The sequence below is a fragment of the Melanerpes formicivorus genome, unplaced genomic scaffold (genome assembly GCF_026170545.1).
Source record: "Melanerpes formicivorus ecotype bairdi unplaced genomic scaffold, bMelFor1.0.p_v2 SCAF_66, whole genome shotgun sequence".
NCBI classification, from domain to species: Eukaryota; Metazoa; Chordata; class Aves; order Piciformes; family Picidae; genus Melanerpes; species Melanerpes formicivorus.
This window is the reverse complement of record NW_027142418.1, coordinates 319,334-460,504: the sequence shown is the minus strand read 5'-3', so window position 1 is coordinate 460,504 and position 141,171 is coordinate 319,334. Positions and strand designations below refer to the sequence as shown.

Sequence of the window (141,171 nt, the reverse complement as noted above, 5' to 3'; positions counted from 1 at the left end):
ATACTTTGAAAGACTAACCCAGAGTGTCCTCAAATGTACTGTCTACAGCCCTGCCTTACCCTTATTAAGAAGCCTTTTGTATCCTTTGAGTCATTTCTGAAGGCAGGTTTCACCATACCCTTGATTTCTGGCTTCTAACCTCTCCTGCAATACTGAGAGCAGCTTTCTTGTTTCCATGCAGAGCCTGACTCTTGGGCAGGGGCAGCATCCGATGGCCCCTGCACACAACAGCTCATTGTTCCTGTTAGCCACAGCCCACCTGAGCTGCTGCACCACCTGTCCCTTGTCTCAAAGCCCAGGGGCTGCTGGGTCTGCTCCCTACCAGCAGCTGCTGCCAAGAGGAGGGCTGTGGAAAAAAGCCTGCTGGCAGTGAGGCAGCAGCTTCCCCCACACCCCTCCCGGCGCTGCAAATATCCTGGATGCTACAGTTTCAAGTCTAATACCTTAGTTGTAAATAAGTTTGTCCAGAGAATGCAGGGGGTGGACAGTCCCAAGGGGCTGAAGAGAACCTAAGAGATATGCAGGGGGTGGACAGTCCCAAGGGGCTGAGGAGAACCTAAGAGATATGCAGGGGGTGGACAGTCCCAAGGGGCTGAAGAGAACCTAAGAGATATGCAGGGGGTGGACAGTCCCAAGGGGCTGAAGAGAACCTAAGAGATATGTTTATCCCATGTCATTGGTCTGCAGAGTTTCTATATAGTCTGGAAGCACAACTTGTTTGCTCCTTCTTGCTTCTTTCCCCTTGTCTCTGTTCTCTGGCCTTGTTTGCTTGGCCTGATCGTTTCTGCTTGAGTCATGGTAAGAAACAGTAGGGGGGATGAGAGAGAGAGAACTTGTTAGCTGCTACACAGCCCTCCAGCCTTTGTCCAGGGGGCAGTGTCTAGGGGGCAGTGTCCAGGGGGGGTGTCCAGGGGGGTAGCTGGGCTGCTGTCTGGCTGTACATGCTGATATGTATTTGTATATGTTGATTACCTTTTATATTTAGCCTACTTTTGTAAATAATAATTCCACTGAATTGCCAAATTCTGAGTAGTACCTTACTCCTTGGGATAAACTCCAGTTGGTACAGTGGTGCAAAATCCAACACTGGACCTCAGCACCAATGCAGTATTGCTAACAGAAACACTTTGATTCTGGCTGCTCAGCCAGGGTTGAGCTCGCCAGGCAGTTTGGTTCCTTTCTCCAGCAAATTCAAGAGAGCTTTAAGAGCTATCTTGGTTAAAAGCTTTGGGGGAAAAGCGAGTTAAACACACCAGCCATGGCAAAATCCTTTCCAAGAATTTGGTGGTGAATGGTGCCACATCCAGCTGGCAGCCAGGCACCAGTGGCGTCCCCCAGGGATCAGTGCTGGGCCCCATGCTCTTTAACATTTTCATTGATGATCTGGATGAGGGGATTGAGTCAGTCTTCAGCAAGTTTGCAGATGACACAAAGTTAGGAGCAGATGTTAGTCAGTTAGAGGGTAGAAAGGCTCTGCAGAGGGACCTCGACCGACTGGACAGATGGGCAGAGTCCAATGGGATGTCATTCAACAAGTCCAAGTGCCGGGTGCTGCACTTTGGCTAAGGCAATCCCATGCAGAGCTACAGGCTGGGGTCAGAGTGGCTGGAGAGCTGCCAAACAGAGAGGCACCTGGGGGTACTGATCAACAGCTGGCTGAACATGAGCCAGCAGTGTGCCCAGGTGGCCAAGAGGGCCAATGGCATCCTGGCCTGCATTAGGAATAGTGTGGCCAGCAGGAGCAGGGAAGTCATTGTGCCCTGTACTCTGCTTTGGTTAGGCCACACCTTGAGTACTGTGTCCAGCTCTGGGCCCCTCAGTTTAAGAAGGACATTGAGACACTTGAACGTGTCCAGAGAAGGGCAACAAGGCTGGTGAGAGGCCTTGAGCACAGCCCTGTGAGGAGAGGCTGAGGGAGCTGGGGTTGCTTAGCCTGGAGGAGGCTCAGGGGTAACCTCATTGCCCTCTACAACTACCTGAAGGGTGGTTGTAGCCAGGAGGGGGTTGGTCTCTTCTCCCAGGCACCCAGCACCAGAACAAGAGGACACAGTCTCAAGCTGTGCCAGGGGAGGTTTAGACTCGAGGTGAGGAGAAAGTTCTTCACTGAGCGAGTCATTTGTCATTGGAATGTGCTGCCCAGGGAGGTGGTGGAGTCACCGTCCCTGGAGGTGTTCAAGAGGGGATTGGATGTGGCACTTGGTGCCATGGTCTAGTCATGAGGTCTGTGTTGACAGGTTGGACTTGATGATCCTCGAGGTCTCTTCCAACCTTAGTTATACTGTGATACTGTGATACTGTAATCAAAACAGGTTAAGGAGCTGCAGTGTCAGGCTGAATATCAGGAACTATTTCTGCACTAGAAGGGATCTCAAACCTTGGAATGTTCTGCCCAGGGCAGTGCTGGAGACACCATCCCTGGAGGTGTTCAAGCAGTGTGGAGCTGGTGCCTAGGGACATGGTTTAGTGTTGACCCTGCAGAGCTGGGTTGAAGGTTAGGCTGGATGAGCTTGGAAGTCTATTCTGTGACTCTGTGAACATTCTCTTGGTTACACTGTGCTGGTTTGGCTCTCGGGGCCTGTCTCTTTTTCAGGCCTTGTGTAGCTGTCCTTCATGACACTTTCAGTTAATTTCCTGACTGGCCAGTGAGACAGCCTGCAGTGAGCTCCACCACGTCAAAGCAAAGCAAAGCAAAGCATTTCTGGGGGTCACTGCCCCAAGATGGTAACATAAGCATGTCTTTTGTATCCTGAACAGCATCAGGCCAAACTGCCCCAGGCCTCTGAGCCACGATGGCCTCTCTGCCTAGGGCAGAGTGGGAAAAAAATCAAATAAGGAGAAAATCTGTGGTGGAGTAGAGTGAGATGCAATGACAGACAAGCTTTGCATGTCCTACTGGGTTACATTTCCTTTAACAAAATGGAGCTGTCTCAATAACAACAACAAAACCTCAGAAGCTGGGGTCCAATAATTCATCCCACGGCACAGGGGCAAGCTCTCTGTTGCATTGTTTTCTTCACCACATGGATAAACACCATCTGGCAGCAGGGTGTGGAGAGGGCTGGAAGGATTCAAATTGGGAGCTCATCTTCAGGCTGCCCTGAGGTTACCAAGGAATTGGTTCCTGGAAAGACACTTGGAGATTACATTGGTCCTTGCCTTTGTTTTATAGGGAGCAAGACTAGGGAATAAGGAATGGAGCAAAACTAGGAGTAGATTCAGATGGGATGTTAGGAAGAAGTTCTTCCCCATGAGGGTGGTGAGAGCCTGGCACAGGTTGCCCAGGGAGGGGGTGGAAGCCTCATGCCTGGAGGTTTTTGCAGCCAGGCTGGATGTGGCTGTGAGCAACCTGCTGTAGTGTGAGGTGCCCCTGCCTGTGGCAGGGGGGGTTGGAACTGGATGATCCTTGAGGTCCCTTCCAGCCCTGACAATTCTATGATTCTAAGGCAGTCTGTCTAACCCTTCTCAAAGTAGTCAAAGAAAGACTCCACATAAGGTAGAAATACAGAATATTATTGCATATAGTATTATACTAACACTATAGTTCAAAGCTTATAAAATACACAAGATCCATAGTCTGGGCTAAATACAGAAGCCCATTAAGCCAAAGCTCTCCTCCATCCTCCACCAAACCAGGCCAAAAATCCAGGCCTCAAATGCCTCCCTCCCTCCCCTCCATTCAAAGCCCACAATGATGCAGCTTAAAATTAGCTCTTTCTAGGCCACTAGCAGGCCACTCAAGGCTAAAACCCTTCCCCATCCCAAAGAGGAGATAAGGAAGGCACGTCAGGAAGGGAGCAGGGAAAGGAGGAGGGGCAGAGGCAGGTTGTGCTGTCCCCTTATAAAGGCTAGATGCAGGCATTCTGGGAATGAAATCACAACAATTACACTTTTGGGTCTACCTCCTGGATGTATTGGACCTCTGGAGGTCCTCAGCTCCGTGGTTCTTAAAGCTACCCATGTGAAACCATGACAATGCCACCTCTGCTGGTGAAAATGGACAAAAATATTCAATTTCCTGATGCCCTCATTGCTCTGGAAGCACAGAACAAGATGGTTCTCTTCCCATGCCAGCTCAGACACACACCTGATAGCTCATCCATTTATGTAGCCACTTTCAAGCCTCCAACATAGTAAAAAGATGTCCTTGGATACATCTAGTCTGAAGAACAGTTAAGAGTACTGAAATACCCAGTGTTTTGTTGAATCAAGATGGTAAAGTCCATCTTGGTGTCCAAGTCATATGGGGTTTGATACTGCAAATGGATCTGATACAAAGATCTCAAAGCTAAAGCTTTCTGGAATTTGAATTCTAGTCTTTTTCATGCATTTAAGGCTCTGGACTCTTTGGAACATCCCTGTAATCAGAAACTGGCATCCCTCAAATGGGGATGAATTTGAATCCTTGGCTTTCCTACAATATTACATAGAATCATAGAATGGTTTGGGTTGGAAGGGATCTTAAAGGTCTTCTAGTCCAAATCCCCTGTCATGGGCAGGGACATCTCCTACTAGACCAGGCTGCTCACGGCCTCATCCTACCTGGCTTTGAACATTTCGAGACTTGCAGCATCCACAGCATCTTTGGACAACCTGTTCCAGTGCCTCCCCACCCTCCAAGGGAAGAATTTCCTCCTAATGTCTAATCTAAATCCATCTTCTTCCAGTCTGAAGCCATTACCCCTTGTCCTGTCACTCCATGCTTTTGCAAGAGGTCTCTCCCCAGCTCTCCTGTCACCCCTTCCAGCACTGGAAGGCTGCTCAAAGATCTCTCTGGAGCCTTCCCTTCTCCAAGCTAAACAACTCCAACCCTCAGCCTGTCCCCACTGGAGAGGTGCTTCAGCACTCAGATCATCTTGATGGCCTCCTCTGGCCCTGCTCTAACAGCTGCATGCCCTTCCTGTGTTCCAGCCAATCGGTTTGGAACACAGCATCAGCTTTGAGCACTTGCTTTTCATCCTCAGGCAGGGCTTGCTGGGTTTCAGAGTAATGCATTTGCAGACCAGCAGCAATTAAGTACATCAGAGTAGCTTTATTTCTCACATTCTGTATTTATCCTCACAGCAGCTGTTTAAGAAGATATATGTTCAGAGCACTGAAGAGTGTGTCACTTCCCATGCAGCCAGCACCGTTGCAGAAGCATTTGGAAGCAAATTGGAGATGTTATTTACCAACAAAGTGATTAACCATAACTGCTGACAGTAATTCAAATATTTACACCCTGCTACAAGCCAGAGCTTCAGAATGTGGTGACTAGCACATGGTGCAGCCAGATGAAGGGCTACAGATACAGATTTCCTTCTCATCCTCCTGATTCATCTTTATAGGCCATAGATATGGGGAAATGCAGCATTTCTAGGCTAGGCTGAGCCTATTCTGCTCCTCAAAATGTGAAGATGCTGATTTCTGTCTTCATCCAGAAACCCCTCCTTGGTCCACCCTTTCTTTTTCACCCATTCCAGCATGCCTGTTTATTTGAGTCTCTCACAGCAGTGCCTTTAGAAAGGTTCTGAGATCCCCCAGTCTGTTGGTGTAAACACTCATTATTCTTCCACACCACCATTAGAGCTTCCCTTCCAAAACAAACCCCAAGTGCCTAGAAATGCAGCATGCAGCAATATCCAAGCCACAGCTGCCTTGGTCTCAGCATTAGAATGTTTCCTGTCTCTCAGTCATTGATTACCTCTTGTTTGTCCATGAATCGCTCAGAAAAGCAGTGGCAGACAAGAAGGAAAATCTATATCTCACTCCTCCTGCCTGCTTAGGGAGGCAGGAAAAATATTTGGTGGTGCTCAGGAAGGAAGTGCTCAGAAAGCATTAATGACTTCCCTTTTCATTGTAACCCTTTTACAATCCATCACTGACTGGTAGATTTAGGGCTTCTCAGGTAGACCTCCTGGCAGCCAGCTGCACTGCAGGAGTGATTCACATACAGTCCTACAACAGAGGCAGCTCTAGCTCAAAAGATTAAATTCTGCCTTAAAACCAGCCTGCCCTGGAGCTCTGAAGGCTGGTAGTGAATAAGGGCACAGGCCTGCAGGCCCTGGATCCTGTTGCAAGCACAGATGTAGCCTGTGGTTAGTCTTTTGAAGGTCTTTTAGGAAGCAGATCTGCTACAGAACCTACATTCGTAAAATCACTGAACTGTTTCAGTTGGGAAAGCCCTGGAAGCTCATCCAGTCCAGATGTTATCATGGACTCATAGAATCAATAAGGTTGGAAAAGACCTCAGAGATCATCCAGTCCAAGCTATCACCCAACATCTCATGACTAACTAAACCATGGCTCCAAGTGCCACATCCAATCCTCTTTTAGCACCTCCAGGGATGGTGACTCCACCACCTCCCTGGGCAGCACATTCCAAGGGCCAATCTATCTTCCTGTGAAGAACTGGTGGCTCCAGAGAATTCCCCTCAGATGGTTCCTCTTCTGCCTTCTCATCCACATTGCCCTCAACCTGCAGGGCCTCACATTTATTGTGCAAGGGCAACAGGGGAGGCAAAGAGGGCCAGGATGGATTCCCCATGCTTCTTCTAACAGGGACCTGGACCCATCCCACCCTGTTTCCAGAGTCACCTCCCTCAACTGGGGGGATCTGTAAAGCCTGCTCCCACACACCTACCTCCCTTTCACATTCCCTTATAGTCCTGATAGTCCCTTACAGTTGTTTAGGTGGGTTGGATTGGTCGATGGGTTGGACACGATGATCTTGAAGGTCTCTTCCAACTTGGTTTATTCTATTCTATTCTATTTTGAGCCTTGATACTTCATCCTTTAGCTCAGCCACCAGATTGAGGAGGTAATTCACCTGGTCACACCTCACACAGGTGTTGCCTCCTTCCCCCTCCATTCCAACTGCAGCCAGCAGCCTGGACACCTGCTCTCTGTCTGGGTACCTACTGTTTTTCTAGCAGCCAGTGGCTCACCGGAGAGGTCCCAGATGACTGGAAGCTGGCGATCCCCATCCACAAGAAGGGCTGGAAGGAGGAACCGTGGCTGGATCTGCTCAGGCAGGTGACATTCAGTTTAGGGATTCTGATTGTTTGTTGTTAAATATATATGTATTCCACCTGATCACACTGTATTGCCCAAGCCAGCGCAGCGGCCTCTGCGCTCCGTGGGCGGCCCCGGCAGGCGCCGCTCGCTGCGGTCCAGCCAGGAGGCTCTCTTGCGAGGCTCAGCTCTGCCGCCTTTGAATTCCCCACGGCTGATGTCACCCTGCCGAGCAGGCTGCCTGTCCTCACTGCCTGCCTGTCCTCGCTGCCTGCCGAGGTCCTCCCACCCCGAAAAAAAACCAAAAGAAACCGAAATAGAGCCCTCCCAGCTGGCCTCAGCCCGAGCATGCCAGTCCCGGTGCCGGTCCCGAGCAGCTCTCTTGCCAAATGCCTACCCTAAGCATGGTTGGTGCTAAACCATGGCCCTCAGCACCACACCTCTGTGGCTTTTAAACATCTTCATGGATGGGGGCTCAACCACCTCCCTGGGCAGCCTGTTCCAATGGTTGAGAGCCCTTTCAGAGAAGAAGTTTCTTCTCATCTGCAACCTAAACTTCATCCTGAAGCATCTGATCTCAAAACAAGTCTGGGCATTCTGTGTTTGGTAGCAGGCTGATCTGTCAACATGGGATTCAAAGTAGCCTGCGTGCTAGATGTCCTCCTGGAGTCTACTTCCATGAGTATGCTTGGCCTGCAAGTGCTTGGAAGGAATACCTTTCCTGCTGCTGTCCTCAGATGGTGTAAGAAGTCTCTCAATTTCATTTAAGATCCATAGCCTAGATGCTAAAATGACTTCTTCCCCCCCACCCCAGGATGGGTGAAACTCTTAATTCTAAGATACAGAAGGAACAGTGCTTCCCTTGGGCTGTGCCAGTGTAGCTGCTAGAGTGCTGGGCTGTGCCAGTGTAGCTGTTAGAGTGCTGGCTGTGCTCAGTTCCTTTCCCAACGACTCTAACAATGGCTTTCACCTGATGCTAGTTCAGCTGCTCAGCACCTCTCAGCCTGAAGTCAGGTCACCACTTCAGGAAAAAAATTGCTGGATCAGGGAAAATGTGATCTCAGATTCTCTTTCCCTGTGCTCCCCAAACACTGACTGAGCAGCTCCACAATGGGCTGAGACCTTGGATCTTCCACTCCCAGCCAGAGTTCCAAGTTTTTACCTAGAACTACCAGTTTGCCTCCTCTACGCAGCATGTTTCAAAGTGAAGCAGCATCTTGCCCATGCACTCCAGAGGGATGCCAGTCTTGTCAGACAGACTGCACATGCTCTGGTAGCTGGGGAGCAGAGCTCCATGCTCAGAGCCCCTGGGGAGATGAACTAGCCAGCCTTCAGATTCCAGTCTGGCTTCAGCACTGAAATATTCAGTGTGAACTGTTCTTGATGTTAGGCAGAATCACAACTATTGATTTTAACCTCCAACTAGACAAGGAAATCAAAATTACATTTTACATCAAAATCACATTTTTTAATCTAAACCACATCTATCTGTGCCCATTTAAAGCATTATTTATCAGTTCTGTTTTCTCTCTTCCATATTTCAGTACTTCAGTTCATAACACTTGACTGATGCTCAACCTCTTCATCTGAGAAATTGGAGCAGTCAACAGAGATCTTTCACAGAATTACCAAAACTATCCAGTTGGAAGAGATCTCCAAGCTCATCCAGTCCAACCTTTGATGCAGCACTGCAGGGTCAACACTAAACCATGTCCCTAAGATCCAGCTCCATGCTGCTTGAACACCCCCAGGGATAGTGACTCCAGCACTGCCCTGGGCAGAACATTCCAATGTCTGAGAGCCCTTCCAGGGCAGAAATATTTCCTAGCATCCAGCCTGAGCCTCCCCTGGGGCAGCTTGGAACCATTGCCTCTGCTCCTGTCCCTTGCCACCGAGGAGCAGAGGCTGTCCCCTCCTCACTGCAACCTCCCTTCAGGGAGCTGGAGAGAGCAAGGAGGTCTTCCTCAACCTCCTCTTCTCCAGCCTGAACACCCCACAGTTGCCTCAGCCCTCCTCTAGCCCAGGGGCTCCAGGCCCTTCTCCATCCTTGCTGCCCTGCTCTGGACAGGCTCCAGCCCCTCATTGTCCTTCCTGCAGGGAGGGCCCAGAGCTGAGCACAGCACTCGAGGTGTGGCCTCCCCAGTGCTGAGCACAGGGGGATGGTCACCTCCTGTCCTGTCCCTGCTGCCCACCCTGCTTCTGACCCAAGCCAGGATGCTATTGGCTTTCTTGGCCACCTGGGCACACTACTGACTCACATTTAATCAGCCAGAAACCCCAGGTCCCTCTCTGAGTCTGAAGCACAGTTCAGTGGATGACAGAAAGTGACCCAGTAGACAAGGTCTGAAAGTAAAAGCTGCGTTTGAATGGGGCACTTACCTTAAACTCCCACTCCATGTAAGCTCCTCACAGAGCTTGCCACAACTAGCAATTAATTGCAGTGAGCAAATAGGTAAACACAAAGATGCTTTTCCATCTGTGGGCTATGTAAATGACATTATGATATCCTTGATTTTTTTTTCCTTTATTTGATGACCTGTTAATGACTTGCAGTTTAATTCTCTGATTATTATCATAGTATCATAGTATCATACCATCAGTCAGGGTTGGAAGGGACCACAAGGATCATCTAGTTCCAACCCCCCTGCCATGGGCAGGGACACCCCACACTAGATCAGGCTGGCCAGAGCCTCATCCAGCCTGGGCTTAAACACCTCCAGGGATGGGGCCTCAACCACCTCCCTGGACAACCCATTCCAGGGCTTCACCACTCTCATGGTGAAGAACCTCCTCCTCACATCCAGCCTGAATCTCCCCACCTCCAGCTTCATTCCATTCCCCCTAGTCCTATCACTACCTGAGATCCTGAGAAGTCCTTCCCCAGCCTTCCTGTAGGCCCCCTTCAGGTACTGGAAGGCCACAATTAGGTCACCTCAGAGCCTTCTCTCCTGCAGACTGAACAGCCCCAACTCCTTCAGTCTGTCCTCACAGCAGAGCAGCTCCAACCCTCTGCTCATCCTCGTGGCCCTTCTCTGGACACCTTCCAGCACTGGAAGGCCACAGAAGATTACTCACAATAAGTGTAACCATCAAGATTTAATAAGAACACAAAAGTCACTCAGCATATAAGAGCCAGCAATGGGATATAATGACAAGCTTAAACACCTGATGAAGTGAAAATGTGGCAACACGGTGGTAGGAAGCTGGCTGTGTTAGATTCTTTACTGAATCCAATACAGCATCAAATACTGAATCAAATCAGTTGACAGAAGGAACACAAAGCCAGACAGTGCTGCTTTCTTCAGGCAACAGGGCTCTGAAGAACAAATCTGTCACATGTACATCAGTCCTGGAAGGTAGGAGCCAACAGAAAACACATCTGCAGTGTATTTCTGGTGGTCCATCAGTAAAACACTTGCACAAATCTGTGATTCTAGAGACAGCCAATTGCACTCTGCAATACTGCAGGGAGGAATGAAAGGGTCCACAAGTTCTGCTGAAGGCACTCAGCACCTTCAGGTCTGGGTGGGTTAAATAAATTCCTTTGCACCATATTTAGCGGTGTCAGTCTAGCCTCATCTACAGGCTGATTGCTCCCCATGTCCCAAAGCTGCTGAGTATCCTCGATGTCAGCCTGACTTTGCTTAATCAATGGACTTAAACAAACCCAGCTGTCTCTAAAATACATGCTGTGGCTCAGCCACAGGCTACTGGGCAAACTCTAAGTGGTGCTGCAAAATTCAAGCAAAATGATCACAACAGTGATTCCTGGCCTTGAAATAGACATTGGAGATGGAACTTCCTCTTGCTGCTTTAAACTCTCAGTAATGAGAAGCAATTAAATTGTGCAGAGAGCATTTTCACTGAGCCAGACTTAAGGATTTGTTGTGGTTTCCACAAACAAAGAAACAAGCAAACAATTATAGTGGCAGATACCTGCCTTTCCAAACAACTTCTGCCTGTGAACCTGGCAGAAAGGCAATATGAAAGGGATGTAACCTGGTGTTTGTTAATTTATAGACTGGAACATTATCATGCCAAAGAAACTACCAAAACACACTTAAAGACTGAGGGACGTGAGCCAGGAGCGTGCTCTGGCAGCAAAGCAAGCCAAGAGCATCCTGGGCTGTGGTAGCAGCACAGCAGTAGGCTGTGGGAAGTGCTTATTCCCCTGTACTCAGCACTCAGGAGACCACCTACAGAAAACTGCATCCATTTTGGGATCCCAATACAAAGCAGACAACAGTGACCTGGCCTTGGCTCAGCACAGTGCCACCAAGATGGTCAAGGGAGTGGAGCAATTACCCTGTGAGGGAACTGGGCTTGTTCAATGTCAGCATTCGAGGGGACTTCAGAACAGCCTCCCCAGGCCTGCAAAGAGCCCAGCAAGGAGACAGAGCCAAGCTCTTCACAGTAGTGCCTCATCCTTAAACGTATCTGGAGTTGCCTCCCCCCTTTCCAAAGGCAATGCACCTTCTTCCCTTAATGCTTTTAAGAGCTGCCTGGGGGGAAGCAGGGAGGCATGGGGGGGAGGGCATTGAGGTTTGTCTTTTGGGCATGGCTGGGAGGAAGGTTTTGGCCTGGTGAGGTTTTGCTAAGCCCAGGCTGGAGCACTGGGCTGAGGGTCAGTATACATCTGTGTGGTTTGTACTGCTCTATATAGTTGTGAAGAGCATTTCCAGCTCTGTGTGGGCAGCCTTTTCATCTTGCTCCTTTGGGGAGGGGCAAAGCAGCTTCTGTCTGCTCAGCCTAAGGCAGAGGGTAGGTGCTGCAGGCCCTGGGGAGCCTCACAACAGCACCTGTGGAGCTGCTGCTCTACCTTGTGGGGAGATTTTCTTTCCTTCTTTCTCCCTCCCTCCCTCCTCTGCCTGCACATCTTGTGAGCTGGGAACTACTCCTAAACCCATGAGTCTGTGACACTGGGAACTACTCCTAAAAGCATGAATCTGTGACACAAAAGAACTCTTTGAACAGCTCCTTTGTTGTTGTTGTTGTTGTTCCTGGTTTGCTTTTTGGTTTGTTTTTGTCTTTGATCCACATTTCAATGGCAGGCATTGTTCTATGAATTACATTTGGGAATAATTCCATACACAGAGGCCTTTTCATTTCGCTGGATCCTTCCTTTCAGTGAATCACACTTTGCCAGCAGCAGCTCTGAATCCAGTGCCTGATCCTTCTCTTCTTGCCCGCCTTGCTGACGAGCTGTGTAAGAACACACTATTCAGGCTGACACCTGTGCAAAGACCTGCCCTTGGAAACAGCTGAATTCTTTGCTCATGTTTACAGATAACCTCCTGCCACTCTCTTCAGGGCCACTGGGCTTCAGGCAGCACCTGGAATTTACTTTAGGCTGGTTTTCTTTCAGCTCTTTGTTCTGGAATGCATTACTCGTAGTCTATTATCTCTGCCCTGTTGCTGAGTACACATCTGGTGAAAAGAAGTAGAAATTAACCCTTCAGAACTAAACATTATTTCCCAGAGTTTGCACACAGAGGATTTTTAATCACTCCCCACCTGGCTTACATAATAAAACCTATGAAAATAATTCAGTGATAACAATAAGAGTAGGTCTAGGGAGGGTCTCCTGCCCCTCTACTCTACCCTGGTGAGACCACACCTGGAATACTGTGTCCAGTTCTGGGCTCCCCAGTTCAAGAGAGACAGAGACCTGCTGGAGAGAGTCAAATGGAAGCTATGAAGATGACTGTGGGACTGAAACATCTCTGCTATAAAGAAAGACTGAGAGCCCTGGGGCTCTTTAGTGTGCAGAGGAGAAGGCTGAGAGGGGATCTGATCAATGTCTATCAATAGCTGAGGGGTGGGTGTCGGGATGAAGGCACCAGGCTGGTTTTGGGGGTGCCAAAGGCCTTGTCCTTGGGGGACAAGGAACGACAGGTACAAGCTGGAACACAGTGGGTTCCACCTCAACATGAGGAGAAACTTCTCTGCTGTGAAGATGCTGGAGCCCTGGAGCAGGCTGCCCAGAGAGGCTGTGGTGGCTGTGGTGGCTCTGGAGAGATTCCAAACCCACCTCATGTGTTCCTGTGTGACCTGCCCTAGGTGATCCTGCTCTGACAGGGGTTTGGACTGGATGGTCTTCACAGGTCCCTTCCAACTGCCAACATTCTGTGATTCTGATGACCAGAAGAAAACAACAACACAGTTTGGCAATTTAGATGCAAGAGATTGCTGAACTCACATTCATAATCTGGATGTAAATTCAGCAGCTCCAAGTCTGTTTCCAGACTCACTAAACCCACAGCATCCCCTCTGAAACATATTTGCTAATTCTAGAGGTTGCATCTTGCAGCTAATCTACAAACCTTCAGTGGCACACAGATGTGCTGCTCTTACCTGGGTGAGTTACCAACACTGCTACAGACAGCAGGATCCAGGCACCTGCAGCAGTGTGCAGATGGCACCAGGTGAGTGGTGCTGTCCATACCCCAGAGGGACAGGATAGCATCCAGAGGGACCTGGACAGGCTACAGAGGTGGTGCCCAGGTGAAGCTGATGAAGTTCAGCAAGAGCAAGTGCAGGTCCTGCACCTGGGCTGGAACAATCCTCACTGTCAGTACAGACTGGGGGAGGAGGGGAGAGAAAGCAGCCCTGAGGAAAAGGACTTAGGGGTGCTGGTGGGGGAGAAGCTGGACAGGAGCAGGCAGTGTGAGCTTGCACCACAGAAGGACAATAACAGCCTGGACTGCATCCAAAGCAGCATTGCCAGAGATGGATAGTGGAGATCCTGCCCCTCTGCTCTGCTCCGCTGAGGCCTCACCTGCAGTGCTGGGTCCAGCTCTGGAGCCCTCAACACAGGAAAGACATGGACCTGATGGAGAGGGTCCAGAGGGGGCCACAAAAATGCTTAGGGGGTTGGAGCAATTCTGCTGTGAGGACAGACTGAGGGAGCTGGGGGTGTTCAGCCTAGAGAAGAGAAGGCTCCAGGCAGACCTAATAGTGACCTTCCAGTACCTGAAGGGGAGTACAAGGAGGCTGCAGAGAGACTGTTTGCAAAGGCCTGCAGGGACAGGAGCAGGGGCAATGGCTTCAAACTAGAGCAGAGCAGATTGAGATTGGATGTGAGGAACAAGTTCTGCACCAGGAAGGTGGTGGAACACTGGCACAGGTTGCCCAGGGAGGTGGTTGAGGCCCCATGCCTGGAGCTATTCAAGGTGAGTCTGAACAGGGCTCTGGGCAAGCTGATCTAGTGGAGGATGTCCCTGCTGAATGCAGAGGGGTTGGACTGGATGAGCTTTGGAGGTCCCTTCCAGCCCAGACCATTCTGGGATTCATTCATGCACAGCAGAGTATCTTTCAACATCAGTTTGAATAAAGACAGTGTTCAAGCTCACCAGAACTTGTAGACCTGTCTCACCATGCCCAATTTGCAACTTGAGATCCCATTTCATTTCAGCTGTGCAGCTTTTCACAGCAAAATCCTGTGTTCCCTAACTGTACATAGCCCACCTACACAGCAGGGTTAAGAGAAGGTGCAGTGATTTTACTGGGACTTTAAAGAGGAGAAATTAATATCTAGAAACAGATGAAGTTAAGCTATTTCAGCCTGGAAATGTAAAAGTTATGAAGGCCCTACCACTGAGCACAAAAATAGGAACATTATTTCATAGAGTCATAGAATGACCAGGTTGGAAAAGCCCTCTGAAACCATCCAGTCCAACCACCAACCCAACACTACCATGACCACTAAACCATGTCTTGAACTGCCATGTTTATACATTTTTTGGCCACCTCCAGGGATGGTGACTCCACCACCTGCCTGGGCAGTCTGCTCCAAACCCAGACCACTCTTGCAGGAAAGAAATTTTTCCTAATCTCCAACCCAACCCTCCCCTGGTGCAACCTGCAGCCATTTCTCCTTGTTCTGTCACCAGTTACCTGAAATAAGATACCAACACTCTTGTCACTGCAACCTGCTTGCAGGGAGCTGTAGAGAGCAATGAGGTCTCCCCTCAGCCTCCTCTTCTCCAGACTAAACACTCCCAGCTCTTTTAGCTGCTCCTCCCCAGCCCTCTCTCCAGAGCAGTTCTCCAGAACCCCCATCAGCTTCATTGCCCTGCCCAGACCTGCTCCAGCACCTCAACATCTCCCCTATACTGCAGTGCCCAAAACTGAACACAGTACTCAAGCTGTGGCCTCAACACCTCCTCTTGAGTCTTTTCTGTCCACACTCTTGATATTTATTTCCTACTTTAAGTAAGAGGCTGAAGCTAGTTTCTCAGATAGCATCTTTGCTCCTTGCAGAGGTGACCCTGCCCCCCTGCAGGGAAGACTTTGCACTTTGGCTACGGCAGTCCCATGCAGAGCTACAGGCTAGGGTTGGAGTGGCTGGAGAGCTCCCAAACAGAGAGGGACCAGGGGGTGCTGATTGACAGCCACCTGAATATGAGCCAGCAGTGTGCCCAGGTGGCCAAGAGGGCCAAGGGCATCCTGGCCTGCATTAGGAATAGTGTGGCCAGCAGGAGCAGGGAAGTCATTGTGCCCCTGGACTCTGCATTGGTTAGGCCACACCTTGAGTCCTGTGTCCAGTTCTGGGCCCCTCAGTTTAGGAAGGACATTGAGACACTTGAAGGTGTCCAGAGAAGGGCAACAAGGCTGGGGAGAGACCTTGAGCACAGCCCTGTGAGGAGAGGCTGAGGGAGCTGGGATTGTTTAGTCTGGAGAAGAGGAGGCTCAGGGGTGACCTCATTGCCCTCTACAACTACCTGAGGGGTGGTTGTGGCCGGGAAGGGATTGGTCTCTTCTTCCAGGCAACCAGCACCAGAACAAGAGGACAGAGTCTCAAGCTGTGCCAGGGGAGGTTTAGACTCGAGGTGAGGAGAAAGCTCTTCACCGAGTGAGTCATTCGTCATTGGAACGGGTTGCCCAGGGAGGTGGTGGAGTCACCATCCCTGGAGGTGTTCAAGAGGAGATTGGACGTGGCACTTGGTGCCATGGTCTAGTCATGGGGTCTGTGTTGATAGGTTGGACTTGATGATCCTCGAGGTCCTTTCCAACCTAAGTTATACTGTGATACTGTGATACTGTGAAGACAGCTGCAGCACTGGAGACACACAGTGACATGGTCCTGCCAGGAGAAAGCCAGACCTCAGCAAGTGAGCTCTGGAATTAGAGAACAGCAGAGCTACCTGACAACCTGGACAACTCTCATCATCTGAAAACACAGTAGAAAAGGATCAAAGGACTCTCCAGGGAGAAATGCCAATCAGTTTTGTGCTCCATGAGCCAGGCCAGAGGAGCACACAGCTCTGCACACATAACCATACCAGCATGCTCACATGTGATGCCAATCCTAGGCAGATTGCTCTGGTTTCCAGATGTGTGGCTGTGCTGCTGCTACCACTTCTCTATTCAGAGAAGACACAGCTCCTTTGAGACACTCAGTGCACCACAGTGCCCCAGCCACCTCCTTTTCATGGGAACCAAGGCCACCAGAGCTGCCTCCTTCCTAAAGCCACTCCTGCCAGGCACAGTCAGGCTAGCATCTGTACTGCAGTCATGGTAGCTGCTAAACAAACCACACAGAGCACTTGATGTGAACATCTGTTTGCAGGATGCAGAATGGAGCAGTGAAGAGGCTTAGCTGAGTGTAGAGCTAATTGGCTGAGTGCTGTGACTACAATGCACTGCACAGGGATGTGGTGGTGCACGAAGGACAGCAAGCCCAGGGGAAGCAAGCACTATGGCATGGAAGAGTCGCTTAGGTAACAGCCAGCATTACCCTTTACCAAGAGAATTAAGTGCATGACACTCCTACATGCACCAGAAACACGTTCAAGAGAGTATTGTTGCATTGTATAGCCTGGTGGGATCCTTTCCCCGGATTCCAGACGTCCCTATTTTAATGCTGGCCCATCTGCCTAGCTCTGCCTGCCTATTTCTAGGTAGCAGCATGCTCATTTCCTTCTGGCGTGAGGCCAATCCTGCTTGAGACCTTCTCTTTCTCAAAAAATCTGTTCCAAGTGTGTGTGTGCCAAGCAAGCCAGCACACTCTGAGCAAAAGAATATTCCCCATCACTAGTCTCACAGATTTTAAAGCCAAAATGGACAATTGTGAGCACTGAATCTGATCTTCTGAGTAACGGAGGCCAGAGATCTCCTTAGGGGCTCATGTCCCCAAACAGTTCTATATGAAGAGGTGAAGTGCCTTTCCAGAACCTATAGCTAGCAGCTAAGGGCACCATCACTGCCTTGCTCCTTGGCTTTTCACACAGGCTGACAGGAAATCCAAATATTCAGGTCACTTCCAGACTGTGGATGATGCCGCAGGCATCCGTGTGTCTTGGATCCCTGAGGGCCACCAGGCAGACCCTACAGCTGAAGTTATTCCAGAGCACTTCCAGGCACTTGCAATGCAAGTAGGATATTAGATATTGGGTTCAGTAAAGCTCCTCACCCCTCTGGTATGCACTGGTAACTGTTCCCAAAACAGTTTCTGAAGGGGCAGAAAATCAGTTATCTGTCTGCAACACGGAGTTACTCTGTCAAACCGATGTTAAACACCCCCGGAGGTAAACTGCTCCTCCCCAGACACTTGTTACAGCCCCTCCAGGCTGCTTCTCTGTGTGGCCAGAGCAGATCACAGGATCACAGATCAGAGGATGTTAGAGGTTGGAAGGGACCTCTGGAAAGCTTCCAGTCCAAACCCTTGTCAGAGCAGGACCATAGAATCCAGCACAGGTAACACAGGAACACATCCAGACAGGGCTGCAAAGGCTTCAGAGAAGGAAACTCCACAACCTCTCTGGGCAGCCTGTTCCAAGGCTCTGGGACCCTCACAGTCAACAAGTTCTTCCTCATGTTGAGGTGGAACTTCTTGTGCTGCAGTTTCCATCCCTTGCCCCTTGTCTTATCCCAGGGCACAGTGAGCAGAGGCCCCTTCTTGACCCCCAGCCCTCAGCTATTGATAGACATTGATCAGATCCTTTCTCAGACTTCTCCTCTCCAGACTAATCAGCCCCAGGGCTCTCAGTCTCTGCCCCCTAGGCAGTGCTCCAGGCCCTTCACAGGATCACAGCATCACAGGATGTTAGGGGTTGGAAGGGACCTCTGGAGATCATCAAGTTCAACCCCCCTGCCAGAGCAGGACCGTGCAATCTAGCTCAGGTCACACAGGAACACATCCAGACAGGCCTTGAAAGTCTTCAGAGAAGGAGACTCCACAACCTCTCTGGGCAGCCTGCTCCAGTGCTCTGTGACCCTTACAGTAGAGAAGTTCCCCCTTTTATTGAGGTGGAATCTCCTGTGCTGCAGTTTCCATCCCTTGCCCCTTGTCCTATCCCAGGGAGCAAGGGAGCAGAGCCTGTCTCCTCCCTCTGACCCCCAGCCCTCAGATATTTTTAAACATTTATTAACCCCCCTCTAAGTCTTATTTTTCCCAGACTGAACAGCCCCAAGGCTCTCAGCCTCTCCTTCCCAGGCAGTGCTGCAGTCCCTTAATCACCCTCATATCCTCCCTTGGACTCTCTCCAGCAGATCTCTGTCCCTCCTGAACTGGGGAGCCCAGAACTAGATGCAATATTCCAGGTGAGCTCTCACCAGGGCAGGGCAGAGCAGAGGGGGAGGAGAACCTCCCTGGACCTGCTGGACACACTCCCCTGAGTGCAGCCCAGGACCCCATTGGCCTTCTGGGCCCCCAGGGCACATTGCTGTCCCATGCAGAGCTTGCTGCCCACCAGCACCCCAGGTCCTTCTCCCCAGGGCTGCTCTCCAGCAGATCACCTCCAAAGCTGTCCTGCTGCAGTTTATTCTTCCTGCCCAGGTGCAGGACTCTGCAATTCTCGAGTCAAAACTTTGCTTCAGCTTATGAAATCTCTTTCAGTGAGTGTGCCCAGCCAACTCCTCCATCCACTATCATCTCTAATATTTGGGACAGCTGCAGCCATTACCCAAACCAGTTTTGTTCCTCCCTCTTTATTTACAATGCACAGCTTTGTCCAGGCCACAGAATCACAGAACTGTCAGGATTCAAAGGGACCTCAAGCATCATCCAGCTCCAATCCCCCTGCCATGGGCAGGGACACCTCAAACTTGATCAGGTTGCCCACAGCCACATCCATCCTGGCCTTAAAAACCTCCAGGGATGAGGCTTCCACCACCTCCCTGGGCAACCTGTGCCAGGCTCTCACCACCCTCATGGGGAACAACTTCTTCCTAAGATCTAATCTAAATCTCCCCTCCTCTAGCTTTGCTCCATTCCCCCCAGTCCTATCACTCCCTAACACCCTCAAAAGTCCCTCTGCAGCTTCCTTGTAGCCCCCTTCAGACACTGGAAGGCCACAATTAGGTGTCCTGGGAGCCTTCTTTTCTCTAGATAGTCAATTTGAACTTTTCTGCAGTGTGTATGTGCTTGATAGCCTTGGTCACACCAGACCCTCAGCCTTATCTGCCCTGCATTGCTGCAGACTGGGTTGCAGTTTGTGGTAAGGCAGTAATTTGATAGCATAAATATTGCAAACCACCGGATGGCTCCACAGAATGAATAGAGTCATTTAAAGACAGATCAGCTAGAGAGCCAGGGGATGCAACAAGTCAGATCTGAATTATGTATCATGACCCTCCCATGCAAAACAAACTACAGGAGATTAGCTTGCAGTGTCAGTTACAGCACTGGGTATGTCCAGCTGCAGAGAAGTAATTCCATACCAGCACCATTCCTAGCAGAAACCAGCACCATTTGCACACACATATGGGGGCATTTAAATAAGCTACCTGTAGTTCCACACAGGCACCATTCACAGCACTCACATATGGGTGTGTTTGAATAAGCTAGCTTGCTGGGAACCAGCAGACAGAGCATCAAGAAGCAAAGGCTGATCTGAGAGAGAAAAGGAAGATGCAGGGAATGCTGTAGTTCTGCTGCTAGGCTGGATGTTTGTCAGCCCCTTCCAATCTCCTTTGCTTGTCCTCCAAATGAATGCAGTGAGTTATTTTGCCACCCAGTTTTAATTTGAAAGAGGAAAGCAGGATAGGGCTCTTGCCCTTTGGTGGAGAATATCCCTCCACGGCATCCTGTTCTGTCATTCACAGAGAGCATCACAGAAACTCCTTTGTGTCTGTCTTCTGCCAACTCCCAAGCTGTGCACATAAACACACAGAGCAAGTATCAGGCATGAAATCATAGTATCATAGTATCATAGCATCATTCAGGGTTGGAAGGGACCACAAGGATCATCTAGTTCCAACCCCCCTGCCATGGGCAGGGACACCCCACACTAGATCAGGCTGGACAGAGCCTCATCCAGCCTGCTCTAAAACACCTCCAGGGACGGGGCCTCCCTGGACAACCCATTCCAGGGCTTCACCACTCTCATGGTGAAGAACCTCCTCCTCACATCCAGCCTGAATCTCCCCACCTCCAGCTTCATTCCATTCCCCCTAGACCTATCACTATCTGAGATCCTGAGAAGTCCCTCCCCAGCCTTCCTGTAGGCCCCCTTCAGATACTGGAATCATGGCAGGAGAGCACAAGAAAAGTGCACTAGGGCATAATGAAGGTGAAAATGGAAATAAAAAAGTCAGTTTCTTTCCTAGAGTTCATACTATGAGGAGTCTGTAATCTCATTCAGTCTCATAAACAGCTAAAGGATGGGGGCAAGAGGCTGGGCCAGACTCTCTTCAGTGGTGCAATAAATAAGCACAGGACAAGGAGCAATGGGCACACACCAGAACCCAGGAGGTTCCACCTGACCATGACAAAAAGCTTCTTTGGTGTGAGGGTGCTGGAGGCCTGGAGCAGGCTGCCCAGAGAGGTTGTGGAGGCTCCTTCTCTGGAGAGCTTCCAACCCTACCTGGGCAGCCTGCTGTGGGTGACTCTGCTTTGGCAGTGGGGGTTGGACTACAGAGTCCCCAGAAGTGCCTTCCATGCCCTACCATGCTGGGATTCTGTGAGTCATGAACTAGGAACGTATCAGATGCCAACAGCAAGCTATTTTTTTTCAAACATTATTTTTATTGAAATCAGTCAGGTATTTGGAGCAAGAACTGCCTCAATTAAGTATGTACCTTTACAATTGCTTCTAAAGCAAGATGATTTTCTGCAGGGTATAGTGCAAGGCTTGAGGGAACAACAGTGGGTATTGGCTGCCTAGACTGTGGAAAAGCCTTTGACACTGCTTCCACAGAATTCTCCTGGACAAACTGGCTGCTCATGGCTTGGCTGAGCAATGCTCTGCTGCATACAGCACTGGCTGGATAGGCCCAGAGAGTGGTGGTCAAAGGAGTTAAATCCAGCTGGGGTCACCAGTGGTGTTCCTCAGGGCTCAGTGTGGAGACCACTTCTGTTTAACATCTTTGTTGCTGATCTTGATAAGGACACAGAGTGGATCAGCACTAAGTTCTCAGATGACACCAAGTCAGGTGGCAGTGTTGATCTGAAGGAGCTGGGGATGGTTAGTGTGAAACAGAGCAGGCTGAGGGGAGACCTCCTGGCTGTCTACAGCTCCCTGAAAGGAGGTTGTGGAGAGGTTGCTGCTGGCCTCTTCTCACAGGTCATTAGTGATGGAACAAGAGGGAATGGCCTCAAGCTGCAGCAGGGCAGGGTGAGACTGGACAGTAGGAAGCATTTTTTCCCAGCAGGATTGGTCAGGCACTGGCACAGACTGCCCAGGGAGGTGGTGGAGTCACCACTCCTGGATGTGTTTCAAGGTGGTTTAGATGTGGTGCTTGGGGCTAAGGTTTAGGGGTGACCCTTGTAGAGTAGGGTCAGCAGTTGGACTTGGGGATCCTGAGGGTCTCTTCCAGCCTGAACATTCCTGTGATTCTGTGAACAGGAGGAAACAAAACATGCAGAAAAAGCACAGAACACAATGCTTTTGCTGCAAGTAGTGTCAATGATACAACACAGGTTTACCTCTGCCCAAAGCAGACAATCACACTGCACTGATTTGGGGCAGATTTGGGGGTGTTAGTGGTTTGTATTTTTTTCTATTGAAAATAGTTGCCAGAGCAAAGAACTACAATTTCATGTATGCAATGGAGATGCCAGGGAGAAAAAAAGTAGGATGTGCCAAGGATGGCAGGAGCAGCTTGCAAAAGGTGGAGCAGTTGTAACAGATACACAGTACCAGCTCTGGAACCCCAGCCTCTGCCTGCATGTTACACAGCTCAAGCAGCCTCGTTTCCTCACCACCAGGTCCCTCTCCCTCCTTAGAGCCTTCCCTCATTTCACATTTCTGAGTGGCTGCTCTGTTTCCCACAGTCAGATTATACCAAAGCCATTTTGTTTACTTAGCCTTGTGCTGTAGTCAAGCAGTTGCAGCTTGCACAGGGAGTTGTTTTTACAGTGACCACCAACACCAGGTAGTGCTGTGGACTTTTTTCCTTTGGGCTCTGTTTCCTTGGCCACATAAAAAGCATTGACTCAGAGAAAATGAATCCCTAGAGTTATAAAAAATCCAACCAGCCAAACAAAACATCTCTCCTCAAAGTGAATCCCCCATGGAACTTTAGTGAGCTGCAAAACATTGTCCTTTCCAGTTATGCCTCGTGAGTGTTGGGGGGTCACTCTGTGCCTCTCGTGTAGCCAGCACCGTGACTTTAGAAGAAAAAACTCCACGGTCCCTTAGCCACAGAGTCACAAAATGCTCTAGGCTGGAAAGCAGTTTTCAAGCTCATCCTGCAGGAAGCAGTGACATCTTCAGCTAGGGCAGGTTACTCAGAGGCCTGTCCAACCTGACCTGGAATGTTTTCAGGGCTGGGGCATCTCCCACCTCTCTGGGCAACCTGGGCCAGGCGCTCTCCACACTCACTATTCTCCTTTATATCTAGTTTAAATCTCCCTCTTTTAGTTTCAAACCATTACCCCTTGTCCTGTCACAGGCCTTGCTAAAAAGTCTGTTTCTGTCTTTTTTAGAGGTCCCTTGAAGAACTGAAAGACCACCAGGTCTCCCTGGAGCCTTCTCTTCTCCAGGCTGAACAACCCCACCTCTCTCAGCCAGGACTCACAGCAGAGGGCTACCATTGCTGTGACCTCCTCTGGCCCTGCCCCAACATGATTTTCTGCAGGGTGTAATCTGCAGAATTGCTCTGCAGAATTGTTCTCTCTGCAATGCTTGAGAGAACAAGAGGAGGAAACACAAAAGGAAAAAAAGAGCACAAACTAAAATGCTCTTGCTGCAAGCAGTGTCAGTGATACAACACATGTTCACCTCTGCCCAAAACAAACAAAAACAAAACCTCTGCCCTGTCTCTGCTGTGCTGAGGACTCCAGAGCTGGCCCCAGCACGGCAGGGAGGTTCTCAGCAGAGTGCAGCAGAAGGGCAGAATCTCCTCCCTCCACCTGCTACCCACACTGCTTTTGATGCAGCCCAGGATGGGACTGGCTTCTGGGCTGCAAGCTCACATGTCTATTAATAATGATTAATGGCTTGAGAGTCTAACACACACTGCAAATTCATCTCAGGTCCAAGAAGTGAAGTTGCAATGGGCTTGTCTTTAGTTTTTCCACCCAAGATTCAGTGCTGTTCTTAGCAGTGTTCTCAAGGACCCTCGCTGCACCCTCCAGTGTCTGCTCTGCATAACACAAAACCCTGACACAGAATCACAGAGTGCTCTGGGCTGGAAGGCACCTCCAAAGCTCATCCAGTCCAACGCCTTTGCAGTCACCAGGGACATCCTCTACTAGATCAGGTTGCCCAGAGCCCTGTCCAGCCTCACCTTCAATATCTCCAGGCATGGGGCCTCAACCACCTCCCTGGGCAACCTGTGCCAGTGTTCCACCACCCTCCTGGTGCAGAACTTGTTCCTCACATCCAATCTCAATCTGCTCTGCTCTGGTTTGAAGCCATTGCCCCTGCTCCTGTCCCTGCAGGCCTTTGCAAACAGTCTCTCTGCAGCCTCCTTGTACTCCCCTTCAGGTACTGGAAGGTCACTATTAGGTCTGCCTGGAGCCTTCTCTTCTCCAAGCTGAACACCCCCAGCTTCCTCAGCCTGTCCTCATAGCAGAGCTGCTCCAACCCCCTGATAATTTTTGTGGCCCCCTCTGGACCCTCTCCATCAGGTCCAAGTCCTTCCTGTGTGGAGGGCTCCAGAGCTGGACCCAGCACTGCAGGTAAAGTCTTGGCAGAGGAGCAGAGCATAGGGGCAGGATCTCCTCTCTCCATCTCTGGCAATGCTGCTTTGAATGCAGCTCAGGCTGTTGTTGGCCTTCTGTGGTGCAAGCTCACACTGCCTGCTCCTGTCCAGCTCCTCATCCACCAGCACCCCCAGGTGCTTTTCCTCTGGGCTGCTTTCTACCATCTCGTCCTGCAGCCTGTACTGATAGTCAGGATTGTTCCAGCCCTGGTGCATGTGGTAACCCTTGCAGAGTTCTCATTGTTTAATGACTGCTCAAATTCACACACAAGCAGGGATGACCTACCACACACTATTGTCTTGTTGCCTCATGTGGCTGCAGATGAATCACATCACCAATCCATTACCCCTCTTGGCACCAGCTTGAGTCTGCACCTGTTTTGCACGGGGTCATTTTCATAATCAGAAAAGATTCACCCAGCACAACTAAGTCAAATGTTGGAAACAGGAAAATATATTGATTTAAAAAAAATGATACAGGGCTGACAAGCAGCATAGAAAGTTGTAACAGAGGATTGACAGTTCCAAACTCTGTGTGAGCCCTGGCTCACAGGCCCTTGCACAGGCTCAGACTAAGCTGTTTCTCAGTTCCACTGAAATTACACCCATTCCCAACATGACTTACAGCAGGTCCTGTGCTCATAGATCTCTCTGGCATGTGACTGTGCAGTACAAATGTGAGTTAGCAGAGAGAAGGAGGAACTCAACCTCAACACCAAACTCCTAAGCATCACCTACAGGGAGCAGATCTCTAATTTTGGGGATTATGGGCAGAATATTCTCACTAGAGTGAACCAAGCCTTTGCAAGTGCCAAAAGAGTTTATGCAAATGCATTTGCAAAGAGCTACAGAAGCTGCAAAAGGGATGACCCAAAAGTTTATCAGCATCTCTGAATACTGGAGCTCGACACTTGAAGCCAGAGAGGATCACAGAATCACAGAATGGTCTGGGTTGGAAGGGACCTTCAAAGGTCCTCCTGTCCAACCCCTCTGCAGACATCAGGGACATCCTCAACTAGATCAGGTTGCCCAGAGCCCTGTCCAGCCTCACCTTCAATATCTCCAGGCATGGGGCCCCAGCCACCACTCTGACCAGTTCTTCTTGGGGTTCAGACACTGTTCAAGCAGATTTAAGGGCTGTTAAATTAACTGGTGGTATGGTTCCCCTCACTCGTGGGCTGCATGGTACGGACTGTGACTCCTCTCCCTGAGCCACACAGTGCTGGTGCAAGGTGTGCACCAGAGCAGTAAGGCACTCCCTGAATGTACACAGCTCCTTGCCTCCCCTGCTCTCCGGGGACAATAAGGACAATTAGCTGCTGCAGTGGACCAGAGTGGTGAAGTGCCACCTCACTGCACATCAGTGCTCCTCCCTTTATTGTCTTGAAGGATCAGCTGGGCCTTGCACAACCTGGTAGACCTCTACTTGGGTCATGGCCCAGAGGGGCAGCACCAGGACCCCAAGATCCAACAGGTTCTGGGCAGGTGCAGCTGATGGAAAGATCCCAGAACCTTAAAATCCAGCAAGGATGGACATGCCCAAACCAGAATGTGTCAGCACTCCAATCAGGCTGAAATGGCAAAGTTTCTGGCAAAAGTCAGGTATGTCCAACCCCACCAACAGTGAGACCCTGTGAGCTCTCCTGGATCGCAGCAGGCTGCATGCAGCATCTCCCCTCAGTTGGGACACCTCAGGACCATCTGCTGGCAAAGCTGACACAAAGTCTGGATGAGACCAACTCCTGGAGGCTCAGCTCCTGCCTGGTGAGGAACGTTGATGCCTTGTGAGCATTTACCCTGAACTAGAGAGAGGAAATTTAAGTCATCCTCAATCCTGTACTGAAGCCAATGTTTTACTACATCCTTTGTTGCACTGAGTGCTTTGTCTCACGTCATGAATACATTTTGACTTGCTCATACATCCATCTGTGTCAGACACACTCCTCCACACCATCCAGCTGAGTGCATTTCTGAGGTTCAGCCACTCAGACTCAGGCAAGCATTGTGCTTTTGCAAACGTCAGACTTGTTCCCAGCCGACAACATTCTGTGCTTCAGAGCCTTGCTCCAGCTCTTGCTGTGCTTAGCCTTTGACAACACAATTCAGCTTCCATCCGTTACCCTCCTTTCACTGTGTGCTCTCCTCAGCAGCAGAACAGAAGATGCAAACACATCTTTGCTCTCGTCATGCAGGCTTTCTTCTGTTTCCTGTGGGCTATAATAATGAAACCTTATTTCTCTCTCTAAAAAGTGTGGGGTTTTCCTAGCCCAGTGTACTAAAAAGCAGCAGAGGAGGCCAGTGGAAATCCAGATGAGGATTTTCTGGATTGCCTGATTAAATAAATGTTTGCTGAGCAGTTTGTGAAGAGAGTCACTTCAAGTGTGAACTCTGTCCAAGGGGTTTTCATGAGATGAGAGTTAATGATCAGTTCAACACACTTCTGAGTATGGTGAAATGCAATCTTTGGTGACCTTCAGCATTAAAAAGGGAAGCCTAAATTAAGCCCTGTGCTGGTTATCCATCTGCTTCTGTGTGGCCTCCAAAAATGGATTCAGTTGCCAATTAAGTCTGCTTCAGTGAAAAACCACTGCAAGCCAGCTACAGTTCTTGCAGCTTAACACCAATGGGAATGCAATTTCCAGCAAACCCCACTGAAGAAACTCCAAAGGGCTCAATAGCCACAGAGACTCACGTGATTTAAGGTGGTTGCCACAATTTGACTCCCACATCTGCTCCGTAGCTGTTGCATGTTAGAGAGGTAATGCCCCCTGGCTGCATCGCCAAAGCTGCAGCCCTGTGGTACTGGGCTTATGGGAGCGATTCTTACCTGATGTGTCACAAGCCCTGAGCCTCAGCTGCATTTCCAGGCGTGCCCCCTTCATAGCTACACTGCAGCCCAAGCGCTCCTCTGACTAGTCCAGGTGGGAGGACCTGCTGAAGTGAACTACAGATCTCTCCCTGCAGACAGGGTGCCGCTGGGCCTCAAGCAAACAGCTCATTCCCAAGCATAGTGGCTATAAGGTGAGGACAGCCATGTGTCTAGACCTCCATTCAGTGCACCCTCAGAAAGCTTGTCCATGAGACCAAGCTGTGTGGACCTCTGGACTCACCTGAGGGCAGGGATCCATCCAGAAGGATCTTGACAGGCTTGAGAAGTGGTCAGTGGCAGCTGCAGGAGGTTCAACAAGTCAAGGGCTTGCATCTGGGTCAGGTCAGCCCCAAGCACAGACCTAGGCTGGGTGCAGAGTGGGTTGAAAGCAGCTCTGAAGAAAGAGCCTTGGGGGTGCTGGGTGCTGAGCAGCTCCCCAGGAGCCAGCAGTGCCCTCATGCAGCCCAGCAGGCAGCTGTGTGCTGGGCTGCAGCCAGAGCAGGGTGGGCAGCAGGGCAGCAGAGGGGATTCTGCCCCTGAACTCTGCTCTGCTCAGACATCACCTCCAATCCTGCTTCCAGCATTGGTGTCTCCAGCAGAAGAAGGACACAGAGCTGCTGGAGAGAGTCCAGAGGAGGCCACAGAGATGATCCCAGGGCTGGAGCAGCTCTGCTGTGAGCACAGGCTGCGGGAGCTGGGGGTGTTCAGCCTGCAGAGGAGAAGGCTCCAGGGGGACCTCAGAGCTGCCTGCCAGGACCTGAAGGGATCCTGCAGGAAGGCTGCAGAGGAACTTTTCCTGAGGGTGTCTGGAGCCAGGCCAAGGGGGAAGGGTTTGGAGCTGAGGGAGAGCAGGGTTAGGCTGGAGCTGAGGAAGAAGTTCTTCAGTACAAGGGTGGTGAGACTCTAGAATAGGTTGTCCAGGGAGGTTGTGGTTGCCCCTCCCTGGAGGTGTTCAAGGCCAGGCAGGATGAGGGCTTGATCAACCTGGGCTAGTTGAGGCTGGAGCGGATGATGTCTAGCATCCCTTCCAATCTAAGCCATTCTGTGATTCTACAGCTCAGCAGTGGCCTCTTCCAACCTGTTCATGACTGCAGGTCCCACAGCTTTACGTTTATTGCACTAAGCAATAAAGCTGGGGCTCCCCTCCACAGGAGCTGCTTACATAAGTATCCTGTCTTGCTGATAAGGGAATTGGTAGCAATGCTTGCACATCATCTCTGTTCACACAAGGACCAGCAAAAGCCCTTTATACCTTTTAAAAGATGTTAACTTTATATTCATTTGTATTTGCATTCTGTGTGTTTGTTCATAATGTGTGTGTTTGTTCTGTAAATAGAATAGTCTTTAATTCAGTTTGGAGCAAGAAACACAATGTCTGAGGTAGAAGATTCCAAAGGAGATAACCTGAGGAACACATAGTTTGGACACCACATAGCAATGGGCTCCTTGAACAACCACTGAAAGACATTTTCAGCCAGCTGAGCAGTTTTGCTGGCCTTAAAAGAGATTATGTGTGGCATATAAGACACATCTCTTTATTTTTCACTCTGAACACTGTCACATTTAAGTAGCAAAGGGTTTGCTTGTAACATTAGCATGTTCAAATACCATTTATTTTGATCTGTTTCATACTTCTGACTTACTTTACGGCTCTCACATTGCCATTAGTCTTGTGTCCCAGTGTTCCTCTCATGTTGCTGCATCCCAGCGTTCCTTTGATGTTCTGTCACCATCAGCTCTGTATGCCAATGGTTTTTAAGTGTGTCCTTTGCTGTGCTATAGGTGGGAAAATAAGGAGTAAAAAGGACATTGAAACTGAAAACCAAAACCCACAGATGAGAGAACTCTTAAACCCCAAACCTTCAACTTTTGTCAGAAGAGAGCTGTCTAAAGTAAAAGCATTTGTATGGGGCCCCCATTCCCTCCACTGCCTAGAGCAGCCCAAGCTGTGGTTCTCGGCCAGCACCGGGCATTCCTTCTCAAACCCAAGCCCTCGGTGCGAGGCAGCCGCTCCGGTGCCCCCGCCACGCCCGACCGCTCCGCCAGCAGGAGCTGAGGCAGGTCCTGAGCAGCCCCAGCCCCCGGGAGGAGGAGGCTGCTGCGGCTGGCCGCCGGCCCGAGCTCCCTTCCGCTGGAGAACGCTCCCGCAGCGCTGCGCTGCCAGGCGGGGACCTCCCGGGGGCGGGCGGCAGAGGCGGCCCCGGCCGGGCGTGTGCGAGCAGGGGGAGGGCCGGGCCGGGCCCGGCGTGGCCGCGCTAGCTCGGGCAGCGGCTACCGCGCCGCAAACTTTCTGCTCGGTGCCCGGCGGCCCTCCTCGCCTCTGCTCCGCCGAGCCGGGCCCGGGCGCCAGGGAAGGGCTCCCCGCGGGCAGCCGGGGCCGCGCCCGAGGCCGCGCCGACCTCCCCTGCGCCGCCATGGACTCCGGCAGCGAGACCCACGAGCTGAACGGGCGGGCGGACGGCGAGGAGCCGGTGGTGCTCGAGCGGGTAGGGCCCGGTGCGGGGCGGCAGCGGGGCGGTGTCCGGGCATGGCGGGGCGGCGGCGGCGGGCGGCAGCGGCCTCGCAACGGTGCGCAGGCAGGCGCGGGGGGCCGGGGCGGCCCCGAGCCCGTCTGTCACCTCCGTGCCCTTCGGCCGGGCAGCGGCAGCGGCAGCGGCAGGTGGCCCCGCGGAGCCCGCCCGTCAGGGCCGGTGCGCTGGCAGCCGCCGCTGTCCAGTCATCGGAACCTCTCCTTTACGCTTCTTTCACTCGTCTGCCACTAATTGAGCGCTGGCTTTGTAGAGATGCCGCTGCGTGCATGCTTGTGGCACCGCTAAGACAGCAAGGGCCAAAGAGAAAGGGAAAGAAAATCCTTCTGGGCCCTGGCACGACGGCCCTTGGCTGCTACATAAATCAGCCCAAGGGTCACCAGCTGATGACCGCCTAGCACTGGCGCCACTCTGAACCGCGGAGAGCTTAACCGCCCAGATGACTTGGAAAAGGATGGGAAAGTTACTCAGGAGATAAATGAGCACAAAACTAGGATGAATTACTTAAAAGGCTGGGCGTGTGTCTTTGTTTTGTTGTTGTTTTCTTTGTTCATTTGTGTTTTTTTTTTATTTGGTTTGGGGTTTTCTTTCCATACAGTAATCCAAATAAGGACAACAGGAGAAATGTCCAAGTTTTTACCGCTCCATGTAGTCAAAACAGGACCAGAGATCTTCACTGGAAGGCATTTAGTCCAATATTTTGGTTACACCTAAAGGATGTTTTCCAAGTACATCACTTATCTGAAAAGCCAGACTGGTAAAAAGTTGTTTTGGAAAGGACTAAACTGCAGAAAGCTGCTCTTGTTCTGAGCTAAGGCTCTGCCACATAGGAGCAGTTGTACTGAACCACCTCTGCGTCACAGGTCAAACTTTCTGGTTACGAGCAGCCTGGAATGGCTGTGCAGCAGGTCTGTCCTTCCTCCCTCCCTTCCTGGCAAACCCTTGTAGTCGTGAATATCATACCAAGAAACAAAATGCCTGGTTTTAATAAATCCTGGAAAGTACCTAAAGAGAATCAAGGCTGGGATATGCAGGTCAGACTGGGGGCCTGAAGGGGTTTCCTCTTGAGCCACCGGTTTCTCAGCAGTCTTCTGGGGGTTTTTGTTAACACAGTTGTGATTGCATCACAAGTGCTAGTCATGGGGATTTTTTTGTTGTTGTTTGAACTTGGTCTGCCCCAAAAGTTTTTCTGCAGCTTTCCTGTTTCACTTCGTCTTCCGTTGCAATCATTTTGACCTTTCCCATAGGAACTGTGAGTGCTGTGTGAGTGTTGTATAAAGACTCAGCAGCAAGATGCATTATTCTGTTGCATTCTCTGTATAGAGTAGCACTTGACAGAGTTTTTTACAGACACTCTTTTTCATTTCCTCACAAAAAAAACAACCCAACTGCCAACAGAAAACCCCAACAAAAAATAAGCATATGTGAGGTAAAATGAATGGGGACATAAAAACCACTATGTGAATGGGAGATAGCTCAAAATATCTGACCAGCTGGCCAAATGCCCCCACTCAGCAGCCAGATAAACCTGGAGAGGCCACCAGCTACCTAATTCTTCAGTATTGGAGTCAAAAGTGCCTAAGTGTTGGCTTTTAGGAATACTGGCAGGCATCCCAACTTGGGCCACCCTGGTTTGCTTACTGCCCATCCTAGCATCTGCCCTCTCCTCAAAACAGATTCTCTTGCACATCTTCAGCAAGGGACTGCTGCCTTCTCTTACAGAAGAGCCAAGGTGAAATGCAGATAGAGTTGTCTTACCTGCAAAGCATTCAAAGCACACTAATTGAAAAAAGAAGATTTAGTTAATCCCACTGCAATTTGAATCAATGGTCAATGTGCTTTGTTTTAATTCCTTCATGAGTTTGGGTAACTTTTCTTAGCAGCTGTCAGGCCTTTAGAAGCAAGAAATTCCTTGTTTCTACTACTGGGCACACCTCACTGACTAATGTGGATAATTCCATTGGCAGCAGTGTCTGACTGCTGCAGCAAAGGATCTGTTCATACAAATACCAGGAGCAACTGCCTTTTCATAGGCTTCTCTTTGCTTTCCTTGTTCATGGTCCCTATGGAAACAGTTTCACATGTTCTAAAATCTGGTTTGGTGTTTCCACAATAACAGGAAATGTTGCTTGAAAGAGTTAAAGAACTATGGAAAAGGTGAACCAACTTGCAGAGTAGAAAAGAACAGCCCTGGAATAGTTGGCTTCCATTACACTGATAGAATGGCTTTGGTTGGAAGGAACCTCTGAGATCACCTACTCTGACCCCTTTGCCATGGGCAGGGACACCTCTCAGCTAGATTTGGCTGGTCAAGGCCTCAGGTCATGATTAAAAATGTGCTCAAGGTGGTGTGATGATGCATAAGGAATTTTGGGACAGGGCAGCTTCTTGACATCATACTGCAAGTAGCAAAGTTCAGATTTGTTGGAACTTGAAATGATTGTGCTGCATAGAGAGCGAAATGGCATGTCCTACACATGGCTTGCATCAGACTGAACTTGGAGTATTTGGTCTGCTCCAAATATTGGTAAGCTTTTGTTTGCCTGTTCTTTAAGTAGCTAGAATAACCAAACAGTGCTTTACCAAGGCAGAATGGGCAGCCTACAGTCCTCCTGGGAGAAATAGTATAGAATCATAGATTCTCAGGGTTGGAAGGGACCTCAAGGATCATGCAGTTCCAACCCCCCTGATCAGGCTGCCCAGAGCTGCATCCAGCCTGGCCTTAAGAACTTAGCAGCATAAGACCTGATTGTTGGAATGAGCAGTAGCAATGGAAGGCAGAGAACAGGAGAAAGCTTCTATTCCAATAGCTGTGTGAACAAATTTTAAGTTGCTGCTTCATTTGCCAAGGTCATCAGCTGTGCTGATTGTTGTTAAGTCAGTTAATGAGTAAAAATGTTCTGACCTGGTCCTGGAAGCAGCATAGCTCTAGAAAATCAGCTCTCTGCCCTGAGCTAGCATGGCTGTGCTGACATTTCAGGAACCAGTGTGGTTACCACTTCTTTTTTCTCTCTTTTTTGTTTCTTTTCCTTGCATTTTCTGTGTGTATGGAGAGTGAGGCCTCTTAAGCTTCTAAAGATGCTAGAACATTGATGCTGATTATGAAATGCAAACACAGGCTGAGTTTTTCCCTCTGTGTGTCTGTGGTTGTTGTGTCTTTTTTTAATTGCCTGCATCCCTACTGTCCAAAGATGCGACTGCAGAAGTCTCATGCCCTGTTAGGGTTAGGTTGTACTTGGGTGGACAGAGTGAAATTCCTTCAGGGAATGTGACTGATTACTCAGTCCAGGAGCATGAGTCAGTGCTGAACAAGTGATCTACTGTTTTACTGGGGGGGGAAGAAATAGAATACATAGAATAAACCAGGTTGGAAGAGACCTTCAAGATCCTCGCGTCCAACCCATCAACCAATCCAACCCACCTAAACAACTAACCCATGGCACCAAGCACCCCATCAAGTCTCCTCCTGAACACCTCCAGTGATGGTGACTCCACCACCTCCCCAGGCAGCCCATTCCAATGGGCAGTCACTCTCTCTGTATAGAACTTCTTCCTAACATCCAGCCTGAACCTCCCCTGGTGCAGCCTGAGACTGTGTCCTCTTGTCCGGTGCTGGCTGCCTGGGAGAAGAGACCAATCTCTGCCTGTCTACAACCTCCCTTCAGGTAGTTGTAGAGAGCAATAAGGTCACCCCTGAGTCTCCTCCTCTCCAGGCTAAGCAATCCCAGCTCCCTCAGTCTCCCCTCATAGGGCTGTGTTCCAAACCCCTCACCAACTTTGTTGCCCTTCTCTGGACTCGTTCCAGCAAGTCAACCTCCTTCCTAAACTGAGGGGCCCAGAACTGGGCACAGGACTCGAGGTGTGGCCTAACCAGTGCAGTGTACAGGGGCAGAATGACCTCCCTGCTCCTGCTGGCCACACTGTTCCTGATGCAGGCCAGGATGCCATTGGCCCTCTTGGCTGCCTGGGCACACTGCAGGCTCATGTTCAGCCTACCATCATATCTTCTGAAGAGATGTGCAAACCATCCATTGCAGAACTGATAGAGCTTAAAACATTTCTGTTGGAAGACTATTTCCTTTCTTTGCAGCCTTTTTTCCCTGTCCTTTTTTTACATCAGCAGGATCTGTGAGGCAGAGGGGAAGCCTGATTTTGGAGTGACCACAAGGTGCCCGTTGTGTTTTCAGTATGTGGTGGAGATGTGGACAGAAATTCCCCATCTGGGAGGATTATTAAATAACTGTATAGTTACTCCTTCAATTCTGTAACTGTGGGGTTGAGCTTAGAAAATGATACAAGTTGTGTTCTGGTTTAGTCCTGTCCTTCTATGCCTGACCCTTCTCTTTTCTGCTCTAACAGGACTTTTTCCTGACCATGAGATTTCTACTACAGCACCTAGAAAAGTTTGCCAGGCAGGGATTTTCTTAATTAAGGTGAATAATTCAAAACCTTAGAAAAATCCTTTCCAAAGACAATTAAGGCTTTTTAGCATCTTTTTAACAGTTTTGGCTAGAAAGACAATTGCAAAGCACAGCAAAGCACAGTCCCCATAGGGCCAGTGTGACTCAGCCTCCTGTTTACACAGCCTCCACTGGTGCAGCAAGATTCCATTATTTTAAAACTAGGACTGTCCCTAAACATAAGAATTTCAGGAAGCTTGCTCCATGACAACACAAAGGAAGCTCTCTCTGTGACATTACAAACCCAGAGGTCATCTTGATCAGTGACTTTGTCTGATCTCATGCTGAATCAGGGTGGTTTGGCTGCTCAGAGTGCCTGAAGGCTGCCATACAGCTGCAGTAGTCACTAACCTAAAACAGAAAGCAAACTGTAGGCCACAGATTGTGAAGACCGTTTCAGAGACCTGAGGGGAAATGTGCTTGAGGGCAAGGAACCTCCTGACAGCTTAAGGAAGATGTTAGTAATCAGAAGCACAACTTGTTTGAAATACATTTTTACCTTTCCCAAAGGCATGTATTGACAGGACTGGAGAGCAGGGCTGGCGAGGAGCAGCTGAGGGAGCTGGGGGTGTTCAGGCTGGAGAAGAGGAGGCTGAGGGAGACCTCATTGCTCTCTCCAGCTCGCTGAAGGGAAGTTGCAGTGAGGAGGGGACAGCCTCTTGTCCTGGTGTCAAGAGACAGGAGCAGAAGCAATGGCTCCAAGCTGCACCAGGGGAGGTGCAGGATGGATACTAGGAAATATTTCTGCCCTGGAAGGGATCTCAAACATTGGAATGTTCTGCCCAGGGCAGTGCTGGAGTCCCCATCCGTGGGGGTGTTTGAGCAGCTGTGGAGCTGGTGCTTAGGGACAGGGTTTAGTATTGACCCTGCAGTGCTGGGTCTAAGGTTGGACTGGATGAGCTTGGAGGTCTCTTCCAACCAGATGTTTTCAGTGATGCTGTGACAAGGGGCAATGGCTTCAAACTTGAAAGAAGTGGGATTTAGATTAGAAGGAAATTCTTCCCCATGAGAAGGGCAGTGGAACAGATTGCTCAGGGAAGGTGTGGAGGCTCCAAGCCTGGAAGTGTTCAAGGCCAGGTTGGATGCAGTTTTGAGCACCTAGTCTAGTAGAAGGTGTCCCTGGCCTTGGCAGGGGGGAGGTACTAAACGATCTTTAAGGCCCTTCCAACCCAAACCATTTCATGGATCTATGATACAATGATCAGCATTCTTTTCCTAATTGTCCCATACAAAACTGTGTGTCTCCCATGTTTAAAAAAGGCATTCTGCCCCTTAGAACACCATGAAAGTGTTCAGTGCTAGTCTTGTACCTGTACTGAAGTCAGTGGTTGTGTGTTTTCAGAACCCAGGTGTGACACTCTGGGCCTGACAAAGCATGTTGACCTCTGGGTCCTGCAGTCCCAGGTGATAGGAGGGACCTGCAAGTGCAGCTTGCCAATCCAAACTGAATTGAGTCAGGCTGTGCTTCTGGCTCACGCTGTGCAGTTTTTGGTTCTAAGTGTTTGTGTTGCAAACTGGGAACTCACTTTGCCAACTGAAATGCTGTTTTTCTAGTGGGATTTAAGGGAAAACCAGCAACCAGTCTCATGCTACTGAAATACCTGTGAGCTTCCTTACAAGAGCAATGAATTCAGTCCTCACAGCAGATCTGACTCTTAGCTTGGAAATGTCAGTGTCCTGCTGCCCCAGGCAGTATTTGTCTTTCACAGTTTTTGTGGGGCTTTTGTTGCCAGGTGCTGCACTTTGGCCATGGCAACCACATGCAGAGCTACAGGATGGGGTCAGAGTGGCTGAGAGCTCCCAAACAGAGAGGGACCTGGAGGTGCTGATTGACAGCCGCCTAAACATGAGCCAGCAGTGTGCCCAGGTGGCCAAGAAGGCCAATGGCATCCTGGCCTGCATTAGGAATAGTGTGGCCAGCAGGAGCAGGGAAGTCATTGTGCCCTGTACTCTGCATTGGTTAGGCTGCACCTTGAGTACTGTGTCCAGTTCTGGGCCCCTCAGTTTAAGAAGGACATTGAGACACTTGAAGGTGTCCAGAGAAGGGCAACAAGGCTGAGGAGAGGCCTTGAGCACAGCCCTGTGAGGAGAGGCTGAGGGAGCTGGGGTTGTTTAGCCTGGAGAAGAGGAGGCTCAGGGGTGACCTCATTGCCCTCTACAACTACCTGAAAGGTGGTTGTAGCCAGGAAGGGGTTGGTCTCTTCTCCCAGGCAGCCAGCACCAGAACAAGAGGACACAGTCTCAAGCTGTGCCAGGGGAGGTTGGAAGCCCCGCCTTGGACAGAGTGACTGGTCTGATTTGGGGAAACTTGGGGAGGTCAAGCTGGATGAGAAACCAAAAAAGTTACTTTGGGCTTTCCTTCTTTCTTTCAGTCAGGCCTCCAGCAGTTGACTGCTTCAGAAGTCATTAGTGTTTGACAAATACTCTGTTGAACAACTACTTCAGAAGTCACCAGTCTTTGATAAATACTGTGTGGAACAAACAGCCACATCAATTTTGTCACAAGGAGTGATTTAGTGCTGTGAGCAGCAGCAGAAATCCTTGCTAGAACAAGTGACTGTATTTAGAAAAGAGAACTTTATTATTTACCTTCAGATGTTTCCCTTTCCAGTGCTGCTCTCTTCCTCTTGAATCGCTGGGGGGCTCAGAGATGTGATTCATGAAACTCAGCATCCAAGGACATGTGCCTAATGCTGCTTTTATTTGTCTTTTAATGAGGGTACTGAAGAAACCCTTTCTGTGCTTGAGAGGGACTCAGTTCTCCTGGGCATGCTGCTGAAGTGCCAGCTGAGGCAAAGCAGCAGCAAGGTCTGTGCACAGCTCTCAGTAGGGCTGTAGGTATCCAAGACCATTCAGAGTGTGAAGCTTTGCTCTTGGAGAAGTAAAAATGTGCCAGCTTCTGATGTAGCATCTTAGCTTTATCCTTGCAAACCGCAGTGCAAGCAAACAGACCCTGCTGCTGTGCCAGGGCATGGAGCGGGAATGCATCGTGGGGCTGAAAATAAGCTCTTCCACAGGGCATCCTTCCAGTTACAGAAGGAGCAAGAGTTATGCTGTTCATAACTGTGGAGGGACTGGCCCAGAGGCCTGTTCTGCTCAGACATTGGTCAAGCAGACCCTGAAGGCAGGGCAGGTAGAGGCAGCAGTTCCAGCAGCACACAGCTCTTACGCTCACACTGTTTTCACACTGCCTCGCTTAGTGATGTGACCTGAAGAGGTTTCTTGTCTGTGCCAGGTGGTTTGAATATTACAGCATCACAGTATAACTAAGGTTGGAAGAGACCTCAAGGATCATCAAGTCCAACCTATCAACACAGACCCCATGACTAGACCATGGCACCAAGTGCCACATCCAATCTCCTCTTGAACACCTCCAGGGATGGTGACTCCACCGCCTCCCTGGGCAGCACATTCCAATGACGAACGACTCGCTCGGTGAAGAACTTCCTCCTCACCTCGAGTCTAAACCTCCCCTGGCACAGCTTGAGACTGTGTCCCCTTGTTCTGGTGCTGGTTGCCTGGGAGAAGAGACCAACCCCTTCCTGGCTACAACCACCTTTCAGGGAGTTGTAGAGGGCAATGAGGTCACCCCTGAGCCTCCTCTTCTCCAGGCTAAGCAATCCCAGCTCCCTCAGCCTCTCCTTGTAGGGATTGTGTTCAAGGCCTCTCCCCAGCCTTGTTGCCCTTCTCTGGACATATTCAAGTGTCTCAATGTTCTTCTGAAACTGAGGGGCCCAGAACTGGACACAGTACTCAAGGTGCGGCCTAACCAATGCAGAGTACAGGGGCACAATGACCTCCCTGCTCCTGCTGGCCACACTATTCCTAATGCAGGCCAGGATGCCATATTGGAAGTGTACTGTGAGGTGTTGTGATTCCATTGAGGCTGGAGCAGATCATGTGAAGTGCAGAGCGTCCTCTAGCCAGGTGGCACCTGCAGGCAGAGCCTTATTTCCCTGGTCCTAGGGAAGGGGCAGGAGTTTCACTTTCTCTCTGCGCAGCCCTGCAGGTGACGGCAGCACAGTTTGGTGCTGCAGGGTACACGTGTTGCTGCGTGCCTGGAATCTCCCTGAAGCCACAGAGCCACAGAACAAAGTTTCCACATAATGACTGTTGTGCATGACTGTCATTATCCTGAGGTTAAGGCAACAGCTCTCCTTTCATTACCTGTCTATATATTGCTGTGTAACACATAGTCTGGTCTTAAAAACTGCTGGCATCCTACCAGTGGTGCTTGTCTTGGGACTTCTGCCAGTTGCCTGCAACTTGCTTCCAGAAGGCAAGGCTAACTTGCTGCTTTTTTTGCTTTATGGTTTTCCAGCATACGTTGAGAGGCTCTATTTCTCAATCAGGAGATGGGAAGTGATTGTTTCTGGGGCTTTCATGATTACATGTTTGGTTTTTTCCCCTGGAAGAAGGCAAGATCCCAACACTGAGAAAAAAACTCTGTGCGGCAGAACTGATGTTTCAGTTCTCCAAATGCCTAGTTCTGATTCTCAACTGGTCTGCGTTCTGGTAGCTGAAAGCCCCTCAAGAGAGTATCATAGTATCATAGTATCAGTCAGGGTTGGAAGGGACCACAAGGATCATCTAGTTCCAACCCCCCTGCCATGGGCAGGGACACCCCACACTAGATCAGCCTGGCCAGAGCCTCATCCAGCCTGGGCTTAAACACCTCCAGGGACGGGGCCTCGACCACCTCCCTGGACAACCCATTCCAGGGCTCCACCACTCTCATGGTGAAGAACCTCCTCCTCACCTCCAGCCTGAATCTCCCCACCTCCAGCTTCATTCCATTCCCCCTAGTTCTATCACTATCTGAGATCCTGAGAAGTCCCTCCCCAGCCTTCATGTAGGCCCCCTTCAGATACTGGAAGGCCACAATTAGGTCACCTGGGAGCCTTCTCTTCTGCAGACTGAATAGTCCCAACTCCTTCAGTCTGTCCTCATAGGAGAGGTGCTCCAGCCCTCTGATCATCCCCGTGGCCCTTCTCTGGACACCTTCCAGCACCTCCACATCCCTCTTGTAATAGGGGCTCCAGAACTGGAGGCAGTACTCCAGGTGGGGTCTCACCAGAGCTGAGCAGAGGGGGAGAATCACCTCCCTTGCCCTGCTGGCCACACTTCTCCTGATGCAGCCCAGGATCTGATTGGCTTTGCAGGCTGCAAGTGCACACTGAGAGCTCATGTTGAGCTTCTTGTCCACCACCACCCCCAAGTCTCTCTCCTCAGGGCTGCTTTCCAGCCAGTTACTGCCCAGCCTGTACTTGTGCCTGGGATTGCCTCGACCCAAATGCAGGACCCTGCCCTTGCTTTTCTGGTGTTTAGAATCTAATGACAGTCAATCGCTGAGTTGTTGTTCCAGCAACAAGAAGTTTTGCTTTTGGTTGTCTTAGAAGCACCCTAATTGAAAACTCTTCTCTTTTTACTGGAGTTCAAGAGAAGGTGACTTAAAAACTTTGCTTGCACCACAGTTCAAATACCACAGCTTGCTATTTCCACCTGCACCTTAACCAGACAGAAATGAGCCAACAGCAAGGCCCTACAAGTGCAGCAGCAGCTAGCCAGGAAAAGCAAAGGGTCATGTTGTGTTGTTTCTGCAGAAACTCTCCTACATCATGGAGTCACCTGCTGCAGGTAATCCTGCTCTGGCAGGGGGGGTTGCACTGGATGATCTGAGGTCCCTTCCAACCCCTAACATTCTGTGATGTAACTGAAAGGAAGATGTTAGCCAAGAATATTTACTCTTTTATAGTGTTAACAAAAAAAAGCCATGTAAGACATCGTCAGAGTTCTGCAAAGTCCTAGGAAGAAACTAGTTGTCATGTTTTCACTGCAGTCCCCCTTAACAGGATTCAGAGCTCAGTCAGCTTCTTGTGTAGGTTTTGCCTGCCTGTGTCACACCCTGCAGCCTCTCAGATATTTCCAAGTCAGTATTTTTGCAGGAAGGAGTTAAACAGCTGCTTGGCACAGGAAAATACTTCCTCTGTTCTGAACTTGTTACAAAATACATCACATTACTGCTGTAGTCCACTGAGAAGAGTTTGGTTTAACTTTGTGTCCAGAATTTGAACTCCTGTATCAGACCCTTCCCCATGCCCTCTCCCACTGCTACTATTTGATAGCCAAGAGCTGGATGTGTGTTTGACTTTCTGCTGGACAATAAAGAATGCAAATGCCAAATGTCAGTCTGAATTTTCTCCTTACTGCTGCCAGCATATATTCCATGCTGCTTTCTGTAAGGAGGTGGAGCCTCACACCTGTGCTCTTAGTGCTTGTGGTGGGTGGTGTGCTGGAATTACAGTGGAATTTCTGAGGCATCACAACCACAGTGGTTTGATAGGGCAGGGGTGCAACAAGAGCAAGCTCTCCTTGGCAAGAGAGAAGGTGCCAAGTGCTGGGCAGGTTCCCCTGCCCAACTGCATTTGTAGATTGTTGGATATGGACAAAACCAGGTGAGTATCACAGAATCACAGAGTGGTAGAGGTTGGAAGGGACCTTCAGAGAGCAGTGACTCCAAACCCCCTGCCAAAACCAGGATCACCCTGGGTAGTCCACACAGGAATGCATCCAGTAGGGTTTGGAAAGTTTTCAGAGCAGGAGACTCCACAACCTCTCTGGGCAGCCTGCTCCAGGGCTCTGTCACACTCACACAAGAAGTTTCTCCTCATGTTGAGGTGAAACCTTCTCTGTTCCAGTTTGTATCCGTTGTTCCTTGGCTTATTGCTGTGCACCACTGAAAAGAGCTTGGCCCCCTCTGAGCTCTGTTGTGGAGCCAGTTTGCAATCCACCTCACTGACCAACCCTCTGTGCCACATTTCCTGAGCTTTTCTATGAGGATGTTGTTGGAGACAGTAGCCAAAGCCTTACTGAAGCCAAGGAAGGTGACATTCACAGCTCCTCTCTACCCATTTGGTTGTGGTTTCATAGAAGGCTATCGGATTAGTCAAGCAAGATCTCCTCTTGGTGAATCCACACTGGCTACTCCTGATAACCCTCTTTTCTTCCATGTGGTTAGAGATGACCTCCAGGTCTTCCTGACAAACGCCAGTGTCTGTCTCAGAGCCATTTCCTTCCTGGGAGGTGAGTGGAGTGCAGCAGCCGTCTGCATGAAGCTATGATCTCGTGGCTGGCTTCTCTTGCTGCTGCCCCGTGACACTGGTATCTCAGGGACATACTTAGGCTGTGCTTGGTTACGAGGGGTCCAAGTTTGGCCTTTGAGTGTCCTGGAAAAACTGCCAATGTGTTTGCCAGGTGCATCAATATCTGCTCTGTCTGAAAGGACACTCAAGCCTGGAGGTGGCAAACCTGGCTTGGGAGTTGGAAATTTCATAGTAGTGCTGCTGAAGTTAGAGGTGTTGCTGTGTTTGAAATACCCTTCCAGGAGAGACTTTGCTGCTGGTATTTTCTGGCACTAAAAAGGTCCTGAGAAGCAAGTTTAAAGAAGCCAACTGGAATGAGCTTACTCTTAATGTATTTGTGTATTGTTTTTGAAAATGAAGTCTGCAAGTCAGAGCAGTGAGAATGAGGTCCATGGGGTTGGAGCAGCTCTGCTCCAGGACAGGCTGAGAGAAGACTCCAGGCAGACCTAATAGTGACCTTCCAGTACCTGAAAGAAGGCTGCAGAGAGACTGTTTGCAAAGGCCTGCAGGGACAGGAGCAGGGGCAATGGCTTCAAACTAGAGCAGAGCAGATTGAGATTGGATGCGTGGAACGAGTTCTGCACCAGGAGGGTGGTGGAACACTGGCACAGCGTAGAGGGGTTGGACTGGGTGACCTTTGGAGGTCCCTTCCAGCCCAGAGCGCTCTGTGATTCTTTATCAGGACTTTTGTGTCATGCAGAGCAGATACTGGAGGGTGCAGCGAGGGTTCTTGAGACCACTGTTAACAACAGCCTTGGCAAGAGTTGGGCACCTCAGTCTAGCCCAGTTGCCCTAAGTTCTGAGTGGTGCATGAGGAAACAGGTGCCCCTGGGGGAGCACTGTCCCATCTCAAGGTGGGGCGCATGAGTTGTCATCGGGAAACAACTCCTTCTGTTCATCCCTCTGGCTTAACTTAGCTCTGGGTTTCCTTTTCCTGTTTATCAGCAGTGGAATTTCAGTCAAAACCCCATCTGCTACTGCTGAAAACATGGAAAAAAGTTCCCCTCATAAGTGGGCAGTGCTTGGCAGCCCCAGACACATGGCAGTGCAGCAGGAAAGCAGTTCAGTGTGTGCATGGAGCTGGCAGTGGCCTGGCTGAGCAACAAGCAGCAGGGAAGGAGGTCAAGCAAAGCTCAAACATAAATCCTCAAAATAAGCCCCATGAGTAATGAAGGAGTGCTGCAGCTGTGTGGTGGCAGAGGGTGAATGTAATGAATGCTTGTGTTTTTAGTGTGCCTTTAGCAGTCACTTGGGTACAACCACCTGTTGCTTGAGTGCTTTACAGTGGTTGTCTGTCCCAGCTTGCCTCAGTGCAAACCTTCCAGCTTTTTCCCTTTCTTCTTCTCCCAGGCTGGAAGCACACTGGCTGCTCAGGCTGTGCCCCAGCAGTGCAGGCACTGGTTACTGCTCTCCTGTCAGATGGAGAGCAGTGGTGGCAGCAGTGAAAAAGTTGCACTGGGGGTCACAGAATCGTTTTGGTTGGAAAAACTCTTTAAGATCATCAAGTCCAACCATATATGGGGGATGGGATCCCCACACAGCTGCTCCTTAACCCATGGCCCCACAAAATGCTGCTCCCAGGAGCTAAACCCCTCTCTCCTGGGGAGGGGAGGTGATATGGAGGAGGTTTGCTATTTACTGGTGCCCTTCCCAGCCGAGTGCAGGGCTGGGGGCTGGCTCTCCACGGGGGTGGGTGGCTCCAGCACCAGGGCCTGGAGCCCAGCAGGGGCTGGGGCTGGGGGTCTGAGCAGCCTGGGGCTGGGTCTTGCCTTTCTTGCCTTTCTCTGTCTGCAGTTGAAGAAACCTTCCAAAAAATGCATCAGCCATAAAAGAAATCCAGGAGCCAATAAATATCAACTAGCAGGGGGGGAAAAAAGACAAATAAATATAAAACTAGGGAGAAAAAGCTCAGGGAAGCAGGGTGATGACTGACTCACAGGAGGAGCTTTGGAGATGGGGGAGAGATTCCCAGCCAGAGCAGGTGCAGGCCAGCTCAGTACGACTGCTCCTCTGTCAGTGTGATGACAGCTATCAGCAGCTGGGCCAGGTGACCTCTCACTCACTACATCAGCTAGAGGAGCTGTGGATAATCCTTTTCCTCTCTCCCTGTTTCAGCAGACAACATCCAGGTGGTTTCAGAGGAGCAGCCCTATGAACATCAACCACTATGCAAACAAGAAGAGTGCTGCCGAGAGCATGCTGGACATCGCCCTGCTGATGGCCAATGCCTCCCAGCTGAAAGCTGTGATGGAGCAAGGACCTTCCTTTTCCTTCTACATCCCACTTATTGTGCTTATCAGCGTGTCCCTCACACTGCAAATTATGGTGGGAGTGCTCCTGATATTCCTTGGTATGTAGCAACAGCATGAAGCGTGGATGTGTATTGTTCTTAGCAGATGCAGCCTGGCAGTTGGTATATGGGGTGGTAATAGAGACTCCCCTCTTGGTCTTTACAGCTATTGAAGGGGCAATGGTTTGAAACTGCAGCAGGGGAGATTTAGGTTGGACTTCAGCAAGAGGTTCTGCACAATGAGGGTGGTGAGACACTGAACAGGTTGCCCAGTGAAGTGGTTGAGGCCCTGTCCCTGGAGGCATTCAAGGTCAGAGTTGATGTGTCCCTGGGCAGCCTGATCTAATTGGAGGTGTTCCAGCTGACTGCAGGGGGATTGGAGAAGACCTTTGAGGGTCCCTTCCAACCCAATGCAGTCTGTGAGTCTGTGGATTACATTGGAAAGTCCTTACCTCAAAATTGATGTTTTCTCTTCTGACTACAGGAATACTGTAACTAAAGGAGTAAGGGCTGGGATGTCCAGTTTTGATCAACTTCCACATTCATAATCTGCACAAATGAGTGTATTTTTCATTTCAGAAGGCCTGAGGAGGAAGGAAAATGATGAAATATAGTAAAAGAAACATTAATAGGCCACACAGCATCATGCAGCGTGCCCAGTTTCATAACAGCGTTTCTGGCAAGTGCTGTTACTTAATCTTATGACTGAAAGTGCTTGTCCATATCAGGCATATCAGAATTCACACTGTAAGCATATATTGTGAACATACAACTCCAAAACAAGTCAAAGTTGAAATCACAGAATCACTGAAAACATCCTGTTGAAAGAGACCTCCAAGCTCATCCAGTCCAACCCTTGATGCAGCACTGCAGGGGCAACACTAAACCATGTCCCTAAGCATCAGCTCCACACTGCTTGAACACCCCAGGGATGGGGACTCCAGCACTGCCCTGGGCAGAACATTCCAATGTCTGAGAGCCCTTCCAGGGCAGAAATATTTCCTAGCATCCAGCCTGAGCCTCTCCTGGGGCAGCTTGGAGCCATTGCCTCTGCTCCTCTCCCTTGCCACCAAGGAGCAGAGGCTGTCCCCTCCTCACTGCAACCTCCCTTCAGGGAGCTGGAGAGAGCAAGGAGGTCTCCCTTCAACTTCCTCTTCTCCAGCCTGAACACCTCCAGCTCCCTCAGCCCTCCTCTAGCCAAGGGGCTCCAGGCCCTTCTCCAGCCTGGCTGCCCTGCTCTGGACAGGCTCCAGCCCCTCAATGTCCTTCCTGCAGGGAGGGCCCAGAGCTGAGCACAGCACTCAAGGTGTGGCCTGCCCAGTGCTGAGCACAGGGGGATGGTCACTTCCTGTCCTGTCCCTGCTGCCCACCCTACTTCTGACCCAAGCCAGGCTGCCATTGGCTTTCTTGGCTAGGACCTGAGCACGCTGTCCATCTTCCTGCTGGCATGGCAGCTTGTGTTCAGTTTGTGTGTGTTCCTGCATTGAAATCAAAGGTTTGACAGCAAAGCCTTGACAGCCCAGCCCATTCTGTGATCTTGAATCTATTGTAAATGAGAAGCCTTGGAGGTGCTAGCCAGAGTCCACACAGTTATGGCTGCCACATTTGGCAGCTCTGTCAGTCTTTCAAGGTTCAGTTGTTTAGCACTACTGTAGAAAGCAGCTTTCTTTTAAAGGAGGAAGTTCCCAGGAAACCAAGATCCGTAAGGCTTGCAATACTGATATGCAGCTCTTTCCTGTCTGGTGAGAGGGGCAGAATACAGCTGCCTGCATTTGATAGGAGCAAAATCCAGGTTCTGGCTCAGAAGAGATTATAGAAGGGGACTGGAAAAAGCAACCTGATGATACTGGGGGATGTGGGGAAAGAGTCATGGAAAACTCAGCAAACCAGTTCTGTGTTTCTTGATTGAAGGCATTTCCCTAGTGGCTGTTTCGGTTCTGGGGGGCTGGCCCTGTAGGTAGGTTGCCTGTTTTTCTTGGGCAATGTGCATGCTCAGTGCATGCTGAGATGTTGCTTTTTGTGTTTGGTTTTGCCAGACCTTGCCCAAGGGGCTTCTAGCACTGCAAGTTTTATCTTTGCCACATTGAGAGTGCCCACAGCAGCCCCAACTCCAAGTCTGGGCTGCAGCACAGTTCACAGTTTAGGTTCAGGATGGAGTTCAGCCTGGCTCTGCTGGCAGCAGTGGCTGTGGGTTTGGGGTATGCAGGGTGTGCTGGTGCAGCAGTGCTGCCCTGCTGAGGTCAGAAGCACTGGGGGTAAGAGTCAGGATGTGAAAGTACAACGACACAGGGATCACAGCAAGGGCTTGCTTTTCACAGTGTTCCTTTGGTAGTCTGGGCCTGCAGCAGCAGTTTGTCTCGCTGTCCAGCCTCAAAAATGTCTCACAAGCTCTCACAAGTCCAAACAAAACTCTTTGCAGCCATCCAGTTTCCTCAGTGTTTCATCCCAGAAGCCACCAGCTCTCTCAGTTCTCTTAAGGGAGAGAAGTTCTCTCTTTAGGCATTCAAAGCCTTTCCTCCTGCAGAAGAGTGTTTTACAAAACCTCTTAAAAATGTTCAGCAAGCTTGTCCTTGAAAGTGGTTTGGTAATCTCAACTTTTTGGAAGAAAAGCAAAGATTGCCTTGAAGTGGTTTGAGTGGCATGAAATCAGTAATCCAATCCTGCTGTACTCAGATACTTACTGGCTGGTGTCAAGAGCCTGTGCACAAACACCCTCAGCTGAGGTACTGTAATCACAGAGACAGAATTACTGCAGTTCTGCTCCAAAATTCAGGGCACTGCCCAAACTGACAACCAATCCTTGTCCTCTCTGACCCTTCCTGGGACAAAGGGACAGCTCTGGAAGTGTCACTTCTCCTTTTAACTCACAAAGCACATGAGGCCATTATGGCCTTTTTAAACCAACCATCTGAAATGCTTATCTTCCAGACTTCAGGATTGATTACTCATAGAGTCATAGAATGGTTTGTGTTGGAAGGGACCTTAAAGATGATCCAGTTCCAAACCCCCTGCCATGGGCAGGAGCACTTCCATCCAGCCCAGGTTGCTCAAGGCCTCATCCAGCCTGGCCTTGAACACCTCCAGGGAGGAGGCAGCCACAGCCTCCCTGGGCAACCTGTGCCAGTGTCTCCCCAGCCTGACTGCAAAGAATTTCTTCCTCATCTCCAGTCTCAATCTCTCCTCTCCCAGCCCAAAGCCATTGTCCCTCATCCTGTCACTCCCAGTCCTGGTCAGAAGTCCCTCCCCAGCTCTCCTGGAGCCCCTTCAGGTACTGGAAGGCTGCTCTGAGGTCTCCCTGAAGCCTTCTCTTCTCCAGGCTGAACAGCCCCAACTCTCCCAGCCTGTCCCCTTAGTTGAGCTTCTCCAGACGTCTTTGTAGTCCCTTCTTGATCCCCTCCAGCAGCTCCAGGTCCTTCTTATGTTGAGGTCCCCAGAACTGGAGACAGTGCTGCAGGAAGGGTCTGAGCAGAGCAGAGGGGCAGAATCCCCTCCCTGTGCTGCTGCTCTCCCTGCTCTGGATGCAGCTCAGCACACAGCTGGCTCTGGGCTGCCAGGGACCAGTGCTGGCTCCTGGGGAGTTTGTCACCAACTGACACTCCCAAAGCCTTCTCAAGGCTGCTCTTGAGCCACTGGTTGCCTGGCCTGGATTTGTGCTTGGGATTGCCCTGACCCAGGTGCAAGACCTTGCACTTGGCCTTGTTGACCTTCATGAGGTTGGTTTGGGCTGACTTCTCCTGCCTGTCCAGATCCCTTCCCTCCAGCGTGTCGGCCTGGCCACACAGCTTGGTGTCACCTGCTGACTTGCTGTGGGTGCCTCAATGCCACTGCCCACATCACTGCCACAGCACTGGTGCCAATACCAAGCCCTGAGGGATGCCTTTTGTCACTGGTCTCCACTGGGACACTGAGCCACTGACTGCACCTCTCTGAGTGCAGCCATCCAGCCAAGTCCTTATCCAGTCAGTAGCCACCCCTCCAGTCCATGCTTTTCCAGTTTGGTGCCCAGGATGTGATGTGGGACAGTGTCAAACACTGCACACAAGCCCAAGCAGATGCCATCAGTTGCTCTTCCCTTATCCACTGGTGCTGCAACACCACCAGAGAAAGCCACCAAGGCACCACTTCATTCACAGGGCAGTACCAGGGTCCTGCCAGATGCTGTTGGGATGCAAGCATCCTCATTCCTTCAGGTGTTTTGCAGACATGGATAAACTCATGTTCAGGGTTAAGTACTGCTGAGCTTAAATTATTTCATGCCTACCCAGGTGTGCAGTAGCTTAAGCTGTTCTGCAGTGCTTTGACTGGCCTGTGGTGTTTGACTGTGCTGCTTTAGCAAACAGGACTTGAACAGCTGCCCAGAACTCCTTGAAACCAAACCAGCATTAGACTTCCTAATTAGGGACAACAAATGAACCTGGCTTTTAATACTTCAGCATCACAAGTGTGCTTTCCATCACTTGTACTTAACTGCTTCAACAAGCAAGTGGGGCTTGGTTCTGTGCTTCAGACATGAAGTTGTCAGGGTCAGTGTGTTAGGAGCAAATACCTGATGCAGCAGAGCTGTAAGCTGCACACTGCAGCTTGGTTGATACTGCTGTAACAAACTGTCAGGTATGAACTTTAGCTCATGGCCTGACATGCACACACAAGCCCCAGTGACCCATGCATATGAGACCTAGGAGTCTTGACAGACACAGCCATTCTCAAAACACAGAACTGATCAGCTCTCATTCCACCAGCAGCATAGAAACCCAGCAGAGGGGCTGACTGCAGAGCCCTTACTGCAGGCAGAGACAGGAAAGCTTTGGCCTTCTACGTGGTGCCAGGCAAGTGCCCTCAGACTTCTCACAGTCCTGTACAAGCACTTTATCATCAAGTCTGTTATCAGCCCACTGTAATTCAGTGATGTGTTTTCACAAGGCCCGGAGTCAAAGCCTGATCTGAATGAATGCTATCTCCCTTGTGTGTGCCTCCCTCGCTCCCATTAGCAGTTCAGCCAAAGAACTGTGAGAAGTGAAAGGAAATGTTGACACAGCTGATGCTGTCTCTAGAAGGAACTGCATCTACCCTGCTTTGGAATCTTCCTCTGGTGAGCAGATACAATGCCCTTGCTCTCTAAAGCCAGACCCAGTGCAGGGGCAGGGAGCACAGCTGAGGAAGGGCAGCAGCACAAACAAAACCCTGTGCTGGTAAAGACATTTGGTGTCTGCAAGGAACCTGCAGCCTTTTAACTCCTAGGAAACTTAACTTCATTCCATCCTGTCAGGGCTTCGGGCTTCATCTGCTCAAGACTGAGATATTTTTGAATGCTTAAAGTGGCAACAAAGTGACTTTCAAAAGCTCAAGAACTGAGACCATTCCTGGTTCTGTTGGTGCAGCCTTCCATGTGCATCCACAGAGATTAGATGCCAATTACTGGAGGCCAGCAGGCTGCTGTGCTTACAGAGCTTCCTCTTAGCACTTTTACTGACACTGCAGGATCTTACTACCCTTTTAAGTATGATCCATGCAAATAGCTTGGCAGAAGAGCAACTCTTGAACTACAGGAGTAGAAAAGACTTTCATTCTGATTTTGAAGTATATATCTAATTACAATTTTTTTTCTCTCCCTTTCTCTTTAAAGTAAGATATGACCTCAACAACCCTGCAAAGCATGGGAAGCTGGATTTCCTCAACAACCTTGCAACTGGACTGGTATTCATTATAGTAGTTGTGAATATTTTTATCACTGCCTTTGGAGTGCAGAAGCCAGTTGCTGAGTCAGCCTCGAGGCAGTAAGCACCAGGTGAGTGGTCTGCCTGCACCATTAGGTAGCAGGGCACAGCATCACACAGCAGGGCTCAGCTGTGCAGTCCTGGCCTTTGCAGGTAAATGAGGATACCTCAGGCCACTGCAAAAGCAGAAGCTGCTAGGACCTGCTAAGTTAATGCAGTGTCTTTGTGCATGTGGAGTTCAAAAGGTAATGGCAGAGTCTCTTCCTCTGGGGCCCCTTGCACATGTCAGGATTGTCCTTCTGCCTTAGCCACTCCTTTTCCTCAGTGCTGACTAAGCCAAGAAGGGAAACAGCACTGTTCAGCTCCCTCCAAATGCCTCTTCCTTTTTTCAAGAATGGTTTGCAGTGTGCAGCATCCAGCCTGTTCTGAACCTTTGTCCATGTGGCTATGGAGTCCATCCCACAATGCCAGACATCACCAGAACCCTCAGTTCCTCTGCCCATAGTGTGGCTTTGCTGCCTTCCCAGGCTGCAGGGCTTTGCTCTGTGGGAGCCTCAGCCTGCAGAGGTGGGCAGTGTTCCTTCACTTGGCACCTGGGGTCATTGGGAGTATTGTTTGTTCTACCTGCATTTTAAAGTTGGTTATTTACTTATACAGAAGGATAAATGTAGGGGTTTGTGGGAATCAAAATGGATATCCTCCTAGCATCATATCTGTGCAGGAGATAAACCTCAGCTGTGAGCTGGTAGCCCAAGAAGCACTCATTGTAGGCTCACATCTGCCTCTAAACCAGCACTGCTAAGTCTGGCTGTGCTAGCCCTTTGTCTTCCCAATCTCAAACCACCTTGTGGAAACCTTCTGCAGAGGAAATTACCTCACTTTTCTGGCCAGCCAGGGTGTGCTGGCTGCTGCACAGCCAGTCCATGCATGTGATGTTATCAGTTTGAGCTCACTTCTAGATGAAACTCCTTGTCCATGAGAAAGAAGATTCCAGGGCTTTAAACCCCTGAGCTGAAGATGAATGGCTCAGCAGCATGGCTCAGAAGAATGGAAGCCAGACCAAAATTTATCACTACTCCTGAACAGCCTGGGGGGAAATCAGTACAACAAATTACTGGGAAGATGAAGAATGAAATGGATTTATTGCAGAGAGTGGGCAGAATCATCTGTTCTAACCAAAACCTGGGAAATCCAGACAGTGAAGCAACTTTTATTGTATTTTGTGGCCATTGCCTCCATAAATGAACTAATAAATATTTAGCAGCAAAGAACACAGAGGTGATCTGAGGTATTACCAGAATTATAGGTAGAAGTCTCAGCAGTTGCTCTTCATACTGGAACATTAACCTCAAAACTGCACTGGCAAGACCAGAAGAACTGAGAGAACAGTGGAATGTGAGCTGTCTTCACAGGATCTAGTGTGAGGTGTCCCTGCCCATGGCAGGGGCTTAGAACTAGGTGGTCCTTGAGATCCCCTCCAACCCTGACAATTCTATATGAGTCTATGAAGAAGAAAGACAGAGGCAGAGACAAGAACCTGAAACAGGCATTGAGAAATGGAAACCATGGAGAAGGTGGCACACCAGAGTCCCAGCTGTTGGCAATCCAATCCCAAAGCAGTTAGAGACTTAATGGTATATGGAGAAGTCAGCTCCTGTCCAGCAGCTTGCCTTACCTGGGTACTGGATGGGTGAACTGAGCCACATCTCAGCTGCTCTTTCTGTTAGTACCTAGAGGACACAGTCTCAAGCTGCACCAGGGGAAGTTTAGGCTGGAGGTGAGGAGAAAGTTCTTCACTGAGAGAGTTGTTCACCATTGGGATGTGCTGTCCAGGGAGGTGGTGGAGTCACCGTCCCTGGAGGTGTTCAAGAAGGGATTGGACGTGGCACTTGGTGCCATGGTCTAGTCATGAGGTCTGTGGTGACAGGTTGGACTCGATGATCTTTGAGATCTCTTCCAACGTTGGTGATACTGTGAGACTGTGATACCACATTCTCCAGTCAGGTGCCTGACACAGGACTTCCCCAGGACCACTCCAGCTCTGCCCATGGACTTTGTTTACTTTCCCCTTCCTTCACACCCAGATGTGGCCAAGTGCTGTGGAAACATCAGTGCTTTTGTGCAGTGTCTTACAGCTTAGCTGCACATCTGGCAAGAAGAGCTCTTCACAGCGTTTGTGTTGGAGGTTCTCTACTCTGCTCTCCATGAGCTGTCCACCCAGAGGCTTTTGTGGCCCAGTTATGGCTGGGATAGTGGAATCCCTAGTTAGAAAGCTGGGTCTTAAATGAGGAACCAGTTCCCATGTGACTGCTCTGAGATCAGGAGAGCAGGAAGCACAGTTCTGCCTGGTGCATGGTAGGAGCTTATACAGCTCACATCTAGCTGTGCGCAGCCAGTTTGCTGACATACACAGCATTGATATCTGCTCCTGAAGGTGGTTTAATAGCCTTGGAGTGCCTCAGTAAAGGAGACACAGGAGCTGGGTTATGTAGCCTCAGGCAGAGGTAAGACCAAAGGCCGTTTAAGGCAAGTTGACTTCTGTACAAACTCAGCAGCTGTGTGATCCTGCCATCATGCTGCTCACACTGGAGAGTTCCCTGGCTGAAAACCCTGAGTGCAACTTGAAGAATAGGTTTTCTGCAGTATGAAGCCACAGTGTCCTCAGAGCCCTGAAAGAAGTGAAGGGCTCCCATTTCCTGGCTTCACCTGTTCTGTTCTGCACTCTTCCAGAGAGAACTTAACTTCTTTCTGTAATGCAGGTTTGTCATCTGCTGTAATTCCTGTGTCACTAACAGCTCAATGTCTTTGCTTTGTATTTCAGAAACCTGAAGCATTCCTTCTAGATGCCATTTGCACTGGAGCCAGTTGTGATTGGACACAGCAAGGAGAAAAATAATCTGAAGAAGCTGGACATACTGAGCAAAACTCAAGTTTCCAACAACCAGCACATCTGTGTGCCTAAGCTTTTTCTGGGTGTTAGTGTTTGAGCTGTTTGGCACCTAAGGAAGGGTTGGGTTTGGCTCAAGGACACTGCTTTTTCTGGAGTATTGGCATTTCAGTTTCTGTAGGAGCTAGTAATTTTCCAGAGAAGTGGCATATGCTCATCAAAGTATTATCAACTGGCGGCACTTGACAGGGCTTCCCATTTCCCAGGCCTTTTGGCTCTGTGGCCACTTGCCATTTCCATGGTGGTAAGAAAGGTCAGGCCTCCGTTCTGGCAGGGGCACCATGTCCTCAGTTTCATTTGCTTGGCACCAGAGCTCTGTGCTCCGTGGCACGGCAGTGCTCTTCCTTTCCAGCGTACAGGCAGCTGTGCCCTGGGTTCCGCTTTGTTCCCCTCCGGCTAAAGCCAAGGCGAGACAAAGAGAACCAGCGGCCTGCCCGTTGTGCAGCGGTGCGCACAGCGCTCATGGCTCCTCTTCCTTTGTCTCTGGACCACACCTAGCATCTCCTCTCCTTTGCACACAAACAACCCAGCTGCTAAGAGTTCTCAGAACTGCTGTGCCTTGTGTTCTGTGCATTATGGGTGCCTGGAAACCCTGTCAGAAGCAGCACCTGTTGTAGGCCCAGCTGGAAAGCTGGAGGGTCCAGGGTGGACCTTGCCGGCGGCGCCGGTGCTGCCTGCTCTCAGCGCTCCACATGGCAAATGGAGAGAAGGGTTTGCCTCTGGAGCTTTGCTCTTCTCCAGGTTGATGGCTGCAGTTGTGTCTCTCCTGTGAGTTTATGGCTAGAGAGGTAACTGATTGTTGAGGTTTTACTTTGAGATATGTATAGAGCTATAAATACCTTCTAGGTTCTTACCTGCTGGCTCAGGGACTGACACCTTTTCTAAGCACAGTGTTGCTAGTGCTGGTGTAGGCTGTTAAAACCTCTACACCAAAAACATTCCAGTCAGTTTGTGTCCAAAGCATCACATCTGCAGCCAGAAAACCCCTGATTTTCTGGAGTGTGCTTGCTTGTAGATGCAGATTTGTACTAATCCATTTCCTTACCAGGGAGTTTTAAATACTCCCTTGCACGTTTTAACATGACCTTGGCTTCCACCTGTCTCCTCCCATGTACAATGTGCATTAATCCTCTTTCTCTTCAGTCATGTCTCAAGGCCCATTGATGTACCATGGCTTCATCCACATGTTCTGTAAGAGCAACTAACAGGAACCAAAGCAGGAACTCGTGTGCTTAGTAATGGAATAGACATCTTGTTCCTTTTCCAGTTTGTCTGTTGTTGCCTCATTTCCACCTTCCCATGTATTGAACCAGTGGCAAGCAGGAGTGTGAGCTGTGTGTGTGGTGTTCAGGTGAGTTCTGAATGAGCTTCTCAGTACATCTTATTTATCTGCAACAAACCAGCAGACAGCTTATGGAGAGCAGAGAACCTCCAGCACAAACACTGTGAAGAGCCCCTTCTAGCCAGATGGTGCCAGCTGAGCTGTAAGACATTGCACAACCCCTTTGTACTTCTGCTGGCACAGTTCCAGTGCTGCAGTGATCTGACTGACCCAACAGCAGTGCTGAAAACACTCAAAAGCTCTTTCCTGAAGGAAAAAGGTGACTGTAGGCAGAGCCCTTCCAAGCATGAAATTTACCAGGGGCTTGACATTGTGCAGTGACAAAAATCCTGACATAGAATCCCAGAATGCTCTGGGTTGGAAGGCACCTCCAAAGCTCATCCAGCCCAACCCCTCTGCACTCAGCAGGGACATCCTCTACTGGATCAGGTTGCTCAGAGCCCTGTCCAGCCTCACCTTGAATAGCTCCAGGCATGGGGCCTCAACCACCTCCCTGGGCAACCTGTGCCAGTGTTCCACCACCCTCCTGGTGCAGAACTTGTTCCTCACATCCAATCTCAATCTGCTCTGCTCTAGTTTGAAGCCATTGCCCCTGCTCCTGTCCCTGCAGGCCTTTGCAAACAGTCTCCCTGCTGCCTTCTTGTAGTTCCCTTCAGGCACTGGCAGGCTGCTATTAGGTCTGCCTGGAGCCTTCTCTTCAGGCTGAACACCCCCAGCTCCCTCAGCCTGTCCTTTTAGCAGAGCTGCTCCAACCTCCTGATCATTTTTGTGGCCCCCCTGGACCCTCTCCATCAGTTCCATGTCCTCCCTGTAAGGGCCTCAGAGCTGAGCACAGCACTGCAGGTCAGGTCTCAGCAGAGCAGAACAGAGGGGCAGGATCCCCTCTCCATCTCTGGCCATGCTGCTTTGGATCCAGCCCAGGCTGCCATTGGCCTTCTGGGCTGCAGGTGCCCATATCATCTATTTTTCATTGCCAGATTCACATCTTTTTAGTATTTTAAGCAAGACATAAGAAATGAAGGTGCTTCTGGCACCTCTCCAGCAGCCCTCTGGCTTTGGTGTGGCCCTGCTCCCTTGATGGCAGAAGCCAACAGGCTCCGCTGGTGTTTGCCATCCTTACCCTTGGTGGTGAGCTGGCCCAATTTCAAGTGGAACTTTCCATCCATATGCATCTTAGTGCCACAGCCCTTTCTTATGAGCCCTCTCTCATGAGCCTGATCATATTTGTCGTGCTCTGCAACACTGGGAAGCAGTCAGAGGCAGGTGCAGCACAGACCTAACAGGTCTGTTGCCATCGTGTTCCCCTTGCTATTGGACCATCACTTTGCAGGTCACTCAAGCAAGCAAGCTGCCACAGTAGGGTTCTCCTGGAAAAGAGAACAGCCACTCTCACAGCATGGCTCCTGCTCTCTGCTGTCCAGCAGAAACTGCCAGGGCTTGTGGAGCCCATCTGGAGCGGCTGGTGGGACTGACCCTGGATCCAGGGCTGCAGGGTAGGGGATGTTTACCAGGCAATGGCTTGTCCACTCCAGGTTCAAGTTGGCATTCCAGGTTCAACCTGGCAAGACACAGGTTTGGAGGTCACACTGGAGAGAGAGGAAAAGGACTTCACACTTGCAGCACATAGCTGGGTGCCAAGAGCTGGCTGTGGGATCTGCACTAAGGAGGTCAGTGGCTGCTGACTTGGCATCTGGCAGAGCCAGGCTGACAACAACAATACCCCCAGGAATCCTTCTGCCTTCTGAGCTGCTGCAAGTGTGAGTGAAGCACCACAACACTTCCTGGCAGCTTCAGAGAGTGTGTTCCCTTCCTTTGGTTCTGAAAGGCCTCATGTGAGCACCAGGCTGTCCTCGCTGGGCAGCAGCAGTGCTCGGCGTGCAGCTGGATGTGTGCTTTAAATCCAGGGATGCTGCTGTTTGCCAGGTGTTCTGTTGTGACCCAGTAAGACCTGCACCCAGTCTGTGTCTTCAGTCTCTGCAGCCTTCAGAGACAGTGTCTTGTGTGGCAGACAAAAGCCTCTGCACTCTGGTGTTGAGCACAGCTACTTTAATCTTGGAGCTTGTTGCTCCTTTCACTCAGGTGCTTGTTCCAGTGCCGGTGAAGAGCTCCTGGGGTCACAAACAGCTGCATTGCTTGAAATGCTTCTTGGCTTTGCTCTCCTCTTGCCGAGTTCTTGGTTGTAGGCAAACATTTCGGAGGAGGCCATCAGTAATGAAGAGAGAGGAGGTTTTCGGGGCAGTCTGAGCAGACAGTTCATGTCAGGTCAGCCCTGTGCTTGTTTCGTAAGCTGCTGGGCGGGGCCGGGATTGCACAGGGCTGCTCTGCCTCTGAGCCCTTCAGCACCCAGCGCCGCCTCGGCTGAAGTTCCGTGTGGCTGTGTTTAAGCAGGTAACAACAGCTATATTGGGGTGCATTAACAAGAGTGTGTCCAGCAGATCCAGGGAGGTTCTCCTCCCCCTCTACTCTGCCCTGGTGAGGCCACACCTGAATACTGCATCCAGTTCTGGGCTCCCAGGTCAGGAGGGACAGAGTCCAAAGGAGGCTACAAGGATGCTGAAGGGACTGCAGCACTGCCTGGGGAGGAGAGGCTGAGAGCCCTGGGGCTGTTTAGTCTGGAGAGGAGAAGACTGAGAGGGATCTGATCAATGTCTATCAATAGCTGAGGGCTGGGGGTCAGGAAGGAAGGGACAGGGACAGCCTCTGCTCACTGTGCCCTGGGATAGGACAAGGGGCAAGGGATGGAAACTGCAGCACAGGAGGTTCCACCTCAACATGAGGAAGAACTTCTTGACTGTGAGGGTCCCAGAGCCCTGGAGCAGGCTGCCCAGAGAGGTTGTGGAGTCTCCTTCTGTGGAGCCTTTGCAGCCCTGCCTGGATGTGTTCCTGTGTGACCTGTGCTGGATTCTATGCTCCTGCTCTGGCAGGGGGTTGGACTGGAAGATCTCCAGAGGTTCCTTGCAGCCCCTAACATCCTGTGAGCCTGTGAACTGACTTCTAAAGTATTTATCTTCTGAATCATGTCACTGCTGAAGCTTATTCTGCAGCTGAGCATTGCATAGAATGAGCTGAACTAGAAAGCACAAAGCTGGTTACTGTTCTTCTGCCCTTACCTACCACATGGGAGGGTTTGGTCACTCCATTTATTCTAACAAATGCTTTCTCCTGCTCTCTGCCATGTCTCCCATCAACAAGTGACAGGGCAAGAGGAAATGGCCTCAACTTGCACCAGGGGGTTGGACATGAAGAACAATTTCTTCCCCAAAGGGGTTGCCAAGCCCTGGAACAGGCTGCCCAGGGCACTGGTGGGTCTCCATTCCTGGAGAGATTGAGATGCTTTGTAGATGTGGTGCTGAGGGGCATGGCTTAGTGGTGAGGTGGCAGTGCTTGGGTAGTGGTTGAGACCAGATGATCTGAAAGGCCTCTTGCAGCCAAAAGCATTCTGTGGTTCTGTGTCTTCCCTCAAGCCTCAGTGAGCCCTGCCAGTTACACCTTGCTGTAGGGCCTGGTTGGCTGGGGCACACTGCCCTGAACCGGAGGTGCTGTTGTGCTGTGCTCATCTCCTTGGTCCAGGGCACACCTTGCCCCTAGGTGTGACCCTGCAAGCTTGGATGCTCTTTCTTTGTTGGGAGCAGAAACTTGGTAATCCTGATCATTCAGCTGCCTGCAAAAGAGTCACAGTCAGGAAGGACAGAACCCAAATGCCAAGCTCTGCTTATCCTCTAGCTCACCAGGGGGGTTTCTGCCTCAGGCAGTGCTGCTGGTACCAATGCATGCACCAGTTTGCAGTTTGGTTTAAAATAAACCCTCCAGAGCAATGTCAGGAGCTGGCCCTTGCTCTGCACTGTAGTTTTGTCACACCACAGGAGACCAGGCTCTGTTGGAAGTGAATTTCCTTACTGCAGGGCAGTGGGAATAGAAGAAAACTCTTTTCCTCGGTGCAACACGTCTCTCTGATAACCTGCAGGTGTGAACACTCAAATCCTGGAGTCTCCCCTCACGCTGTCAGGAGTGTGGAGTGTCTAGAAGCAGTGAGGCTGAAAGGCAAGCAGGATTTCTTTCTCTGTAGTTGTTTGCATGCAGCAAAAAGCCACATTGCTCCTAAATGACAGCTTGGAGAGATGGTTTGGGGGCCATACACAAACAGTGTCCAGCTGGGAGAGCTGGAGCCTGCCAGCCTTGAAACTATGAAACTATTCTGAAGGGGGCCTACAGGAAGGCTGGGGAAGGACTTCTCAGGATCTCAGGTAGTGGTAGGACTAGGGGGAATGGAATGAAGCTGGAGGTGGGGAGATTCAGGCTGGATGTGAGGAGGAGGTTCTTCACCATGAGAGTGGTGAAACCCTGGAATGGGTTGTCCAGGGAGGTGGTCGAGGCCCCATCCCTGGGGGTGTTTAAGCCCAGGCTGGATGAGGCTCTGTCCAGCCTGATCTAGTGTGGGGTGTCCCTGCCCATGGCAGGGGGGTTGGAACTAGATGATCCTTGTGGTCCCTTCCAACCCTGAATGAAACTATGAAAGCCTTGCAAGGGCCACCCCACAGCCCCTCCAATCCCATGAAGAAATTAATAAATAATACACCCAGAGCTTCTGAATGCTCCCAGCAGCCTTGGCACGCTGGCTGGCAGCAGGGAAATGACCCAGCAGAGCAGGAGCAGGGCTGGGTAGTGCTTAAAACAACCCCTGCAGTGTTATCACTGCTACAGGCTGCTGCAGGAGGAGAGTGGGGAGCCTGCACTTCCCTCAGGGGGAGTGGAAACAACTGGTACCCCAGATAGCACCCGAGGGGAGCTGCGTGTGGCTGGTGTGTTTTGGAGCCAACACAGCCATGGCAGCTGCCCCTCAGGTACACACAGAGGTCACCACCTTCACGTGAAGTTTGTGCTGTGAGGACCACAGCACCGCTGTGCTCAGACAGGGAGCAGCACCGATCTTGGAGGAGACCTCCCACAGTGATGGGAGATGAGATGGTGTTCCCCTTCCTGAGGGACCATCGCAGCAGGCACTGATTCTAGTGACTGCAGGCACTTTTCGCTGATTCCCATGCAGCAGCACAAGGCACCACGGTCAAAAGGCTTGGAAAACAGACCAGTGCCTTGAGAACTCTGGTTTGGGACTCAGCTCAAGCCGAATGCCCCCTCAAAGCATGGCAAAGAAAAGGGTTGCTGTAGTCCAACTTGCCACCACCTTTATCTCAAAAAGCTCCCTCTGTGTGGAGCAGTGTGGAGCAAGGAGAGGACCCTTCTTTACAGCTGGAATAGAGAGGGAGCAGGAGAGGAGCCATGGCAGCTCCTCAGAGGTAGCTCCCTGGCCACCCTCGTGCCACGCAGGTGTTTCGCTGCAGCCCTTCGATGTTCGCAGGTGGTCAGCATGGCTGAGCCAGAGCCAAAAGCTAAGGCAAGTCATTACTAGAGCAAGAAAGAAAGAAAGCTAAATGACTGAAAGCATTTGAGGAAGAGGGAAATAGCTGCATGGCCATGGCAGGCTCTCAGAGCAGAGTTTTCATCAGGGGCTAAGCTCAAACCCTGCAGGGGAGGTGCCAGCTGTGGCCAGACTTTTACCCTTACACCCCCACCCCCCATTTTTGCCCATCCTGACATCTGAACGCACTCAACAGCAGTGGGAGAGCCCCCGGGGCAGGAGCATGGGAGGGCTGACACTTAGCAGGTGGCTCTTGGCTCTGCCAGGCAGCAAATGCAGTGCAGGCACAGCAGAAAGACTGGCATGAAAAATGTGGTACTGTAAGGCTGCTGCTGCTGCTGCTGCTTCTGCAGGGAGGAATTCCACATCCTCACATTTCTGTGCATTAAATGCACAGACTCAGGCTTTGCCTCACTGTTCTTATGGCCCTTGGCTGTGACATGGGACCTACCTACAGGTGACTGCAGGACAGGTTGTGGTGAGCAGTGGGAGACAGAAAATCTTTGCAAGTCTATCTATAACCAATGATTAGCCAAATTTCCAGGCTACTTTAACAACTTATGACAGCTCTGGAGCCCTCGACACAAGGAGGACATGGAGCTGATGGAGCAGGTCCAGAGGAGGGCCACAAAAATGCTCAGGGGGTTGGAGCAGCTCTGCTATGAGGACAGGCTGAGGGAGCTGGGGGTGTTCAGCCTGGAGAAGAGAAGGCTCTAGGGAGACCTAATAGCAGCCTGCCAGTACCTGAAGTGGGCTACAAGAAGGCTGCAGAGAGACTGTTTGCAAAGGTCTGTGGGGACAGGAGCAGGGGCAATGGCTTCAAACTAGAGCAGAGCAGACTGAGATTGGATGTGAGGAACAAGTTCTGCACTGGCACAGGTTGCCCAGGGAGGTGGTTGAGGCCCCATGCCTGGAGATATTCAAGGTGAGGCTGGATCTGGGCAACCTGATCCAGTAGATGATGTCCCTGGTGAGTGCAGAGGCCTGGACTGGGTGAGCTTTGGAGGTGCCTTCCAGCCCAGAGCATCCTGTGGTTCTGTGTCAGGATTTTGTGTTATGCAGAGCAGACACTGGAGGGTGCAGCGAGGGTCCTTGAGAACACTGCTAAGAACAGCACTGAGACTTGGGTGGAAACTATGACTCTAACAGGGCACTCACTCTCCTCCTTCACAGCAACCTGAAGCGCTGCTCTCAGCATTGTTGTGCGCACACGCACACACACACACACATACACTCACACATGCACACACGCATGCACACACATCCACACTCACCCATGTACACACTCACCCATGCATACACACACATCCACACACACTCACCCATGCATACACACTCACCCATGCATACACACACATGCACACACACACATCCACACACACACACCCATGCATACACACACATCCACACACACTCACCCATGCATACACACTCACCCATGCATACACACACATGCACACACACTCACCCATGTACACACTCACCCACACACACTCACCCATGCATACACACACATGCACACACTCACACACACACCCATGCACACACACACACACATCCCCACACACTCACCCATGCATCCACACACACTCACCCATGCATACACACACATGCACACACACCCACACACACTCACCCATGCACACACACACACACATCCACACACTCACCCATGCATACACACACATGCACACACACACCCCCCATGCATACACACACACCCCCACACACACTCACCCATGCATACACACACATGCACACACACTCACACTCACCCATGCATACACACACATGCACACACACACACATCCACTCACCCATGCATACACACACGCACACACATATACACACATACTCACCCATACGCACGCACACACGCACACACTCCCCCCGACCGCTCCTTGGGTTATTGCATTATTAGACCTCTGTGGCACCCTGGCTGCCTTCCCAAGGAGAGTGCCACAGCTGCCCAGCAGGAGCAGACACTTCCCAGCGTCTGCTCGTCAGACAAGTTTGGCTTTGTCACAGTGCCGCCCCAACAGCTCCCAGCCTCCTGCCCTGCTTTCCACTGCTGCTCCTCCCCGTTTCCCAGCAGCCCAGCTCAGAGGCAGCTGCCAGCCCCCGCTGGCGGGTAGAGGTTCCAATGCCTTGGGAAGCGAGCGGTCCGGCTGCTGCCGCGGTAAAAAGTGCCGCACCAAACATTGCCAGACACCTCTGGGAATCACTAGCTCTGGTTTATCACCACCCCACATTACCACAGATTTCAGGCATCGAGGAGCTGGAAATGAGTTCAGTCCACATTAGTGCTGGACCTGTGGAAGCTGCAGAGGGAGACAGCTACAGATCCTGAGCATGAAACGGGATTTGTCTTCTCCTGTGTCAGAAGATGTGATTCATCAGGCACGCCAGCGAGAGCAGTGGGCAGGAAGGAATGACTGCTTCCCTCAGGCCTCCCCCTGGCTCTCTCGTGGAGACACAGATCCTGGAAACATGACCCAACAGAACCAAACCGTGAAGTGCACCAGCTGGGGCAGTGCCATGGGCTGGGGCAGCACTCTGTAAGAGCTCTTTGTGCTGCCAGGTTTGAAAGCCCCACAGCCACCATGGCACTTGCCATCACACATCAAAGGCAGCATCTTGATATCACTGTTAGTTGTTCAGTTGGGGTGCCCCCTCACCCCACAGACAGGGTGGGGTGGAGTGAGGCTTCCTGTTCATCCTAGACTCACCCAGGGCAACAATGTCCTCCAGCTCTCAATGAGGAATTCCCTTCCTGCTTGTTTTGCTCAGCAACTCCTTGCTAGTCAAGTTTCACCTGTGCCCCGCAGAGCTCCAGGCCTGGCAATACCCTGGAGACACCCTGGCAACTCTTCCACAGAACACTGCTGTCCCAGTTATTAGGATTAATGATGCTTCTTTCTGCTGTCATTTAACCTGCAATACCTGGACTTTGCATTTGGTTCCTGCCTGCTGTGAACTATCTTCCCACCTGCTGGCAGCACTGAGTGCTTCCAGAGCTGCAAAGAGCTGCAGTGATAAATCAGGGTGACTGAGCCAGCCCCAAGGAGCACATGTGGGACCTCGGTGTGAAGCATGAGCCCCTTCTCATCTCTGGAGGCTCTAACTGCACCGTGATGAGTCACCACAGGATGGCATGAACCTGAAGCGAAGCAGGCATGGGGAGGGCATGAATTAAGGGTGGGAGAACAAGCTCCTGTACTTACCTTATAAACCCTTCAGGTGAGAGAGTCAGAAGCTGGTGCAGCCCCATGTCCACAGTGCTGGGACAAGACCTCTGCAGGCCCTTAGTCCACCAGAACTCAGCCAGCTTCTGTAAGGCATAGGGCAGAGAGCAAAAGCTACCAAGTGGGTCTGAAGATGCCCATTTGGCGTCTAGAAGCACCCAGCAGAGCCTTTGATGAGTCTGTGTGTAATGAGATCAATTTTGCTTTTGAAGGCAGTGATGAGTTCTGGATTTTGCACTCCTGGTGTGCAGAACATGTGTGAGAGTAGAGCCTGTCACTCCTGGTTATCACAGCCTGGCACCATGGCTCTTGTGCCACCCCTTGCTCCCCTGTGCCAGCATCCCAAGCCCCAGCCTGGGGTGCCTGCACCGCAGTGCAGCAGGCAGTGCTGTGCCCTCCTGCTGCTTGTCTGCCAGGACAAAGGGTGGGAAGCAGCAGCTCTGCTCAGGAGCAGCCCTTTGGTTTTCATATCTGTGGATTTTGCCAAGCCAGGACCAGGCCCAGGCTGGAATAGGTAGGATGGAGAGTGCAGAGTTCTCACCCCTTCTCCCTCTCTGAAACACCAGGCAAGCGGAAAGGTGACCCCAGGACAAGGGAGGGGTGGGAGAGGGACAGGGCTCTTCCAGGCAGCCATGCAGGCAAGGAGCTACATCTCTTCCAGAGACTTCCAGGCTGTGTCTCAGGCCAGGGCAGATTTGGGAATCTGAGTCTCAGTGGGCGAGTGTCTGCTCTCCACAGAGAGGTGAGAAGTGTACCGCACCTGTGCACAACCCCTGCAGGCTGGGAATGTTTGAGAGGCAGAGGCATCCTGTTCCCAGCCTCTGCTAGAAAACTGAAGATGCCTTGGCCAGTGAGGGCAGTGGAAAATAATCCCAGGTGTCGCCCCCGATGTCACCGCAGAGTTGTGGCGGCTGCAGGGGCAGGGCAGTGCTGCCCCCCGAGGGCGTTCCTGCAGCCGGCATGGGGCAGCCTTGGACAGGGGCTGTGGGGCTTGGGCACCGTGAAACCCCCAGGGAGCTAACACTGAGGCTTGAAAGAAAAGGAAACAAACCCCACCTGAATGTGATGAAATATTCTGCTAGTGAGAAGAGGAGCAGCTGTGAGTCGTGCCATGAGGACACATCTTGCAGTCACTTTGTCAGGCAAGCAGCTCACAAAACAGAACGAAGCTGCAAGGTTTGTGTTTTACAGGCGCAGGGCTATTAAAGATTTACCAACAGCAGCGTGGCAGAAAGCTTTTTCTTGTGCCCACAGTGGCCTGTGTTCCAAAATAGAAAGGGCAGGTCAGGATTCACCTGAGATGCTCTCTGATGCCAAAGCAGCCACACTGAGTTGAGCAATGCTGCTGCCTGTCACTCATCTCCAGCCACCCATTGCTTTTGTATTTGCACTGAGCAGGTTCCTGTGAAGTGGATGAGTTGAAGCTATAATAAAAATCATCCCTCCCCAAACTGGTTTTGTAGCTTGAAGGGAGACCTCCTTGCTCTCTCCAGCTCCCTGAAGGGAGGTTGCAGTGAGGAGGGGACAGGAGCAGAGGCAATGGCTCCAAGCTGCCCCAGGGGAGGTTCAGGCTGGATGCTAGGAAATATTTCTGCACTGCAAGGGCTCTCAAACCTTGGAATGTTCTGCCCAGGGCAGTGCTGGAGTCCCCATCCCTGGGGGTGTTCAAGCAGCTGTGGAGCTGGTGCTTAGAGACAGGGTTTAGTGCTGACCCTGCAGTGCTGGGTGGAGGGTTGGACTGGATGAGCTTAGTGGTTTCTTCCAACCAGATGTTTTCTGTGATTCTGGTGTTGTTTTTCACTCACACCAACTTGGTGATGTCCATGGAGAAAAGCTCTGCACCACTCCCTTCTCCTGGCACAAGACTGCTGCAGTGGCAGTGTCTGGGCACTCTTGCTCAGCACAGATGCAAGCATGTCCTCAGGGTAATAAAACTGTTCCTTCCCTCTCTCTGCAAGGAGCCATACAGCAGCAATAGGAAGGGGCAGGGGCAACTCTCATTCTAACTCATCAGGCAAAGGCACTCTAGGAGAGGGCAAAAGATCCTTCTGGCTGATCAACAGCTACCTGAACAGATCATCCTCCATTGGCACTGACAGCCCAGCTCCTCTGTAACAGCATTCCATGTGCTACAGGAAGGTAAGCTCTGGGGTTCCTCTTGACCCCCACAGAAGGCATTGCAGCAAGGGATGCAACCCAGGCTGTGCCTCTCCTACTCCAGCAACAGATTGCTTTGAAAGGATCCTCAACACTGCCCACAGCAGCACCTGGGCCAGCAAATCCCCCTTTGTCTCTATGTTATTCTTACCTGGAGTCTGTTTTTGGATGGTCAAAATAATCCCTCATCAATCTTGTGTCCAAGTCGCCTCACACCAAGCAGGGGTAAGCCTGCCATGCACGTCCTGATGGCAAGGACACGGGGGACTCCCCAAATGACACCGAGTCAAGGCTTAGCCAACAGACATTCAGACCTTGCCCCACGGTGTCCTGTTGAACTTCAGATCACTAAAGAAGTAAAGCAAAAAAATATGGCAAAAAACCCCACAACCCTCCCTGGAGGTGTTCAAGGCCAGGCTGAAGCTGAGGAAGAACAGGGTTAGACTGGATCTTAGGAAGTTGTTTGTTGTGAGGCTGCTGAGTCTCTGGCACAGGCTGCCCAGGGAGGCTGTGGCTGCCTCCTTCCTGGGGGTGTTCAAGGCCAGGCTGGATGAGGCCTTGAGCAGCTGAGTCTGGCTGAAAGGAGTCCCTGCCCATGGTGGGGAGGTTGGACCAGATGATCTCTGGGGTCCCTTCCAAGCTGAGCCATCCTGTGGGTCTATGAAAGCAGATGAAAATGTTTAAAATGGTGCCACAAACACCCAAACCAAAAATATTGCCAGCAGGGAGCAGAGCCCAGGAGGGAGTCTGCTGGCAGACGTGCTGAGCAGCAGTTCTGGAAGGAAGTGCAAAGCAGTAACTACAAGGAGAACAGTGGCATTGTTTCTCAGGACAGATGTTTATTTCAATGCAATTGTCTGCTGCACTCCATTTACAAAAAGAACAGTCCATTAATTCCTACAGAACTCCAGACAACAGACCTTTGGAGAAACGACTACAAAACACAAGGCCTGGGAAGCACAGCAAAATGTGCTGCTTAGCATCAGAGCAGCGCTGAGTGCAGGGCTGGGGCAGGGCAACACCTCTGGAGCAGTCCCTGTGCACACACAGCAGTGGCAGGCAGCCACAACGGGGATCTCTCCCGTTTGTTACAGTATGTGGGGAAAAAAACAGCACATGAGAGAAACGAGAAGCTCAGGCTCGGCAGCGCCGCACGCTCCTGCCCGCAGCTAGGAAGCAGCCCAGCGTGCCCCGGGACCAATCGGCCCGCAGCGCCAAGCGCTTCACCCCGCCGCGGGTGGGATACTGGCGCTGCACAGGGGCTGGCACAGGGGCCAGTACAGGGATCGGCACAGGGATCGACAAAGGGGCCGGCACAGGGATCGACACAGGGATCGGCACAGGGATCGACAAAGGGGCCGGCACAGGGATTGGCACAGGGATTGGCACAGGGCTTGGCACAGGGATCGGCACAGGGATCGGCACAGGGGCCGGCACAGGGATCGGCACAGGGATCGGCACAGGGGCCGGCACAGGGATCGGCACAGGGGCCAGCACAGGGGCCGGCTTCCCTCCCTGCAGCCACGGCCAAGCCAGGGGCAGGTCAGTTTGACTTTAAAGCAAAGAGCCCACTCCTCAGGAAAGCAAAGGGGACGGCTGCTGGCTGCTGGCTGCTGGCTGCTGGCTAGGCAGGAGGTGTCCCGCGGCGCGGAGCTGCTCCCTCTCCTCCCCCGCAGGGGCTCCGGCAGGAGCTGCGCAGCGCTGAGCGCAGGCCAGTCCCTGCGGGGAGCAGCAGCAGCTCCGCGCAAAGCAGCAGAGCGCGGCCTAAGCTATCAGGGGAACCTGATGGATAGCCAGAGAGACCACAGCTTCTCCTGCCTCATCGCCTTCCCGGGAACCAGGGTCAGCCCTCCAGGACGGCATCGCTCGGGCAGCAGCCATTTGGCTCCTTAGAGCAAAACCCTGCTGAAGGCACAACGCTGCTTACACGCTAGGGGAAAGCAAACATCTGACCTCTTCCACAGGAGCTCCGGTGCGGTCACTGTCTGCAGCACCAGAACCACAGCATCCACAAGAACAGCCTCTACACATCTAACCACCTACTGAACTTCACACAGCCAGGACAACTTCCCTGCACACAAAGTAAAGCACATGCCTAAACACCGGCACAGTTTCAGCAGCAAACAGCAAACTATTCTTGACTTGACAGGGAAGCTGGAACTCTGCTGCCAGGCAGACTCATCCAGGACCCTGCTTGACCTCTTTCCAAGTAGGTAACACTGCTTGCCTCAAAGGACCTGACTCACAGAGGTCCATTCCAGGCTTCCTTCAGGAACTGAAGGTGGGATTAGCACTTTGTCTGCATGTGCTGCACAGATCTGCTTGCAGAGAGGTGTATTCAGCCTTGGTGTTTGCTCCTAAAAGAAAAGTCCTCCAAGGAAAGGATGTCTCCCAACCTCTGCACATGCCAGTTCTACAGCTGGCCTCACTTCTTAGATTGAAAACTAACACAGATAAAGGAACAGAGTATTTTCCATACTTTGCTGTCAGGTCCTTTAACTAACACCAAGACTCATTTTTCTTCTTTCCTCCCAGTACTAAGCCTGCAGATAGCTCATCCTATTGTTTATTTCTTCACTCCTGAGAAGCATCCTCAGCTGAAGCAACCTCAGAAAGGGAGTATAGCCACAGCCTTTAGGAAACCTCCCCATTCCACATGGGTTTCAAGGCTCAAGCAAGCCACTGTGCTTAAGGAACTGGGAGGACTGTGTCCTGCTGCACAGCCAGTGTGCTGCTGGGGCAATTTTATGGGCCTGAGAGGGGTCCTGACACTGCAAGGCCTCCTTCAACCCACAGGTACTGCAGAATCCCACCTTCAGGTGAAAGAAGGCACCAGTGACTTGTGTAGGTTGCAGTGTCAGTTCAAGCTGCAGTCTGTCCTTCCAAAGGCAGCATCCTGGACAGTCAGAGCACAACCTGCCAGCAGCAGCCAGGCCTCTGTTTCTGGTTCAGACTGGGAGATGGCTGTCCTGATTACTTGGCCTTATGTTTCTGTGTAAGATGGAATACTGGTCCTCTAATGAGGGTTCAGAGTTGGCTCCAAGGCACAGATGTAAGATTCCAGAGGTATTTTCTCTAGTCCCATAAAAAGAGGATGCCATAGCAGGTAAACAGCAGTAAGGAAAGAAACACTTCCTTTCCAGTGCTGTAAATCAGAGCTGGTTTGCTAGAGGTAAAACCCAACCTGTGGTCAGCTTAAACACCAGGCAAGGGAGAGTGAAAACAACAGAACGTCATTAAAGCACTTCCCAAGGTGGAAGGCAACACCAGCAGCAGATTGCTGTGTAACAAGGGCAGCAGAGCCTCATGGTTAGCCAGCTGCAGGAGCCACTCTGGGCTCTGTCACCATCTTCTCCCTGATAAGAATCCCTGAGCTGAGATCCAAGAGGCACAAGAGCTGCAGGAGCAGGGAACAGTCTAAATCAGCTCTCTGCTGGGTGGAATTTTGTTACCTGGCATTTGTCTCATCCCACATTCCACACTGCAGCAGCCAGGCTAGGAAGTGTTTCATGGCCACTGGCCTGCTGCTGCTCTCGGGGTGCATCTCCCTGCCTACTACTGCCTCTGCTGAGTGCTGCCAAGGAGCAGCTGCAGCCCTGCACAAACAGCAGCCCAGCCCTGCCCTGTCCAGAGCAGAACAGCTCCTGCTGAGTACAGCCTGGCTGTGAGTGACCTAGACAGCCTGGGCAGGGGAGCAGCCTCCTTTCTGTTCTTCAGATCTGACCTAACCAAGACCGTGGCTACCTCTACATGGCCTTAGCTCATGTCCCTCCTATGCCATGGGAGAAATATTTCATCAGGAGAGTAAAATCAGGGTCTTCTCTCTCAAGATGTTTCCCTCAGATACTCTTTAGATCTTCTACGTGAAATTCTGGCCCTGTACTCAACTCCTCTGCACCATATGCTTGCTAGGCCTCACTCTCCACAACTCCCTGCAAGGAGGCTGGTGCCAGGTGGGGGTTGGGCTCTTCTCCCAAGCAACAACTGACAGGATGAGAGGAAATGGCCTCAAGCTGCACCAGGGGAGGTTTAGGTTGAACATTAGAAGAAACTCCTTCCCTGAAAGGGTTCTCAAAGACTGGCACTGGCTGCCCAGGGAGCTGGTGGAATCCCCATGCCTGGAGGTGTTTCAAAGTGGCAGAGCTGTGATTCTGCAGCACATGGCTTGGCACCAGACTTGGCAGAGTTGAATAAGGGTTGGTCTCAATGATCTTAAAGATCTTTTCCAACCAAAACAGTTCTATGATTCTATGATCAAGTGAGTGAAAGGCCATACAGTTATTGCAAGATGATCTGCCTTGGGCAAGGCAATGACATTTTTATAGCATGGGTAACATTTAAAGCTGGAAGACAATGTTCAGCCTGACCACTTTGAGAAAACCACTGCAAATGACTTAGATGTTCACATGGGATCCTCATGATGTAGCTGCAAGTCTCATGCAGGTGCCAGATGACTCGATCTGGACATCTCTTCATTTGGTCAGGGAACAAAGAGCCACAAAGCATCATTCTCCTCAAGTACAGGGATGTGGTCTCCCCAGATTCCTCAGGTTCTTGAGCAGGCAACTGAAGAACTCACTACTGAAAATGCAATTTCTCACAAGAAGTTCAGAACTACTGTCCCCCACCCTCTGGAAGAGGAAAGCCATTTCTACTGAACTAGGCAGGACTATGGTTAGGTTCATAAAGCTAAGAAACCCCAAGCTGCATCACCTGCAGCCCTGACTCCCTCAAGAATGAGTCTGACAATGGTTTCTGCAAGTTCTTCAGGTTTCAACTCACAGAATCAAAGCATCACCAACAGCCTTGAGCTCTTCAACTACACAGATACATATTTGGCCAGAAAAACGTTTTGGATGACTTCAGTTTCTTACATATAAAGACTGCAAAACACGTCAGTGGAAAAGGAAAAGCTAAGGCAATCTGAAAAACCTTCTTGGTAGTTTCAAGTGCTTCAGATCAGACATTCCAGTCCATAGGACCCTCTGTGGGCTGGGAACCAGCTCCAGCACGTGCAAAGCACGGCCAACAGCTGAGTGTGAACACCAAGAAGGCAGGTGGGGATGAGGCACTAACAGGACAATCAGAAACCATGGCAAGCACAAGGCATACACAAAGGCAACTGGCACTGATAAACTTCATAGGTGCCAGTGCCCACCTGAGCAAACAGCCCTGAGATAGAGATCCATTTCTTAGTAAGGCTTTGAGTGGGGGGAAGGGAAACTTAAGTGCTTCTCTTAAAGGCATTGTGACAAAAGGCAGGCTAGCATTCCTTACACAGCTCAGCTCCTTCATTCCAGTATGAAACAGACAGGCAAACATGGCTTAGACCCATGATCGTGGCATCCTTTTACAGTCTGTCTTAAAAACACATTCTACCCACATGATAAATACTTTAACATCAGCATGTACAAAACCAGAGGGCCCTTTGCCCTGGGCAGGGCTCACACAGCTGGAGCTCTGCAAGCAGCTGAAGGCAGCACAGTTCCTGATGGAGCCAGGTAAGAACATCTTTGGTACGAGTGGGGCAGGCTGCTGCTCATGCCCTGCTGTCTCCCCTGGCAGCACAGCCAAGCCAACAGGCAGCTCCTCCTTAGTCTCCTGCCAGGTCCTCCAAGTACAACATGCAAATACTTCTCACGTGTCTCCCCAGGATAATGGGAGCAAAGCCGAAGATTCTCCGCGCTCGCCCTGGGACTTTGGTATCTAGAGCAGAACGAAGGTGGAGGAAAAAGAGCAAGGGAACGTGGTTAGGTTTCACTCTGGCTAGTGAGAGGCATCTGCAAGAAATAAAGATGGGTTTAGAAAAAGCCCCCAGAGGGAAGCCCATTTCCCTCAGCACTGTGCATCCCGGCTGCCAAGACAGGATAGCCATCGCTCGCTGCTCCGAGGGCAGGCCCGTGAAGAGGAGATGACTGAGTCAGGGGACAGGCCAGGGGACAGCTGCACACAGAGCACAGTGCCAGGTTGTGCAAACCCAGACCCCTGCATCCAGGCCTGGTGGTCCTATTAGACACAGGGCATGGAGATACTGCAGAGGCACAGGAAAGAGCCTCAAAGACTGGGAAAAAAGACACTTGGAAAAAACCCCAAACTTGAAGAGATGAGTTGGTGTTTTCAGCAGGAATAAAACTAGAGCTGACCTGAGGTACAAGGGCTTCCATGGGGAGAAAACTGGCACAGAAACAAGGGGCTAAAGGAGCTCTGCAGTCTGGTAGAGAAAGGCCTAACAGAAATGATAGGCTGGAGGTGAAACCATTCCCAGCAGAGAATGGGACACACATTTCTAACACGGGGGAGAACCGGCTGGGGCCTGGGAAGTGATGGATTCTCTGTGGGGTTTGCTCTCAGTCCCTGAGTGCTTTTCTGAAAATGCTTCTGTTAGCTGCTGGTGACTGAACCTGATGAAGAGAAGTGATGGCAGCTAAGGGCACACACCCCTCACCCTTGCAACTTAGTGGTTCCCTTCTAGCCTTAAAGCTTGAGTTCAGGGACAGTCTACTTGAGGGACTTTGATCTGAGAGTGAGAGGTAACACAGCCCAGACCCCCACATCACCTGAAATGGCCAGGAACTGGTGCTGCTGTAGCCTACAGCTCTGGGGAAAAACAAGTAAAGAACAACATCCAACTGTGACTGGGGAATGAGGAGTGGAAGACACCAAACCAAACTGGAGTTTGGATCCTGCTCCCCATCTATGGCATAAAGACTGGCACTGCCCACAGCACCATGCAAAGACTTGAGAGAAAGTGACAGCTCTGAATCAGCTCCTCTCTCCCCCTGGATCTTTCCCACTAGCACTGACTCACTGCTTCACTGAAGCTGATCCATGTGGACACATCAACACACTTTCTGCAGTGCTGGGCAAGTGCAAGGCAGGACAGTGAAGAGGAGCAGGAGCTCTGCTCTGCTGGCTGCTGAGCCTTTCAGCTGCCAGGGAGAGGTAACACCCAGGGCCAGCAGCAGGGGCAGCAGCTGTGCCTGCTCAGCCTCAGCAAACGGAGCCAGCATCCTCCAGCCCTGGCTGAGGCCATACTTCAACCAGCTCCCAGGGGCTGTGGAAGTCAGGTCTGGGTCTGTCTGGTGGCTGCTGGGAATCCTGAGCCATTGCTATAGCAACAGGAGCTCACAGCCTTCCCAAGCTCCATGTGTGGCACCCTCTGCAGCACACATCCATCATTCACCCCTCAGTGTGTCAGCTGCTCCCTGCCACCCTCCTTGATGAAGGCTGGCACCTGGGCCAGCTCCACTCGCTGACCACGGCAGGCCCAGGGGCTCCGGTGAGGCAACCAGGAGGGCAAGCTGGGTGCAGATTACCTGAGTGACAGCAGTACCAGAGCAAGGCAAATCCTGCAGCCACGCTGAAACACGCCAGGAAAAACACTGGGCCTGAGGAAAACCAGAAAAGAGAGAGAGCCATGAAGACACAGCAGAGCAGCAGCAGCCCAGCTCAGCTCATCAACCACCAACTGCTATGAATATGCACCATGAAGTGTATTCAGATGAAGCTAATATTGACAATTAGGTGCTATGAAGCACATTTACTAGACTGTAATTAACTCTTACTACAGTTGCTTTGCCACCTGTCCACCTCCTCTCACCTAGCTCTACCTTATGAAAAGCAAAAGGTCCCTCTGGTGTTTCTTCCTCATTCTGTAGCTTTATGCAATACTCCCTTTAAACACTACAGAAAAAGAGCAACCTGAGCCCTGGGACCTCACCACACAGTGTAGCATGAGCTCCATGAGCAGCCCCCACTGGGTCAATGCACTGCTTGTGGCTAGCAGTGCACCACATCAAGCTGCAACACTTCAGAAGCAGATGTTTAGGGTTCTAGGTTTTTCCCCTACAGAGGGCTCCAGAAATTCCACTTTGATGACAAAAGCCAGCACTCCTGTTTGCAGTTCTGCTGGAAGTTGAAGTGCAGAGCTCTATGCATTCCTAGAATCCATCTCCCACTGGAAACCTTTCCCTCTGGTGCCTGCCTGGAATCACAGGCAGCATGATGCTGCTGCTCAGTACTGATGGTCAGTACAACCCTTCTGATTCATACTGAGCCACAGACAGAACCTCCTCAAGATTTATATCTGCTGCTTTATTCTCTTATATTCCATTTCTGTTTAGTACTTCAGTAGGGCTATAGCTACAATTAAACTGTCCCTGTTAATTTAAGGGCACATGTGCTGCAGGCTAACAAATGAGCACAGCAAAGGAGCAAGGACTTGGATGCCCCTTCAGCTGTCATCTCCCAACAAGGGTGGCCAGCAGCCAGACAATCTGCAATCTCAGACCAGCTCTTTCATCACCATCAGTAAGGACAGAAATGATTTCCTTTCCTTACTTCCCAATGCTTTCTCTGTCCTTCCTGTACTACTATGCTGCTGACACAAGGGGGATGTGAAAAATCCAGACAGCAATCTGGGTCAATATTCCAAAGAGGCAAAAGCACAGACTGAGTTCAGCTGTGTTCCTACTCCTTGCTTCGTTGGCCAGGGAGGTGGTCGAGGCCCCGTCCCTGGGGGTGTTTAAGAGCAGGCTGGATGAGGTTCTGGCCAGCCTGATCTAGTGTGGGGTGTCCCTGCCCATGGCAGGGGGGTTGGAACTAGGTGATCCTTGTGGTCCCTTCCAACCCTGAATGAAACTATGAAACTCTAAACTATGAAAACTGGCAAAAGGCCATGGGTCATGGAAAGTGCTTTATTCTTTCATAATTATATCCAAAGTTCTAAATAAAATATCAAATAAAGTTAAATGATAGAACTGCTCCTTAGGAACTCTGAAAATCCTTCAGCTTCCCTTCAGGTCCACAATTCTTTAGTATCATAGTATCATAGTATCAGTCAGGGTTGGAAGGGACCACAAGGATCATCCAGTTCCACCCCCCCTGCCGTGGGCAGGGACACCCCACACTAGATCAGGCTGGCCAGAGCCTCGTCCAGCCTGGGCTTAAACACCTCCAGGGACGGGGCCTCAACCACCTCCCTGGACAACCCATTCCAGGGCTTCACCACTCTCATGGGGAAGAACTTCCTCCTCACATCCAGCCTAAATCTCCCCACCTCCAGCTTCATTCCATTCCCCCTAGTCCTATCACTACCTGAGATCCTGAGCAGTCCCTCCCCAGCCTTCCTGTAGCCCCCTTCAGATACTGGAAGGCCACAATGAGGTCACCTGGGAGCCTTCTCTTCTGCAGACTGAACAGCCCCAACTCCTTCAGTCTGTCCTCATAGGAGAGGTGCTGCAGCCCTCTGCTCATCCTCATGGCCCTTCTCTGGACACCTTCCAGCACCTCCATATCCCTCTTGTAATAGGGGCTCCAGAACTAGAGCCAGTACACCAGGTGGGGTCTCACCAGAGCTGAGTAGAGGGGGAGAATCACCTCCCTTGCCCTGCTGGCCACACTTCTCCTGATGCAGCCCAGGATCTGACTGGCTTTGTGGGCTGCAAGTGCACATTGAGAGCTCCTGTTGAGCTTTTTGTCCCCCAGCACCCCCAAGTCTCTCTCCTCAGGGCTGCTTTCCAGCCAGTCACTGCCCAGCCTGGGATTGCCTCGACCCAGCTGCAGGACCCTGCCCTTGGTCTTGTTGAACCTCATGAGGTTGTCTTGTGCCCACCTCTCCAGCCTGTCAAGGTCCCTCTGGATGGCCTCCCTTCCCTCCAGCCTGTCTGCTGCACCACACAGCATGGTGTCATCAGCAAACTTGCTGAGGGTGCACTCAATGCCACTGTCCATGTCACCCACAAAGATGTTGAACAAGCCTGGTCCCAGGACTGATCCCTGAGGGACTCTGCTTGTTCCCTGGCCTCCACTGGGACATGGAGCCATTGACAGCCACTCTTTGGGTGCAGCCATCAAGCCAGTTCCTTATCCATCTAGTGGTGACCCATCAAACCCCTGTGTCACCAGTTTGGAGACCAGGATGTGGTGTGGGACAGTGTCAAAAGCTATTCCAGTGAAGACAACTTTTGCCTCTAATCCGGGCACTGAGCAGAGGGAGGGGAAAAAATTAACATGTTTTCCTAAGGAAAATATACTGAAGCTCCCCCTTGCTCATCTTCCTTTCTGTCCTTGTTTTCAAATGATTTGTATTCTATTGAAAGCTTGAAAAAAGGGTAAAAAATGGAAAGCTATATAAACAAATCATTGGTGGCCTTATGCAAAATTACAGCAGCAGCCTCCTAGTACCCAGAGGGGCTACAAGAAGGATGGAGAGAGGCTGTTTGGAAAAGCCTGCAGGGACAGGGCAAGGGGCAAACTAGAGCAGAGCAGACTGAGATTGGATGTGAGGAACAAGTTCTGCACCAGGAGGGTGGTGGAACACTGGCACAGGTTGCCCAGGGAGGTGGTTGAGGCTCCATGCCTGGAGCTATTCAAGGTGAGGCTGGACAGGGCTCTGGGCAACCTGATCTAGTTGAGGATGTCCCTGCTGAGTGCAGAGGGGGTTGGACTGGCTGAGCTTTGGAGGTCCCTTCCAGCCCAGAGCATTCTGTGATTCTAAGTGTTGAAGCTATGAACAGGAAATGAAGAGTTTAGCTGTAACAGTGCAAGTCAGAAACCCCACTGTAAGTGCTGATTAAACTCTACAGCCTCCTGCCTCTCCTGGCACTGCTCCACACCAGCCCAGTATGCTTCCCTCCATCAATTCTACTTAACTTGTGACAGTAAAGACATCATAAAACAATTGGTCACATGAAATGCAAATTACATGATAAAATAAATTGCATCATCATCTGCAAAGCCATTCCATCCAGTGAGACTGAGTGCATTTATTTACCCCTGCCATTTAGCATATATTGCTCCTTGTCAGTGGCTATCTCTGCAGAGTCTGCGGCTTCTAGAAACAAAAGCAACACACAGAGAGTTAGTGCTCAGCTCAAGCAAACACAACCAGCACCTGCAACACACTGCAGAACAACTCATCTCAGGAAAATAGTCAGTCTGACCCCCTCCACTCTAGTCACAGCTGGATGTGTGCTGATCCAAACATCTGGGCGTGCGCACAGTCTGAACGCAGCTCTAGCTAGCTGACCACGTGAAGCACTCACCCCAGGAGTCCCATTCTCAAGCACATCTCTGTGCCTGAGTGCTCCTGGCAAACAGAGCACTTGGGACAAACTGCTTGGCACAGGTTATTTAGCTCAGGTCTGCTCTCATACAGCCATGGGGCTAACACTGCAGATCACGTGTGCAGAGCATGTCCCCAGAAATGTCTTTCCCTCAATGCATCATGGACCTGCAAACCACCTCTTAAGATAAACCTCTTTGAGCTCAAGAGGATTTAAAAAGTACTTAGGAATTGAGAGCTTCAAATTTAGCTGTCAATAGGGGAGATTTTGAGACTAGTTTCAACTGATTTCTTTCTTGTAGAAGACAATATGGAGCTAGGTGAGGTGCCTTGGCAAACTCCCCTGTACACCAGGTCAGCAATGGGCACCTGCTGTCAGGACGAATGTCCCTGTCCCATGCTCAACATGTCCTCTCCACATGGGGACAGGGCATGGCCTTCAAGCAGAACAGAAACATCTGAGGCACTTTGCTGCAAAGCTGGAGAGTCACTGAAGCAGAAAGGGCTGCTGCAAAGCCCCCACCATGTTGTGCCCTGTATCAGTGGCAAATTTACAGCTCCTGCCTGCTTTGAGGGATGTGTTCCAGCCAAGCAATCCTCACACTGCAGGAGAGCACAGCAAAATCTCTGCATTTGTGTCAGACTCTGTGGGACTGAGCTGTTCCTTTACCCTTCCAGTCTAGGTCTGGCCAGCCTGTTCTAGTTGAGGATGCCCCTTCTCACTGCAGAAGGGGTTGGACTGGATGGCCTTTGGAGGTCTCTTCCAAACCAGACCATTCTGTGATTCTAGGTCAGTGCAGAGAGAAGTAAGAACATTCAGTCACCTGGAAGATCCTGCTCAGCTTTAACAGCTCTGAAGCTGTGCGTGCCATGTGCCTTACCCACCCTCTAGTGGGAATTCCAGATACTGCTGAACACTTCACTTGCACTCTTACACTTGAGGCAAAGACATTTTGGTCTAGCACAAATTTTTAAGTTGGTTGTTTCTTTGAACCATAAACCATGAAACATTTTTCCTATGTACAGCAGCATGTCATCTGTCACAGAACTCTGTGCTGGCCAAGTGTCCTCCCCAAGAATCTCTCCAGGTGTTTACAGCATTGCTTGTTTCAGTTCCACCTGCACTTGGAGCAAAGGCTTCATCTCAGGAGTCTCATTCTTCCTCACACCTACAAACTCTACAGTCAGTTGTGAAAATACTCTCTGCTAAACCTGACAAAGGTAACAGCTGCTGCTGCACAGCACAGGTTAGAGGCAGGAAGGATAATATGCAAAATGTTGAAATTCACCCCTCACTGAAAAGGGAGCTCTTCCTTAAGGATGGAACTGCTTGTGGTTCTTGCTTCCAAGGCTGTACAGCTCTGTATTCGATCCAGAATGCAGGCAACTGCTTTACTTACAGAACTCACAAGCAGCAGCCATAGGGAAGGTGCAGAATCTCACCATGTCACAGTATTTGAACTCAGTTACTCAAATCATTATCATTCTGAGGATGGTAACAGAGAGAATTTAATGACTTTAAGAGTCCCTTCACATTAATGCAACAGCAGCAAACTAGTTTTGGGCCACCACAAAGAGCTGCTATTCTTTCTCTGGGAAGCACTCCCAGTGCACGTGCTTGTCATGCACAGTCTGACCATGAGAAGCACTAACCCTGACTACTCTTGTGGCTGCCTGAGTAAAAGCTCTCACATGAATCAGGTGCATGTTTATGCTCCAGCTAAAAGTGAAGCCCTGCACCAGTTTCCTTTCAGCTGATCTACCCAGGCATGACAACAGCACAAGACAGCCTGAGAGCTCATCTGGGCAGTATCTGCACACCTTCCAAGGGAAGCTTGATGGCTGTGGAAGAGCTTGGTCACGGCTATGCTCGTCCAAGTATGTTGCTGAACTTGGGACATATCCACTGTGCAGACACTGTCTGTGGGATGCAGTCAGGCCCTGGCTACTGTGAATGTTGAAATACCTTTTCATGGTCTGTACAAGATGTTGCTGAGCATTTACAGAGCTGAAACTCTGAAAACATCCTAGATTCTTGGCATTTTATTCTTGGTGACCACACTAAGACTTCTTAAGTATGTACTGGGCAGACACAAACCTTCAAATGCAAAGATGAAACAGAGCTAGAAAGTGCAGTACCTTCAAAGGTAATCACCACCTGACACACCATTTTCATTCCAGAGATCAAAAGGGGCTGTTTGATTCTTTTAAACCCATGGACCTATGGTTTGAACCCCACTGGACTTTATGGACACATGCAGAATCTCCCTGGCATCTAACTGTGGAGTTTCTTACAACTAGAAATCAATTGATAGGTGAAGCATTAGTGATGCCAGATACTTCATAAGGATTCCTTAAACTGCACTCCCTTTGCAGCTTCATTAACCTAAATGTGGCAGCTTTCCCTCAAGCTCCTCAAGTCCCTTCAGTATGCAGGATGCCCAAGTGTGTTTCCTACCCATTTGGCCCTGTTGTTCTTTACTCCACCTCATTAGATAGGAAAAAAGCCCAGAACAACAAAACCCCCTTGAACTCCAACACATAGTAAGCATCATCCCAGGCTGACAAGCCAGGCTTGGTACCTCTCCCTACAGAAATCAGCTCCTTTCCAATATAGAATCCAATCTGTCTGAGCCTCAGTCCCTCTGAAGTACAGACATGTATGTTTGGGGGGCAGCTTCGAGGACACTGAGCAGGTCTGTCAGCTGCACAGAGTTAAGTCCTGTGGGATTAATACAGCAGCTCATCATTGCAAGGGCCTAGCAATGCTTGCTTCACATTTAACTAGACACAAGGAGATTTATGGGCTGAGGGAAAGCCAAGATTCTGGGCCACTAGAGTCTTAAACTTCACCAGTTGGAGGTTTGTAATGTCCTTAGGTGCTGCAAGTCAGGATAAGCAGAGAGGAAATAAGCAAGCCAGTAAGAAGCAGTGGTTATGGAAAGAGAAACTTTACTTCATATCAGTTACATTGCTCTCTTACATGTCACACTTAAACCTCAACTTAAAGCCCTTGATGGCTTTGGGGAAATCCCAGTCAGAAGGAATTAAGGGATACCCCAAAAACTAATTAAAACAACCTAAATGTCATTCAGAATGAGGCTCTGTAATACACCCTGGGCAGAAATTCAAACTCAGCTTACAAATCCACTTACTCAAGATCTTCCTGCTTGGCAGGTCATTATACAGCTCTTCAGCATTGATCTGCAGAGCCCTGTAAAACTCTTGACAGTGCCTATCCCCCTTCTTTTGAAGGTGCTTTATCAGATCTGAAAGTCTGGTATGGAGTGATGCCTTTGGGTTCCTGAACTGTAAGAGAAAAGCACACATCAGAAGGGAGATCACAACAGCTGCAGGTCAGCTTTAAACATCACTTTACAGTACATCAGGGAGTGAAGGCAGAAGCCTGATTTACCTTTGGTAAAAGAGAGGGCCAAAAAAACCCCAAACCAAACAAACCATAGGGGAACCTGAAAAGGACACACATGCATTACACAGCAGCCTTCAAGATGCTGAGCTCCACCTTACAACAGAGTTTTGTCTTTCCGAGTTTTCCAGTAGTTGCCTGGTAATGATCACCCCCAAAAGTAGTTTATGCTGCAGGTCTTAGCTGCAGCACTGCAGTGCTCTTCACCCCAAGGTTAGCATTTTGTTGTTTCCAGCACAGTGAGCTGCTGCACACCGGTGCAACAGGGGCAGACTCCCATCACTGGGGGAGCAGGGCAAGCAGCTGCAGAAGAAAGGACTCCTCTGCAGTCAAAGGTGTAAGGAATATTAGGAAACCTTATCAAGGAAAGGAAAGGTGTAGCTAGCCTGGCACATCAAAGTCATCTCAGCTGCTCTGGAAAACATCCAAAGCAGATAACCTTTGTCCTGCACCTACTTAGGATCAATTCTTGCTCCAAGGGGACAGGAATGCAGCACACCTTATCCAGCACTCCTTGCTCTGACCAATTCCCGTGAGGCCTACTGGACACAGCTGAGACTGCAAGCTTCCTAACCAACAGTGTTGGCAGGAACTTGCCTGGACATCTGCAGAAGCAATAGATTTCTGCCTGCTTAGTGCAGAAGTCACAAGCTACATTTCATGGATTCCTTCTGCATCTATTTTGAAGCTCTTGAGAGAAGGAGATGGTCTTTAACTGTGAGTGTCTGTGTTACACCAGCCAGGAACTGACTAGACTGGCTCAGCTGATGATGTAGCACTGCTCTACAACACCAAAACACTCTCTATCCCCATGGAGTTTGATTATGACAGATTTAGCCCTATTTTTTCTAATGTTCAAATACTGCCACGCCAAAGGCCTGAGACTTGTGCAGACAATGAAGTCAGCAAAGAGCAAGTTCCAGCTGTTAGAAGTAGGATCTGAGAAGCTCTTAACTTTACACAAATTTAAAACAGCTTTCCCCCTAAAACCAGCTTTGTGCCAGGGAGGGCAGCCTGGCTCCAGACACAGCAGCACCACTGGCAGATGTTACTCATTCCATCCATTTCCCACAGCTCCACACTTAGAGGTGGGACCAACGCCTCCCTCCTCTACCAATACTCACCGTTAGCAATCACATCAAGCAGCAACTAACCCTGATGAAGCTAATGTAGGTGGTTCTGTGGCACTGCCAGATGCATCTGACACGACACTGCAGCACCAGGCTGGCATGCAGGGCACTTGGTCAGGCGCTGAGGGCAGCCCTGTGACGCCGGTTACAAGATAGTGAGCTCTGCACAAGTGGCATCTGGCGTCACGGCAGGGGCCTGGCATTGAGCTGCTGAAGCAAGTGCCCTCTCCCATGACCACTTGGCAGAGAACCTGCCAGCCATGTGACCTCTCCTCTGATGCTAGATCCCAGATACAACTGCTCAGCAAGTCTGAGGTGAGGAAGGAAGACTGGCTGCATGTGGCACCAGGAGTCAAGCAGGGAAGAGGCCAGCTGAGCTACTGCCCCACAAAAGCACTGCAACACTCAGAGAGAAGAGCAAAAATTCAAGTTACCTTTTCTGCTTCTGCATTGGTAAGGATTTGAGGGTAGACTCTGTTGAGCTGCAGAATAATTTTGTCCACCACTTGCTCATTCAGTCGGCTGCTGGTTGTGAGGAAGTCCTTGTCGTGCTGCAGCCGCTGCCAGTATGACTGATCTGCAGAGACACAACCAACCAGCAGCTAGCAAACCACTCCTTCAGCTGCATGCCCACCCTCCCAGCAGGGGTGAAAGAGCTCAAACACAATCACCACTGCCACCACCTCACCTCAGAAAGCTGACAGGGAAACACAACACAGACGTCGTCAGAGACCATCACTTGAACTTACAGACATCTGAACTCTGCTGCCTGTCTCCTCCCAGGCTCTCTTTAGATGTCAAGCACTGATGGGCATTTAATCAACTACTGAAGATGAATTTTGTATCATTCATCAAGTCAGATGATGGAGTTTAACACTAACACATTACATAAATTACATTAGACACGCTGGAGGGAGGGATACATCCAGAGGAACCTGCACAGGCTGCAGAGCTGGGAACAAGCCAACCTCATGAGGTTCAACAAGAGCAAGTGCAGGGTCCTGCAGCTGGGTCAGGGCAATCCCAGGGACTGGCTGGAGAGCAGCCCTGAAGAAAAGGCCTTGGGGGTGCTGGGGGAGGAGAAGCTCAACAGGAGCCAGCAGTGAGCACTTGCAACCCAGAGAGCCAAGCAGAGCCTGGGCTGCAGCAAGAGAAGTGTGGCCAGCAGGGCCAGGGAGGGGATTCTGCCGCTCTGCTGAGACCAGAGCTGGAGCTTTGTGTCCAGTTCTGAGGTCCCTAGCACAGGAAAGATCTGGAGGTGCTGGAAGGTGTCCAGAGAAGGGCACAAGGATGAGCAGAGGGCTGGAGCTGCTCTGCTCTGAGGATAGACTGAGGGAGTTGGGGTTGTGCAGTCTGGAGGACAGAAGGCTCCCAGGAGACCTTTTGTGGCCTTCCATTATCTGAAGGGGGCTACAAGAAAGCTGGGAAGGGACTTCTGAGGGTGTCAGGGAGTGATAGGACTGGGGGGGATGGAGCAAAACTAGAAATGGGTAGATTCAGATTGGATGTCAGGAAGAAGTTCTTCCCCATGAGGCTGGTGAGAGACTGGCACAGGTTGCCCAGGGAGGTGGCAGAAGCCTCATCCCTGGAGGTGTTCAGGGCCAGGCTGGATGTGGCTGTGAGCAACCTGCTGTAGTGTGAGGTGTCCCTGCCCATGGCAGGGGGGTTGGAACTGGCTGATCCTTGAGGTCCCTTCCAACCCTGACAATTCTGTGATTCTATGAATGTTCAGATGTAACTATGTACTTCATAGGTGCAGGTCTCTGATGTGAAATGGTAGCAGGACATGAATTTGGCTTCTAAGCCTGCACATTACTGATAGTGGCACACAGCAGCGCAGGGTTGGTCTTCCCTGCCCACAACTGCAGCTCAGCGTGGGGTGGGATGGGAAGGACACAGAGAATCTCACACAGGCAGGCAGAGCCAGGGGCTGATTGAGCTGGAGTGACTTGGCCCTAACATCACCCAACCTTCCAAGAGTCCATTGCTGTCTTCTGTCTGACTTGCCCAGCAGAGACTGCCCAGACTGAGACAGAAGTGGAGTATTAGCAACAGCATCTCTGCCAAAGAGCCATCGAGTTTATTGGGGAAGGTCTTTTGCCTTCACACAGGGGCAGGGGCATTCCAGAAGCAGCACATTTTCACCATGGAGGTACACTCCAAAGCACACACAACCAACCAACATTCTCTTCAGTGAAACCTCTGCAAACACACAAATGCAGAGCTGCTGCTGTTTTAGGCACCACTTCCAACCTGACAGCAATGCACAGCCTTCCCTAGAGATGCTTTTTGAGCCCCTGGATTAAAATCTGGGCACAGGCTGGCTGCAGGGTGTGCTCTTATCAGATCTAGAGAAGAGAATGTCTATGGCCACATCTGAAGTAAGTGTTCATGGGCCAGTACTTCATAGCCTAGGAGCACTGAAAACAAGCACAGACTAGCAGCAGCATATTCCCCATTCAAAGGAAATGCATAGGTGTGATGATGCTTTGGCTACTCAAACGAGAGAGCCATCAGCCCTTTATGTCCTGCAATTCAGAGAAGAGAAAAGGATGAAGGAAAAGAGCTGGAAAACCTTGGTGTGATGCACAGCCACTGTGCACAGCCCTTGTTCCTTCCAGTTCATGACCTGGGTCACACATCTACTGATGTGTGTACACTTCTGCTGTCCCCAGCATAAGGACATGCAACTGCTGGAGTGAGTCCAGAGGAGGCCACAAAGATGCTTCAAGGGCTGGAGCAGCTCTGCTGTGAGCACAGGCTGAGGGAGCTGGGGCTGTTCAGCCTGGAGAAGAGAAGGCTCCAGGGGGACCTCAGAGCTGCCTTCAGGAAGGCTGCAGAGAAACTTTTCCTGAGGGTGTCTAGAGACAGGGCAAGGGGGAATGGTTTGGGGCTGAGGGAGAGCAGGGTTAGACTGGAGCTGAGGAAGAAGTTCTTCAGCACGAGGGTGGTGAGACTCTGGAATAGGTTGCCCAGGGAGGCTGTGGTTGCCTCCTCCCTGGGGGTGTTCCAACCCAACCACCCAGGCTGGATGAGGCCTTGAGCAGCCCAGGACAGTTGAGAGGTGTCCCTGCCCATGGCAGAGGGGTTGGAGCAGGTGAGCTCTGAGGTCCTTTCCAACCTGAGAGCCTGCACTGAGAACTGTGAGCCTAGAGGCACAAGAGGGTTTCAGTTACATTCTCACACCATCTGACTCCCACGTGTTTGTACTGCCTCCCTTTTCCACAGCGTGCTGTCAGGGCAGCTCTTCAGTGCACTGCCACAAACACAGGGCCCTGCCATACTCACTGTGCAACTCCCTCTTGTTGCAGGAAGTCCCACACGCTCTGATTCAGGGCTGAGACCAAACCTCTCTGCAGAGGAACTCATTAGCATGCACAAAAGGCTGGGGCAAGGACCAGGAGACTATGAAGTTGTTTGTGCAAATACTTTGGGGGAATCAAATGTCACGCTCCCTGCAGCATCCTGCTCCTCCTTCTGCCTCAGCTACATGAGCTGTAGTGACTCCTCAATGTCACCAACTCCTCTGTACCTTCTGCAAACTTACACAAAACATGCATTAAACTGGGTGTTGCAGCTAGCAGAGCAATTGAACCTCAAATACCACGGTGACATTCAACCAATGAACCACAGCAAGTGCCAACAGCACGACAAAGAGCCAACAGCATGCAAAGGGAAATACAAGGCTGCGAGTGTCCCCTCCTGCCCTGCTCTGCTGCTGCCTGTCACTGCTGATCCCTGCACAGACAAGCAGGTAGAGGTCTATCAGCAGCACTTACACCAGTGAAGTTAACTGTGACCAGCTGATCCCATCTAAGCCAAGATCACTTTCTGAGCAGTCGGGAGGACTCCACCTCCTCAGGGCACTCTTCCCTTACTGTCACCACTCTGAGCACAGGCTCTCTGCTGGCACACCATGTCACAGGGTGTCAGCCTCTGTGACATTTCAGGGGTGCTCTTTTGCTTCCATCCAAGCAAAAGGGCAGGAGAAGAGATGGAAATGAGACTCCTGCCCTCTCTGGCTGCTGCTGGACTGTGCCAGGGCTCAGGCACCTGCAGGATGCTTCACCCATCATCTCCGCTTTTCAGAATCACCCAGGGTGCAGCCTGCTGCCCTCCCACTCTCACACAGACTGTCACTTGCCTGCTCTGTCACCTCCTCCAAATGGCTCCAGGTCAGTATTTAGGATGAAGTGCAAGGTTTACAATGTCCTGAAGAACAACTATCAAGCTCAACACTGCCTCGAATGACAGCAGAGCAAGTGAAACTCTCATCATCTGACCTCTCTCTTCCAAAACCTTTTGGTTTGCCTCTAACTCTGAGAAGTCTTTGCCCAAACCACACAAGGAACTGCTTTCACACTTCTGATAGACCACAGAAGTGAAACATCCCCACAGCACCACCCCCAGTGCAGAATTGTGCTCCAAGTACTACATGCAAAGCCAACCAACAAACAAAGCCTCACCAATCCTAGCAGCTGAAGGTGGCACCCTGCTCTGGAGCGATAAGGCTATCTGGCAAGCACAGGTGTATGTGAAGCCATCACACAATGCTCCTGTGCCCAGCCTGCCACAGAGGCTCTGGCAGCTTGCACACACTGCCAGTCATGGCCCAGTTACAGGGAGGCAAACACATCCTTGCTATGAGGTTTTATAATCATTGCTCAGGAGCATCAGCTTCTTAATACTGAACACTCTGATTACTTACCCTGTGAGACAACAGAAACCCCAAAGCAGGTTAACTTCACAGCTGCAGCAAGGCTGCTGAGGTGCTGTCAGGCCTTGAGAATTTGGGGAGTGTGGGTTGGGGTATTTTGCTTATCCACCTTTTATCTGACTGCCTCAAAGAGATGGCAGTTATTGCATGGAAAGCAGAACACCTTTATGCCAAGAGGGTTTTGCTTTTAAGCAGGAGTCACCCCAGCTGTAAAAGGAGTGTCCTGCTGTTAGCCAGTGCTTGGCCTAGAAAGGTCAGAGCAGCAAAACTGGGAGACTGGGTCAGTTCACCAGAGCTACCAGCAGAGAGGTGCACTGACAGGCATTTTAACACCCCACTGCACCTAGCTCTGAGTGTGTAAGTTGATGTTCCTGCAGTTACACCTTCTCCTCCACCAGAACATTCATCTCTCTGGGCTTAATCCTGTCCACAGGCTTTGGACCCAGCCTCAGGTTTGCTCAGGCATGGAGCTGCAATGGAGGAGTCTGCAGGCTTCAACATGGATGGAAGGCTGGCAGTGGACTGAGCTCAGCCACACGAAGAGAGGCAGCAAGGACAGCTGAGACTGGCCACCACTCACTGAAGCCAACCTAAGGGATGCTTAAACAAAGGTCATTGTTTCCTTACTCATGAGAAATGCAAACTTGTCAAAGAGCCTGACAGGAAGCTCCACAACTGTCTTTGAAAACATGGCTGAGAGGAAAACATGACTCATGATTTCATGGCATTGGCTTAGCACTGCTCTAAGCCCTCGACACACCACACACAAACCACTTCCTTCTCTCCTCCAGAGCACAAAAAGCCTCTGGCATAAAGCACACCACAGCAACACACAGAGCCTGCCCTGGCCAGGCACACAGAAGGGAAGGAAGGGCAGGTGGAATTAAGAGGTATCAGAGAAAGGCAAGAGATGAGTGGTTATTTGTAGCCAGCAGCTCCTCAAATAGAGAATAAAACACATGAAATGATTGCTGACCAGTGCCCGAGCAGCAAATGACAACAACAAAGCAAAGTAATTCATCATTTTTGCTGGAGATGAACATCACCTCCATAAAATGCTGTTCTTCCTTCCAGATGGGCAATTCAGTTGCTGGCAATAGCTGCAGAATGACCCAGCCATTATACTAAGTGCTGGGATTTTAAGGCTGCTGAAATGTATTCTGCCTTTGGAAGTAACAAGGCTCAGAAAAAACCTGATTGCATGCAGGCCTAAGGTGCCAGGCTGACAGAGCCACCCTTCCAAAGCCTTTCCTAACCCACCAGCAGAGTGTGTTCAGAGAGTTTGTCAGAGATCACTCCTAACCTAGGCACTGGCATGCCAGACCTTGGCAGCAGCCAGGACATCAGGTGAGTGCTGTGCTGCTTGCACTCTGCTTCAAACGCCTGTGCTGGGGCATCTGGTCCCTGGACAGTGTCACCAGTCACCAGCACTATGTACTGATACTACAAGGCACAACTGGCAGGTTGCAGTGGCTGTCAGAAATCCCTTTGTAATGACTGAATTTTCTTAGCAGAAAAGCCCCCATGTCTTTTTCTGTACCAGGAGTATCCAGCAGGGTTTTGTTTCTGCATACGCTCCTCAGCGATCTGCTTGTGCTGCCCTTCTGGAATAAAACCACATGGCCCTAGACACCTCCCACCTCAGGCTGGGGTTGGCATTGCCACCTCATGTTTATCACAGCAAATTAATACCATTTGCTGCACTTCAATTTCGTGGGCTGTGATCAGCCCCTCCTCACCACACTGCAACTCCCTCATCCACACTTGGGCCCTGGGAGCATCGATGCTGCCAACACCTTAAGTCGGGCAGGCAGGCAGACCTGCCAATTAGTAACTCCACCTATGTTTATGTAAGGACTCTTGATACTGTCTCTGCCAGTACCCCATCTTTATTATGGTTGCATCTTTGTCTTCTCCTTACAGCCTCCCTCAATTTACCAAGCAAACAGGCAGGATCATCACAAGCAGGTAAGTTTAAATAGCACAGACACAAACCCCAACACATCTCTCTGGCATGCTCCATGACAACACACATCGTTTGCAAGCACCCATTCCAGAAACCTCAATGGTATCTGCTGTGCAACACAGACACAAGCCTCAGCTTCCTGTAAAACTCAAAGGCCAGCTGACAAGCAAACCCCCAAAGGCATCCGACCTGACACCTGTGTAAGCCCATGCAAACCTCAGGAAACAGATGAAGGAGTCTCAACAAAACCTCAGTGTAACACAGAAGTTTTGGCTTTTTCCCTTTGAAGAGGCTAAGACAGGGATTCTGAGGATTTAAGAAAAAATCTGGCTGCAGAGAACTGGTCTGAAATGATCAGGTTGCACAGGTTACCAGAGGCACTCCTGATGATGAGCAACTGGTTTGCTCCTCTGGGATGGACGTGGCAATACAAGAGGTGAAACACACTGTGCCACCCTCTCCAGCCACACTCACCTACTGCCACATGTTGGTGCTACTGGCAAGGTAGTTACCAGAAGTCAAGAGTCCTTGAAAGCAAGCCATACAATCACAGAACCATTACAGTTGGAAGAAAGCTTTAAAATCATCAAGCCCAAATGTTAAGCCAGCACTGCCAAGTCACCACTAAACCCTGTCCCTCAGCACATCTGCACACTTGTAACTCCCTTCAGAGATGATGCCTCCACCAGTGCCCTGGGCAGCCTCCTTCAGGGTTTGACACCCCTTTTGGAGAATATTTTTTTCCTAATATCCAACCTAAACCTTCCCTGGTGCAACTTGAGGCTGTTTCCTGTTCCTTGGGCAATGAGGCTGATCCCCACCTCACTGCATCCTCCTTCCAGGAAGCTGCAAGAGGTTAGTGTCTCATCTCTAGCTGAAACAGCTTTGAAAAACAGAACGTAGCAAATAATAAAACAGTGCTCGGCTACTGAAATGCTTTTGCCACTTGGGTGGAACAGTCGTTTAGAGACATTCCGAGTTGTGCAAGTTTCCTAGGCTGGCTAAGACGTCAGGGCCCGTCGGTGGTCAGGCACACTGCGCGCCACCGCGCACCACTGCAAGGAGCGGCAGATGGAGACTGGGCAGAAGCAGCAGAGTTGTTTTCGCTGCCACATAACACGCGGGCAGTGTGACAAGGTCTGGCACATCACCTCGACGCACTCTCATCGCACTCCTGCCTTCGTAAGGCTCACACAACCGCCAAACCGACTGTGCCCGCCCCCGCAGAACCCGCCGCCGCGCCCCGGACGGCAAGGCCCAGCCTGCAGGCTGACACTGCGGCGATGCCCAGAGCTGAGGCTGGAGGCGGCACGGCCGGGCACTGCCCGCTCCCCGGGACCCAGGGGACGGCCACCCCACTCCGGACTCGGCGGCCGGCCGCGGCTCCCGCAGTTAAATGCCCTGCCGGCAGCCGCGCCGACCGCGGCCCGAGTACGGGGCGCCGGAGGCACCAAAACACCCGCCCCCGCGTAACGCGCGGCAGCGCCCCCGCCACGCCACGCCGCTGCCGCCACGCAGCCCAGCGCCAAGCGCTGCCTGCTCCTGCCTGAGACGGCCCCGCTGGCGGTGCCCCAGGGCTCTCCCTGCCGCCCTGCGGCTCTCCGCGCTCTGCACTCACCGGCCATGGCGGCCCTGCCCGGCCGCCGGCTGGCTGCGGCCCTTCCTGCTGGGGACGGCAGCCGGGCCGGGCCGGGGCTGGGGCGGTGCGGGCCGCCGAGCACCGCCTCCCGGGCGCGGAGGAGGCGCTGCCGCAGGCAGCGGAAAAGGCAGATCTCTAGTATAGCAAAGACACAAGGTGCTGACATCCGGAAGAAAGTGATCATATTGAAGAGGAATTAAAATCACAGCAAGAAGAGTGACCTCCAGTCTGGTAGGTTAAAGGCTTCTACAACCCAACTGCCCTTGCACAGACACCTCGTATTAGAAGCGTGCTTAAGTAGCAAGCCCTGAGCACTGTGATACATCCTCACTCAGGAACCAGAACCACAACCACTGCATGGACGAGCACTAGTGCACAAGATCCTGAATGGTTTGCTCCGATTTGCCTCTGTGCCATCTTCACTCAAGCACATGGAAAAGCTATACCAATATGCCGTGACTGGTTAAACAGGGACTGGGTAACTATCCTGGTTAAAACACCCAGGCCCTTGCTGTGGGTTAGTGTGGTGTCTTGGGAACTGAACCCCACTGACAAGCCAGGACTTCTGAAGCACAAGTTCCCAAACAGGAGGCAGGAAAAGGATTTAGCGAGGAGTTTGGTCTTGGATACACACTGTACACCCTCTTGTAAGACAGGGCTCCAGCTAGGAGCCTAGGAGTTTAAAACAAAATGAGAGGAAAATTTGCTGGAAGTTTGCACTTCCTGGTACCACAGGGGAAGTGTCATATCCAGCACAACCCCAGAGATGTTGCTTGGGGCATACAGGGCATTTCCAGCATGTCCTGGGGCAGCACCTGGGCTAGCAGGGCTAGCCACACAGTCCTGAAGCTTTCTCCTGGATAACTCACCCCTGGTTTTGGTGCCAGACCTTCCCTGTGAGGATGGAGTTTCTAGCCCAGCAATGTTCTCCAAAGAGAGCAGCATTCCATCCCAGTGCCACATCACACACCCCAGTGCCACGGCTCTGAGGAACTCATTGCAGAGAGTGAGCACATCCAGAACCACAGAATATGTCTGGTTGGAAGAGGCCTTCAAGCTCATCCACTCCAACCTTTGACCCAGCACCGAAGGGTCAACACCAAGCCAGGTCCCTAAGCACCAGGTCCACAGGGCACTCGAACACCCCCAGGGATGGTGACTCCAGCACTGCCCTGGGCAGCCTGTTCCAATGCCTGAGAGCCCTTTCAGTGAAGTCAGAACTGCTCTAAGATTGTTTTCACTTCCATTAACAAATGAGATACCTCCATCTCAATATTTACTCTGGAAAATGTTGGTCTGTACCTCCATACTGGAGATGAAAGCAGCTTCTTTAATCTCCAGGAAGTGTAAGAACGAGAGGGAAAAAAAATCCCTAACTGAAATATTTTTAGTACTACCAAACCCTGTCACATTCACAGTGCATGTCCTTGGGAAGATGAATAGAGTACAAACATCCTGAGTTTCCTCCATTTACCCTCTGGAACCCAGATTTTGTGAAGAGCAGGAACAGAGATTATTGCACACAGAGACCCTGACCCTGCCTGCATCTGAGTGAGTTTTGGCAACGTATGGTAGTGACAGAAATGGGCACCCTGTGGAAAGGGGATTGTCTGTTTACAACTCCTTTCATCATATATTTTTATTTCATATGTATATTAAAATAGGACAGCAGAGCTGTTGCCTGGTACTCAGAAGCAGCATGATGAGGGTTTGGGTTTATGGCCATTCGGTACCCGTGTGACTTCACTGCGTTTTGTGCTCTGCTAATAAGCGTTCCTGGAATCCCTGCCCGAAGCTAAACCACAACACTGACAACCTGGTTGTCTTAATGTGACCCAGACTGAAGTCTTTGATACAAAGCTCACATGTTTATCAGCAGCCTGTTTCCCAGCACTGGAGTGAAGTGGAAGTGGAAGTCAATCATAGTATCATAGTATCATAGTATCATTCAGGGTTGGAAGGGACCACAAGGATCATCTAGTTCCAACCCCCCTGCCATGGGCAGGGACACCCCACACTACATCAGCCTGGCCAGAGCCTCATCCAGCCTGGTCTAAAACACCTCCAGGGACGGGGCCTCAACCACCTCCCTAGACAACCCATTCCAGGGCTTCACCACCCTCATGGTGAAGAACTTCCTCCTCACATCCAGCCTGAATCTCCCCACCTCCAGCTTCATTCCATTCCCCCTAGTCCTATCACTACCTGAGATCCTGAGAAGTCCTTCCCCAGCCTTCCTGTAGACCCCCTTCAGATACTGGAAGGCCACAATAAGGTCACCTCAGAGCTTTCTCTTCTGCAGACTGAACAGCCCCAGCTCCTTCAGTCTGTCCTCATAGGAGAGGTGCTCCAGCCCTCTGATCATCCTTGTGGCCCTTCTCTGGACACCTTCCAGCACCTCCAGATCCCTCTTGTAATAGGGCCTCCAGAACTGGAGGCAGTACTCCAGGTGGGGTCTCACCAGGGCTGAGTAGAGGTGGAGGATCACCTCCCTCGACCTGCTAGTCACACTTCTCCTGATGCAGCCCAGGATCTGATTGGCTTTGCATTCAGGAATGCAGTGGTGTGCAGTGCCACACAGCCCGGGGGTATTTTTGTCCTACAGACTCAGATAATGATACAAGACTGAAGAGTTAAATAGATCTCCTACTCATGCCCATGGCACGTAGGACTTCTACAGCCGTATGGCTGTCAGCCTTGCCCTGGAAAGACGGGTCCTTGGGGAGTCCTCTGCATGCATGGGGCACGTCCCTGGGGAGGCACACACACGGCTTGGAGCTGGGCCACCAGATCCTCTCCCACGGTACGATCCGTGACATTCAAAGAGCACAGCCAGACAGGGCGCACACATGCTCAGTCCCGGTAAGGGCGATGAGCTCTGTGAGACGGCGCCGTGGAACCTCCGCGCCCAGTAACGCTGCTTGTGTACTGCCGGCAGACTGGGCAGCACTGGGAGAAGCCCTCGCTTGCTGCTGGCGGCGGCCGGGGGCATCAGCAGAACCCAGCTCCTTTCCGAAACTCTGTGATTTATGTCGGGTTGCTGCCTCCTGAGCGGAGTGCCCTGCCCAGCTGTGGTTTCCTTCCCAGCGCCTGAAGGGCATCAGCTGCATTTCCTGGTTAGCTAATCTCAAAAGCCATTGCTGTTCCCCGCTGCTAACCCGACCGATTTGTTTATCTGCGTGAATTATTTGATTTACTAAATGTTAGCCTTGTCCTGGCAGCATCGGCATGCAGTGTTTTCTCGTTAATTGTTGAAACACAATACGGGTTGATTTTCCCACCGCTTGAAGAGGGCTGGATCTCTTTAAGAACAAATTAAATCCAGACGGTGCAGGCAGTGCCGTTAACAAAGTCTCTCTTTGTGTTTAAGACAATACAATGAGATACTTCAAAGCTCAGCTTAGACACTAAGCTCCCTTCAGCAGCTTTTAGCTAATCATTTATAACAACAGACTGTAAAAAGGACAGGCACAGAGGGCAGGCAGCGAGCGGCCGGCCACTCCCGTCAGAGACGCTGCCCGGGCCGGCTCCAGCCTTGTGTCCCTGCGGGTTTCCCGAGCAGTCACCTCCCCGAGCGTCCCGTCCCAAACACTTACATGTCCGGTACAGCATCATCCATAGGCTTCACGGGGCCGTGCTGCGCACCGTGCGGCGGCTGAGCTGCTGTCCTCCTTGCCTGCAGGAGCAGAGGTCACTCCCAAGTTGGAGAAGCGAAAGCACCCTGGGAGGTGCGAGTCCGGCTGTGCGCAGCCAGCAGAGGCCTGCCGGGCGTGCGAGTCACGGCTGCCCGAGCTCACAGCTGGCAGTGCCAACGCGGGGCTGGCAGGGCACACAGCTGGCAGTGCCAACGAAGTGCTGTCCGAGCTCACAGCTGGCAGTGCCAACGCGGGGCTGGCAGGGCACACAGCTGGCAGTGCCAACGAAGTGCTGTCCGAGCTCACAGCTGGCAGTGCCAACGCGGGGCTGGCAGGGCACACAGCTGGCAGTGCCAACGAAGTGCTGTCCGAGCTCACAGCTGGCAGTGCCAACGCGGGGCTGGCAGGGCACACAGCTGGCAGTGCCAACGAAGTGCTGTCCGAGCTCACAGCTGGCAGTGCCAACGTGGGGCTGGCAGGGCACACAGCTGGCAGTGCCAACGCGGGACTGGCAGGGCACACAGCCAGCAGTGCCAATGTAGGACTGACTGAGCACAGATGCCAGTGCCAATGAAGGGCTGCCCGAGCACAGAGCTGCCATTGCCAATGAAGGGCTGTCTGAGCACAGAGCCAGCAGTGCCAATGAAGGGCTGCCCAAGCTCATAGTCAGTAGTGCCAATGAAGGGCTGCCCGAGCTCAGAGCCAGCAGTGCCAATGAAGGGCTGCCTGAGCACGGAGCCAGCAGTGCCAATGAAGGGCTGCCCAAGCTCCGAGCTGCCAGTGCCAATAAAGGGCTACCCAAGCTCACAATCAGCAGTGCCAATGAAGGGCTGCCCGAGCTCAGAGCTGCCAGTGCTAATGAAGAGCTGCCCAAGCTCACAGCTAGCAGTGCCAATGAAGGGCTGCCTGAGCTCCAGGGCCAGCCACATCCTGCTGGTGATTTTAAGCACCCTGTGTCATCAGCTCTGAAAACCAAGATGTTTGTTATGGATCTTTTTCTTTTCTGCTAATAATTCCTATGTTGGCTTTGGTATGGAATGGGTAATTTTCAGTCTGATTTGTATATTCATACCGTTGCTGTTGGGATAATCACCTTTTCTTTCTTCCTTGGTTAGAAGGAGATGAAGCAAAACGATTCTCTGACTCCAACTACAAAGGCAGAAAGCTGTGCTGCAGGTTCTCAGCTCTGTGTTCCTGACCAGCTAAGCCAAACTCTTAGATACCAACAGAGCCAACCTGGGTGAAATCATATCCTGGGGCATGCACAGGGCTGGAAATCCCTGGGCAGTTTTAACTCCTTGTATTCATTACACGAGTGAATGGCACACACCCTGATTCTGCTCTGCTCTATCCTATCCTTGGGAATGGTGGTGGGATTAGTAGAACAAGAGGATGATGCAGATAGCATGAAAGTTCTGTGCTTCTTGTTCCTGGCACAATGGAGAAGCCAACAGATAGAATTAACCTCATAGGTGGATCATAAATCTTCCTGGTAAAGTGACTGTGTTGGCTGTTAAGTTGCACGTGGCATCAGGAGCAGTCAGCTTCACATATAGGTTCAAGCCCACACTTCACAGTATCACAGTATCACAGTATAACTAAGGTTGGAAGAGACCTCGAGGATCATCAAGTCCAACCTGTCAACACAGACCTCATGACTAGACCATGGCACCAAGTGCCACGTCCAATCCCCTCTTAAACACCTCCAGGGACGGTGACTCCACTACCTCCCTGGGCAGCACATTCCAATGATGAACGACTCGCTTGGTGAAGAACTTCCTCCTCACCTCAAGTCTAAACCTCCCCTGGCGCCGCTTGAGACTGTGTCCTCTTGTTCTGGTGCTGGTTGCCTGGGAGAAGAGCCCAACCCCTTCCTGGCTACAACCACCCTTCAGGTAGTTGTAGAGGGCAATGAGGTCACCCCTGAGCCTCCTCTTCTCCAGGCTAAACAATCCCAGCTCCCTCAGCCTCTCCTCATAGGGCTTGTGCTCAAGGCCTCTCCTCAGCCTTGTTGCCCTTACTTGGGCAACACTTGGTTGACTCTCTGAGCTGCAAAGTGCAAATCACACGTGAGAAAATAGTTCTTTTTTTTCTTTTTTTGGCCTAAAAGAATTAAAACATTGTAATTCTTTGGGGGCAGGAAGAAAATACAGCCTTTAGAGCTTTAGAGCATCCTCGTGGGTGTGGAAGTGGGTGTGGAACTAAATAGGTGACAGATTTGGCAAACTGACAGTTATCAGAGCTCTAGGGGAGAACAAAGCCTCTTTGTCTCCAGTGTCCTCACATGGCAGTGATCACCCTGCCAGCTCAGGGCCTCACCCGACCACCATGGGCTGGGAAGGACAGAAAGGTTGGGCTAGGGGATCCCTGAGGTCCCTTCCAACCTTGTGAATCTATGAAAGGATGGTGTGCTGCTCGCATACCACCCACCAGCTTCATGAGTGAAGGGCCAGCATCTGGGCATGGATCAGAAGCCACTGCAGGCACCAGGTCACAGATACAACCTACTGCAAGTGGGAAGCACTGCTGTGAGCATTGTCATGCGACCTGGACCTGGAAACACACGGGCAGTCTGAGCACACAGACACACAGACACGCTGAAGTACAGCGCCAGGCATGCAGGGAAGAAGCTGCTCTGCTCTGCATTGCACCAGCTGAACTTACACTGCCGTGCTTGCTGCTCTGCCAGAGGAGTTTCATGTTTCCATCATTGCATTTAGCATTAGCTACCAGGGTTGGAAACTGACTTTGCAACACCCTCCTGAGCAGGGTGCTGGGGACTATGCAGTGTTCCCACCCGCTGATGTGTTCTGGGTGCAGTGAAAACGATATGGATGTTGGTTGTGGAATCGTATGAGGGCCTTTCAGCACTTGCTCTGCTCATTGTCTCCACAGAATTCTCCTGGACAGACTGGCAGCTTGTGGCTTGGCAATGCTCTGCTGCATACAGCACTGGCTGGATAGGCCCAGAGAGGGGTGGTCAAAGGAGTTAAATCCAGCTGGGGTCATCAGTGGTGTTCCTCAGGGCTCAGTGTGGAGACCACTTCTGTTTAACATCTTTGTTGCTGATCTTGATAAGGACACAGGGTGGATCAGCACTAAGTTCTCCCATGGCACCAAGTCAGGTGGCAGTGTTGATCTGCAGGAGGGGAGGGAGGGAGGCTCTGCAGAGGGACTTGGAGAGATTGGATCCATGGCCAACATTCCCAGGGTGAGCTCCAACAAGGCCAAGTGCCAGGTCCTGCACCTGGGGCACAACAACCCCAAGCAGTGCTGCAGGCTTGGAGCAGTGTGGCTGGAGAGCTGCTGGCAGAAAGGGGCCTGGGGTGCTGATGGACAAGCAGCTGAACAGGAGCCAGCAGTGTGCCCAGGTGGCCAAGAAAGCCAAAGGCATCCTGGCTGGGATCAGCAATGCTGTGTCCAGCAGGAGCAGGGCAGGGATTGTCCCCTGGCACTCAGCTCTGGGGAGGCCACACCTCAAATGCTGTGTCCAGTTTGGGGCAGCTCAGTCCAAGAGGGATGTGGAGGTGCTGGAGCCAGGGCAGAGGAGGGCAAGGAAGCTGTGAAGGGCCTGGAGAATAAACCTGGTGAGGAGTGACTGAAGGAGCTGGGGATGGTTAGTGTGAAACAGAGCAGGCTGAGGGGAGACCTCCTGGCTGTCTACAGCTCCCTGAAAGGAGGTTGTGGAGAGGTTGCTGCTGGCCTCTTCTCACAGGTAATTAGTGATGGAACAAGAGGGAATGGCCTCAAGCTGCAGCAGGGCAGGGTGAGACTGGACAGTAGGAAACATTTTTTCCCAGCAGGATTGGTCAGGCACTGGCACAGACTGCCCAGGGAGGTGGTGGAGTCCCCAAGCCTGGATGTGTTTCAAGGTTGTTTGGATGTGGTGCTTGGGGCTCTGGTTTAGGGGTGACCCTTGTAGAGCACGGTTAATGGTCGGAGTTGGTGATACTGAGGGTCTCTTCCAACCTGAGTGTTTCTGTGATTCTGTTTCCCTTTCTTTCCAGCAGCAGTGTGTCAAGGTCATCTGGACATTTGATAGCTTCAGGTACTGGTGAATCATGAGTCAGGCCTCCATTCATGTCATTACCACCGAAGAAACTGCTGGGGTTTTGCTCTGTTGTTTGACACTAAATTTTCTTCCACCAAACACAAGTGCAAAGACACTTCTTCATTTTAAACCAGAGGCTGTGGGTTTCACATATTCATCCTGCTTTATCATTTGAAGCTTAAGAAGATAAGAAATACCACGAGATCTGTGACAGAGATCACAGGATCAGGCAACCCTGCCCCGTGTGACAGCTCACACGTACAAGTAGGTGTCCCTGTGGGCCAACAGACAGCAGCAGTAAGGTAGCACAAATGCAGGTGAAATGTGTCTGTAAGGATGTGCTGCTGCAGGCACAGGGCTTAGCATCAGACCAGTCAACACCCTCAGCAGAGTCACCTGCTGTAGGAAAGCAGCTTTAAAATGCAGGGTGAAGGAATGTAAGTAAGGAACTGCTCTGATAAACACTGGTGCAGGTTCTAAATCTGTGAAGAAGTGTCCTGTCCTGTCCTGTGCTGTCCTGTCCTGCTGCAGCACACATCAAAGAAACCCTAAGCATCTGTGCAGGGAGAGGGCTGCCTTGTGCTTGCTTCTGCACTTTCTAGCATTTTAACTTGTCCTTGAAGCTCGAGCCAGCAGCTCCAGGAAAGTACACAAGGCACTTCTGTAGCAGAAATGGAGCCTGGATCCACTTGAAACTGCTGGCTGGCAAACTTTTAAGGGTTAATGTAATAAATAAGAGGTTTGAAACGTCTATTTTAGATTCTCCTCTGCTTTCATCTCCTTCCTGCACAGCACTTATTTTCCTTCTGACAATAAATAATGTTTACATGAGCAATAAAGCTAACTCCAGGGGGTGCAGCTGTCATAAACTAAGCACGGCCCCAGAGGGAACCGAGCCGCAAATCTTACAGAACCAGCACGAGTGCTGTTCCCTTGGCTTGTAACTTTGCTGTCTTGTGTTAGACAAAGAAATGACAGCAGCCCAGTGCTCTGGCACAGGCAGTAAATCTGCTGCCTTCTCTGCTTCTGCACATGGCTATCAACGCTCTTGTCAGCTCAAGGTTTTGTTTTCCCCCATCAAACACTACTCAGCCTGGCCTCATCTGGAGAGCAGGGTAGCTGCTCTCCCTCCTCACGCAGCACATTGACCTGGATGTTCCAGCAAATGCATTGATTTCACTCAGTGACATGCAGTGGTATTAGTGCATTTTACAGTCACATGGTAAAATGAAAATGCCAGGGGGCTCAGTCCTGAAGCCCAGTTAGCATCATCACAGGGGAGTGGAAGAGGAAGGAAGTTCAAAAGCGCTGCAGGGAGGCAGGATGGAGCATAATTGGGCCACCCTCCATGTGGTTTAAAGAGGGCAGGCAGGGCATTAGAGAGCAGCTCCCTTCTGTGCCTCCAGCTCTGTTTAAACCTGGGTTGAGATGTGCCACATTTGCCAACTGATTGCTTAGTCATTGTCCTACACTCTTGCTGGGGGTCAGAGAAGACTAGACTAGACTAGACTAGGAGTTAACCAGGTTGGAAAAGACCCTCTAGATCATCAAGTCCAACCCATCACCCAACACCATCTGATCAACTAAACCATGGCACCAAGTGCCTTATCCAGTCTCCTCTTAAACACTTCCAGTGATGGTGCCTCCACCACCATCATTCATTCTGTTAGTTCTTGAGGTTCTCTGCTCTCCCCTTATTAGTCAAAGTTGCCCTGTCTCATCTTCTGAGACCTGCTTTGTCCCTGCACAGTTTCATGAAGCTGTGCTGATGATGGGTCAAATATTGCTTAGCTAATTCCTTAGTGATTGAGGCTTATTTTCATGGAATCACAGAATGTGCTGGCTTGGAAGGGACCTCTAGAGGTCACCTTGTCCAGCTCCCCTGCAGTAAGCAAGGATATCCCCAACTTGATCAGGTTGCTCAGAGCCCCATCAAGCCTGACCTTGAATGTCTCCAGGGATGGGGTCTCCACCAACTCCTGTTCAATCTGTGCCAGTGTTCCACCACCCTCATAGTAAAGGACTTCATCCTAATGTCCAATCTAAATTTCCTCTGTTTGTTTTCCTCCATCTGTGGACTTTCACCATTGATGCTGTCCAAGCCTTTGCTCTCTAACAGGACCTGGGAGAGCTTTCCTCTGGGGGATGGAGCACAGCCATCTGAGCTGTCCTGCCAGAAAGCCCCATGCCAGCAGTGGGGAAGAGCTGCTGCTGTAATGGTTGGGATCATAGCTTTGTGCAGAAATTCCACATCATTGCTTCTCATTTGCCACTTGAGGTCACCCTGCACAGGGCTCCAGACAGCCCTCCTTAGGCACTGCCTTGCACTGAGTCTTTATGATGCACCTTCTCCAAAACTTTTTGACCCCTTTGCATCCTCACAATCATCACCATCAACCCTGTGAGCTGCCTGGTATAGCTGCAGCCAGGCTGGTGGTGTGTGGGACAGGCAATGGAGCTGGGCTGGCAGTGTGGGACAGGCAACAGAACTGCTGCCAGCCCTGCACACAGACAGAGGCAAATGCTGCATATGGGATGCAGGAGCACAGTTGGGTACCAAAGCTGGCTGGGTCTGGCAGGGTACCACAAAAACTGCAGGCAAAATGGTTCACAGCACAAATATGCTCTGATAAACACTGGCTAGCATGAATTCAATGAATAGAGAATTAAATTGCAATGAGAGCTGAGAAGCATGTCCCTTCTCCTCTTTGCAGCACAGGTGAAGCAGTGCATTGCAGGGGTGCAGCCTGCCATAATGTATAGAACTGAGTTTATTAGGAACAACAAAACAGCCTCTTTACTGCCATTTCCATATAGCTGAAGTTCAAGCACATTTGAGATCTCTGCTGAGCACAGCCAGGATGGAACAGGGCATTTCTAGGCCTCCAGCAAGCTACAATAGTTTGAATTTCAAACCCAACACTTCAGAACTGAAGGCCTTAAGAGGCTATTTGGATTCCTAACCATCAGGGTATACAATAAAACAGTTACTGGAGTTTGCTGTAAGAGCACATGTCCATCATGGTAGGAATATGATAACAGACAATAGGCAGCTGATGACAGGAGAATGAATAAGGCTTCAACCTGTACTGTAACCACAAGATATTCACGTGTGCACACATAACAGCAGGGTGAGAGCTGGAGCAGTTCCTTCACTGTTCAAAATGGACAGGAAAATCCCACAACCTCGTTTCCTCACAGAGTGAGAAGGTCAAGAACAGGTAAAGGAGGCAGGCTTCCAAAAAGCTGCATTACCCCTTTGCTTGGAGTGCTCTCCCAGGGCAGCTGCAGCAGCCAGCTGTGCCACGCTGCTCCAGGAGGGCTGCATCCACCACGCTGTAACACAGACCCCAGCCGCAGGTGCCGCTGACGTGCTGCCTCTTGAGGTCAAGGATGCCACAGCAAGGCAGCACATCCCTCTGGGTGCTCTCCCCTCTCTAACAGGCTGGTGATTTGGAGGTGTGCCTCTGCTGCAGCCAGTCCCACACAGTCTCTAAATGTGGCACAGAGGAATGAGACAAAAAAGCCCTTCCTGGTACAAAACGGCAGGAGGGCTTTTAATTAAAACCAGAACTTTATTGTAGCTCTAACATACTACCGTGTAAAAATATGGGGGCAGGGGGGAGGTGTTCATCCTGGAATGCTTACCAAAAGCACTGGTTAAGAGCAGGTTTGAGCCTTGTGAATGTGTAGTTATCATAAGTGACTCTGTATGAGGCAAACCTACAAAGTGGCTACGATTTCTCTAGATGTACAGAAGGATAACTATGCCTTTGCATGGTCACAGCACCTCTGTAGGGAATGGCTATGAGCTGCCAGCCTCCACATGCATTCTGTTATTTCTATCAAACCATGAAGCATTTCTCTTAATTAATCTTGGAATATAGAAAACTTTCAAATTCACAGGACTAATTCACTTCCTGTGTTGTCCTTAAGGCACGTGTTTCTATCTAAATTCATTTGGTCCAGAGGAGCAATTGTCTTTCAGACACCAGCTACCCAGGTATCTGGCAGCCTGCTTTGCTGTGGCTCTCCTGATGTCCATAGACTTCCACGACATGTACTGAGCTCCCTGTGTGTCCTGCAGTGGTGTGTCCTGGCACAGGCTGTGTCACTGCTGCACCCACGCTCTTGGCTAAGCTAGGCAGATGAGTGTTGTCTTTGCAGCAGCCACGAGCTGTGATGTCCCGAGGCCACTCCTCCTGGAACCTGTGGGCATGAAAGAAGAAGTTATTTCTGTTTCATCTGCTCTACAGAACTGTCCAATCCATTTTATTTTATCAGCAGCTTCTGCTGTAACATATGGGCTCACTTAGCACTACAACCAGCTGGCAGCAGTGGGGCAAGTAACTGTGCCTCTGTAAAAGCTGATGGAGACCTTGAAAAAAGACTTGGGAGGGTGGTTGGGACAGATGTTATTTGTTTGTGTTCCATCAAATGAGTCTCCAGCTTCAATTTAATGTTAGGCTATCTAGAGAATATTGCTAAGAACACTTGAGTGCTGAGAGTGGTGCAGAAGGGAAATCCTTACTTGGTTAGTAGAGCACTGCTGGGGGCACAAGTGCCAGCTGTGCTCAGTGGGATCTGAGGTGTTCTTTGCAGAACTGCCAGTGATGCCAGTGCAGTGCAGTTGCATTGTGCCTTGTGCTAGCCCCTGACTGCCTGACCTGGCTACTGCCTGGCTCACCCCGAGGAGCCTGAAGGGGCTGTGCTCTCCAGGTGTTTGTGCATGCAACACTGGTGGTCACCAAACCATCCTGCACCTCACCTTTCCACACCAGGAAAGGAGGGTTTGCCCAGCTGTGGGATAAACCAGCACAGCCCACTGGCCCAGGCAGCAAACCACCCAGCAGAGCTGGTGTGGCACAGGGACTGAGCCAGAAGCAAACCACCCAGCAGAGCTGGTGTGGCACAGGGACTGAGCCAGAAGCAAACCACCCAGCAGTGCTGGTGCGGCACAGGGACTGAGCCAGAAGCAAACCACCCAGCAGTGCTGGTGTGGCACAGGGACTGAGCCAGAAGCAAACCACCCAGCAGAGCTGGTGTGGCACAGGGACTGAGGCAGAAGCAAACCACCCAGCAGAGCTGGTGTGGCACAGGGACTGAGCCAGAAGCAAACCACCCAGCAGAGCTGGTGTGGCACAGGGACTGAGGCAGAAGCAAACCACCCAGCAGAGCTGGTGTGGCACAGGGACTGAGGCAGAAGCAAACCACCCAGCAGAGCTGGTGTAGCAGAGCAGCAGCAGCAGCAGATGCAGGTGGCAAAGCTGCTGAAATGATGCTCAGTAAACTCCATACAATCATTCAGGAATTCAGCTTATTCTTGAACTCTGCTGCAGGAAGTGTGATGGATGCAGCCAGCTCTAAGCACATGGCAGGTAAACCAGAGCCCCTCTGCTCTGTGCCAGCTGGGTGCAGACTGAGAAGGTGTGCTTTTGTAGAGCATCAGTCACGCCGCAGCAGCTGCTGGTGTGCAGGCAGATGCCAAAGTTGCTTGTCCCACATTCCCTGCAGGTGAGCTTGTTCATGTAGCTCCTCTAGCTTCCTCTGAACCATCACAATGTGTAAATGAACTGAACACAGCAGCTTGCACACCCACATCCAGGACAATGTGGTCTTACCCTTTTGCATATGAAAAGCTGGCAGGAGCCAGAAGCAGCATTCTGCTGTTCTCAGCTGCAGAAAGCCAGCAGGAATGCTCAGAGATGTGTGCACATAGAGGAACTGCAGGGGAATGACAGGAAACACCACCAAAGGTTTGCTGTGCTGGCACAGAGCAGGTGCTGCAGATACATCTTTCCTGTACAGGAGAATAAATTTTGCTCTTCACTGGAAAGCTGCATTACAAAACTGTCTGGGTCATGAGCTACAGCTGCTAGTGTAAAGGCATCTTAAAATACCTCAGCATTTGATGCAAGAAGGCTCTGCATCAGCACAGTCAGAATACACCCAGCAAGGGGGTGCTCAGAGGAGCAGAGTTTCCCCACAACCACCACAAACTCCTCTGTCTCTCAAGAAAGCAGCCTGGGCCCTTTACCCAATTTTTATTGACCTGCACTGTCTCAGCTGTGCCTTTCATCTTGGTGTGTCAACAAGCCCTCAAGCACCTGAGTGCCCCTGTGGCTTGCCATCAGGGAACTGAAGGTACATGGAGTAGAATCATAGAATAGAATCACAGAATCAGCCAGGTTGAAGAAGACCTCAGAGATCATCAAGTCTAACCTATTACCTAATACCTAATGCCTCCTGACAACTAAACCATGGCTCCAAGTGCCACATCCAGTCCCCTTTTTTTGAACACCTGCAGGGACAGGGGAGTAATGCTGCAGAAAATCTTCTGAGGTATTTGCTTCTGTACCTTTTTTTTTGACTTCCATAGAACAAGAAACTCAGCTCCATCTTCTCGAGATGGCAGACAACAGCTGCCAAGTAAAAACCAGAAGAGTGTGTATGGGGAGAAGGTTTGGGATAAAGTTTTGCACAGGGTAGGCAGAGCCCTTGCAAATAGCCCTGGCAGGATCATAGTTCAAGCCCAGGCATTCTGGCTGCTGTGCAATAAACACTTGGGGGAATTCAGCCCATCTGGAGGTTTCTCCTGTGAAGCTCTGCCCTGGTAACTGCAACTGCACAGAGCCCACCAACACCTCAGAAACTCCAACTGGCTAAAATCGTACTTGGAGGACAGCTGCACCCCTGGCTGAACAATCTCTGCCTCCCTTTCTGGGAACCACTAAACTTCCACACACTGAAGTAAGTCTGGGATGAGGTGACAGAGGGCACCCTCCCTTCACTGCAGTACCTGAGCCCCATGGACATCAGATGGACAGCGATGTCCGTGGAGTGCCACCTGAACAGAGGCTGAGAAGATTAAGAGGGCTGCAGTGTCAACCAGGGACAGATAAATGCAGGCAGTGGGCTCTCCTCTGCACACATGGCTATCAGTCAGACACAGCCTTCAGTCTGCTCTTCCATCCTTGGAGCTCTCAGCTCTGTCCCCAACAAATAAGACTTTTTTTCCAAGTGCTTCAACTTTCTGTAACTCGAGTTTCCAGCAGGGCTACTTCAAACCATCACAGTAAGAGGATTAGAGACCTCCCTGCACTCTTATCTGGAAATGCAAACCCACCCGAGGATGTGAGGTGCAGAATAGCCTAGCTAGATGCACAATGCATTGGACAAGGACAGGCTTTATTTGCCAGCCCAAGTCAGAGCTCCTGTCCGGGGAGCGGAGCAGCCACCACAGCAATTGTCAGTGGATTGTAGAGGATTCAGAAGAATTTTGCTTTGTGTGTCTTGAGAGCTATTCCTAGCTGGAGGGGAAGCTGCTGCTAACAGGACATCTGAGAAGTGTGAGAACTCAGAGCAGTGGGGCTGTCACACTACTGCCTCGTGCTGGCACTGGCTCTGAAAAGAGAGCATTATACTAGAGGATGGGAGGGGATTTTTTTGTTGTTGTTGCTGTATGTCTGGGGGCTTTGGACAAGACCCTGGGGTAATCATGGAAGCATTATGAGAACAATAATAGCAGCTCTATTGGAAGCACATGTTGCTGCACACACCCTCCACACCACTGCCATGGCACTAGGGTGGGAATTCAGACATCACAGAATCGCAGAATCATTCAGGTTGGAAGAGACCCTTGGGATCACCAAGTCCAGCCACTGACCCAACTCTACATAGCTCTACATATGCCCAAGCACCACATCCAACCAACCATCCAGGGCTGGTGACTCCTCCCCACTCTGAGCAGCCTGTTCCAGTGCTCTGGGACCCTCACAGTCAAGAAGTTTCTCCTCATGTTGAGGTAGAACATTCTGTGCTATAGTTTCTATTCCTTGCCCCTTGACCTATTCCAGGGCACAGTGAGCAGAGGCTGTCTCTGTCCCTTCCTTCCTGGCCCCCAGCCCTCAGCTATTGATAGACATTGATCAGATCCCTCTAGTCTTCTCTCCAGACTAAAAAACCTCAGGTACATGAGGTGTCTCCTCAGCCTGCTCTGTTTCACACTAACCATCCCCAGCTCCTTCTGTCACTCCTCACCAGATTTATTCTCCAGGCCCTTCACAGCTTCCTTGCCCTCCTCTGCCCTGGCTCCAGCACCTCCACATCTCTCTTGGACTGAGCTGCCCCAAACTGGGCACAGCACTCGAGGTGTGGCCTCCCCAGAGCTGAGTGCCAGGGGACAATCCCTGCCCTGCTCCTGCTGGACACAGCATTGCTGATCCCAGCCAGGATGCCTTTGGCTTTCTTGGCCACCTGGGCACACTGCTGGCTCCTGTTCAGCTGCTTGTCCATCAGCACCCCAGGTCCCTTTCTGCCAGCAGCTTTTCAGCCACACTGCTCCAAGCCTGCAGCATTTCATAGTTTCATAGTTTCATTCAGGGTTGGAAGGGACCACAAGGATCATCTAGTTCCAACCCCCCTGCCATGGGCAGGGACACCCCACACTAGATCAGCCTGGCCAGAGCCTCATCCAGCCTGGGCTTAAACGCCTCCAGGAACGGGGCCTCGACCACCTCCCTGGACAACCCATTCCAGGGTTTCACCACTCTCATGGTGAAGAACCTCCTCCTCACATCTAGCCTGAATCTCCCCACCTCCAGCTTCATTCCATTCCCCCTAGTCCTATCACTACCTGAGATCCTGAGCAGTCCCTCTCCAGCCTTCCTGTAGGCCCCCTTCAGATACTGGAAGGCCACAATTAGTGACTGAATTGCTCGGGGTTGTTGTGCCCCAGGTGCAGGACCTGGCACTTGGCCTTGTTGGAGCTCACCCTGGTAATGCTGGCCATGGATCCAATCTCTCCAAGTCCCTCTGCAGAGCCTCCCTCCCCTCCTGCAGATCAACACTGCCACCTGACTTGGTGCCATCTGAGAACTTAGTGCTGATCCACTCTGTGTCCTTATCAAGATCAGCAACAAAGATATTAAACAGAAGTGGTCTCCACACTGAGCCCTGCAGAACACCACTGGTGACCCCAGCTGGATTTAACTCCTTTGACCACCCCTCTCTGGGCCTATCCAGCCAGTGCTGTATGCAGCAGAGCACTGCTCAGCCAAGCCATGAGCAGCCAGTTTGTCCAGGAGAATTCTGTGGGACAGTGTTATCAGCATGGTGCAGAAGCCAGCTGCCCTACCTTTGTGACAGGGCCCCAAGATGAAACCACAGCTCACTTCCCCTGCTTTGTCTTCCCTTGTGACATCTGTGTCAGAAGGTACTGGAAGCTTTTGGTCTCTGAGTGGTGGTGGAGGAGAGCACAGAGCACAGCAGTAACAAACTAGAGGGGAATAAACTCTTAATGAGTGGAGAAGCTCAAGGTGGGACAGCTGCAGGGTGGGACAATGTCTGTAAAAGCTTGCCAAGGTGGAGGTTTTCAGAAGCTTTGGCCTAAGGAGGTTTTGTAGAACTGTGGCCTATGGATTGCTTTGTATTTGCTATTCTTTGCACCACAGCATGTAGTTTATTAACAGCACTTCCACCTGAACTTCCAGCAATACTCTGTATTTCTACCCAATCCTCATGTGGAGTTTCTCTTTAACTAATTTAAGAGTAGCTGTAAGCCTCTCTAGCCCCTTACACCAAGACAACCTCCCAGCCTGCTTCTCTGCAGAAGAGAATTTTTTTGTTCTAGGTAATATGCTCCAGCTTTAGTGGCCATCTGAAAGGAGGACTTGAACCTCCTGAGCCATGGGCTTTGCCATCTGAGTCACTCTTGTGGTCAGGTAAGCTGTTTCATAGGGGATGTTTTATACTTGACCTAGATGTGTGTGAAAGAGTTCACCTCCAAAGAGTCTGAATGTGGAATGCACAACTGCTTCCATACCAAGTGTGTGCTGCCCTTTAGCTGGATTTCTAACCTGGACACGTTGTCCTAGCTGACAGAGGTTCAAAAGGCAGTAGTTTATGGCTAACTTCACACCTCCCTGGGTGGGGAAAACACTGGAGCAGCGATTCTCCCTTGCAAAATAGCAGCATGTCTGAGGCAAAGGAGCATCTGTTCATAGAATGGTAGGGGTTGGAAGAGACCTCTGGAGATCATCTTGTCCAAACCCCTGCTGATGAAGGTTTGCCTAGATAAGGTTGCACAAGAATGTGTCCAGGCAGGGTTTGAAAGTCTCCAGAGAAGGAGACTGCACAACCTCTCTGGGCAGCCTGCTCCAGGGCTCCAGCACTCTCACACTGAAGAAGTTCAAGCGAAGCCTCCTGTGTTCTAGTTTGTACCCACTGCCCCTTGACCTATCAGTGGCCACCACTGAGGAGATCCCAGCCCCATCCTCATGACCTCCACCCTTTAGACACTTATATGTATTTGTAAGATCCCCTCTCAGTCTGCTCTTTTCCAGGCTAAACAGCTCCAGGTCTCTCAGCCTCTCCTTGTAGAAGGGATACTTGTGGCCTTCTGTTGGACTCTCCAGTAGTTCCCCATTCCTCTTGAACCAGGAAGCCCAGAGCTGGACACAATACTCCATGTGTGGCCTCACCAGGGCAGAGTAGAGGGGGAGGTTACAGGACTGTTAAGTTGAGAAAGCAAAGCAGACAGGCTTCTCTAGGGGTGGCTATTCCTCAGCACAATGAGGAAGCTGATGCAAACTGAAAGGAGCTCTCTTTACTCCCCGTCTGTATTTCTCCTGGGCCAGCACGTGTTGATGTGTAAATATGCCACGGCTGGAGCAGAGGAGTGCTTGGTTCTCTGGTGTCTTTGCAAGCCCCAAAGGGCTATGCTAGGTTGTGAATGTTTTAATTTCTCCTAGAGGCATGGCCAGGACAACTTAAGGGAATGAGGAGGCTGCTAGTTCAGTTGGGGATTCACAAGCAAGCTGATGGAGCTTGCCTGCCTTACCCCAGGCAACTCACTTGTTGGGATCCATTCAGCTGGGGAACAGCTGCAGCTGCCCCCCAGCAGTGGTAAGGGTACCCTCATGCCTGGGTCAGGGAGACCTCACTCTTCTTTTTGACACCAGTTTCTTTAACACTGTCTCCTGCTGGCATTCACCTCCACCTCTCAAACATTAGCAGTAGCTGGCACAGAGGAGGGGCAGCTGTCATTAAGCTTCTCTTTGCTGATATTTTACACTCTGCTGTCACAGGGCAGAGGACAAGCTGCCTGCTCAAATAGCTGACTAAGTCCAGCCTCTTCCACGTGGCTGTTTGCTGGGGATGGAAGGAGAGTCTTCACCTTCAGTGGTAGTTGCCCAAACAATTATTCCAAAGAAGGATTGCTGCAGGGTCAGATATCATTCTTCACCAGGAAATAACTGACTCCAAAAGAACATATCCTGCCCAGGAACACACCCATTTCAAACTCAGCACAGCGTTTCAAGTGCTTGTTCCTCTGCAGCCCCAAATGCTGCCTGGGGCTCTCCTCAGCAGGAGCCACATTGCCTGTCTGACCCCAAGCAGGCCTGAGGAAGGTCTTCCCCCTTTGGGTGGATGATGCCAGCAGTCCTGGTTTTATTCTCACACAGAATTGAGAAGACTTTAAATTCTTAGAACGTTGAAGAGAGCACAACATACTTAATCGATTTGAGGCTTTTCTCCCCATACATACTGCAGCCAGGCTGTGAGAGCTGTTCCCAACAAAACCCTGTGCTGGCAAGCCCTGCCCCTGCCTAGCAATCCTCCCCAGGGGCTGTTTTGGGGGTCCATGCACATTGTTCTCCTCTAACTACATGGCCCAGAGCTACAGCTAATCTCCCTGCCATAGAGGGCAGCTGCTTTTCTTCAGCTAATCTGTCTCAAAGGTCTGCATCACCAGCAACCTGCTATCTCTGCTCTCTGCTCTGAACTTCTGAGAAGCCATGCTGGGGAAAACACGTCCCTCCCAGCAGCCCCATGGGTCACAACTTGTCTGCCTCTGCTCAACATTAGTTAGCTCTTCAAATATTGTAAAAACCCCAAATCTGCTGCCAATGCTTTCTGCTAAAAATAACTCTGTTTGCTCTCCTTAGGATTCCTCACACCCAAAGGGAGGGGGTGGCACCATCTACACTTTGCAGTTAATGATCCCACGTGTTTGCAGACACATTTCTCAGCATTTTAAAGCAAACTGTTCCTGCAGCCAAGCAGCCAGAACAGGGCTCACTATAATCAGAGTATTTGCCACTGCAATTCAGCATTTCCCTGTGAGAGTTGTGTCTTCATCACCTTGGTTCCGTGTGCGGATCATGAGGGGAAGATCTCACTTTGTGGTAGGCAGGTCCACAACAGCATACTGGAGCCTCAACTGTCCAACAGCTTCTACATCATTCATACTTCTATCCATCAGCTTTTTGCATCCACATTATGTCACCTCCTACCAGCCACGATGATCTCATCAGTACCACTTGAGCAGGTGATAGTTTTTTAACCCTAAATCAGTCTGCAAGCCATCACAATATCTTACCTGGCTGAACACACTGGCTGTTTTTGGTTCTTACAGTATGTTTGATTCTTAAAGTGGTGAACCAATATATTAATCTGCAGTTAATCTCTAAACCTATTTCAATGAAGCCTGAAAAGAACACGATCTGCATCCTTTTCTAGTCAGCAATAGGCTAAGGTACGCTCCAGAGAGGTCGGCTTCAAGGGTGGAGGAGTTCTTACTCTTGGAGATACTTCAGATGCTACATGAAGAAGCAGCAGAACAGATTTCTTTAAGGAAAGGAAATGCTGTCAGAAAAACAACTCAAATTACCCAGCCTCCACCCACTCCTTTCTCAAGGTCACCACTCATCTCTCAGCCTTCCCCTTCTAAGGCTGCTACAGAGCCACTTCCTATGGCTGTACCACAGAGAGCTCCTTGTATTGCAGCCCTCAGAAAGACATCAGACTCCCCTGCTACTTTGGCCCTTGTTAGAAGAAACAAGTAGGAGCTCTGATTTGCTCAGAGGCCCAGTGGTGCAGTGTACACATTTCCCTAAATGTCTGAAACATTATACAAGAACAGAATAGAATTAGAATTGAAATAGACTAGGATAGGATAGGATAGGATAGGATAGGATAGGATAGGATAGGATAGGATAGGATAGGATAGGATAGGATAGGATAGGATAAGCATTAGAAAATAATTAGACTAGAATAAAATTTTTCAGCTGGAAGTCATCTACAGCTATCATAAAGTCCAACTACCTGACCACTTTAGGGCTGACCAAAAATTGGAGGGCATTGTCCAAATGCCTCTTGAACGCTGCCAGGCTTGGGGCATTGACCACCTCCCCAGGAAGCCCGTGCCAGGCTTTGCCTACCCTTTTGGTAATGCCAGGTCTGAAGCTGCCTTACAGAGCCTTGGTTAGGTTACCTTTTGGCTTGCTTGTGACCATGGGCCCACACTCTAGTTGATGTGCACACACTCTAGTTGATGTCCACACAGCAATACACAGACTCTCTTCTGGGCTTGCCTGCCCTCAGGTTTGCTGCTTTTTTCCAAGCACACCACAGGCCTTTACTTACTTACTTCTGGAGCCCCTATTACAAGAGGGATATGGAGGTGCTGGAACGGGTCCAGAGCAGGGCCACAAGGATGATCAGAGGGCTGGAGCACCTCTCCTGTGAGGACAGACTGAAGGAGTTGGGGCTGTTCAGTCTGGAGAAGAGAAGGCTCCCAGGTGACCTCATTGTGGCCTTGCAGTATCTGAAGGGGGCTACAGGAAGGCTGGGGAGGGACTTCTCAGGATCTCAGGTAGTGATAGGACTAGGGGGAATGGAATGAAGCTGGAGGTGGGGAGATTCAGGTTGGATTTGAGGAGAAGGTTCTTCACCATGAGAGTGGTGAAGCCCTGGAATGGGTTGTCCAGGGAGGTGGTTGAGGCCCCGTCCCTGGAGGTGTTTAAGCCCAGGCTGGATGAGGCTCTGGCCAGCCTGATCTAGTGTGGGGTGTCCCTGCCCATGGCAGGGGGGTTGGAACTAGATGATCCTTGTGGTCCCTTCCAACCCTGACTGATACTATGATACTATGATACTTCCTTGGACAATCACTGCTCTCAGCTCCACCACACCAGCAGCAGCCACAAGGTTGGAGATATCAGCTAAATTCCTACCTCTAATCCTGCACAGTTATCCATTTAACAATTTAGCTGTGGAAATGAGCATCACTCATTAACCCTGATTAAACAGACCTTACTGGAGTGAAGAAAGGGAACAAGGTACACACTGGTGGAGGCTCACACCTGCTCCAAGAGCAATTCCAAGACAGCTTCATTTGGAGTCTGTCACAGTCTCAATGCCATTTCCATCTCTGATTAGAAGCAGCACCACCCGCTCTGTGTGGAGCAGGTAGGCTCTTCTCTCTGGGGTGCACAGAATAATACAGCTGTTCTCCTAGCTGATTTTTGCCCTGGCTACTAATTAGCCAGGATCACATCACCTCTGCATGTTGGAAATGAAGCAGACCTTGCTTGCCAGGTCTGAACACAGCATGTGTGTTGTTCTGGGAAAAGAGCTCACAGGCTTCCTCCTCCTGCCCTCTGCAATTCCTCACCAAGGTTTGTATATCCCAGAGTGCCAGGCTGGAAGGGACCACAAGCATCATCTGGTCAAACCCTTCGGGGTGACAGTGCTCTCCCAGCACCCTGTCAAGCTGAGTCCTGTCCAAAGTAGGGACACAGCTTCCCTTCAGAGATGATTCCAGTGTCCAACTGCGCTCATGTGGAACATTTTCCTCTGGAGTCCAATGGGAATGTCCCCAGCAGTACCTTGTCCCCATCACCCCTTGTCTTTGCCATGGGACTCCTTGTGCAAAGGGAGCCTGGTAGCCACCCTTTACATCCTGGCCCATGGTGAAAAGGTCTCCCCTCAGCCTTCTCCAGGCTGATCAGCCCCAGCTCTCTCAGCCTTTCTTCCCGTGGCAGGGCTGCCAGGCCTCTGATCATTCTCCTGGCCCTTCTCTGAACACTTCCCAGCCTGTCTGCATCTTTTCTGTACAGCAGGGACCAAAACTGCAGATGGTGCTCCAGGTGTGGCCTGAGCAGCACTGAGCAGAGTGGGACTTTGTTATCCCTGCTGGGGATGCCCTTGGTGATGCAGCATCCTGTTGGCTTTCTTTGCTGCTGCATCATGCTGTGCACTCATGCTGAGCTTGCTGTCCACCAAGCCCTCCAGGTCCCTTTCCAGAGGGCTGCTTTGCAGCCAGGTGGATCCCAGTCTGAGCTGCACACCTGGGTTCTGTATTCCCAGGGGCCAGACCCCCAACTTGTCTCTCATAAGGTTCTTGCTAATCCACTGCTGCAGCCTGTCCAGGTCATCCTGGAATGTAGCCTCTTCCTTCTGGAGTGCCAACTTCTCCATTCATTTTGGTGTCATCTGCACACTTCATCAGGGTGCTCTTGATCCCAACATCTTCTAGGTTTTCTAACATATTTTTTAACACATTCTCCAGTTTTCTGAAGAAATAATGAACCTGTTGATGTTTGGCCCCAGTGGGGCTGCACATTCCCTGTGCTTGCCCTGCAGAAAAGGCTTATGGAATTTGGCAGAGATAACAGCAGCCCCTGCTCTGTGGAGTGGTGCAGGAGAACCCAGAAGGAGCTGGAGGCTCCCACAGAGCACTAACCTCTGTTTTGCAGCCCTGGTGGAGCTTATGTGAAAAGCAGCTTACACTCAGACAAAACATTAATGTTGCAGCAGATGGAAGTTGCCCAAAATTAAAAAGTGCATCTTAAGTCTTCTAAAAAACCATTTAGGTTATAATCAGCATTTAATGAGGTTTATACATCTTCCTGAAATCACCCAGAGCCAGGAATTGATTAAGCAGCCATCAGGCTTTTGTGCAAGTGTTCCAACTGAACATAATTTCCAGCTGCACTGTGACATGGAAGCGTGTTTGGGCTATGCATAAAGTTGCTTTCTGCAGGTAAGCAGCACAAATCACAGATGCTGCTGCACAGAAAAGTTGGGCAAGGGAGCATGCTCGCTCAGTGAAGAACTTTCTCCTCACCTCGAGTCTAAACCTCCCCAGTGCAGCTTGAGACTGTGTCCCCTTGTTCTGGTGCTGGCTGCCTGGGAGAAGAGACCAACCCCTTCCTGGCTACAACCACCTTTCAGGTAGTTGTAGAGGGCAATGAGGTCACCCCTGAGCCTCCTCTTCTCCAGGCTAAACAACCCCAGCTCCCTCAGCCTCTCCTCACAGGGCTGTGCTCAAGGCCTCTCCCCAGCTTTGTTGCCCTTCTCTGGACACATTGAAGTGTCTCAATGTCCTTCTTAAACTGAGGGGCCCAGAACTGGACACAGGACTCAAGGTGCGGCCTAACCAATGCAGAGTCCAGGGGCACAATGACTTCCCTGCTCCTGCTGGCCACACTATTCCTGATGCAGGCCAGGATGCCATTGGCCTTCTTGGCCACCTGGGCACACTGCTGGCTCATGTTTAGGCAGCTGTCAATCAGCACCCCCTGGTCCCTCTCTGTTTGGGAGCTCTCCAGCCACTCTGACCCCAGCCTGTAGCTCTGCATGGGGTTGCCGTAGCCAAAGTGCAGCACCTGGCACTTGGATTTGTTGAATGCTATCCTGTTGGACTCTGCCTATCTGTCCAGTCCCTGGTAAGGAACTGGTATTTTGCAAGAGAGCTTTCAGAGTCACTGGGGGATCAGCAGTAACACCCAGAGCTCACCTTCAGTCCCTGGTGTCCCTTCCTGCCCCCTCTTCTAAGGCTCTTAGGCAAGCTGGCACCTTGAAGCCGCTACCCACCACAGAGGAGAGACTTTCCTGTCCTCTGCTGCAGTTAGCATCAGTTTAATAAAGCCAATTACAAACCTCTCTCCAGTTAATCAGGTGCAACCAGCCCTGCAGCCCAGGCTTAACCAGGCACTGCTGGGGACAGAGGAATGAAGCAAGGAGAGAGATCACACTCAGCTTCTCTGCTGGCTCACCATTAATTCACCATGGACGGGCAAGGTCAAGGACGAGCCCTGGCAATGCACTGCCATCACTCCAGGAGCATCCCTTTGAAATGCATTTTTGAGGAATCCCCTTCCTGGAGCTTGTCCACCAACCTTATTCAAGCACCCTGTAGTGGAGCAGCCTTACCTGTGGAAGCCTTGGTTATCGTATGCCATGTCGGTCACATCACCACACGTGGCTTTATTCCTGAGTTTCTTGTTGTTGTTATTGTTTCTTCCCTTAAAACCAAAGTAAGCAGCTTGCATGTGCTCCAGTTCTTCAGCTCTGAGCTGGTACCATAGCTGCATGTTTCTGTGAGCAAAGCAAGGGGTAAATCCATTACTGTGGTGAAGGCCTGCATGCCTGAGCTTCATCTGCCCACAGCTCTGGCTCACAGCACTTTACATCCAGACCCAGGGCTGCTGAGGGCAGCACTTAAACACATGCTCAAGTGTAAGCCAAATGTCCAGAGACTTCAATACTTGCTTAAGTACCTTACATTTTAGGCTGCCCAGGATGGTGGTGGAGTCTCCATTCCTGGAGGTGTTTAAAAGCCACACAGATGTGGTGTTGAGGGATGTGGGTTAGTGGCAGGGAGCCCTTCTGGCTCTCTACAGCTCCCTGAAAGGAGATTGTAGCAAGGTGGAGGTTGGTCTCTTCTCCCAAAGAGCAAGAGACAGTACAAGAGGATTCAGGTTTCAGTTCTGTCATGGGAGGTTTAGGTTGGATGTGAGGAACAATGTCTTCCCCAAGAGGGTTGTCAAGCCTGGAACAGGCTGCTCCTGTGGCAGTGGTGGACTCCCCATCCCTGGAGGGATTGAAAAGCTGTGGAGATAGGGTGCTGAGGGACATGGTTTGGTGGTGACCCAGCAGCACAGGGTTAACAGTTGGCCTCCATCATCTTGAAAGATCTCTTCCATCCAAAATGATTTTGTGATTTTATGTCCTCCTGACAGAACCAGGGCAAAGCATCTGGTGTGAAGAGCTTGTCTTTTGTGAGAGAAAGATATCAAGCCTTCAAAGTTATGTGAATGGCTAATTTTGACAGAACTTCATTTAAAATAAATGAAAACCAAGGGCAGGAAGAGTCCTATGAGAAGACAAGCAGCAATTCCTAAAATGCCAATCAGCTCTTTCATTTCAAAACATTTTGTGCTGTCAGTGAAAACCTGGTATTAGGAATGACACCAAAAACTTCCTTTTTAGTCTCACAAAACCTTTGCAAGTGTGCTGGGGTTGCACCACATCCTGGGAGGGGGAGGACTATGAGAGCCCTGCTCTCCCGTGGGGATTAAGGAAACCTGATCCAGGTGCACTTGGTTCCTTCTTTCCCCCACCCTGCCCCAAGGGGGTTCGCCCTCAGGAAACTGAGTTAGTCTGTTCCACTCCCCCTTCCTGCCTAACAAAACTATAAAGGGGAAGGTATGGCAACCATTTCCTTCTCTGTTGCTCCTGCCTCACCTGGGACAGAGGACCCAGAGTCACTGCTGGCTTCCTGGTTCTCTGCCACATGGTCAGGTCTGGTCTTTCTCCCTGCTGCATCCACATTTCTCCAAAGGACTGTTGGTTTTGTATCTCTCCCTATCCATCCTTGTTCCTTACCCTTGTGGGCTCTTCCTGTTATTGGGGGTTTTGTGTGTGTATATATATATTTTAAAGGAAGAAATTCACTTCTCTACTTCCAAACCAACTCCAGATTATTTCTCAGTAGATTTACCTCCTCCCCTTTTTCCTTACCCCCCCCCTTCTTTCCCTTTTTTCCTTCCCTTATCTTTCCCTTTTCTTTCCCCTTCCCTTGCTTTGTCTATCAGAAAAGAGGAAGAGGAGTGCGGGAGGAGTTCTCAGTCTTGCTGCCATCTGAGCTCTTAAATTCCAGTTAGGCTCAAACCACAACACAAAGGAAATAGAAAAATCTGTATTTTGGTTAGGAGTGAATTTTGAAGTGACAAAACTCCAGATGAAACATGGCTTGGAGTAGAGACCTTCACTCGTGTCCTCCCAGGCGTCTCTCTAGTCCACTGCTATCCTGCCTCACTTCAAACACTTCTCTGAAGCAAGAAGAGACTTAAAATGAGCCAGCAGTGCAGGCTCTTGTTTGCACAGCAGGCAGAGTGGGATGTGACACAGCCACCCCATGAAGCTACGTGCAGTGGTAGGAACAATAAGCAGGAGAAGCAAGAGGGGTCTGAAGAAGAGGTGCCTGTGGAAAGCCTTCTGCACATGTGCTTTTGGATGGATGCTCTCAGGAACAAGAGTGGCGTGGCTTGGCTTCAGGGCACAGCCATGTATGCTCATGCAGCCACCCTTCACCGAGTGGTGAATTGTAGCTCTTCCCGAGCCTATTTATAGCCCTGCCCACCACCTGGTGCTTCCAGACAGCCGACAAACCCCCCACCTCCCACTCCAGCACTGTGGCAGCTTTCCCTGTGCTTTGCCGGGGGTGAGGGCTTTGCTGGTTTTGACAGGGGCAGATGAATTTTCCCAGCAGTATTCAAGAAAAGCAAAGGAAAAAAGGAAAGAGAGAGAAGGGAAAATGCAGTAAAATAATTCCTGGAGAGAAAGGTGTCCCAGAGAATAAGACTTCTGTATAATCCTTTGTAAATCCAGATCTACCCAGGCCCACTGAGGCCATCTGATATTAACAGACATTAGGTGCCTAAATACTCTCGAATTCCAAGTCTTTCTGTGCCTAAAGCCTGACCTACAAATCAATGATTTTAGGTAATTAACATCATTGCAGTGTTGTGAGCATCAAGCCCTTTGAAGCTCTCTGCCGTCACAGCAATGGCCACCATACGATGCAGAGTCTTACAGCAGCTTTAAAAGCCTTTCCTTGACATACCTTTGAGTCCTCCTCCTTTCACTTTTCTTCACACACTTGATGAGGCAGCAGGTTAGAAAAGCCATGGACATCAGCAGGATGACAGCACAGCTCACGATGGAAGCGATCACTGCCACCTTGAAGCCAAAAGTCTCATATTTCGATATGGCTGCAGCGAACAAAGGCAGAAGCATGTTCCCAAGGTCAGGCTGTGAATTGCTCTTCCACCTTTCCATTCAACACTGCTGAAACCTACCTGCTTCACCCTGCTGCTCAGTGAGGATTCTCCCCTTGGTAGTGTCAAGACACCACAGTATCTTGGCTCCAGCTGAGAGCCAGGCAAACCTCAAATGGGGCTGTTTAACAATCTCCCGTTTATAAGCTGCTAATGAATTGTTCACAAGTATTTGCAGTTAATTAAACAAAAGGCCCTTAGCACTGTGGTAGTTAAAAAGCACAACTTTGTCAGCACATCGAATGCAGATGAGCTATCAGGGCCTCACAAGCAATTGTTAACAAGGACTGGAGCTTCCAAACCAAATACTGCCAGGGATAAATGACTTACAGAAGCTCTTTGCAGCAGGGACATTGCCATGCAGTTACAGCCGAATTGGCAGGCAGTGAACAAAAAGCCTTCCTCCGTTTGCAGAAGGATGCAGGATGGGAGAAGGGGCAGCATCGGTAGGGCTGACTGCTCACAGTCATCTGGTGCTAGAAGTGAATTATCCAGACAAAAAGAGGAGTGGGGATGTGGTGTGGCTCTGCTGACACAGATCTCTGCCAGCTAATCTGGAGCACGAAGTGTGTCTTGCGGTAGAACTCGCCTGGCTCTCCAGCACCATGAGGACCAACATCACACAAAGTGATGATGCAGCTTCTGGAGGGAAGGTTTACCCTCCTTTTTCTGTGATGGAACCTCTCAAATCAGAGATAAGAAGAGCTGAATTTGTGAGAGGGCAGGAAATGTCTAAAGAGCCATCCATCTGCTGGTGATTTAACCTTATGGAAGGCCTGAGACACAGACTGAGGTTCTCAAAGCTCAGAGGTACTATGTTCTGCGTGGGCCTACTTCTAGTCAAATTGCTAAGAACCTTGTTAATAACTGAGGCCCAGGGCATGAAAGGCAGTGAGTGTTCTGCCATTCAAACACTGTTTGTCAGTGTGCTAACTCTCCCAGGCACCTGCCCACAGGCAGCCACCCAGGATTGTTCAGGAAATGTCATGGTGTTTCTCTTACTGCAAAAATACCTTCAGAAAAGAATGTCAGGGGATTAGAGGCTTTGCTTTCACATTAGCTGGTGGTATCTATGTATTTGCCAGAGAAGGGTACAGCTTGTAGCTACAGAACCACAATTACTCCTGGTGCAGCACTGCCAGAGCTGGTGACGTGAGATCAGCCATAAAGCTGACCAGGTCCTTTCCATGTCAGGATAATGAATGATGTCAGAACACATATGGAGCATGATTACAGTCAGTGGGGACAACTTTGAAAGAAGTCAATTGTGTCTTTTTTTTCCCTTGCACAGATGTCTAAATTAATCCTAACGTTGCAGGAGACCGGCAGGGCAAAATGAGCACAACACAGCTCAGAGGCAGCGAGAGCGGATTGAGAGAGACCCTTACGCTTGCAGGAGGGCACTCCGTCTGTCCACTGCGTGCTGTTCTCTTTCCAGATGCAGGTGATGACCCCTGATCCCTCCAGCTGGTGCTCAGCAGGGCACTGGAACGTTATCACCGTCCCCACGGCCGTGCCGTTGCCGTGAATGATCTGTAGTGTGCCGAGCCGGGGAGGGAAGACGTGGCGGCACTGCCCTGCAGCGGAGACAAAGCCAGACAATGCAGAGTCAGAGCCAAAAGCAAACGCTTGCTGAAGTCTCACTGCCATCAGATTGTAAATCAGTCCATGGCCATGGTCAAAACAAACAACAGACCTCAGGGTGGGCAATGCTGGCTGCTCTGTCGAGTGCCAGCCCAAGGCCAAAGCCCCTGTGGTGCCATTCAACAGCTCCACTGCGCTGACCCTTGGCTCAGAGCAGGGCTTGTGTTGCAACTGAGTGGTGTGGCCCCATGTGGATTCCTGGCTGGTTGGACTCTGTGTGTTTCATTAACCACTCAGGCTGGCATCTTCCATGCTGGGAGGATTCATAACATGCAAACTTCCCAAGGTCTCGTGGACTGATCACATATTTCAGCATTTCAGTCTGCTTGGCAGCATCTTTTCATAACCTGAGAGGCTTCCTACCTTTCAAGAGCACTGCCTCTGCTAGTCTTGGCTGAAAGGAGCCCCTGGGTTCCAAAGCCCCTGGGAGGGGACAGAGAGAAACACACACATTGAGCACAACTCCTCTTGATCCCCAGACTCTGCATTATAGTACATCAGTCATTTTCAGTACACTTTCGCTCGTCCAGCTTTCCTCTTTCCATTTCTTTGTTGTTCACGCTGCTGCTCTTTGGGTGGTGGAGCTGTTCTCTTGTCCAAGGACTTTATGCAGCATCTTTTAACGCCACAACATGCCTTGTTTCACGCTCAGTTTAAACATAAATTTCAGTGGTCAGTCATTAAACAGCAAATAACACCCAGAGAGACTTCAAAGATGATGACAACAACAAATGCATTCTCTGGGTTTGTAGATGTGTGCTGTCAGACTCTGCAAACTGTTTGCTATCATAATTATTAACAACATTGACTAAGTGCCAGCGCTGCTTCTCCATCAGCACCCAAGCTCCTGAGCTTTCACTGGGTTTCCAAAGGGCTTCTGCAGGCTCAGAGGCAGCTGCCCTGCAGTCGCAAGATCAGAGCTGCAAACATTTTGATGAGACAAAAAGAAGAATTAAAAGGAGGAAAATATGCTTCCCCCACTCAGAGGCAGAAAGAAACATGAAGTTTAATAGCCTCCTTAAAAATATCTTGACAGGATTACAAGTTGATAGCAAATCTGTTTTATTTTTAATGCTAAAACTGCTCCCTGGTCATTAATTAACACTAAGCTGCTGCAATTACACCGCAGCAGACAGGCTTACTGCCCATCTCCACTTTGTGCTCCTAAAAACCCCAGGCCCCTGGAGAACAAACCCAAAGAAACCTCAGCAAAAGGCAAGCAAAAGCCGCTGACAATTACTGCTCTCATCTACTAAGTAACTATGTACCAAAGGCTGGCTTTGGAACACAAGCCTCTTGCAATCCCATGCACAGCATTCCTGTTGGTTCTGCCACTTCTCCCAGTCTCTTACTGTGGCACCAATTTGCCTCAACAAGAGCAACTATTTCCTACAGGGTCACTTCTCTTCTTTTCTTGTCCTTGCATCAAGAACAGTGTGGCCAGCAGGAGCAGGGAGGTCATTCTGCCCCTGTACACTGCACTGGTTAGGCTGCACCTCGAGTACTGTGTCCAGTTCTGGGCCCCTCAGTTTAGGAAGGAGGTTGACTTGCTGGAACGAGTCCAGAGAAGGACAACGAAGTTGGTGAGGGGTTTGGAACACAGCCCTGTGAGGAGAGACTGAGGGAGCTGTGGTTGCTTAGCCTGGAGAGGAGGAGACTCAGGGGTGACCTTATTGCTGTCTACAACTGCCTGAAGGGAGGTTGTAGACAGGCAGAGGTTGGTCTCTTCTCCCAGGCAGCCAGTACCAGAACAAGAGGACACAGTCTCAGGCTGCACCAGGGGAGGTTTAGGTTGGATGTTAGGAAGAAGTTCTATACAGAGAGAGTGATTGCCCATTCGAATGGGCTGCCCGGGGAGGTGGTGGAGTCACCATCATTGGAGGTGTTCAGGAGACTTGATGGGGTGCTTGGTGCCATGGGTTAGTTGTTTAGGTGGGTTGGATTGGTTCCAACCTGGTTTATTCTATGTATTGTATCTATTCTCTCCAACACCCCACTGCTGGAACATATGGGATGAGTGTGGACATGCAGACAACCTTCTGCCTCATTCCAGAGGAACAGTTCAAGTTTGTTGATATTTTTTAACCTTTAATCACTCAGAGACTTCCCATGGAAAACCACTGCCCCACAAAATATCTACCTTTTTGCATCTTATACTTTCAAGGCTATTTTTAGATACCAGAACACATACTTAAGAGTTCATGTCAGAGACTTCTAGCTGCATGAGATGCAGAAAGCAATTCTGAGCCAGATTTCATTCAAAGTACATCTGCTCAGCCACTCTAACCACTCATTGGATGCTTTCAGCAGACTTGCCAGTTTACCTGAGCTCATTATCCAGCCTCCACTCTCCAGACAGATTGTTTGGCACTGGATCCTTTCTTTCAGGACATGTTTCATTTAACTCAGCATTGAGCATCCCGAGCAATATGGGCACCTGTTGCTGCTTCAGGCACTCTTGACCCTTTCCTGCACTGCCCTTGCCCGGTGTATGCTGAGTGATTAAAGCCTCTTAACCTCAGTGACCTCATCAGCATCATTCCTCAGCCATGGATCTTAAAACACTTCTCTTCACCTAAGCATAGCCCACATCCCATGACAGCCAGGGATATCTCCTCATGCTGGCTGGGCCCACAACAGACCATGGCATGCCCAGAGTGTCACTCCTGTATGGATGCAATTGGGGCAGGAACCCATCTTAATGGCCACTGAGGAGAGCTAAGCTTCTGAACACTTTCTGCAGCTGCTGAGCTGCCTTCCATGTACCTGCATTTGGCCAGAGTAGAAATAGCCTTTCTTCTTCTTCTTAAGAGCTTTTCAACATGATCCCTGCCCACAGAAGTCAAACCATTAACTGTGTCACTGCTCTTTGCTTTTGAGAAAGGCTGTTACTGAAATGCACAGAGGGGGTTCTGTTGGTTTGGCTTTGTGAATCTCATCCCAGCTTGGATTTGATATCTCTGGGTAAAATTTGCCCTGATTTTCACCAGCAATAGTCTTCTAACAACTCGTTTGGAACATCCCTCCTGTAAGCTCTAGCCACCTTTGCTGTTAACTGTCTATAAAGTCCCTGCAGGGACTGGTTCCATTCACTTTTCCGCTGGGCTAAGTTTTACCCTTCCATGCCTAGAAAATCACAGCTTAGCTAAGAGTCTGTCCTCAGATGTTCCACACAGCCTTTTCTTTTGGCTACTCTTCAGGCACGTTTATCTGACTAAATCAGCTATAATCACAAATTTTATTGTTGTATTTTAAAATACAAGACATTGATATTTCTGCTTTCACCTGAGGGTGCTGTTTGGGGCTGAAGTAAACTCCTTCAACTCCTGCATAAACACCTGTGCTGAGCAGATTGACATCTTGATTTGTATCTCTCACCTAGGAAATGTCATGCTCAGGTGCTGGTTTGCAGCAACTGCTAGAAGCCACCAGTGTAACACTGAGTCGTTATTGCTCACATAGCTTTTTGCCATAGCTGCCTCTGGAACCCTGCAGGTTGGGCCCTGGCTGCTAGCACCTAAAATTAGAAGGAAGGCTTGAGGAATTCACAGCCCATCAGACACTTCAGAGCAGTTTGTAATGAACATGAAAATTCATGGTGTACTGCTTAGTTTTGATTAGCTTCATGGCACTGATCCTAGAATCTCCAGTGCCTAGTTCCCATTACTCCTCCCTTTTGTTCTCTACTCCCAGGCTTTTGCTCTGCTCACACTTCCAGGTGACTACTTTCAAGCTCAAGCAGAAAACTCACTTGCTGCTACAGCCCCCATCAACCAAAGGCTGGAAATACATGTTTTTAAATGCAGCAGAAGTTGTGAGGACTTCAGCTTTTCATTTTCCTCGCTGGACAGGATTAACAAACTGCCTTGCTCCCTCTGTGCCACATATACATGCCAGTGTACAGCACCAGCTCTGGTGAACTGAGATGACCATGGGCTACAGAGCAGATGATCTCACTCTGCTCTACTCTGCTCTTGTGAGACCCTGCCTGGAGTACTGTTTCCAGCTCTAGAGCACCCAACACAGGAAGGGGTGAGCACCTACCCTATGGGGACAGGCTGAGACAGCCTGGAGAAAAGAAGGCTCTGAGGAGACCTTAGAGCAGCCTTCCAGTACCTGAAGGGGCTACAGGAGAGCTGGGGAGGGGCTTTAACAAAAGTGTGGGGTGACAGTATGAGAGACAATGGCTTTGAGCTGGAAGAAGCTGGATTTAGATGAGACATTAGGAAGAAATTCTGCTCCAGGAGGGTGGTGAGGCACTGGAACAGGTTGCCTAGAGAAGTTGTGGAGGCTGCAAGCCTGGAAGTGTTCAGAGACAGATTGGACAGAGCCTTGAGCAACCTGGTCCTGTGGAAGGTGTCCCTGGCCAAGCAGGGGATTGGAACTGGTCCCTTCCAACCCAACCCATTCTGTGATCAGCTGGCCAATTCCTTTCAGAGCACAAAGGGCCAAATACCTTCAAGTTCCTGCAGCTACTTCCTGTAAAGCAAGAGCTGATTTATACCAATGCTTTTCTTTGCTTGGCTTCACACTAAGAGGATATCCAGTGCTCAAAAAGTATCTTGAGCTACTGTCTGCCAGCACAGAAGGGCATTAGCTATAACAGATAAGGCAATTCTTTTCATATGACAAACAACTGTCCTCAAAGTGAAAACCCTGAAGTGCAGTGTACTCCATAAATTCTTAATGCACTCAAACCTCTGGGTTCAGAAATAGCCACACACATAATTTCCAGACACTGAAAAATAAAGAGTAATGCAAAAACTAAGACAAAATAATCCAAAATATCTCCTCTCACACGGAGCCAGGAGTACCTGTATTGCAAAATCAATTTGTCACTACAAGCTCCATTGTCAGTAAGCTGTGGATGTGTTCAGGAGATAAGCAAACAGAAATAAGAGAGCAACCTCGGCGTGCTCCTTCCACCGTGAAACACAGAGACTAATAAAGCAAATCCAGCTGATAAGTGCACACCAAAATGATCTAACCCACAGCAGCCATTACCTGCAAACCCCTTGCTGCTTGTGCAGAAAGGGAGCAATCCATGACTCTGCCTCATTACTCCCAGACACACTCAACTCAAAGCTTTGCCTTGCCTAGTGTTGACTATTTAATGCAACTAAAGCAGGCTGGAATGACCAGATGCCAGCAAGAGACAGAACATTAGGCTCTACAAACCCTGCAGAAAAGCAACATGCTGATGTTATTTCTGCAAGACTCTTTTCCTGCAGAAGCACGCCTTAGAAATTAGTGTCCCTGAAGTCCCAGCCGTTAACGTTGAACATCCACTGCAGCTTCACAGAAGAGCTCTTCAAAGGCCTTGCTCACTGTATCCAAAAGCAAAACAGCTAGAAGAGAAATCTGAAATAAAGGAGATGTGGTAAAGCAGCTTGTGTGGGCAGCACTGCCTGGCCCTGACACCTGTCCCCTTGCAACTCTGCCTTCACCCCCTCACAGAGCTGGCCCTGAATCCTGCCCGGGCTGGGCTCCTCATTGCACCAAGTGCTGCAGCAACAGGTGGCTGCCAGCAGGAGCTTTTTCTCCCAACGGAAAATTCAGACACTGGCACGGCTTTCTAAGAAACTAAACATTACACCAACCCAGCAGTAAAAGAGAGGGGAGAAGTCTGGGCTGTTGAAGCTGCAGAGCCTGAGCAAGGTCCCCAGCTGTGCTGCAGCCAGCAGGAAGCATGTATGGAGACTTCCTGCTGCTTGATGACATCAGGTAATGACCAGCCTCAACCTTTTCTAACAAAAGCACATCAGCAATGGCCTGATTTGGCCTTCCCTACCTGTTGCACCAGTTCCCAAGAGTCAAGAGTGAAGACACTGGAAAGCTCTTACAGAACCTTCCAGCCCATGCATGTGGCCCTACAAAGTTATTCTCCTGGGGGAGGGCAGGGCCAGGCTCAGAACCACTGCCCAGGCAAGCTTTGTTCTTCACAGTCTGATGGAGACCCACAAGGACTACACCTGCAGCATGCAAGCAGCTCCAGGTCAGTCCCGTGGAGGACTCAACTGGACAGCTGCATACAGTGAAATTTGAAGGTACCTACAGAAGACATCTGTCAGAGCATGTAGCAGATAAAAAGAGACACCACTTGTTAGCGTGGGTTTGGCTTGTGCCTGGTTTCAGCACTTCCAAAGGAAAATGCTCCCTGGCAAACACTCTGTGTTTCTAGTGAAAAATCAGCTTGAAAACTGGGAAAGAGGGAACACAGCTTCTGACCACTCTCACAGGCTACCATTAAACACTTATGGAAATGCTTTTCAGAAGCTTTTTCTCCCATTGACAAAGAATTTCCATGCTGGAGAGCAGTGAAGGGGTAAAGGACCTGGGGGTCCTAATGGATGGGAGGTTGATCATGAGCCAGCAATGTGCTCTTGTGGCCAAGGGCATCCTGGGGTGGATCAGAAGGGCTGTGGTTAGCAGGTCAGAGAGGTTTTCCTCCCCCTCTACTCTGCCCTGGTGAGGCTTCTGGAATATTGTATCCAGTTCTGGGCCCCTCAGTTCAGGAAGAACCTCAGGGAACTGCTTGAGAGAGTCCAGCACAGAGCCACAAAGATGCTGCAGGCAGTGGAACATCTTCCTCATGAGGAGAGCCTGAGGGAGCTGAGGGCTCTGTAGCTTGGAGAGGAGGAGCCTGAGGGTGACCTCATTGCTGCTGATAAAGATGTGCTGGGTGAGTGCCCAGAGGCTGGAGCTAGGCTCTGCTGGGGGATGCCCAATGCCAGCACAAGGGGTAGTGGTGGAGGCTGAGGCAGAGGAAGCTCCATGGAAACAGGAGGAAAGATTTCTTCCCTGTGAAGGTGACAGAGCCCTGGAACAGGCTGCCCAGGGGGGTTGTGGAGTCTCCCTCTCTGGAGATATTGAAAACCTGCCTGGATGTGTTCCTGTGAGATCTGGTAGAGGCAATGCTGTGCTGGCAGGGGGATTGGACTGGAGGATCTTTCAAGGTCCCTTCCAGCCCTTAACATTCCGTGTGTGAAGTTAGAGAGATGGAGTGAAAGAAAGGAAAAAGGTGCTTGAAGTGAGTTGTTTCTGTGCTTACACATCCATCCCCAGGAGCTCTTAGCTCACACCTCTCATAGCAGATACCTTAGGGCTGCTTCTACCAACTTCCCTGGTTTTCTTCCTGTGACTTGGTTTGTAAGTAAACCTGACTTTTGGACATGTTTTGCAATGTAATTAACAACATGCAATCGCCCTGCAGCATGAAGGGTGATGGGACTCCTGCTGAGCCTGTTTGGTCATGGTTTGGGCAGCACCGCTTTCCTCCTCATGATGCTCAGGGTCACTGGTTAGGCAGGAGTCCCCAGGACAAGTGAGCATATCTCAGCACCCTGAGTGCTTTCTCTTGTGCAGCTAGTTTCTGCCAGGAGAGCTTCTGCAGTTTCAGTTCAGGCTCAGCAGAGTCTGGGCAGCAGCTGCTATCAATGGAGCAGGACCCTTCCTGGCCTGGTGCAGGGAAGGATGCACATACAGAAGAACACAGAAGCAAACACATCCAGAGGAGAGACAGAAACAGCAGTGTCAAAAGCCAAACAGCTCTGAAACACGAGGGTGCGGGAGGGCTCACCAAGGTGACCATTTCAGGTAAGGGAAAGCCCACACCAACCACTGCTGGATGCTGGGGATGCTAAGTGAGAAGCTGATTCTCCTGGACCTATTCCTCTGGTGGACAAAGCTGCTGTGAAGCCAGTGAGAAGCTGTGGGCAAGGCATTTGGTCACCTTGCCACCGCAGCAGAGGTGGAATGGGCAGCGGTGCTGTCCCCTGTGCAGAATGCTGGCACCCACTTCACTCACTTTAGAGAACTGCAGTTCCTACATCCAGATGGGAACTCAGTGACAACTCAGAGTGCCCTTTAGTGGATGAAGGATGGCAAAGCTGACTTCATGACCTTTTCATGCCTGCTAAGGTAGCAAAACTTCTCAGAGAGCAGCAAATGCTTGGCTTCCATCTCCCAGAGAAACCCTTGCGCTGCGCCGCTGCAAAATCTCACACCCAGATCTGGTTCATCTTTCCTTACCATACTGAGCCTTTGCCTTTTCTTTCTCCCAGTATTTTCACCTGGCTCTTGAGGTGCCCAGAGTAGTGAACAAGATGTAGCAAGATTTAGGAGTCAGCACTAAACACTCCCTAAGTCTACCCTGAAATAGCAGAGGGCTGCAAGCAGATTTAATCCATGTAAAACCCAAGCTACCCAAGTGCTGGATTAAGGTTTGCTGACAAGATGCGCAGCCCACTCTTACTTCAGACATAAACAATGTGTAGGATTGGTGTAAAATTATCCTTATTTGTGTCTCTTATGTTACTCTCTTAAAAAAAGGATTTGTTCCAGTCACCTTACTGCCAGTTCCATGACTGATTTCCCACACACCCCCAATTTACTTCAAAGTCAGGTGGGTCTCATCTGTTGGCTTCACTCTTGAATCTAGCAATGAGAACACTGAGTATTTCTCTTCTCCATGAAGACACCAGCAAAGCATCAACAGCTGTGTTTTCTCTGCTCTATTAGTATCCTTACCAAAAGAGCTGGGGAAAAAAAGTAAGTTCTACCTTATGAAAAGTTCCTAATAGTGCAAATTTCAAGATCAGAAAGGATCTGGCCCCAGCCTCTTGCCCCCCACCCTTTAGCTCATGCTGGGTATTGCTCAGATCCCCTCTGGGGCTGCTCTTCTCCAGACTCAACAGCCCCAGGGCTCTCAGCCTTTGCTCCTCACAGAGATCCTCCAGGCCCCTCCTTATCTTCATAGCCTCTGTTAGACTGTCTTCAGTAGTTTCTTGTCTCTCTTCAACTGGGGAGCCCAGAACTGGACCCAGGACTCCAGCTGTGGCCTCATCAGGGCAGAGCATAGTGAGAGGTGGGCATGGAGAACCTTTTTTCCTCATGTGCCCCAGGACACCATTGGCCTTCTTGGACACAAGAGCACACTGCTGGCCCACAGGGGACTTCTTGTCCACCAGCACTCCCAGGTCCTTCTCTATGAAGCTGCCTTCCAGCAGGAAACACGTAGTGGTGCAGGGGGTTATTCCTCCTCAGATGCAAGACTCTACACTTGCCCTTGTCAAACCTCAGGAAGTTCCCCTTTGCCCAGTACTGCAGCCTCAATGAATGGCAGCACAGCCTGACAGGGTGCCAGCCACTCCTCCCAGTTTTGTGTCATCAGCAAGCTTGCTGCCACTCTATGCCTTCATCCAAGTCAGTGATGAAGATGCTGATGGATATGTCACCAGAACACAGCCAAAATCCACCCCTGCAAAGAGCTGAGCCCAGGCGCCACTGGGCACAGAGAGATCCAGCCCTTGACTTGCTTGCCTCCAGAGCCTGCTAGCACTGCTTCTTTCATAATAGGCACTGGGATTTGCAAGAAGGCAAACAGAAGCAACTGGTTCCACAATGCCAGAGTCTTCTAGAGATGGTCCCCAGCCTCCCCCTGCATCTCCACACCTGCAGTTTCTGGAGAGGTTCAAATGCAAAGCAAGATGCAAGTGTCACCCCAGGATCTGTCACCTCACCTCCAGGGAGAGCCAACCAGGGATGTGGCAAACACAAACCAAGACAAACTAAACTCGCAGCTCAACTCTGAATTTGAAATCTGCAGGTCAGGTCCTTGTCTCCAGGGAATAACAAGGATCATGAGCATCCCCATGCCCTCCCTCTACTACCAAGTCCTTCTGTGTCCCCAGAAAGGTTTTGAGAGGCACATCCTTCTTGGTGAAAGTGTCCTTCATGAAGCATCAGGCTGACAAAGGCTGTAGATGCATTTTTTACTTCCATCAGTGTTTCTCCCCATTGCTCATCAATAACTTCTCATTGGTCACCCCTGTGCAGCTGTCTGAAACTTTTCTGCAGCTGGCACAAAGCTACACAAGGGCTCCATGAAGCAGATCCTCTGTATCTCCCAGTGATGCCCCGACATGTTCACAATTTCCTGTGTCCATAACTGAGATAAGAGATTACCCTGGACCAATGCTCAAAGCATTTTTCATCATCACAGTAACTGCAAGAGAACAATGACCACAAACAAAATACAAGTTAAACAAATGTGCTACAGAAGGACAATGACTTTGGGGAAGTCCCCCACCTGGAGCACTGCATCCAGTTCTGGAGAGGGATCTGGAGGTGCTGGAACATGTCCAGAGAAGGGCCACGAGGATGAGGCTGGAGCACCTCTCCTATGAGGACAGACTGAAGGAGTTGGGGCTGTTCAGTCTGGAGAAGAGAAGGCTCCCAGGTGACCTAATTGTGGCCTTCCAGTATCTGAAGGGAGCTACAAGAAGGCTGGGGAGGGACTTCTCAGGATCTCAGGTAGTGATAGGACTAGGGGGAATGGAATGAAGCTGGAGGTGGGGAGATTCAGCCTGGATGTGAGGAGGAAGTTCTTCACCGTGAGAGTGGTGAAGCCCTGGAATGGGTTGTCCAGGGAGGTGATTGAGGCCCCATCCCTGGAGGTGTTTAAGCCCAGGATGGCTGAGGCTCTGGCCAGCCTGATGTAGTGTGGGGTGTCCCTGCCCATGGTAGGGGGGTTGGAACTAGATGATCCTTGTGGTCCCTTCCAACCCTGACTGATACTGTGATACTATGAACTCTGATTTCAGCATCCAACTCAGGATTTACCCCCTGGCTAACACAGATTAAGAAGAAAGCAGACAAGTTTCACTAGTAGCCTGTCTTTGGCAAGCCCTTCTCCCTGCTCTGATGAGAGAATCGTAGAACAGAGGGGGTTGGAAGGGACATCTGGAGATCATCCAGTTCAACTCCCTCAAAATAAGGGTCACCTAGATCAGGCTGCCCAGAATTGCAATGTCCAAGCAACTTTTGAAGGTCTCTGGAGGAGACCCCACAAGCTCTCAGGACAGCCTTTTCCACTGTTCCATCACCTTTAAAGTAAAGAAGTTTCTGCTTGAACCAACAGCCACTTACAAGAACAGGACTGTTTCAGCCCTCTCCCTTCACACAGAGACGAGGATGGGCAGTTCTAGTGTCTGGAGAAGGCTGCAGGCCTCGTAGAAAGTGGAACTGGAAATGCTGAGCCTTTTGTGTGAACAGGGACACTCAGCCAGAATCCTCTCTCTTGCTTTTGGTGCCTTCAAAATGCAGAAAGAAGACGAAGGTCAAACCCCCCTTGTCCAGCCAGTTCTAACACAAACACCTTACAGCATCCCTCTTACCAATGGGCCCAGGAGAAGGGCTCACTATCAGCAAAGCTCCAGCTCTGTGGCCTTCCCAGAGGCTTTAGCACTGTTACAGGTTAAGGGACGAGTGTCCTAAATGTAAACAAAGTTTTCCAGAGAATTCCAGCCCAGTGGGATGGACTCTTCAAGGGGCTGAACAGAATATAAGACATACATTTATTCCATTTCACTGATCTGCAAACTTCTATATAATTTCAGTATTCAGTGTCCCTAAGGTTGGAAGGGACCTCAAAGATCATCGAGTCCAACCTGTCACCACAGACCTCACGACTAGAGTAGGGAGGACATTACTGCCCACTGCAGGCTTGAATTCACGACCTTCCCATTAAGGGTCAGATGTGCTACCAACTGAGCCACCTGATAGACTGTTTTGGAGCACAGCTTGTTCTCTCACTTCTCTCTTGCACCTTTCCCCCTGTTTTTTCTACTTCTGACCTTGCCTTGCCTGTCCTGCAGGTTCTTGTTTGAGTTACCAGTAAGAACACTTGCTGGGATGAGAGGGAGATAATTTCTTAGCTAGCAGCAGCCCTCTGGGCTCTTGGTGTCCGGGGGGTGGGGGGCTTAGCTGGGTTATTCACAGGCAGAGGTGAGTCCTGAAGGTTCTTTCCCTCCAGTATCACAGTGTTCTCCCCTGGCAGACTTCTCCTGGATGTGCTACTGTATGGAGCTATTGTCTAGTTTCATATGTAAACAGATTTTTGTGTATGTTTATTATCTTTTATGCTTTTATGTTTAGTTTGGTTCTGTAAAGAATAACTCCATTTCACTTCCAAATTCTGTGGAGTGTGGCAACTTATTTCTTGAGGCAAATTCCACATTCTGTGTGGTGTCAAACCACAACAAGCACCAGCCAGGATCTCTGCAAAACCCTTCAGATTTTTTTCCTGTAGAGCAGACCATTTTTTAAACACCCAAGTGGATCAATTTTATATTGAACCTGAAGTCAGCCAGTAACAAATCCAACATTTTCTGGAGTCCCTTGATCATTACCAAAGTTTTGTATCCGAAATTGAACGCTGCAGTAGATCTTTGGTAAACTGAGCAAGGTTTTGCTTCTTGCAGATGAGGAAATTAAAAGAGAAAGAAACCAGCAGTAATGATGCCCTTCAAGCTCCAGACCTACAGATTCAACACCTAAATCCCTGATGTTCCTGGTGATCCCCAGTGGGCTGCACAGATGAGCAGGAGAGCTGGGCAAAATTAAAGGAAGAATCTCAGGAACTACAGGGTAAAGAACAGAATATTATTATCTAGACACACATGATGGAGAAATGAGTCTGCATGTGATGCCCTGGCAGCATCAGACAGCTCCCTCTTTTAACAGTGTTTTTAACAGTCTGCTGAATTTGCAACAGATAGAGCAGAAGTTCAGCTCTGCACTGGGAAGCTGGGTACTGGAGCAGCCAAAAGAAAGCCTCACACCTATTGCCACAGGGAAAGCACCTGTCTGTCAGGAGCCACAGCTGGAAGGATGAAGGATGCCCTGGACACCCCTGAGCCAGGCACCATGGAGGAATGGAGCTGAGCCCAGCTGTGCATTCGAGGGCCCCAGGTTATCTGCCTGCAGCAACTGTTGGGGCTGGTGTGTGCACAGCAGTGTGCAGACACTCAGGGTTAGTGCATGTTGCTGATAAGTCCAGATGTCCCCTGATGATGCAGCTGGTGGTGTCTCGCTCCTGTGTGACGCTTGCTAGACTGGGCACAACCTCCATGGACAGCAGAAATCCCTGCCGGTAGAGGAGCACACAAGGAGAGTACTGCACTGAAGCAAGAGCCCAGAACTGGCCCGACACTGCTTCAGGCATTAGAACATTCACTCCCGACATGGCATTTCAGGTGGACCAGAAATGCTTGGTGGTTACATCCTCACTTTTGGCTCCAAAGCCCCACACCACAGGAACTGCATTTGCATGGAGCAGCTATTTGTAAAGAATATAGAAGCTCTTCAGCTTTTCTCTTTGAAACTACCTTCTTCTTTTAAAGCAGACTGTTGAATACAGCTTTGCTAGTTTTCTAGGGGAATTTCTAACCATTCTCTTAGACTGAGTGCTAGAGACCCTGCCTACATTTGCTCACTCAGCTTGGCCTGGTTTGGCTTCTGCAAGTTTTTTTTTCCCTTCCCAGTAGCAAGTTGAAACTGTTCCTGTTCTGGGTTTGCTGTGTGAAGCTGCTGAGTGCAGCCTTCTCAACTGCCAGCAAGAATTTCTGTGAATAACTGATCTTTTTAGACACCAGTCTGAGCGAGTTAGCAGTAGCATGCAATTTATTATGGTGACAGAAAGTATTCACAGAATGAGGACCCAACAGTCAGGTTTAAAAACCTTCTCTACACTTCTATAACTTTTTAGTTTTCTTCTTTTATTTTATCTCTTTTTTTTTTTTCCTGCTGGATTTTGCTTTTGTGTTCCTGGGCTTCACCCACAATAGCAAAGGGCAATGTATCCAGGAGCCTGAAAAAGCAACCTGCAGAACTGCACATGCAAGTCATGCAGTGTGCTGCCAGGAGGCATTCAAGCACAGCAATGATTAACACTATGAGCCAACGAGCACATCTGCTTCCAGCCTCCTTGGCCACAGGAATTAGTGAAAGGTGGCATGGAGACTACCAGGGATGCCAGGGTAAGGAGAGTGGAGCAGTCCCATTAAGAGTCACTGGTTGCAGGTGAGTGGCACACACAATGCCAGCCGGCTCGAGCGACTGGATCAAAGCACAGCAGCCCCATGGCCATCACTTCCCTCTCCCGCACGTCCAAGAAACTAAGAACTGCATCAGATAATTCAGCTAAATCACTGGCAGCTTTTGGATGGGCACAGTATGGGGCAAGGACAGTCTCTGATTTATATTTTAAATGAGTGACAAACTTAGTTCCAATCTCCATGTCTGTATTTATTAACAATAATAAGCCAAACAATGGAGGCCTCTCTTGCTATGCAGAAGTGCCACTGGCTTCACGGGGTGCATCTTTTTAGAGCCAAGCGAAGCCTCTGCATCCAGTCCAGATACCTCTTCCAATCCAAGCAACCAGCAATGATCACAGTCTTGGGAGGTTACTGCAGTTCTGAGCAGAAGCTCTCCTGACTATCATTCTGCACTTTTACATGAAGGCACAAATTTCTGCTCTCCTGACCAGAAGGAATCAAACAACAAATCTTGCATCTTGCACCTCCTTCAGCTACCCCAGTCCAGAACACCCTTCCAAACACTGTTTCCCAGCCCACACATGCACTTGGGTTTTGCACCCATCTCTTCCCTTCACCTAACCCACCTTCTATCCCCATTTTCACCCTTCTTCAAAATCATTTCAAATCAAAACCCTTTGCTCAGGAGACTTGCACATATGAGCAGCATTGGCTTTATTTCACCCCAGAAAGAATACCTTAATAATTGCTTCTACCTGTGTTAGATGAAAGGCAAACAGATAACCTCTCCTCTTCCCCTACAAGTGTCTCCACCAGCCAATGCTGCTTCAGTTTCCACTGGTGCAGACGTGCTGGTGCCAGTGCTGCCTCCCTGCACAGCCTGGGGGCTGGGCTGTTGGGCCAGCATCTCTGTGCCTGCCACTGAGCCTCTGCTTTGCTGGCAAGAGCTTGCACCAGATCAATCCCATCTCTGAAACACTCAACAGACACAGGAATTAATTTATTTTAGTGAGCAGTTGCTCATGCTGCACCTTCTGCATTTCTCACTGCCATCTTAAAACCAAACAAAATGTGAGAGGCAGACTTCCATCAAGACTGCAAAATCATCTCTCTGCCAATCTTTTGATCCACTGAGCCAGTCAGAACTGCTTCTCAGAATACCACACTTGCTTACCTCTGACTACCTTTGAAAGACAGCATGTCAATACAATGCCTATGTGAGCAACTGTCCTACATGTTGGCTTGGCCCTGTCAAAGGACTGAAGGCAAGATTCTGCAGTGCCAGCCATGTAAAAAGGCAGTGGCAATTGTGACTAAGTAGAGCCAATTCCAGCACAGTTCAAGTTCTCTGGTATAAAGTTGCAGACATGCTGGGAGACTCCACATTCTTGGAGGAAAGAGTCAAAGATCTCCTGGCTCTGCCACAACAGTAACAGACAAACCAGCAGGATCTTGGTCTCCTAGAACAATCCATGCTTCTGGTCAGAACTAACCCAGGAAGTGCTGGATTACCTGCTAGCATTTGGGTGGCACTGTGGGACTGACTTCTGATTTTTGAAATACCAATGGCTTGGGTCCAAAACATTCATCTCACTGCATTCCCTAGCTGAAATTGTGAAGTCTCACTAGGTTTAGGAGTAGCTAGAACAAACTACTGGAGAATGCCAGAGGGAACAATCTAGCACCATGCAGGACTGGGCCAGAAGACCTAGTAAGTCTTTTCCTTCTCCATATTGTACTACTCAAGAGCTTTTATGACAAGCCCAGAATTCATTCCCCCAATGCAGTAACAATGCCAGGTGCAAATACCTAACCACTAAGATTAGCATCTTGCAGTACAAGAGATAAAACCACTTAGCTGAAATTCTGCAACTGTCACTTCTTTTACCCTATTTAACCAAAGGTTTCATTTTGAGAAAGGTTTCACATGAGAGAAAAAGGAAGGAGAAATAACCTTGAAGAAATGACAAGCCCATATATTCCAAGTTGTGTCATGTTCTGCCCTGTGGAAGTGGAAATTTAGGGTCAGGATATTCTTCCCCAGCCTAAACACTGAGCTGCATCTTAGGATCACAGGAACAAGGTGAGCAACCTTCTTGCAGCCCTTCTGCACAGCAGCAGAGCTCTTGGCTTTGAATAACAACTTTTGTGTTGCTTTCCTGGGAGAGCAGCTCTTGACTGCTCAGTGATACAGTTTCAGTTTCTGCGCTGGCAAGGAAACTGACTTCAGAAAAATCAGTTCCTCAAAACAAAGGAACAGGCAGCTCCACTCACACCAAAGGTACATCCAGCCTGGTGCCTGCATCCCACCACAGCCACCCACAGCCACCCAGACTTTAACTGAGCAAATATGTGGTGATACTTCTTCCACCCTCCAGCAAAGTGTAGCTTGTGGCTGTCCTACATCAGAGGTCATGTCTCTTCCCTTAAATGGTCTGCTAGACAACTTCTTCCACAGCTTGGTCTGGAGGTAGCATTCACAGCACCCTGCAGCACACTGCACCTTACCTCAGGCAGCCTCTCTTTTTGCCTGGTTTGGGAAGGCAAAGGGATGAAGAACTGCAACTGTAGTCCACAAGCCAGCTGCAAGAGACCTGCACCTTTATAACCTGTCATGACAATTATTTCTGTCATGTTCTGTATTTCTTTTCCATCCTATTTTTGTCTGTGGCTGCACCAATGTATTTGTAGATGCAGCTGCAGGTTCATAGGAGCATGTACTAGCCCAGTCCAACAGGGCTACAGGACTGCACTGAGGAAGCAGGGAGGAATCACACCCTGGAAAAACAGGGAGCCAGAACTCTCAGCTTCAGCAATATGGAGCCTAACAATAATGATACACTCTTGTTACTCCTTCCTCTTATTCCTAATTCACCCAAAGAGTACCCAGTAAACTCCGAGCAGCTTCAGAGGCAGCAGCAACTCGGTGGCAGTGCAGTGGCAGGGCTGATGGCAGCACCTGGCTTCATGGCAATTGCTGCAGGGCAGGAAAGAGCTCAGGTCACCACTGACAGGAGCATTTCAGAGGCTTTTCCAGACAACATAATGAACCTGGAAAGAGATGGTCGATGATTCTCTGTTCACAGTGAAAAATAATACTGAAATGCTGGTGTGGCAGCAAAACAAACACAGTAGGATGTGGAACATATAAAAGCATCTGCATCACTTAAAAATGTAAGAGGCTGAATTGAAGAAGGCTTCTCAGCTTCAAGATTATTTGCTGCACTCTTCCCCTACCCCATGCTCTGCACATTTGCCCTTCTGCTACATTGGATATATGAGCAACCCACTGAACTTCCCAAAGTGTTAGTCAGGACCTGCTCAAGCACGAGGTGGTATGGAACCCCCTGCTCAAGGCGAGACTGTCAAGAGGGAGACAGCAGCCTTCAAAAAGTGGGCAAACCCAAGAAAAGCAGGGTGCTGGAATGGCACAGCTGTGTTGCAGGGAGCTGTAGGACCCTCCAAGCAGCACAGGCATCACAAGGAGCTTGTTTAACTTCTCATTCAAGTGTTGATTCAAAATTCTTGCCACAATTATTTTTTTTTCATCCTCTGCAAAAGGAACTTGAGAGGGAGTTTGTCCCTGCAAATCCTTATTATTGCCCTATGGCTCACAGCCTGGAATTTTGTAAGGGGGGCAACTCAGTCAGAGCTGCTTGAAAAATGGTCACCAGTGGTCACAATGAAAGATCCTCTGCAACAGTTGTCCATCAGCCTTCCCTGGAGGTCACTGCCCCAGCAAACACTGCTGCCTAAGTACCACGGCTGCACTTAAATCCAGCAGCCTGAGCAGCAGTTCAACTTCAAATTACACAAGCAGTCCAGCTCAACCTCTCAGATCTAACCTGTCCACCCAGCTCAGTACGTCCATAGCAACAAATAGATACTCAGCACAGGTGAAACCTGCACAGGTGGTGAAGGCCAAGACAAGCCAGGGCAGGAAATTAGAGGTGTGGGGACGAGGGACCATGACACCCACCAAAGGTCTGGCAAACCCCATGTGCCACAAGCAGCTCTGCTGGTCCTACAGCAGATGCAGCAGCCAGAGCTGTGCCTTGATCCTGTCTGCTCCCTTTTCGCTCCAATTTAGCACTTCACTGTGAACTCCTGGGGGGGAAATGGTGTTTGTTGTTCTGGTTGGAGACATGCCTGAAAGAAGTCAGGTTTGTGGATATCTGAGGGATTAGCTGAGGGAGGATTTCTGGATTTCTAGTCTGAGTGACAAACCTTTTTTTTTTTTTTTGGTAGATCCTGATTTCAGGGAATTTTGCCAGAAATCTACATCGAGCCAGATCAGCTTAGGCAGAGAGAGAAAGGCTGAGTGTAGCACACGATGGACATGTCCCTTCAGACCTCACACTAACTGGGGGTCAAACCCAGACCCAGAAGACAATCTGACACAACAAATAAAAGCAGCCAAATATACATGGCTTTGCACAAGTAAGAAAAAGTCAGCAGTTAGTAACATTAGAGCAACAGGGTCCAGACTTGTGTTCGAGTTGTTAATTCTCTGCTCAGAAGTTTTGCATTTTTAAATGAGCTGCTCAATTAAACGCAAATCAAACGCATTGGGGGCGTGCAATTCCAAGCAGCGGCGGGTGCAGTTTCAAGCCCTGCCACGCCATCGGCGCCAGCAGATCAACCCGCAGGCAGCCCGGGGACACGGGGTGAGGGGAATGAGCTCCCTGCGTGTCAGGAGCTCTCAGCCCCGCTGGCATGGACCCGGGAAAAACCCGGCGGGCTCCGGGGCCCGCAGTACGGCGGGGAGGGCCCGGCGGGCGGCAGATCCGCAGGCTCCTTCCGCCCCGCCAGCCCCCGGGGCAGTGCGCTGGGGCCGCCGCAATACTTCCCCCAAGCCAGGACCCCGCAGAGGCTGCAGCCCTCGGGCAGGGTGCGCACCCTGCCCGTGTGGGGTGGCCGTGTGCCAGACCCTCTGTCAGCTCCCGTCCCGAGTTAATAGGACCCGCTATAGTCCCAGAGGTTTGGGAAGGATGTTGCGATGCGTGCAATCAAATGGGATAACTAAGCTGAGGGGGGTGAGAGACTGAGGGGAGCGAGAGAGACAAGGAAGCCAAAAAACTGGAACTGTTTTTTCATTCCACTCCTCAGTGGAATATCCTGGTCCATTAGAACACCGATATCTTCCATTTCCTACCCAGTCAATTTGCATTTGCCCAGAGACCATTTCTCTTGAGGACTAGCCGTTTCCAACAGACTGCCAGAAGGTCCGTTCTGCGCCCCTTCCATCTTCTAAAGTATCACCGATGCCACGGCTGCGCAGCCCTCACAGCTGCCGGCCGCTCGCCCCGCAACCCCCGCGCTCACCCCATGCTCCCGGGGGTTACCCCCGTGCCCCCACGCTGAGGCAGCTGCAGGGCCCCCCTCGCAGGCTACTCACGGAGGGCTGTGTCCTCAACTTGCCACGGGGCGCCACAGCCACCTCCGGAGACACCCGGGAGGACCCGCTGAGGAGAGGGCTGCCGAGTGAAGCCCCGCTCGGACAGCCAGCCCTGGCGGCTCCTGGAGCAGCCTTCGGCACCCCTCAGCTGCCACCGCAGCCTCTGTCTGCAGAAGCTGTCCTTTCCGTCTCGGCACCCGGAACGCAGCCCTGGCAGAACAGCTTCAGGGCCGCCGGGATCCCTCAAGCCCCGTCCCGTGCGGGCTCTGGGACACTCGTCCCGAGGCGTGGTGTCCCCAAGAACTTCGGGGGTAGGGTGAGGCGCTGCAGACACCGGCCCCGGAGACGGCACTGAAGGTGACGGGGACGGTGCCCTGCCTCGGGAGGGGGTGAAGGTGGAGGTGCAACGCAACCCTGGCCAGGAAGTTCCGCGCCCCTTCCCAAGGGGCACACATCTCTGTGCAGGTCCCGCATTCTGCCCCGCGTACCCCGCATCCCTGCGCGGGTCGGGGGGAGTCCAGCACCCTGACCGAGGTCTTTCGCTTTCCCCGCTGACATCCCCGCCTCCCACTGCGGCGCAGAAGGGGACTTGTGCGAGCAACGGTGCGGGACCCTCCGGGGCCAGGCTCATACCTGTGAATCCGCGCGGGCCGCCGCTATCCCGGCCGGGCGCGGCCGTTCGCGGCACCTCCAGCCCCGGCACCGTGGCTGCCGGCATGGCTCCGCCGAGCCCCGCCGCGCCGCCCCGCTCCTCCCCGGCAGGTGCAGCCCGCGCCCGCCTCCGCCCGCCCTCCGCCGGGGCCGGGCCGTGGGGGGCGCGTCCCGCAGGAGCTGCTGCCGCCGCCCCGCCAGGCCGCACCGGGCGCCCGCCCGCGGCCCCGCCGCCGGCACCCGCGGAGGCGGGGGGGAGGAAGAAGGCGGGAGGCGGCGGGTCCTCGGGGCTGGCGGGAGCCGTGGCGCTGCCGGAGCCGTTCCCACCTCAGCCCGTTGCGGCCCCGTGGCACCGGGTAGCGCCGTGCTGCGACCTCCCCCCGGCGCCGGGGCAGCGCCCACCGGGACCTCGTCTCCCAGCCAGCACGGTTCTCCCAGAACGGTTGCGGCACCGACCCAAGGCGCCAGATAGGGGGCTGCCTGCCCTGCCCGTCACCCTGTTTGTCCTGTCTTGCCACCCTGCCTGTCCTGCTGCCTGCCCTGCCTGTGCTCCTGCCGCTGCGCTGTCTGCCCTGCTGCCTGCTCTGCCTGTCTTGCTGCTGCTCTGCTTGTCCTCCTGCTGCCTGTTCCCTCCCCCCTGCCCTGCCTGCTCCCCCACACTACACTGCCTACCTTCGAGCTGCAGTGCAGGTGGGCAAGTGCTCACGGCCCAGAGACCCTGGGGCAGAGCAGGCTGGTCTCATGGGTCCGGTCTTCTCATTCCAAACATGCTACCTAGTGCTCATTGTGCCATTGTATGCCAGGAGCTGCATCCCTCACATACGGTCTTCAAAGCTGTGTTTATTTTTGCTGGAATCTGAAACTAAACTCAGTGGATAGTGCCAAGGTTTTCCTACCTGGAAGCTGGATGGCACACCCCAGTTACCTCAGGCTGCTCAGCAAAACCAGACACCTTGCACTCATAGTGTGTGCAGTATTGCACCTACCACATCCTGGCCATATCTCCCACAGCCAACTTACTACCCTAGCAGCACTGCCTCCAAGGAGAGAGTCTGGGCCTCAACAGTGCCTGCTGAAATCACTGATTTGCTGACATCGGCAGAAGGTTCAGGAAAGCACTTCAGTGGTTTGCTCTGTGTGCCCAGGAAAGCAAGAGAAGCAAGCAGGCTCTTCTGCGGGAGCTGTGTGTAGGTGCTGAGTGCATGGGCTGGGGCCCACAGGAAGCATGGTGGCTGTTAGGACTCTCCCCTTGGTTTACCCTCTCATTACTATCTTTTTCCCCCACATGGGATTAGAAGGAAAAATGCCTGCAAGAGCAGACTGGAGAGATGAAATTCTGAGATGCACCAAAGCCAAATAGATTGAGAAAAATCTCCCAAGGCTCTTCTGGCAATATCAAATAGGGAGGGATTGTACCCATGGGTAGTGGTGATGCAGCTGCTCTCTGCCACTGGACAGAGCACTCTTTCCCAGGAGCTTATGGCAGGCAGTCCATAGAAATGCTGCACATATAAAGGATTGAGATGTCTCAAGCACAGCCCTACAAGGAGAGGCTGAGGGAGCTGGGGTTGCTTAGCCTGGAGAAGAGGAGGCTCAAGGGAGACCTTATTACCCTCTACAACTACCTGGAGGGAGGTTGTAGCCAGGAGGGGGTTGGTCTCTTCTCCCAGGCAACCAGCACCAGAACAAGGGGACACAGTCTCAAGCTGCACCAGGGGAGGTTTAGGCTGGAGGTGAGGAGGAAGTTCTTCACAGAGAGTTGTTAGCCATTGGAATGTGCTCCCCAGGGAGGTGGTGGAGTCACCGTCCCTGGAGGTGTTCAAGAAGGGATTGGACGTGGCACTTGGTGCCATGGTTTACTAGTCATGAGGCGCTGGGTGACAGGTTGGACTTGATGATCTTTGAGGTCTTTTCCAGCCTTATTGATTCTATGATTCTATGACTGCTAATCCTTTTTATGTCCTTCTTTACTGCTCAAACATATTCTACAAGTGATGTTTAATCACATGATACCAATAGAACAGCATTGCTGAAAATGCTGCAGCTTACAAATTCACTCTGTGGCCCCAATGATGCCAAATGCTCATAAACCTAATCTAAGTCAACAAGGAACTCCACAATGAAGCCCTCATGTCTGTGAAGCCAGAGAAGTATCAAAGGCAGGGAAGTGATTTTTCCTTAAGCTATTTTTACTGCATCTATACTATTAAAGTTGAACACAACTGCCTTGCACATCAAATCTTTTCTTACAGGCACTTAGAGAAGAAAGTTCAGAGACAGCATCTGAATCCCACTCCCCAGCGTTTAGTTTCTCTTGGTGATGGAAAGCATAACTCAAGAGAAGTGATTTTGCTTAGCATGCTCTGGAGTATCACAGACACAGAGCAGCCCTGGCTCTGCCTAGAAACCCCCAGGAGGTAACTCATCTTTCTGGCTTCTTTCCTGCTTGTGTGGGGAAGCTGTGGGGATGAAGTGGTTGTCAGCAGTGGAACTGTTGCTGTGGGTGCACTGGAGCCAGCTTCATGGAGCCAGTGCCTACAATACTCCCTTACAATCCGACTTGCCCAAGTGGGGTAGTAGTGTCACCTGCCATTGTCACTGTTGCAGCTCCCCCCTCCCTCCCCCCCCCCATGCAAATACACTTAAAATTGAGGAAAAAATCTCATCAGATTTGTTGATATGCATGGGTTAAACCATCACAAGGATAATGGGAACAAGCACAAGAAAAAAGGTGAGTGAAGGAAAAGAACAGAGAGTGCCTCTCAAACAACAAAAGTTTCTATGCTGCTTCTCACTGTTTGTCTCTGGCACTTTCTTTCACCTTCAGTGTTAGAGGAAGCTGTGCAGCCCCAGCCAGACACTTGCTGCCTCTGCACAGAGAGTGTTTAACTGCTGGATTTTGCTAAGCTGCCCTAAAGCACTCCCTTTCTTCTAATCCCAGTTATTAGGGCTGGTTCAAGGCATGCCAAGGGCAGCAGGCTGCTGAAGCAACTGTCCCCACCACCTGCTTGGCTGGTGGCTGCAGAGCCTGGCTGGCTGCAAAGCAGGAACACATTCTCCAGCATGTTTGTGGCTGCTTTCCAGTCCTCCAGCAGCACCAAGCTGATCTCTGTCTCTCTCTACTTCTCTGCAGCCAGAGCCACTGCCACTTCCTCCTTAGATTCCTTCTTCTTTGGAGCTGCAGGAGCTGCGTGGCTCCAGCTGAGCATCAGCCTCTCAACCCTCAGGCAACAGAGCTGGGTTTTTGCCTACACCACTCAAAGGCCTTGCTGAAGTCCAGGTAGACCACATCCACAGGCCTCCCCACGTCCACCAGACGGGTCACCTGATCATAGAAGGAGATCAGGTTGGTCAGGCAGGACCTGCCCTTCCTAAATCCATGTTGGCTGGACCTGAGTCCTTGGCCATCCTTCAGGTGCACAGTTATTGCTGCCAGGATAATCTGCTCCACCATTTTCCCTGGCACTGAGGTCAGGCTGACTGGCCTGGAGTTTCCAGGTTCCTCCATCTGACCCTTCCTATGGATGGGGACCACATTGGCCAGCTTCCAGTCATCTGGGACCTCTCCAGTGAGCCAGGACTGGAGGAAAATGATGGAGAGCATCTTGGCAGCTCATCTGCCAGCTCTCTCAGCACCCTAGGATGGATCCCATCCAGTCCCATGGACTTGTGAGTGTCCAAGTGGCCCAGCAAGTCCCTAACTATTTCCTGATGGATTTCAGGGGTACTACACTGCTCCCCGACCCCATCACCCAGCTCAGGAGGCCAGTTACCCTGGAGTCCTCCTGCCTTTCTGTTGAAAATGGAGGCAAAGAAGGTATTTAGAACATCAGCCTTTTCCCCATCTGTAGTTACAGTGTTCCCCCCCAGGTCCAATAAGGAGTGAAGGTTCTTCTTGCCCTCCTTTTT

General features: G+C 50.7%; 3 protein-coding genes across 8 annotated transcripts; 1 reads left to right on the top strand and 2 right to left on the bottom strand.

Annotated features, from left to right (window-relative positions):
- The first annotated feature begins 29,177 nt into the window (after positions 1-29,177).
- NINJ1 (ninjurin 1) lies at positions 29,178-53,297 on the top strand. The gene is made up of 4 exons (XM_068162589.1): positions 29,178-29,436; positions 43,196-43,430; positions 48,994-49,155; positions 51,906-53,297. The coding sequence occupies exons 1-3, from the start codon at positions 29,365-29,367 to the stop codon at positions 49,146-49,148; spliced, it is 462 nt and encodes a 153-aa protein (XP_068018690.1). The 5' UTR covers positions 29,178-29,364; the 3' UTR covers positions 49,149-49,155; positions 51,906-53,297.
- Positions 53,298-65,008: 11,711 nt separating this feature from the next.
- CARD19 (caspase recruitment domain family member 19) lies at positions 65,009-91,853 on the bottom strand. 3 transcript variants are annotated; one of them, XM_068162585.1, is made up of 6 exons: positions 91,732-91,853; positions 80,248-80,390; positions 78,412-78,565; positions 74,966-75,025; positions 71,508-71,579; positions 65,009-69,897 (listed from the first exon to the last, which is right to left on the bottom strand). In XM_068162585.1, the coding sequence occupies exons 1-6, from the start codon at positions 91,748-91,750 to the stop codon at positions 69,785-69,787; spliced, it is 561 nt and encodes a 186-aa protein (XP_068018686.1). In that variant the 5' UTR covers positions 91,751-91,853; the 3' UTR covers positions 65,009-69,784. The 3 variants fall into 3 exon arrangements, with proteins under 3 accessions (XP_068018686.1, XP_068018687.1, XP_068018688.1); XM_068162586.1 differs by lacking the exon at positions 91,732-91,853 and adding an exon at positions 88,115-88,220; XM_068162587.1 differs by lacking the exon at positions 74,966-75,025 and having other exon boundaries at positions 91,732-91,849.
- A 6,675-nt stretch (positions 91,854-98,528) lies between these two features.
- On the bottom strand, positions 98,529-137,355 carry SUSD3 (sushi domain containing 3). Of its 4 annotated transcripts, XM_068162581.1 has the most exons (6): positions 137,245-137,355; positions 117,736-117,795; positions 117,117-117,305; positions 115,515-115,662; positions 112,820-112,984; positions 98,543-100,030 (listed from the first exon to the last, which is right to left on the bottom strand). In XM_068162581.1, the coding sequence occupies exons 1-6, from the start codon at positions 137,327-137,329 to the stop codon at positions 99,817-99,819; spliced, it is 861 nt and encodes a 286-aa protein (XP_068018682.1). In that variant the 5' UTR covers positions 137,330-137,355; the 3' UTR covers positions 98,543-99,816. The 4 variants fall into 4 exon arrangements, with proteins under 4 accessions (XP_068018685.1, XP_068018682.1, XP_068018683.1 ...); XM_068162584.1 differs by lacking the exon at positions 112,820-112,984 and having other exon boundaries at positions 98,529-100,030; XM_068162582.1 differs by lacking the exon at positions 117,736-117,795 and having other exon boundaries at positions 98,546-100,030.
- Positions 137,356-141,171: the final 3,816 nt, after the last annotated feature.

Bases quoted from the DNA above. Each gene is read 5' to 3' on its own strand.
- NINJ1 (XM_068162589.1), top strand. From the start codon at position 29,365: ATGGACTCCGGCAGCGAGACCCACGAGCTGAACGGGCGGGCGGACGGC. The intron at 29,437-43,195 runs GTAGGGCCCGGT...TCCCTGTTTCAG, and splicing joins AGCCGGTGGTGCTCGAGCGG to CAGACAACATCCAGGTGGTT. The intron at 43,431-48,993 runs GTATGTAGCAAC...TTCTCTTTAAAG, and splicing joins AGTGCTCCTGATATTCCTTG to TAAGATATGACCTCAACAAC.
- CARD19 (XM_068162585.1), bottom strand. The intron at 78,566-80,247 runs GTAACTTGAATT...TTTCTCTTACAG, and splicing joins CCAATGCAGAAGCAGAAAAG to TTCAGGAACCCAAAGGCATC. The intron at 71,580-74,965 runs GTAAATAAATGC...GGTTTTCCTCAG, and splicing joins ATATATGCTAAATGGCAGGG to GCCCAGTGTTTTTCCTGGCG.
- SUSD3 (XM_068162581.1), bottom strand. From the start codon at position 137,329: ATGCCGGCAGCCACGGTGCCGGGGCTGGAGGTGCCGCGAACGGCCGCG. The intron at 117,796-137,244 runs GTATGAGCCTGG...GTCCCCTCCCAG, and splicing joins CGGCCCGCGCGGATTCACAG to GGGCTTTGGAACCCAGGGGC. The intron at 100,031-112,819 runs GTAAGGCTGCTC...TCATGCCCACAG, and splicing joins GATAACCAAGGCTTCCACAG to GTTCCAGGAGGAGTGGCCTC.